Source organism: Primulina tabacum, chromosome 16, assembly GCF_025594145.1.
Source record: "Primulina tabacum isolate GXHZ01 chromosome 16, ASM2559414v2, whole genome shotgun sequence".
In the NCBI taxonomy this organism is placed as follows: domain Eukaryota; kingdom Viridiplantae; phylum Streptophyta; class Magnoliopsida; order Lamiales; family Gesneriaceae; genus Primulina; species Primulina tabacum.
Window position 1 is genome coordinate 2,132,308 of NC_134565.1, and position 144,179 is coordinate 2,276,486.

The window sequence follows — 144,179 nt, forward strand, 5'->3', positions numbered from 1 at the left end:
TCATAACAATTACATAACCAGTCTGTTCTTTAATCTGACTTCGATTATACGATGTCCACTGTATAAGAAACACCATATATGATTCCTATTCAATTCTGACAACATCATAATTTCAAACCGTATCTAAATGTAACAAAGCTTACGTCCAGTTGTAGCCTGCGTTGATAGGAACTCGGTACTGAAGTCGAATTCAAAATCGGATAGACGGATTTTGCTCGAACGAAACACTTTGCAGCTTTTCCCTTGAATCCTCGGTTTTCTCCTTCAATTCTTATCTGAAGAATTGTAGGATATGTATATATATATATATATATATATATATATATACACGTCGCACATACAAACCAAGTGGCAATCTTTCCTTCTGCATGACTGGCGCATATGCGCGCCCAAGCCCCGCGCATATGCGCCGGAAATCCGTGCTACTGGACTGCTCGCGCATATGCGCGCACCCAAGTGCGCGAGACCTACTGTCTCAGCATTGCAATACATGTGCGCCGAACTCTCTGGATGTTCCGCGCATGTGCGCGCATGTGCGCCGAACTCTCTGGACGTTCCGCGCATGTGCGCTCATTCATGTCGCGCATATGCGCCGAACTCTTCTTGCACAAAATGTCAAATCTTCTTTCGGCTCTCCCGGTCTGATCCGTTTCATTCATAATCATCTCAATTAATAATTAAATCATTTCAGATTAATCTCGGATTACGGTAATAAAATCTCGGGTCTTACATTTCTCCCCCTCTAAGATATGATTTCGTCCTCGAAATCACAGGCAATCATTTCAGATAAAGAAGAAATGTATACTAGAGGTTACTTCAAAAAATTTATTCTATAAAATCATTCTGAAATCTCAATCTCATATCAGATTCTGTCTCTTTTAATGCCCTGCTAACTTTTTACCGTATTTCCAACAATAGAATAATCTTCATTCTGAATTTTCATTCTTTCACGCATCCCTAATTTCAATTTGAAGAAGAATTCAAGAAGTATAATATCATCATACTACTTAAGATCATTCTGATAAAATTAATTGCAAATACTGGCTATACAACATCCGTATATACCAATCAATAGCTTCCTAACAACTCAATCTCGGTCTCAAATACCAACAGTCATCGTCCGACGTTGGCATATTTCATATCAACTTCCGAGCTATCTTCATTTGCTTCTAAATCAGTTTCATTTTCTTTATCAGACCTCTGCTTTTATCAAATTCAATCTCAGATATCACCGTAATATCATTCTCATTCAGAGGAAATCCGCAGTACTCACTGTACAATGCCTCGAATAAAACTATTTCGATATTCATCTAATAGCTATTATTGTACAATAATTCATAAAGTGACAAGACATCAGGTCACTAGTGCTAAAATCCAGCACTACAGTTCCTGGATATCCTCCAGTATCTAGATAGTTCGCTCCGACTATCCGTCAATCTATAAACCATAGATAAAAATCATGCTATACATTCTGCCAAAAGTACAAAATCAACCAAAATCACGGTATGATATAATTAACTCTGGCATTCAATACAATCTGACCCCTTTTCTGACATACCTCTCAGTCGTCTTGTTATATCTGTACGTCATCATATACAATATACCTATGCAGATTTGAACAATCGTTCAATCATAACCACATCCTGGTATATTCTTGGCACAATTTCGGTAAGTCTATCACCAGATCCATAGAATTATACTCCTATTTCTATTCAGGAATCGATAATCTGTATAACCAATCTCCTGGTTTCTATCTTCCTGTCTTTATCTGTCAGCGATTTAGACATTTCAATACAATTTTCGACAAAACTGATTTCATTTATTTACATCAAAACTGTCCGTTCGACTTATCACACATTTCCTGCTACCAGAATAATACTGAATCTACTACTTGTGTGCATCTGACAATACCTGTCATTTCAAATTCGAAATATCTGGCACAAACAAATCAGCTAATTATATAAAATAAAGCATTACCTACCTGGTATTCTGATTGACACACTGTTCTGACTATCGAAATCAAGTTCTGAACAATCTGATCAAACTTCGGAACTGCTGTAATTTTTAACATCAGCTCTGAGCCGGCTTGAACGTTCTGAAGTTCTGCCATTATTAATGTCGTTTTCAGCCACTGATCACTGTCTCAACTGTGCTACAATCAATCAGTATACTATCTTCAGATATCACAGACTCTGAATACAATCTGTTGCAATCTGGATTCATAGCCGAACCATTCTGTATACAACAATCTCAGTTCCCAAAATATTCAATACAGATTTCAACTGTTCGATTCAATCAATCATACGCTGCGATATATCAAAATATCATAGATAAAACGAGCATAAGGTCATCAGAACACTTCGGAACACAGGATTTATCAACCCATACACAGAACTGAAGTATTTCCCAGAGAAACACATAATCAGATGTAACTCTAACTCTCAGGCAGTAAATCTTCTAACTGACATTTCAATTCTTTCAATTCAATCAATATCATTCTGTACAGAAGTCTAAAATGAAATCCATACCTGCTATCAAATCAAGGCTAAAGTCGCTCTCCCTGATATAAGACAAACCCTGGAATTTCATCTGGAACGACTATAGCAACTCTCCTGCTACTGACAAATCATTCCTAGATAGGCTCAACTTCAGTAATCAACTGAATACCTAAGGAATTACTCCATTCTTTTCGATAATCATCGAATCATACATAATACGGATATCAAGGAATTCAAAATCGAGAATCCTTACCGTATATCATTCGTTCATCGGCCATTTCAGGTCCGAATCTTACCATCTCCTGGCAAGAATCTATGATAGTTCTGTACTTGTTAGCATATTGATATCAATAATGTAGTCTGAATCAGATAACACAAGTACAATACAATCTAATTCAATCTCATTCTCTTTTTACTGCAGTACACAATATATCACAGAATTCACTGATATCAATTCCTCTCCCCAAAAGGTACAAAGATCAATACTACAGTAATACGACCCAGCAGGTACAACATATATCAATACAACTCAGTCAAAGATAATCGTAGGGAATGCATTAGTATATATCAATACATATGCAACATAATCATAAAAGATTATTACTTGCCACTATATCATCACGTGTGTCCGGGGTCTGTTCCTCGATCACTACCACCAGATGATTCTGCTCCCTGAAATCTTCGGGAACCTCTCTGTGGACAGACTCTAGCAAAGTGTCCCTGCTGTTTACAGATATTGCACCTACCAGTCACTCCTTGGCACTGCTCCATGGGATGTCTCCCTCCGCAAGTCCTGCAATAAACTCCAGTATAACTCGGGCTAGAACCACTGGAGCTAGATGAACCGCTCCCTAACTTCTTGAACTGTTTCTTTCGAGCTTTCAGCAAATCTTTCTTCCCACTCGTACTGCCACTATCCAATCGGAGAGGGGATTGTTGTGTCTGGGGTTGCATTGCACACAACCTTTCTTGTTGTCTAATCAGACTCGCCTCAGCCCTTTTTGCTTTATTCAAAGTATCAGCAAAATGGTAAGGTCGCTGCATATTTATCAATGCAACTATCTCTGAATTCAATCCTTGGATGAACTGCTCAGTTACAGCTTCATCATTCCCAGCTATCTGAGGAACAAAACGCAGTAGAGTAGAGAATTTAGCAACATATTCTTCAGTATTCAGTTGGCCTTGTCTCAAATTATCAAACTCTGCTCTCTTGTCCTCTCGGTACGATCCTGAGAAGAATCTTCGATAAAATTCCGCTTTAAAGACTTCCCACGTAATCACCGTACCCCGCTGTTCTAATACTCTTTTGGTTGTAATCCACCAACTCCTAGCGACCTCGTGTAACTGATTGGGCACCAGTTTAATTCTCCGTTCATTTGGATAATCAAGTGAATCAAACAGTATCTCTATATCATCTAACCAATTCTCACACTCTTCGGACATCTCAGTACCCCTAAAAATCGACGGTTGAAACGACTGAAATTTCTTCAACTGTGTTTCCATCAGAGTTTCTGTCTCATCCATATGATCAATCGAAGTATTACCCAATACTCGAATTCTTCTTGGAGGTATATCTAATTACCACAAGGGTTAGAACCATATGAGATAAATCAATCTCAGTCCCTTCCTGATCAGCTTACCTTCTGATCAAGAATTGGTTCTGATTCATTTTCAAATTAAACACATTACCATATCAACTCAGGTATTCAGGTAACATGTATTTAAAAGCAGTAAACATAATATCATGCTAGCATACACAATGTAAGTCAACATTATAATAAGTCACATGCTAGCAATCACATGCAGGAAAGAAAACTCAATCTACCCCGTTCACTCTCTTCTATCTCAATCTCAAAGACCTACAGTTCTAGAACCTACTGTTCTGGAACCTATAGCTCTGATACCACCTGTTGTGGGGACCCGGAACGCTAATTTATTCCTTAATCGTCTTTAGGAATAATTCAAACAATTATAATAAACATGGTCTAATTTTTTTTTTTAAATACAAAGCGGAAATGTAATGTAATTCAATTCAGATTACATACTAAACATAAACATATGAATCTTGTATTATCTACAAGAATTCAACTAGGTTCAACTATATATCAGTGCTGAATCCTAAGTTGCTTCGAAGCCCGGATCTCCACGCTATCTAGTACAGCCTCGTTCTCTTCTTGACCCTGATCCTATCCCACCTGTTGCCATGCACACATACAAACAAGACAACAGTCGGATAACTCCGGTGAGAATTACATTCTCTGTATAAATCATGTATACATGCAATTATAAAACAATATAAAAGCATATAACAGATATGTCTAACATGTACTCAAATCAGAATATAAATCCATATCAAGAATAAATCCTATTCTAAACATGTACCATCATCAAGAACATAATTCATCGTGTACCATATTCAGGAACAAAATCAACGTAACTCAATATAAACTGTCAATTAGACTCATGACTCCACATTTAAGACTAGACTCAATCCTAGTCTAGGGATCCCGGTTTCCAGATGTGATATTCCTATATCGACCAACAGTAATAGAAAAGACTCTAGTTCTATCCACATCGATATAACCATAACACCAAGATATAAAGATGTCGGTATTCCTATATCGACCAACAGTAATAGAAAATACTCCAGTTCTATCCAAGTCGATATAGCCAAACATCTAGTGTTCTGACCTAACCGTCATGGACTGTGGTCCTATCGCCAATTCACTATCTTGTGCCATCGTGCAATGTGCCCGTGGCGATCCCACCACTATCAGGCACTTCTGTCACAAGATAGTGAATTGGCGATAGGACTGCCATCGTGCAATGTGCCCGTGGCGATCCCACCACTATCAGGCACTTCTGTCACAAGATTACTCGTCTAATACCTGCTGTTTATAAATCAAGAGAACAAGTACATCAATCAAATCAATACAATAAGGTAAAGTATGTGATTTAGGGAAACTCGAGTCAAACCTCACTCGAGTTGTGCAATCCCAACTCAACATTAGTTTATACCTTTATCTTCTCGGTCCGACGAAGACGAAGTATCGAAGTCAACTCTGTCCATACCCAATCTGATAATAACAATCGAATAGATACAATATCAGTATATAACTCAGTTCAAAACCCGTTCTGATTAATACTCAAATCAAAACATAATCTGATCAATGCTAATCGACATATGATACCACAATACCATCTCAACCAATACCGAGTCTGATCAATATCAATTTACGGATGTTTCGACGGCATAACAATACAGTCTCGATAACCCCGTCAATTCCAACACCACAGATATAATACCAGAACTCATAATCAATATCGGTGCAACTCATAATTTCAATAACAATACAAATATGATATCGAATCTCAATTAATCAATTCCAAAAATCATAACAATTACATAACCAGTCTGTTCTTTAATCTGACTTCGATTATACGATGTCCACTGTATCAGAAACACCATATATGATTCCTATTCAATTCTGACAACATCATAATTTCAAACCGTATCTAAATGTAACAAAGCTTACGTCCAGTTGTAGCCTGCGTTGATAGGAACTCGGTACTGAAGTCGGATTCAAAATCGGATAGACGGATTTTGCTCGAACGAAACACTTTGCAGCTTTTCCCTTGAATCCTCGGTTTTCTCCTTCAATTCTTATCTGAAGAATTGTAGGATATGTATATATATATATATATATATATATATATATATATATATATATATATATACACGTCGCACATACAAACCAAGTGGCAATCTTTCCTTCTGCATGACCGGCGCATATGCGCGCCCAAGCCCCGGACATATGCGCCGAAAATCCGTGCTACTGGACTGCTCGCGCATATGCGCGAGACCTACTGTCTCAGCATTGCAATACTCGCGCATATACGCGCCGGCATGTGCGCCGAACTCTCTGGACGTTCCGCGCATGTGCGCGCATTCACGTCGCGCATATGCGCCGAACTCTTCTTGCACAAAATGTCAAATCTTATTTCGGCTCTCCCGGTCTGATCCGTTTCATTCATAATCATCTCAATTAATAATTAAATCATTTCAGATTAATCTCGGATTACGGTAATAAAATCTCGGGCCTTACAGCAGCCACTTGGAATGATTCGCTCAAAGTCATCCCCTCACTGTGAATCTCGTGAAGAATCACTTGGAGCTCTTAAACTTGGCTGATAACCGGCTTTGAATCCACCATTTTAAAGTCCAGAAAGCGGCCAACAAGATACTTCTTGGCCCCGGCATCCTCGGTTTAGTACTTTCTGTCAAGGGATTCTCACAGCTCTTTAGCCGTTTTCTTTTCACAAAACACGTTGTAGAGCAAATCGGCCAATCCGTTTAGTACATAGTTTCGGCATAAGAAATCAGAATGATTCCATGCCTCCACAGCACTAACAGATTCAACATCTCCCTCACCCTGCTCGAGTTTAGGAGCATCCTCAGACAGGAATATGGTCAGGGTTCAGCATCGCCAAGTAGAACAGCATCTTCGCTGCCACTTTTTGAAGTCCACACCAGTGAACTTTTCAGGCTTTTCACCGTGACTGGCTGGGACAGCAATCGCAGCAGCACGTGAGGTAACATGAGGGATAACTTGAGCCACAGTAGGGACAACATAACCAGTTTCCCTTTGCACGCTGGTTTCAGTAGCCATATCTGAAACAAACCACGTAATGAGTAATCTGTTTTAAGTTTGTTAGAAAAATTGCTAAAAACAGTAGCACAGAAACCAACTTGTAGAGATAAAGCAATAACCGATACAAGCGAGCTGTTTACAGTATGACTAATGTATAAAACCATCAAATCAGTATCATGAAGAAAACATTAGTATAATGCTTAATTAAATCAAACCAATGCCTGTAGCTGGTACAGTTTCCTTAAAACATATTCGCCCTCTCCGGTATGTGCTTCGAGGTTTCAGCGGACGTTTGTTTTCCCAGGATACAACGAAACAACCAGCAGTGACTTAGCACGAGACACTACTACGGCGAACTGAAAACGTACCTTTACTTTATCACCGAGATTTAACGGAGGCCAAATGAAAAGCTAACAATATGAAATGCAAGAGAAAACTTGAAAGAGAAAAGATTTTCATGTACTTGAAATGAGGAAATGAACCCACTATTTATAAGCCCCAAAATGCACACCAAGAGTCATGGAAGATTAACTCAATTAATCTTCCCATTAACTCAAGAATATGAAGAGTCAAAACTCTTCAATTAACTCAAGAATGTGGAGAGCCAAAAGACACTCCCACATTCATGAGACACAATTTTTTATTCAACCTTTAAATTTTTATTAAAATTTCCAACTTATGTTGCCATCATATATGAGCCCATGATTCTCGAGGGAGGGCCCCTCAAACAAGGTATCTACGTTCGGGAGAAGGGGTACGTAAATCAGATCTATAGAGCTCGAACGAACCAAAGAGCATCATACACAATCCCGAACGGAGGCATGCTGGTTGAATTTCGGGGAGACCTTTACCATTTTTGGAAGTAAGGCCGCTTACAAACAAAATATATTGTTGGGTTCGCAAATGAGTGAAAGCAATACTGAAATGAATGACTTTCTAGAAAGTTATCGCGCGTCAAGCTACATTGTGCGGCTGGATATGGTTTGGTTTGGTGAGCCGTAAAATAGTGACACTAGATCTTAACGGCTATAATGTCCCTGTTGGGGATAAAACCTACGGTATGATAATGGTAGTACTGATCTCTAAGCGTTATGAGACAGAACCAACATATATACACGCACTTTACCAGACTCATGGGCTAACAACATGGATGAAAGGACAAAACCATCTCAACACGCACTTTACCAGACTTTTTCTATTTTCTTTCAATTTACTCTTGTAAATCCACTTAACACCTATTGTTTTTTGCCTTTTGGAAGCTCGGTCAGTTCCCAAGTTTTATTTTTCTCGATGGATGCGATTTCAACATCCATTGTCTTTCGCTATTTTGATTTATTGACGGCATCTTAAAAAACTACTAGGTCACAATATGAGAATAGAGCAAAATGGACAAATGGATCTTCAATTTGGTTAATACCAGTTACTTCGTAATCTTCCATTCATGTCGATCTTCTTGTAACTCGTTGAGATCTTCGTTCATTTTCTGTCTCATTGAGTGAAATGTCTTGATCGATTGTTGCTCGTTCTATAGATTGTGCAATCTCCAAAAGATATTGCATTTCTTCTCCATTTTCTCCATCAAAATCATCTTGAATTTGTTGTCTGACAATATTTTCATCATCGAAAAGCTACTGAACATCGTGAATATTTTTGGTATTGGGATAGCTGACTCTACAGATTCTCATGTTAGTATCTATTTGGTTCAAATTTGAACATGAGTTTTTTTCCACACATATATTTACCTTGCCGAATTGTATCTCAATCGAGTTGAGATAAAGTGAGTGTGCTTTGTTAGCTCAAACCAATCATGCTGAAAATTTTACTAGGTGTTCATTCACCCCCTCTAAACACTTAGCTGGTTATAACATAAGATGATATTGCATACATATTGATAGTCATAGACTGAAAGACGAAAGCTAAAAAATTCCATCCTTCGTTGTGATTGCAATTATTAAATAACAAAAAGACACATGCTTATTGTATCTTGTTTAATTAGTTCAATATAACTCGATATAATATATTGATAAAATAAAAATTTCCTTCAAGAGCATTGCTTTATAATTTAAATTCAATCATTATAGAAAATTAAAAAGTATGAGTATTAATTGAAATTCTAACCGTTTATTTATTATTTTAATTTAAATTATTTATATTGCGATTGTTTCATCCTTTATTTTAATTCTAATTTATTTATTAATTTAGTCAACTTTTTGTTATAGTTAACTAAAGAATTGTTATTGAGGTAGATTTGTAATATATCAACTTATGTTGGACGAAATCCGTACTTGTTATTAAAACTTGTCATGTACACTTGCAATAATATTTTGTTTAATGATATTCAAGATTAAGTTGTTATAAATTATTGTGCTGAAAAATTTCGATCAGCTAGAGTAGACATAAATTATTATTTTTTATTCACAATGTATTAGAAGTTCAAGAGATGAATAAAATATATCATCAACATTTCATTTACAGCAAAGAAAGTACAACATTGATACTAAATATAATGAGAAAATATTTGTATTTACTAAAACTTAAGAGAAGAAGACAAATAACAAAGAAAGTGATAAAACAAAAAGTAAATTATTTAAAATAAACACGAGAAAACATACAAACTTCATATGTTATTAATATGAATTTATAAAAAAATATAATTTTTATTTTTATTTATTATATTAACTACTTTTATTTCAAATAAAATCGCTTTCACGTGCAACACACTTAAACTTTTATAGTCAAATTTAAATACATCCACAATATCATTACTTTTGGGATAAAATAAACTCTTGCTAGCTATGTGTCTTGAAAGCTATTTCCGTTATGCACAATGCCTCCATAGGATGGGATGATCGAACACATAGCATGGGGAAGACTTCAACTTTAGAAGGTGCAAAAATCAAGAAAACAAAATAGTGGCATGCGTGTAAAATTTGTAAACCAAAACATAAACTAGAGGTATATACGCATTAAAAGTCTTGATTTCTAATGTTTCAAAATACTATTTTATCACTATTACTCAGCCAACAGAATCAACAGAAGACTTCAAAAATGCAGTACAATTTTGTAATCAAAGTCCATCATTAATATTCTATAGCACTAGCTTTTGTTTACCATTTTCTATAAGTGCACATGATCAATCAAAGTTTTTTGTCTGCATTCATGCACACTCATATATAATCATCCGAGCTATATATATATGTTTATTAGTGTTTTTAGTCGGGTTTCATCAGATTGATAATGTAGCACCAGACACGTTAATTGTGAGGCCCATTTAATCTAATGACAATTAATGATCAAACAATAATGGTTTGACTTAAAGTTGCAGCGGAAAAAGGTTTAAATTCCTTTAAAACGGACCTCAGGGCGTAGAAAAATTTCGGCATGACCTCCCGTAAGTAGGACATCCCGAAAACTCAAACAACAGTTTATATCAAAATATACTCCAACTAGAGTCATTAAAACAACAACCAAAGTCAACAACCTATAGCCGCACTGGCCAGGACTAAACAGAATTTAAAACTTACCAAATACTCACCAGATCAAGAATATCACAGAGTCGCCTCAGAACATAACCAGAACAACCAAATATCAATACAGATACACGGGGCATCTCCCCGGCAAATAAAGTACAATACAAGTCTGAAACAAACTCAAGACATACGTATAAACTAACTGGGAGACTCCACTGAACAGAACCAAGCAATCCAACCTCAATCCCGAGCTCCACTGGCGGAACCTCGGCCTGATGCTGCAAAACGACTCAGGAGATCTACCATGGTGTCCAATAACAACCACAGCAGCCCCCCCAGTAAACAACTGAGGTTAGGATTCTGGTATGAAACAGTTCAACAATAACAACAATAACATAAATCATGCATAATCATATAATAAAATGTAATATGCAATGCATGAAAGGCTCAACGAATAACTGGGATAACAGGAGCCAACAAACGGTACGATAACAACTGGAATAATGCTCGAGCAACAACACAGGGGAGCTACATCGTCATGCAGCTAAACCGCCCTGCCAAGTATGCGAGGTATGCCAAGCTGTGCGGTATAACACCCCTGACTCGGCCTCCATACAGCTGATACGATATTACAGGATGGCACAACAGAACGAACTAGATGACACAATCCCAGCGCTCACATCAAAAGGCTGCACTAACCACGGGATTGTTCAATCACATTTACGGTCTCATGTGTATAGGCCTATCAGCCACACAATGATCCCGAGATAAACAACAGTGCCAGATAACAACGGATATCAACAATGGGCTAACAAGAACGATAGGGCTCAACATGAATGTCATAACAATATGTCCGATGCTAAATGCCAATAATATGTCACAATAATAAACATAGATCACAACGAAGGCATTTAACAATTTCCAACAGCCAACAAGTCATACACCCGATCAATGTAAAACAGAATGACAATTAAACATAATTTATGTTTTACCGTCGTATGTTACCGAGCTGTAACATACCTATACCAACTTGACAATCCAATTACAACTTCACTTCAAGACCCTTGGCCTAAACAAAGCAACAATAAACCGATCATGAACTACATTCCATACCAATGTCCAATTTGGCACAAAAGAGCATAAAATTCGTATCTCGCTCAATATTAACTCAAATCAATATCCGCCAACTGGAAATGAAAGATAATCGAACATATAACTTTTTCTAGAAGAAACTATTTCCAGAATCCTAAAAGATAAATCCCAGAATTATCAAGAAGGCACTGTCACTCAACATATTTTCGGGCCGAATCTCGTACTGAGCAGTTTTGGAAAAATGAGCATAACTTGCTCAATTCTTAATGGAATTTAACGAATCTTATATCATTACGAAGATAACACATAGATCTACAACTTTCTTTTGAATCACAAGTCCAGAATTCGAGCGTATAGTTGACAAAAACTCGAATTACAGTAGGTGTCCTGCACAGCACCATTTCAGAATTCGATTTGACACATTTTGGTAGAAAAATCATATCAATTCCGTTTATTATTCAAATTTGATGATTCTAGTGGCTATAGAAAGCTAACAAACAGATCTACAAGTTCTTTTTAAGTTATTTCTACAAATTCAAAATACAAAAGTCGTAGCAACCCAAAACTCTCACCCAAAATCGGAAGAATTCTCGCAGAAACAGAACACCCAAACAGCAGCTTCGATCTACCCAAATCCTTGCTCAAACTTCGCGATTTCTGACTTGAATCGAAGCTTAGGATGTTAGGAAGACACCCCTTCAGACCGATCGAGATTTGGACGCCGGACGGAGGAGATATCGCGATTTTCTCGCAGCCGCTACACAAGTGACGGGAATGGGTTTCCTCTTTCTTTCCTTTTCCTTCTTCTCTCGTTTCTTTTCTCTTTTATTTGGTAAGCTATGTGTATATATATGTATATATATATCTTGTGTATTTGGTTACTAAAATAGTAACTCAAGCCCATTTATCCCGGTCTGTATTTATTTGCTCTCGTGTGTTATTTAAACTCTATATGTATTTTATATCGTTAAATTCTCAGATATTCTAAAATACATATTTTTAACACACTTCTAAAATTTATTTGGCATAAATAATTATTTTAATTTACAACTCAATAATTATTCTAATTATGCTAAATTACCGGATAATTAAATACAGGGCCTTACATTTCTCCACCCCTTAAAACAAATTTCGTCCTCGAAATTTTTGTTTATATACATACATCTTACACACGATACGAAACCAACAATACATTACTAAGAATCAAACAGATATGGATAAGATGCTCTCATCTTCTGTTCTGTTTCCCATGTTGATTCTTCTACTCCATGTCTCGACCATTGAACACGTACAAGTGGTATAACTTTATTGCGTAAAACTTTATCTTTATGATCCAAGATACAAACAGGATACTCAGTATACGATAAAGACGGATCAAGTTCAACCTCATCAGGCTGAATCACATGAGACGGATCGGGCTCATACTTACGCAACATAGAAACATGGAAAACATCGTGGATGCCAGACAATGACTGGGGCAAATCCAAACGATAAGCGCAAGTCCCAATACGCTCAACAATCTCGTAGGGACCAACGAAACGAGGTGACAACTTACCTCTCATACCAAAAGGAACAACACCTCTAAACGGAGAGATTCTCAGAAACACAAAATCTCCAACTTGAAATTCTAGAGGTTGACGACGTCTGTTAGCATAACTAGCTTGCCGATCTTGGGCAGCTTTCATTCTCTGACGAATCAACTGGACTTTATCATGCATTTCCTGAACAATCTCAGGTCCAGTCAACTGCTTCTCACCAAATTCATCCCAACAAAGAGGTGATCGACACCGTCTGCCGTACAAAGCTTCAAAAGGAGCCATACCAATAGTCACCTGGAAACTGTTGTTATATGAAAATTCTACTAGTGGTAAAACTTCCTGCCAACTGTCTTTAAAATCCATGACTACAGGTCGAAGCAGATCCTCGAGTGTCTGAATCGTACGCTCTGTCTGACCATCTGTCTGAGGATGATACGCAGTACTCATCGCAAGTCGTGTACCCATTTCTTTTTGGAAACTAGTCCAAAACTTTGATATGAATCTAGGGTCACGATCTGAGACTATTGCAACTGGAACTCCATGAAGTCTCACAATATTTTCAATATACAGACGAGCCATTTTCTTATACGAATATGTCCTCTCATACGGAATAAAGTGTGCCGACTTAGATAATCTGTCGACAATCACCCAAATGACATCGAAATGACGAGAAGTACGTGGCAAATGCGTGACAAAATCCATAGCCACGTGCTCCCAGTTCCACTGAGGAACCTCCAGGCTATGCAATAATCCTCCCGGTCTCATTCGTCCCGCTTTGACTTGCTGACATATCATACAACGAGACACAAACTCAGCTACATCTTTTTTCATATTCTTCCACCAAAACTGAGGCCGTAGAATATGATACATTTTCCTTCCTCCCGGGTGGATACTATATCGAGTACAATGAGTTTCTTTAAGGATGGCTGTACGCAATTCAGAAATATCTGGGACAACCAATCTACCATTCAACCGAAGAGAATCATCTGAGTGAATTGAAAAACCAGATTGGTGTCCTTGAGATACTAGCTCATAAGATTTCAGAACTCAATCATCAGTTTTCTGAGCTGACTTTAAAATCTGAATCAACTCTGGCTCAAAATAAATCTGAGATACACAAACAGTATTACCTTGGATTTGAAAATCCAACCCAGAAGTACAAATATCCTCTCGTAACTTAGAAACATGAATTGAGGATAAATTGACGTCAACAACCTTACGACTCAAAGCATCGGCAATGACATTCACTTTTCTCGGATGATACTGGATCTCACAATCATAATCTTTCAAAAGATCCATCCAACGTCTCTGTCTCATATTCAGATCTGACTGAGAGAACAGATACTTCAAGCTTTTGTGATCAGAATAGATTACAAATTGCTCCCCAAACAAATAATGTCTCCAAATCTTGAGAGCAAAAACGATAGCAGCCAATTCCAAGTCATGAACAAGGATACTTAGACTCATGCGGTTTCAACTGACGAGAACCATAGGCCACAACTCTGCCATGCTGCATCAGAACACAACCTAGACCTCGATTAGATGCATCGGTACAAACATCGAATCCTCCAGAACCACTTGGGATGATAAGAACGGGTGCAGAAGTCAATCTCTTCTTCAACTCGACAAAACTTGACTCACATTCATCAGACCAAATGAATCTCTGATTTTTCTGAGTCAGTTGAGTGATAGGTCTAGCAATCTTTGAGAAATTTTCGATAAATCTCCGGTAATAACCAGCTAGACCCATGAAACTGCAAATCTCTGGCACATTTGTCGGTCGTGCCCAGTTCAGAACTGCTTCCACTTTACTTGGATCGACAGAAATACCATGTTGAGATATGACATGGCCCAGAAATACCACTCTATCTAACCAAAACTCACACTTGGATAGCTTGGCGTACAACTGCTTCGTTTGAAGAATTCGAAGAACTAATCTCAAGTGTTTGGCATGCTTTTCCTCGGACTTGGAATAAACAAGAATATCATCGATGAATACAATCACAAAACGATCGAGATATTTACGAAATACTCGATTCATCAAGTCCATAAACACAGCAGGAGCATTGGTCAAACCAAAAGGCATAACCAAAAATTCAAAGTGTCCGTATCTCGTGCGAAAAGCTGTTTTCGGGACATCTTCTTGTCTGACTCGCACTTGGTGGTACCCAGAACGAAGATCAATCTTAGAATACACCGAAGTACCTTGCAACTGATCAAATAAGTCATCAATCATTGGGAGTGGATATTTATTCTTGACAGTAAACTTATTCAGTTGCCGATAATCAATACACATCCGCATCGTACCATCTTTCTTCTTGACAAATAGAATCGGTGCACCCCACGGTGAAGAACTCGGACGAATATAACATTTACTCAACAAATCCTGTAATTGTTCTTTCAGTTATTTCAGCTCATTAGGGGCTAAACGATATGGTGCTTGAGATATGGGTTCCGTTCCTGGCATTAATTCGATACTGGACTCAACTTCTCGTTCTGGTGGAAAACCAGGAATCTCTTCTGGAAACACATCAGGAAACTCACGGACTACAGGAATATCATAAATCCGTCGCTCATCTTGCGATAGATCCACAGCATAAACCTAGAAAACCTTCATGACCAGAATCTAACAATCGATTCATTTCAATGGCAGAAACTAGAGGAATCTTGGCTTGAGAACCACGACCATAGAAATTCCATTTAGGAGCAAAGCTAGGTCTGAAACGAACTATTCCTCGATAACAGTCAACAGTTGCACGATTTGCAGTCAAAACATCCATACCAACGATACAATCAAAGTCATGCATAGGTAGGACTATGAGATTCAGATATAGAACATTTTCATCGTGAAACAAAACCGCATTGAACACCACATTATCAGTGATAATCATTTTGCCCATCGGAGTAACAACAGATAGATTGGAATTCATACTAGTGGTGCGAAGATCATGCGAAACAACGAATGCATGAGAAACAAAGGAATGAGATGCTCCAGTATCAAATAACACTCGTGCTATAAAACCACATAGAGTACAATTACCGGTAATGACAGTACCTGGATCTGCCTGAGCCTCATCCTCAGTCAAGGCAAATACATGAACAGATGACTGATTTTGTTGACCACCTTGCCCTCTGCTCTGATGCGAAGGGCGACTAGGCTGATGGGAGGACTGGGACGCTGTTGGAATTCTATTACTTTGAGCTCCACTACCTGTCTGGGCTGATTTCCCCGTCTTACTAGGACAGACTCTAGCAAAATGGCCAGGCCGATCACAAACATTACAAACCCCTTGAACTCCAACACACTGATTACCGGAATGCTTGCCCCCACAGGTGATCACAATAAAGTCCACTGTAACGATATCCACCACAGTTCCCTGAACTCCCTGAACTCGAAGAACTAGAACTGGGCTTCTTAAATTGCTTCCCACGTGGACGAAGAGATGCAGAACCAGATGAATTGAATTGTTGCCTCCCCGACTGATGATGTTGGGTAGGAACTCGATTGCCACTCCTTTTAAGACTAGCTTCAGCCCTTTTTGCTATTTCCACTGGTTCAAGATAATTCAGTGGCTTACCGGTAGAAACAAAAGGGTGCGGATGATCGTTCAATCCTTCAATAAAACTCTCAACAACAGCAACCTGACTTGCAGCAACATGAGGAGCATATCTCAGCATAGCATAAAAAGAATCTGCATACTCCGCAACTGACATATCGCCTTGTTTCAGGTTATGAAACTCAGAAGCCTTAGAACTGTAGAATGATGGAGGACAATAACTCTCCTTAAACTTCAGCTTGAATATATCCCATGATGGAATGATCCTCTGAGCATCTAAAGTCATCAATGTAGTAGACCACCACATTTTGGCACGATCTTTCAACTGATGCACAGCTAATCTCAATCGACACTCTGGAGGATACTCAATCAAATCGAACAATTCCTCAATCTCAGAAATCCATAACTCAGCTTTCTCAGCTCCCTCCGAACCACTGAATCGAGGAGGATGCATAGAATGAAAACGCGAAACTAACTCATCCATCCTAAGATGCTCTAACTGATCAGCAGCTTGCTCCACAAAAGTATCATCAACAACCCGGACACGAGGTCTACCACGCCCACGACCTCGACCACGACCTCGAGCTAGAGGAATCTCATCAACAGGAATTTCTCCACCTCCCTCCATTCTATACGATAAAACACCAAAACAATTAGAATGGAAGTAAACAGATCATATAATCACATAAACATTCTGTCAAGTAGCATACACATGTGCAACAACCATTTTAGTGCCAAGACTCGAGTTTCCTAGACTCTAGTTCGAGCGTATCCTAGTTTACGCTCTGATACCAAGATGTGAGGCTCATTACTCTAATGACAATTAATGATCAAACAATAATGGTTTGACTTAAAGCTGCAGCGGAAAAAGGTTTAAATTCCTTTAAAACGGACCTCAGGGCTTAGAAAAATTTCGGCATTACCTCCTCGTAAGTAGGACATCCCGAAAACTCAAACAATAGTTTATATCAAAATATACTCCAACTAGAGTCATTAAAACAACAACCAAATTCAACAACCTATAGCCGCACTGGCCAGGACTAAACATAATTTAAAACTTACCAAATACTCACCAGATCAAGAATATCACAGAGTCGCCTCAGAACATAACCAGAACAACCAAATATCAATACAGATACACGTGGCATCTCCCCGGCAAATAAAGTACAATACAAGTCTGAAACAAACTCAAGACATACGTATAAACTAACTGGGAGACTCCACTGAACAGAACCAAGCAATCCAACCTCAATCCCGAGCTCCACTGGCGGAACCTCGGCCTGATGCTGCAAAACTGACTCAGGAGATCTACCATGGTGTCCAATAACAACCACAGCAGCCCCCCTAGTAAACAACTGAGGTTAGGATTCTGGTATGAAACAGTTCAACAATAACATAAATCATGCATAATCATATAATAAAATGTAATATGCAATGCATGAAAGGCTCAACGAATAACTGGGATAACAGGAGCCAACAAACGGTACGATAACAACTGGAATAATGCTCGAGCAACAACACAGGGGAGCTACATCGTCATGCAGCTAAACCGCCCTGCCAAGTATGCGAGGTATGCCAAGCTGTGCGGTATAACACCCCTGACTCGGCCTCCATACAGCTGATACGATATTACAGGATGGCACAACAGAACGAACTAGATGACACAATCCCAGCGCTCACCTCAAAAGGCTGCACTAACCACGAGATTGTTCAATCACATTTACGGTCTCATGTGTATAGGCCTATCAGCCACACAATGATCCCGAGATAAACAACAGTGCCAGATAACAACGGATATCAACAATGGGCTAACAAGAACGATAGGGCTCAACATGAATGTCATAACAATATGTCCGATGCTAAATGCCAATAATATGTCACAATAATAAGCATAGATCACAACGAAGGCATTTAACAATTTCCAACAGCCAACAAGTCATACACCCGATCAATGTAACACAGAATGACAATTAAACATAATTTATGTTTTACCGTCGTATATTACCGAGCTGTAACATACCTATACCAACTTGACAATCCAATAACAACTTCACTTCAAGACCCTTGGCCTAAACAAAGCAACAATAAACCGATCATGAACTACATTCCATACCAATGTCCAATTTGGCACAAAAGAGCATAAAATTCGTATCTCGCTCAATATTAACTTCAAATCAATATCCGCCAATTGGAAATGAAAGATAACTTGAATATCTAACTTTTTCTAGAAGAAACTATTTCCAGAATCCTAAAAGATAAATCCCAGAATTATCAAGAAGACACTGTCACTCAACATATTTTCGGGCGGAATCTCGTACTGAGCAGTTTCGGAAAAATGAGCATAACTTGCTCAATTCTTAATGGAATCTAACGAATATTATATCATTACGAAGATAACACATAGCTCTACAACTTTATTTTGAATCACAAGTCCAGAATCCGAGCGCATAATTGACAAAAACTCGAATTACAATAGGTGTCCTGCACATAACCATTTCATAATTCGATTTGACACATTTTGGTAGAAAAATCATATCAATTCCGTTTCTTATCCAAATTCGATGATTCTAGCGACTATAGAAAGCTAACAAACAGAGCTACAAGTTCTTTTTAAGTCATTTCTTCAAATTCAAACTACAGAAGTCGCAGCAACCCAAAACTCTCACCCAAAATCGGAAGAATTCTCGCAGAAACAGAGCACCCGAACAGCAGCTTCGATCTACCCGAATCCTTGCTCAAACTTCGCGATTTCTGACTTGAATCGAAGCTTAGGATGTTAGGAAGACACCCCTTTATATCGATCGAGATTTGGACGCCGGACGGGGGAGATATCGCGATTTTCCCGCAGCCGCTACACAAGTGACGGGAATGGGTTTCCTCTTTCTTTCCTTTTCCTTCTTCTCTCGTTTCTTTTCTCTTTATTTGGTAAGTTATGTGTATGTATATGTATATATATATCTTGTGTATTTGGTTACTAAAATAGTAACTCAAGCCCATTTATCCCGGTCTGTATTTATTTGCTCTCGTGTGTTATTTAAACTCTATATGTATTTTATTTCGTTAAATTCTCCGATATTCTAAAATACATATTTTTAACACACTTCTAAAATTTATTTGGCATAAATAATTATTTTAATTTACAACTCAATAATTATTCTAATTATGCCAAATTACCGGATAATTAAATACAGGGCCTTACATTAACAATATTTTATATCACATTACCAAATCCATGTGCAATATTCGGTGTCATGTTAGTACTCCTATAAAAAATTAATCCAATTTATTAGACTAAATTGAAACTTTGACTATTTACATAACCAAAACTTTCAAATTTACATGACGAATTGCATTTTTCCCCGAATTTTTTGTACAACCATCTAATAACAAAATAGAGAGATTATAATGTGTTGGAAGTAGGCCAATTTTTGGAATTTAATGTCTCTTGGGCGTAGTTTGGTACATGAGATAACGGAGAGATTGATAAATAATCCTCCTTATCCCATGTTTGATATCTTTTTAAAAAGCCCATGATAATAACATGAGCCCTTTATAAATAATTTTTTAGAAGGATAAAATATAGCTTCTATTAGATATGATAATTTTAATTTAATGATAAAATACACTATAAATGACTTAATTGCCCTCAATTTATAAATGATTTTTATAAATCTATGCTAGTAGGTAGAAAATAAAATCTAATAAATTTTTTTATTTATTTTTATATATTATATAATATGATAATTATATAAATGAATTCGAGATAATTATATAAATAATTTTTATAAATATCAATAAAATTATTAGTATCACTCGATTAATCTTAAAAATTGATATTTGACTTGACTCACAAAATCAAGGGCTCAATTATGATATTATATAATATATAAAATTAGGTAAAAATAAATCAATCATTCAAGCACTATCGGCGCATGAACAGATAAAAAATATGAACTCAAACAACAACTTTGAAATTATAAAATTTATTATGATAAAGTTAATTTTGTCATTACAATCTAATATATAAATTTAATGCCTCTTATTAAAATCATACCAAACATCTATATATATAAAAAAGCATAGTTGTCTGCTATTTTAAATAATTTCCCGCCTAAATAGACATTCTAAAAAAGGAAATAAGTGAGAAATGTTATTATAATAAATGATTAAATATATTTATTAATTATTAAAACTGTATATTAATATTTGTGTGTATAACACTTTGAAAATTGAATCTCTTCTAGAAATTACAAACAAATTAAATTACATTTCAAATTTCAAATCCAAAAATTAAATTACATTCTGGGAATTATAAACCAAATTCAAATTGTTATTCAAAATTTAAATATGAATTCTGGAAATTTGAAACATGTTTAAAAAATCGTCCCTCAATTTTTTAATTTCATTGATTAAAATATGAAATAATTATATTTTTTTCACCTCCTTCTAAATATTTGATTTTACTTCCCTGCAATTTTTAAAACATTTTTTTACCTCTCAATATTCATTTTCTAGCTCCGTCCTTAATGTGACCAAAGTTACTCATTTTCATAATTAATTATGAACTGCAGTAACCGTTCAAATGCCACAATCTTCCATCGTGTTGAATGAATTAATTAATATACTCATTAATTTAAATAATATTTTGTGCAACCAAATTAATGCATGCATGCGTATTAAATGGTCGTATATATATAAAAATTATTTAATTTCTAACACTTGAAAACTAATTTTAAGTTCACTCGAAGTTTATTGTATTATATATAAAGTAATATATGTAAACCTATAACCGACACTAGACTAACTAATTTCGTATTATTAACAAGAAAATTCGTAATCTATATTTATTTTATATAAGCTATACATGTATTATTGATTAAACAAAAAAGATATTTTTTCTAACAAGTTAAAGTTTTTTGGTTATTAAATGCATATTTTTAAATATTGAATTATTTGTATACATCTGTATATTTTGTTATGTCCAATACTCCAATATGCCTTGTCAAAATAGATATTTATATAATAATATGCTATATTTAGTAAGTTTCCCACCAAATTTTTTACTAAACTAAGAAATAAAAAAAATTATTTCCTAATATATTTAATAATATTACAATTTTCAATAACAATAAAATGAGTTGTCTTTTCAAAATTTCTTTTCGAAATTCTCATATCTATTGGATAACACAATTTGAAATATTTGATAATTGATAATTAATATGTAATTAATTAAAATATGAAAATTAATAAAATTGTCGTAAAATATATCAAATTTTTTTTCAAATTTCAGTTTTAAAAATGAATTTCTTGAAAGCATAAATTTCACTTTTAATTTCAAATATAAATCTAAATATCTTGAAAAACTAAATAGCATTCAAAGATTTGATATCGTTTCTATCACATGATTTAATATCTTCCATCACTCGGTTCATATCAACGAGGTTGTGTTGAATATAATTTGATTGAAACAATTAATTTTAAAATGATAATTCTAAAAAAAAAGATATATCATTAATCTTGAAATAGGTTAACAGCAATAAATTGTTGAAAACAATTAATTTTATGCGATTTTTATTGATATTTTTGTAATAAAGAATTATATATATATATATATATATTTTAAAAAAATTCAAATATGAATAGAAGAAATTTGAAAATAGAAAATTTAATTATTGTTTAAATTGATTATATAAGTTTGTTTATTAATTTAAATTTAAATTTAATTCATTTTTATATCAATTTAAATGTAATCTATGAATTATGTGTTTTTTATGTTCTTTATTTAAATTGAAACTGAACTCAATTGAAAACATAAACTACTTTTAAATCATTCAAAAATACATTTAGCGCTTAAACTCTGATTAATTCATTGACACGATCTATCAACATATGAAAACAACAGAAATTTAAGTTTAAAATATATTTTTCATTATCAAAATTTTATTATTATTTTTTCATACATTTTATTTTTTGATTTAAGAGTATTATTTATATTTTCATTATCTTATATGGTCTACATGCACACACACATATATAAACAAAGTTTTTTCATATCTGAAAAGTTTTTCGTCAAAAATAATATGTTATAAAAAATTATTGTTATTAATATATTCACATACCGCATTAATATTTGAAACAAATATGAAATAAATACATAATTAAATGTGAATTGTTTTCAATTATTTTTTAAAATTCAAATTTAAATTTGATGTTTTTTGAAATTATAAATTACATTTAAGTATCTGTATTGATTATATCATTCTATATAATTTCGATTATGATTTTAATTTGTGTGTTACTTTTATACAATTTATGTTTACTACTCTCTATCACACTAAACAAAAAATAAAAGCTTTTATATAATATTATGTTTTTCAATTTTTTTTAAAAGAGTGTCCGTGAATTGTTGTTATTATTGTTATGTATCTTAATAGAAATTTAAAATATGTATTTTAGTAGAAATTTAATATAAATATTTTTAACATGTCCAAAAAATATTAACTTTTTTATTCAAAATTTATTCATATAATAAAAGACAAAAAATTTGAATTTTAAAAAAAAATTTATTTATTCTTTAAAATTTTTATAAACAAATAATATAAGATTTATTATATATTTTTCTATTTTTTTATTTTTTATTTATAGTAGTTCCACTCAACCAAGATAATAAGTCAATTTAACGAAAAAATATTTATCATCTGTTAGACTTAACTTTATTGTGGGGTGATAAGTATTAAAACCATTAGGTATAATATCAACCAGAAGATTATGCAAAACAGTAGCTTTTAAGTTGCTCTAACAAAAGCAGTATTTCAGTTAATACTCAACGGCTTAGCAGAACTTAGTTCTACTGGATCAACACTTAACGGCTTTTTACTCGATCGTTTCAATCTTAATTGTTACCTGTTATCTTATCTAGTACCAAGCATTTATTGCACCATTAAATGCTATACTAGGTCATTTAATACGCTTTACCGATTTTAGTATAAAACAGGACTGATTATTCTGTAACTCTTATGCAGGAACCTATTTCGGTAATAAAGCTGATTGTATCAAAGGACAGGAGACAATCTCTGATTATAGACGCTGGACTCAAGTTACCTTTATATATGGATCAAAACCATTTAGGTAACAACGCTGATCATTCTTATCTATCCAACAATACATTGAGCAACCGCGAAATTTTCATTATCTTCAAAAGCTCAAAATTGCAAAAGCAGTACACGCATCATATTATGCATCTGATCTTTGAATATCATTTTGTACTGCTTCTCTTCATCTCTTCAAGCCAAACTTTATAATATTGTGTAGAAGAGTTTGTACTCTGAAAAAGAGTCTTTTCCAGAACATTGCTATATTGAACTATTGTATCGAGTTGCTAAGAGTTTCAGTAGGCAATAGATAAGCCATGCTGAAGTGGGTGTATACAAGTGTGTACTGCAAAACCAAAGTCTTTTAGTGATACCTTCTGGAAACAGAAGAAGGGGAGACGTAGAATATTTTATCTTCGAACTTCCAGAAACAACTACTGTGTTACTATCTACTGCTATTACTGTCTTTCACCTAACTCCATCAGATTGTTTCCACACTTTCAACTGTGATCTGCTGGACGTACTATTGAACAAGAACAACTACAATCTCCAACAGGATTTTAGCACCCTTTGCACAATTTATCATCAAAGGAGAAGAGTTTATTCACCCCCCCTCTAAACTCTACATCGATCCCCAACAAGTGGTATCAGAGCGGGTTTCTCTTGTTCTGAAAATTTGCAACAGTTATGGCACATTTTAGCAAAGTTCCCATGTTCTCAAAAGAAGATTTTGATGATTGGAAGATTCGTATGCAAGCTCACCTTGCAGCGCAGGATGATGACATGTGGTATGTCATCACAGATGGACCATTAAAGATCTTAAAGCCAAATACAGCTATTGCTGTTACTGATGGTGTGCCACAAATATTTGAAAAACCAAAAAAAGAATGGACCGGCGAAGATAAGAAGAAAGCTAATCTTTATAATGTCGCGAAAGACATTCTGTATAAAACTCTTGATAAGAACATATTCAGCAAAATCAAGATGTGCTCTACCGCAAAAGAAATCTGGGAAAAGCTCATTCAGATATGTGAAGGAAATGAGCAGACAAAAGAAAATAAACTGTCTGTAGCAATGCAGAAGTTTGAAAATCTAAAGATGAAGGCTGGTGAAACTCTAAATGAGTTCGATGAACGTTTCAGCAGCCTGGTTAATGAACTCACTGCCCTTGGAAAAGAGCACAACAACAGAGAAAAAGCACTCAAGGTGATGAGAGCTTTACCTAGGGAATGTGATGTCTAAACAATGGCCATGAGAGTTTCTAAAGACTTGAACAAGTTGGAGTTACACGACTTGTTTGCTGATTTGAAGGCCTATGAGTTCGAGCTAGAAGTGAGAAGTGGAGAAGAGCCCTCAACAAATCTACCAACCAAGGCCCTTGCTGCTACTACTGTTATTACCTCTACTGCTGCTACTACAAGCATCTCACAAGCAATACCTGCAACTATTACTGAGAGTAATTCTGAAAAGACTGCTGAAAAGATCAGCAATGAAGCTATGTCCTTATTTGTGAAAAAGTTCTCCAGGTTCATGAAGAAAAATCACCGAGCCTACCAAAACCCTAATCACAACTTCAAGAAGGATACACCATCTGGTGATATGACATGCTTCAACTGTGGAAAGATTGATCATTTTATTGCTGACTGTCCAAAGCCCAAGAAAGATGACCAGAAGAAGAAAGAATATAAAAGGAATGACAAAAAGTTCAGAAAAGACCGAAAAGCGATGATTGTTGAAGAAAGCAAATCTAAATGGGCGGATTCCAGTTCTGAGTCATCTGACTCAGAAAGTCATTCTAGTGAAAGTGATGCAGAAGAGATTAAATGTCTTATGGCAGATGTTGAATCAAACTCAACATCTAAAGAGGTATTCGACTTCGACTCTGACGAATTTACACGAACTGATTTAATTAAAGCATTGCATGACATGATAGGGGAGTACTCAAGACTTTCTAAATCATTCGAGAAAGTTAAGATTGAAAATCTAAACTTAAGAAATCAAGTCAGTAAATTCACTTGCTTGCAAGAGAATAGCTGCGATGATTTGAAAGTGGAGATGAGTAAGTTGAAAATCGAGAATGAAAGAGTAAAAGCAGATTACCAGACAATGAAATCTGAGAATCAGAAGCTGTCTGTTCTGGTAAGTGCTTGGAATAAGTCTTCTGTTTCATTAGAAAAGATGCAAGAATTGCAGAAGCAATCCGGTGACCGAAGTGGTCTCGGATTCAGCAATAATAAAAGCATTTCTGAAACCAGTACCAAACCAGAACTGGAGAAAGGCAAAGGGAAATTCATTCACTTTGTCAAATCTAGTGTGGCATATGAACCGGAAGTACCGACTGTTCAAGTTGAAAGAAATGTAAATCAGATGAACCGAAGAAAGAATTATGGTCTGGGTTATGTTGAACCTAAGAGAAGAGTTGACCAGAGTTCTGGATCCAATAGAAGATTCAACTCAGGAAAACAACCCCCTATGAAGGTTAAAAACTACCAGTACTTTAATTCTAGACCTGTTCAAAAGAGATACAGGCTAGACAACAGGTACAGAAGGGAAGAACAACATACTGAGATGCATACTGTTAAAAATAACAGACCCTCTGCTGCACACACCTCTATGGATACCTGAAGTACAAAATCACCAAAAATTGTACAAATGTGGGTTCCTAAGGGACTAATAAGGTCGGACCCAAGTGGATTGGGTACCAGATACTAAAATTTGTGTTTGCAGGAACAGGTAAAGAAAGCTAAAGTAAGCAGCTTCACATGGTATCTGGATAGTGGATGTTCCAGACATATGACTGGACATAAAAATCTACTATCAGAAGTGATGAGCTGTACTATACCAAAGATAACATTTGGAGACAACTCAAAAGGTAAAACCGTGGGTAAGGGTAAGATTATCCATGGTAACATAACTATCAATGACGTACTACTGGTTGAGAATCTCTGTTATAATTTAATCATTATTAGTCAACTGTGTGATAATGATTATTCTGTAGTTTTTCAGAAGCACACATGCACAGTTAAAGATTCTGCTGAGTCAACCGTATTAACCGGAAAGAGATAAGGCAAAACCTACGGAGTTTCTTGGAACTTAAATCATGTCAATGCTCCTACTTGTTTAGTTGCCTCTCTTACTGATAAGCATTGGCTCTGGCACAAGAGATTGAATCATCTGAATTTCAAATCAATCAATAATATTAAGTCAGCCAAAACATCTACTGATTTACCAGACTGAGTTTTTATTACTCAAACTATTTCATCACTCTTTCAATAAAAGCAGTAGATAAACAGAACATGCCAAAATGAGATTCTTTTTCATTCATAAAATCAGAAGCATTACATTGAGTTTATCTACTACTTTCGTTGAAAATCAGCAGCTTGAAGTACTTTTCTTATTGCAAAGTACTTCAACAGGAAAATAATGGTCTTCTTCGAAAAGTTCCAGCAAGCTTGGGTCTTGTAAGACTCCAGCAAGCTTGGGTCTTGTCAGCACTAATGTATTGGAAAAAGATGTCTTCAAACATCTGCTTACGAGAGGCTGGAAGTAGACTTTGGAATTCCTCTGCTGATTCTGACTCTGGAGAAGACTCCGAGAGATCCCTTGCACCTATCATATGTATTGGTTTAATAAAAAGATTGAATGATTTGGTTTGTGAACATGCAGGCACTTATATAGAGTCACGGGAAGCTGAAGAGACGACGATCTGGTTACTCGAATACCAAGATTCATCCCCCTATCCTCAGATATCATATCTTTGCATTTATTAGTCGCATTAATCGAGGTGGAACAATATCATCTTTTTCAGACTGACATTTTTACCCTGTCAGAAGCAGAAAGGATGGTTTGTCTTTTCGATAAAACAACGAGTCTACTGGTTTTATCAAAGTGCTCACATATTCCAGTATTTTGAAACTTCCTAGCAGACGTTATCATAAAACGACAAACCTCCTTCTGATTTTTTAGTAACCGCTTGGACAGCCCGCTCTTTTCAATAAATTTCAAAATTTTAAATCATTGATCAATCTGACACTTTCTAAAATTTTCAAATACGCAACCATAGACATACTGACACGTGTCCTTATGTTTACATTGATGGTTGTACATTCTCTTGAATTTTAACCGTTCTTATTCTTACTTGTCACTTTTTACGTTTCCAGAATCTTACTCTCTAACTACTGCCTTCTCTCGAAATCACACTCTCACAATCTACTTCGAAGCTACTTTCTTTACAGGAAACGAAATGGCTGGAGCTTACAAACTGAATGCTTACCAGGTTAACTTCACATCTGTCCTTACTATCAAGGATGAAAATCTCCTAAAGATGTTTCAAACCATTGAAAAATCGGGACTCCGAAAATTCTTAGAAGCACCTGCTGTAATATATAAAACTGCTCTTCTGGAATTTTATGCTAAGACAACTGTGGAAGAAGGGAAAATTATATATTCTCAGGGAGATGCATCTATCTCCATTGACGCCGCACTTTTGGGATCGACCTTTTCCTTCCTTACTCAGGTACTTCTGAACTTTCTAATATTTCTAAACAGGAGATGTCAGCTGCTCTCTGCACTTTCTCAGCTTCTGGAGAAGAAGTATCTCCATCTTGCTTCAAGAAACTTCTGAAAATAGAATATCAAGTGCTTGCTGACATTGTCGCAAAGGCACTATTGGTCAAGGCCGGTACGTTTGATAAGCTGACCAAAGAAAAAGTTCAAGTGATGGTTGCTATCACTTCAGGGATTAAGATGGATTGGAGTCGCTTTTTGTTTCGAATAATGAAAGAAATGATTACCATGAAGAGTTCTGGTTTTGCTGTTCAAATTAGCCAGATGTTGAAGGATGCTGGTTTTCCGTTCACCACTGAACAGGATGTTTCTTATGTCACTATGACAGACGCTGACAGCGTGCTTGCTCTTCGACCGAAGCCAACTGTGGCTGAATTTGTTTCGATGAAAAAGGAAGAAAGAGATGCTCAAGCTGAGGCTATGGCACCTCAAAAGAAAATTAAGAGAAAAAGAGTGGTCATCACCACTGGTTCTGATAAAACCATTTCTGAGGAGTCTGCTGCTCCTGTTTTTCAAAATCCATACCTTCTGGTATCAGCAAGACGAAGAAGTCTCGCACTGTTCTCCGCATCAAGAAAACTGTTGATATTGCTGACGTGGACACTGTTCCATAGCGACAAGTGTTTCCTAAAGCCACTTCATCTGTACCATAAGCTGTCGTTCGACCAGCTACAACTTCTACTGCTACGGCATCAACCACTGCATCAACATTTAGACCCTCCTCTGGGGTTGTTATTCGAGAACCTGCTTCAGGATCTTCTGCTTTCCGACCGGTACTGCCTATTTCATCTTCTGATAAGGGAAAAGGGAAGCTAATTGAAGACCCAAAATCTCATGGAGCCAAGTCATTTGTCCTAACTGGTATTGAACTTCACTTAACAGAGATCGAAGACTCTGCTAGAGAAGACATAAATTTCTTTGATGAATGGCATAAAGTTCGAGTTTTTCATCCGTATTCCTACTTCAAGACGAAAGAAGCCTATCAGAAAATAATGCAAGCCGAGAAGAGAGTGTTTGAACTGACAAAGACAAAGAATGTAATTGATGCCATGCGTCGACGAAGTTACGTCCCTTGAGCAACTGAAATGTCAAAAGTTGACATCAGTTTTGAAAACTCTCGCATCAAATTTTGATCCCATGATTTCCACTGCTGCTCAAGACAAACAAGATATCGACATTCTGACTGCGAAATTGAGACAGATGAATGAGTTAATTCTCGCTCAAGAACAGGCTTTTGGAAAGTCAACTCAGTATCTTGTAGGCTTTGTTCCTGAATTTTCTCAGAATCAGACAGTTGAGGATCGGACCCCAGCTTCACCAGAAGCTCAAGTTCCCAGTACTCCTGCAACGACGAAGCAGCCTACTCCATCTTCATCTTTGCTATCAGTTCATGAACTGGCTTCAGTGGAAGAAGTCATTCAATCAATTGTTCCTACATCTTCTACTATACCACCAGCAAATCAAACCATGGCCGAATCAGATGTTACTCCTTCCTCATTATTGCCTGATCTAGAGAACTTCTCTGCTGCATACAAAGCAGAAATGGAAGCTCTTCTGCTTCAGCAATCTGAACCTGTTTCCACCAAACAACCACTGGAAATCTCTGAAGAGATTCAACCTGATGTTAACACGGTTCTTGTATCTACTGCTGCTGAAGACACTGATCTTTCTACTGCTAAGGACACTACTGAAGCACCACTCCTCCCTACTGATCCAGAAGTAACCATTGCTGAACCTGGCCCCTCTGCTGCTCAAACAGATGTTATCACTTCCTCTGCTCAGCCAGAAGTTCAACATTCTACTGCATTAGCATTATCCACACTTGAACAAACTGCTCATGATGATCGCCTTGCTGAAATAAGGCAATGTATACTTGAAAGAACTCCGTCACCAGAACTAGAACCATTCAATATCGAGATGGAGATAGATATTCTACAGAAGAATCTCAATAATCTCTCCGATATAGTTCGGAGACTATCTCACGAACATGCCGCAGAAGTAAGTGGTTCTCAGTTCTTTCGAGATCGTATATCAAAGAAATCTTCAACACGGGAGAATCTGTGAGCAGAATGCATGCTGAGACCATTGTGTTCAGAAAGTCCATTTCCCATGGTTACAGTACTATCATGCTCGGACAGAATGATATTTCTCAACGCCTCACTGATCATGATGCACTTATTCGTTCGTTCTCCACCACCATGTAATCTATGGATGCCAAGATTGAGTCTCAATCTCAATCTCTCACTACTCTTCATGAACAAATTTTTACTCAGGCTCCATATCTTGAAATGTTGACGAATGGAATTCAGAACTTGTCTGGACGCATGGATGATTTAATTGCTCGGGTCATTGTTAATGATGCCAAAAAGGGGGAAAAAGAACAAAGAGAAAGAGTTCAAGCAGAACAAGAAGATCAGGGAGAACCATCTAACAGGAATCAAGATCCTCAGGATGAGGATACTCTGTTTCGAGATATTGGAACAGATGACTGAATTTATTTTTACTGTTTTTCAAACTCTGTCTGAGATGCTTATTTACTTACAAATCATCTGGTTTTAGTTACTATCTGTTGTATTATTGGCTACTAACCTCCAGGTTTTGTCATCACCACAAAGGGGGAAATTGTTAGACTTAACTTTATTGTGGTGATACGTATTAAAACCAGTATGTATAATATCAACCAGAAGATTATGCAAAACAGTAGCTTTTAAGTTGCTCTAACAAAAGCAGTATTTCAGTTAATACTCAACGGCTTAGCGGAACTTAGTTCTACTGGATCAGCACTTAACGGTTTTTTACTCGATTGTTTCAATCTTAATTGTTACCGTTATCTTATCTAGTACCAAGCATTTATTGCACCATTAAATTCTATACTAAGTCATTTAATACGCTTTACCGATTTTAGTAGAAAACATGACTGATTGTTCTGTAACTCTTATGCAGGAACCTATTTCGGTAATAAAGCTGATTGTATCAAAGGACAGGAGACAATCTCTGATTATAGACGTTGGACTCAAGTTACCTATATATATGGATCAAAACCATTTAGGTAACAACGCTGATCATTCTTATCTATCCAACAATACATTGAGCAACCGCGAAATTTTCATTATCTTCAAAAGCTCAAAATTGCAAAAGCAGTACACGCATCATATTATACATCTGATCTTTGAAGATCATTTTGTACTGCTGTCTCTTCATCTCTTCAAGCCAAACTTTATAATATTGTGTAGAAGAGTTTGTAAACTGGAAAAGAGTCTTTTCCAGAACATTGCTATATTGAACTATTGTATCGAGTTGCTAAGAGTTTCAGTAGACAATAGATAAGCCCTGCTGAAGTGGGTGTGTACAAGTGTGTACTGCAAAATCAAAGTCTTTTAGTGATACCTTATGGAAACAGAAGAAGAGGAGACGTAGAAGATTTTATCTTCGAACTTCCAGAAACAACTACTGTGTTACTATCTACTGCTATTACTGTCTTTCACCTTACACCATCAGATTGTTTCCGCATTTTCAACTGTGATCTGCTGGACGTACTATTGAACAAGAACAGCTACAATCTCTAACAGGATTTTAGCACCCTTTGCACAATTTATCATCAAAGGAGAAGAGTTTATTCACCCCCTCTAAACTCTACATCGATCCCCAACATCATCATTTGAGCGTTTTTTCAAATGACATTAATATTTTTGATATAATAATTTTTTATAATAATATTTAAAATTTAAATATATTTATTATATTAAATCAATAATTTTAAATAATTATTCAAACACTAATACTTACTAATTTTAATAATTAATTATATAAAATAACACTCCGTGCATCGCACGGGTGAAATACTAGTTAAATATAATATCATATATCTTATTTATCCTTAACTTATCCTTATATTATATTTAACATGTTTATCCTATCATGTGTACCAAACTATGTCTTAGATGTATAACAATCAGATTTTCTTGTGGTAAACCCTTTTCTTGGAATTAACAGTACATGGACATCGTTGAGTATTTGTATCTCGAGAAGTTAATTGAATTTGGAACAATTTGCGCAATTTGGAGTTCATATTGTTCAATGAACGACATTCATGCCACCGACTTGAAGGTTGTAAATACTTGAATTTAAGTTTTTTGGTCCAAGTCTTTTAGTTTGCTAGATTTGATTTTTTCAGGTCTTTGGAATTGGATAAGTTCTTTTCATTAAGTATATTTTTATAAATATAATCGTCCCTATTTTTCAAAAATCTTTATTTAATTGCATATTTTAAAAAAATAATCCAATTTTTTTTTAGGAATGGAACTACTTACCTAAAAGGCAAGTGGGTTAGGTCACACCGTCGCACCGTCCTATTGCCGAGTCTACCTTGATTTTTTTTTGTAAGTGTGAAACAAATTATTATTTCATTATTTTTGCTTGCTCAATTAATTATTAGGGATATGGAGGTGGTTTATTTTATGCAAAATATCACACACAATATATATATATATATATATATATATATATATGTGTGTGTGTGTGTGTTAAAGATTGAAAATTACATATAATCAAAATTTAAGTATCTTTTATTTGGGACAAAAATTTATGCGAGACGGTCTCACGAGACGTATTTTTTGAGATATATATATTATTTGAGTCATCAATTAAAGAGTATTACTTTTTATACTAAGAGTATTATTTTTTATTGTGAAAATCGGTAGGGTTGACCCGTCTCACAGATAAAGATTCGCGAAACCGTCTCACAGATAAAGACTCGTGAGACCGTTTCAAAATAGACTTACTCTTTATTTGGAAGGGGGGAAATTATGTTTTCAATAACTTTTTTTTTTTAGTCTTTATAGCTTGTTACATAAATACTTGTTGTAACAGAATACAATACATGCTTGAGAATTAAAAAATTAGGACTTTACAAATATAATAAATAAACAAATAAAAGGGAGACAAGAAAATGGTTGGTGGGGGGGACCCAATGTGGAATTCATGTCAAAGTCATTTTGTATGTTTTATGTTACACTCCGAAACTAGCAGCCCCTGTCTAGTTTTTCATTAACCAAACTCATTAAAATCACTAAGAAAAAAAAAATTTACTTCTCGTACTCTAGTTGCACTAGAAAATTATATATATATATATATATATATATTAACATTATTTTTTAAAAAATATATTTAATTTAAATTTTATTTTTGATTTAATTAGTGATAACTGACCATTAGCTTTAATTATATACAAATTCAAAAAACATAAAAAAATATATACAATAAAAAATGTGTATCAGCCAACTTTGACACGTTTTCGAATTAATTGCTTTGAAGAAAATTAATTTACAACGATAAAAACTAAATAATATTTCTAATATGCTTGACTTGTCTTTTTCAAATTTCCATTTTGAATAATAAATATTAAATACTCGATGTTGTAGACGAAGAGGAGAGAATTTTCAGAATTTATTTTGAATAAATTTTTTATTTAATTGTATTTAAAAATAACTAAAGACCCGATTAAGTTATAGAATAGGTCTCTTGTGAGACGGTCTCACGAATCTTTATCTGTGAGACGGGTCAACCATATCGTTATTCACAATAAATAATAATACTCTTAGCATAAAAAGTAATACTTTTTTCATGGATGATTCAAATAAAAGATCTGTATCACAAAATACGATCCATGAAATCCTCTTACCTAAATTTTTGCCAAACTTATAAGTAACATTGATTGAACAATGAAGGGTTGTGTGAAATATCAAATATATAAGCAACATTGATTGGACAAGACGAGTCGTATATTACGTTTTGTGACTAAGGGCACCCACAATGGGTGTTAAATGGGTGTTACCCACTCTCCAATGTGAGTGGGCGTTATAACGCCCACTCACATGAGACAGGGTGTGGGGCGTTCCCCTGTGTCGGTTTTTTTTTAAAAAAATTGGATAATTAGCGACGGTTTGTGAAAAACCGTCGCTATTTGCGACGGATTTTCACAAACCGTCACTGAACGCGGGTCCCACACACGTGATGAAGTTTTCTTATTTAATGTTATTTAATGTATTTGTTTAAATTTCAAATTTGTATTTTTTTAAAAAAAATCGGAAATTAAATAAATTAAAAAAATATTAAATTAAAAACTAACGGTTGTTTTTATTTATAAAATTAAAAAATTATTTATAAAACGCTCAACCTGGAGAAAGGTTGAAGACGAAGTCTTAGCGAGATCGTTTGTCACTATCAGCGATGACCTAATCATCGGCAATGATCAAAAGGCGGAAGCTTTCTGGGGATGTGTTGCAAGCTACTACAATGACAATCGTCCCGCAGGTATACCCAATAGAAGTGCAAGTGTCATACGATCGCACTGGCACAATACCATCCAAAAAAAAGGTATATCGCTTCAATGCAAATTACAATAGTATTTATAGTGCATATCGTAGCGGCCACAGTGATGAGGATATACTACGGCTTGCGTATGAAAAATATCGTGAGGAAAATAACGGCATCGCATTTAATCTTGAGCATGTGTGGAGGATCGTAAAAGACCGTCCAATGTTTACTCCACAGTCCGTTGATCACCTTGTTAGCACGAAGAAGGCAAGGACCTCGGAGTCGGAAGCAAGCAACACCTCATCCAACCAAGATGCGAGCCTACATGTAGACCTAAACGAAGAAGAAGATCATTCAATGTGTCAGAAGGCAGCAAAAAAAATAGGGAAAAGGTAAAACGAGATCGGACATGGAGTGTATGACAACAAACTTGGACAATATGTTTGCAAAGTTTACTGAATATACAAGCATGAAAAAATTTGAAGTTGAAATGAAACAAAAACAACTCGAAGTAGAAGAGATGAAAGCAAAAGCTGCTATGGCCAAAGTTCAACTGAAGGAATATGCAATCCTTTCGAAGGATACTTCGCAAATGACATATGAGCCACTTATCATCCACGAACGTCTATCTCAAGAGATTAGGGGGAGATGGAATATTTAATTTTAAGTTATTGTAATTTTCTATTATTGTAATTTTCATTTATAATAATTTTCAATCATTGTAATTTCATTTTCGTTAATGTAACTCTCCGATCAATTATTATTTTGCATCTTCTCTTAAGTTTAATTTATTTTCTTTTATTTTTATGCAAATGTTATTTATTATTATATGTTGTACCGTTTAATTTTAGGTTTATAATAAATGTTTAATTTTAAATAAATGACACTCATAAAATTAAATTATTTTACGTACTAAATATATAAAAATATATTATTATTAATATAAAATAATAATAATTCAAATTTCTTAAAAAATTTGAAATTGAATATATTTAATTTAAAGTAAGAATAAGATGAATGAGTGGATTGCGGGACCTACAAATAATGAGTATGAATGTTAAAATGAATGTGGGAGAATAGATGTGTTAATGTAATGTGTATGTGGCATGTGGACCCTACGATTTTTGATGAGGTGGTGGGTGTGATTTAAGAAAACTTCTTTAACCTCTTGGTGGTGGTCATGTCCTAGAAAATCATGTAAGGAATCTGTCTGAGTTATTTGAACTTAAATTCATTCGATTATTGGTAGCTCAGCTGATACAAAATATAAATTTTGTGACGAGATTTGAGATCCAATTATAAAAAATGTAACTAAAATATTCCTAATATATATAATTGGGGAATCATATAATAATATTATAAAAAGCTATATATATGTATGTATATATATATATATATATATATGCACATGTGGATTACATGTAAGGAACGCTTATGTAAATTAAATAATAAATTAAAAGGAAAGAAAAGTAAAACATCAATCTCTATCTCTCTATATATATCCTAATATATTATATTATAATCAAATAAATTAAATTTTATTTTCAAAGCAATTTTTTTAAAAAAAAAACATTATTTGAAATCAAATTCATTGTATTTTAATTAATGGTAATTAAGAAAATAATTGGGAACATACCGCGTGAATAAGTTATCAACCAAACGTGGAAAATGCGCGTAAATGTAGCAAGTGAAACAATAATAGTTTAATTATTATTTTATATAACTAATTTAGAAACATAGCGAGGGATTGGTCAAAATGCCAGGTTAGAGGACGCATTTTCTTCTTCTTTTTCTTCCTACCTAAGGTGGGCTTGACTTTCAATTGCCAAAAGAATACCATGTTTGGAATCTTCCCAAATCATATCTATGTTTAAAAAGTATCATATAATGCTCTTAATTTTAGTGATTATTGTCTCGGGCCGAAAAATTATTCTGCTAAAAGATCATTAGATCGTAGTGCTAGAATTATTATATTGTTTTAAAAAATTTCAGATTGTCACGTTATCATCGCGTATTATACAATTTGATAACATGACAAACACTTGATTCTATATATAATTAATTAGTAGCAAAGTCGGATTGGTTCTCATGACATGCCGGCAATTAGACAATTTTCAATCTCAGGTTTTTTTTACACCCGAGTGTTGATGGAATTCAAGTTTATCGACTTATTTAGATGACAAAAATCGAATGTCATGTAAAGTGAATCAATTCCAATAAAATTGTGAAATTTCAAATATACATAATATGGTTCTAATTCAAAAATTTTATTTTTTATTATTATAAATAAAAACATTATCGATCCGACTCATGAATAAAGATTTGCGAAACTGTCTCACAAAATACATACTAAAGATTGCATGTACAATGAGTAAGCCATGATAAAGTGTCATAAGTGGGACTTTCATCTTAATCCATTTAGATTAAAAATGGAGTATTTTTGTCGTCCACTATATTAACAGACACCCTCCACCTCAATAGGTGCACACATATTACTAAAGTAGAGGTTGATAAATGATATATATATATATATATATATATATATATATATATATATATATTTACAAAAATTATAATTTTTTTAATTTTTTCTTATGTTATGGAAACGTCACTTCTAGAATTATCAAAATAGGTTAGATCCGTCGGCTCTCGTTTTCAGGGTGCTGGTCCCTTGTAATTCAGTGGTTCTATCCTTCTTCTGAGGCTTCGGAAACACGAATTTATCTACAAAGTAACAAATTGCAAAATTTTGGAAAATGGTCAAAGCTATTGAATCTAAGTATCGCGTGGGGTTTTGACTTCTTGACGCCATTTTATTAAATAAATATAAATAATAATAAACAAACCACAAATAAAAGATATTCAAACTTGGAACTTGAAGAGCCATTTCCATCTTTCCCCCCACCTTCCCACAACTAGCGAGCCAAATCTTATTTACTCACTATAAAATCCTCTCATTTCCTTCTCCTCGTTGAGTACTGATGCCATTAAAACACAGAAACTCAAGAAAGCTCTGGGATTCTTTAAAGAGCAATCAAGTTTGCAAAACATAATTAATGGAGTTCACTAGTCTGTTGAATACTTCATTGGATCTTAATGCCAAACCCCTCCGAATTCTCGACGACCACCCGATACCGGTACGTGTGTTTCTTGACTTGTGACATCGTAGGTGACTGTGAAGTGCTCTGGCTCTGAGGCTTGTTTGGGTTGTTTGTGCAGAAACAAGAGGTGGGGAGGAATTTGTTCGAGTTGGGAAGAGACTTGACACTGAATGATGAGGTGAGTAAACTTGATACACATATATTTAGTGTTCTCCCACAAATCAAGAACAGTTTTTTGTTAAAGGGCTACGAGTGTTAAGAGTCTATAAATTAATGGGCTTGCCAAAAAATTTTAAATTTCAACTTAAAAAGATCAAGAATGAATCTTGGGGAATCATATAATTTTGTGAGAAATGATCACGGTCACAATGCTGTGTGTCATCATTATGACATGTCCCGAAACCTCGGTTTCGGAAGTCTGAATGGAAAGATTTTGATAATGGGACAGAAAGATTCGAGTATAAACGCAACGAGATTGTGTTGAAATAAATAAATTGTTCTTGCTCGCTTCCATTGAATGACACTCTGGCGTGACAATCTGTTTCTTGTTTCCACATTTCAGAGAGATGCTTTGATAGAGGAGTTGAACAGAGTGACTGCTGAAAACAAGAGGCTCACAGAATTATTAACAATAATGTGTGAGAATTGCACTGAACTGAGGAACCAACTAATGGAATTCACGACCAAGAATTCTCCGGCGGATAACAATAACGATAACAATAACAACAACAATACAGCAGCATCGAAGAAGAGGAGAGCTGAAAGCAGCATCAACAATGGTGGGAACAACAATATCGACGGAAAATACAACACCGGCGCTTCTGAGAGCAGCTCTAGTGACGAAGATTCTTCCAAGAAGCGCAGAGAAGAACACCTCAAACCGAAGATTTCGCGTACTTGCGTTAGAACAGAAGTATCTGATACAAGCCTTGTAAGTTCGATCTTCTTGACGACTGTGATCTGAATGCTCGCCTAACTTTTTACGGTTAATTGCATACACTATCCCACAAATCTTTAGCCCACGCACCTTTGTCCGTACATGTTTTCAAGCATATGTGTGAAAACACGGGGAATTAATAGTCAAGAGAGGTTTTCAACGATCGTGAAATTTCAATGCCTAACTTTTTAAGATATGCGGCATTTTTTTTGGTTGAATTCTTGGTGCTGAGAGACAATATTGTCTGTTGATTATAGATAGTGAAGGATGGGTATCAATGGAGGAAATATGGGCAGAAGGTGACCAGGGATAACCCTTCTCCAAGAGCTTACTTCAAGTGTTCTTTTGCTCCTACTTGCCCTGTCAAAAAGAAGGTAATTTCGAACACTCTGAATCTTGTTCACCACTTGGTAGAACAGTTTTTTTATACATTAATTCAATATTTGTCACGTATAGTAATGTATCAGATATGTAAACATCGAGTAAACTGAGTTTTAAGAGCCGGGTTCTTCTTTCTCAGGTTCAAAGGAGCATAGAAGATCAATCAATAGTAGTAGCAACGTACGAAGGAGAGCACAACCATCCTCAACCTTCGAAACCCGAGACGAACTTTGGGTCGAATAGAGGCGGCGTGGCGCTTGGCACGGCGCCTAGCTCGAGTTCATCTGGTCCGAGGATCACTCTTGACATGACGAAATCGAAGCCGAGTCATGAAGAAACAAGAAACAGCTGGCTTAATATAGATGGGTTGGAGATGACCTTAAGAAACAAGAAACAAGAAACAGATGGGTTGGAGATGGCCTTAAGAGGCAAGACTGATGCGCCAGAAGTACTCCAACACTATTTCGTGGAACATATGGCTTCAACTTTGACAAAAGACCCCAATTTCAAAGCAGCCTTGGCCGCTGCCATCTCAGGAAAGTTTCTTCGACATGATGATAAGATGTGAAGTGGTAAAATGAAAGTGTCTAAAGAAGATTTCGAAGTAGAATTGGCGAAAGTTAGATTATTGCTTTAGATTGAAACATATATGTAGCAAATGAGCATATTCTTCAAGGAAATTTGAAACCGATTTAAGGTTAATATATGTTGTTTAAATGTTTTCTCGATTCAGTCTCTCTTATTTTGTGTGACACGAAAATAACTATGATCAAACTTCATTTTTTTAAAAATAGTAACACCCAAGTGTATTTGATTGTTTTTACACACACACATACATACATACATATATATGCATACATACATACATATATATACATATATATGAGAGAGATAATTTAAAGAAATAATAATTTTTGACCAAGATTATTTTATTAACTACCCGAAATAGTCCCTGAACTTTTAATTTTTTTTTCATATTGGTCCAGTAGTTAATCAAACGCTATGAATAACGGAATATTCCATTTAGTAGACCAACTTCATATTTCTTCTTCCATTTATTATATTTTGTATAATATTAATTTCTTATTATTTGTTTATCTATATTGCTAAAAAAAGTATTTAAATCAACAAACAGTTGTATTACATTTATTTGTGGATATAATAATAAAAAGTATTTCGTTATAATAAGAGATATATTTATGTATGTATTTATAAAACAAAAAATGATAGAAACAAGAAAGTCAGTATGATAAAATGAAACTTCCACTGGTGAAGCTCGGAATTCTGGACGAGCATACAATTACAGAGGGAACACCCTTACGTCGTTGGTTAGCGACGAGTCCTCATCAAAATGACGGTTTCTCGCTGCTAGCATGTAGGAAATTGTTCATCGGTTCATCAAAACATTATTCTTTCACACTAGAGAAAAAGAAGAAACACAATCACTGAAACAGAGAAGATAGTAGATTAAGGAAGAGTAGTATAGGTGACGAGAGAAAGAACATTTTATAACGATTTGTACACAAGACTTTGTCCAACATCAAGTCAATCAGTAGTGTGGGAAACTACGATCTTCACATAATAAATTACAGGTGCAGAAGAGTTAAAAAACAACAACAAGAACATTCCTACATGGACAAGCCCAAATCATCGATATCTTTAGCTAATTCAAGTTCTGATGTATCAGCAGCTCGCTTATCTTCGTTTATAGACGTGGTTCCCTCATTCTTATCATTTGAATCACTTGTATTGATACAGTCCTGATGTCTGAAACAACTAATGAGATGGTCGTTTGTAATTCCGGCCACTTGCATGAATGAGTAGACGGATGTAGGTCCAACTCCTCGAAATCCTCTTCGAACTAGGTCTTTGCTCATGGTATCTGCTTTTGATGTCTTAATTGGAACTTGTCGAGGATAGCGGAAATTGCCAACAATGGGCTTATAGTTTACAAAACCCCAAATGTATCTGTCAAAAGATCCAAGCTCATCTATAATCTGCAAAATCAGTACACATACATGAACTTCAGACCAACAATAAATTATTTTAAAGTGGAGACTCAGACGAATCCAAAATTTGGAAATCTTATCCTATCACAAACAAGTTTCTCCCTCGAAAAGAATGGCATTGGGAACTGACCACAGATATGATTTGGAGAAAGCGGCTTCATTTGCTAGTTATATACGATCAGGTTATGTCTACTAGTGATTCTAAATCGGCACAGAATTTTCGCTTCGACATTTGCTTAGACAGTTCCATAAATGGTTTGAGCTTTTGTTAAATTTACAATGAATTAATTATCTTCTTCGAGTAAATAAGTCTTCAAGGTTATCAAGTCTGTAAGCTAATGAAATATTAAGTTACGAAAGAAATCACCGGTAACATTCCAGTAAGTTATTTTCAGAGAAATCAGTCTTGGAAATAATTGAACAATCGAAAATGCTTATACACAGTGACTGATATTGGATAGCGACAGACAATTGCATAGTGGTAAATTTTACCCTACACGGAATTTGGGTATGAATCACCTTTACCATTTCAACTCAAATTGACATTGGTCCAACATGCAAAACTAGAACTGAGTATTCAGTAAAAACATTAATTCCAGTTAACTTGAACTATTCGATTTTAAAATAAGAAATCAGTGCATACTTTACAAATTTGGCGTGCATTTTCGATAATTCCTCGCAGCTTCAGTTCGGACAAAAGAGTACTCGCAGGACTTCCAGGTAATGCTATTTTCTTGTCATTTAATTTTGACACAGCAACTGGATCAAAGTTCAGAAATACTTCTCTGAATAACGATAAATAAACAATGAATAAGGATCCTGAAAACTACTGAATAAGAGAAAAACTGTAAATTTCCTTTTTATGTCTATTGTCAGATTAACTGCTAAGATACCTGAATAAATGTCTTTTGCTAAGAATGACGGGCCAAGTTAATTCAGCCAATGCTGTGGAAAAGCTTAACAATTCAAAAAGTTTACTGCAAATTGTCAGAAGTAGATGAGTGAGTATTGGGCAAGCAATAAACGTAAGCAACAAATACAATAAAACTGGTTGCAGAAAATGCATACTTGTCATTATGAACAGGAAGTCCCCATTCTTCATCATGGAAAGCAGCATATAATGAATCTTTAATGAAGAGCAAGGAAATCAGCACAAGGAAATCAAATGCAGCTAAATAAGCATTCAGAGACATCATATAATCAAAGGGCAGTGCTTGTCAACAAAATATATAGAGGGAAGACAACATAATTCAACAAGACAACAATGAAACTAATGTTTTCATTCTAGACAATGTAGAACGCATATCACATCTCTGGGCAGCAGAGACAAATCAACAACCATGGGTTGACTCAAGGGGGCTGGGCTTGAAAGGCAAATGTTGCCTCCAGTGCAGCAGCTATACATAACCGCTCATTGGCCATGGTAGACATAACTTTATTTCCTTATCAGATCGTGAAAAACAATCATATAAAAGTGAAAAATAAACCTATGAACATATATCTTTTGACCGAGCTAGTGAAAAATAAACCTATGAACATATATCTTTTGACCGAGCTTCTGACCATTTGGTTCATCAGCTGTTACTTTTAAGTTTTAACCAGCCTTTTATCTATAAGTAAAAATTCTAACATCGGTATTTTTTTTAAAAAAAAAATCTAACATCGGTTAATTTGAGTATTCGACATAGCTCTCCAGTTAAGGAAGAATCTCATTCGAAGTTCAAGAGACAACTGAGCAATTAGGTAGGAGAGAGAACATATGAAGTAATGGAAATATTTTCTCAGAAGCAAAAACAACACACAGCAATAGCCAATGGCCTGCAAGCCAAGTTACATCGAATTGAACACATCAGACCACCTTGAGCTTCTAAACAGATTTTTGAAAAAAGACACATGAGATTTTGATTCACTCTTGAGAAGCCTATAGGCTCAAATTTCTTTTGATGTGAAAATGCCAGTTTCTGAGAGCTCTTATTCAATTTACAAGGAATAGGACAATATCGTGAATGTGCTCATTCTTTTTCTCTCTTTCTTTTTATCTCGCTTTCAGTGGCAGAGGCAAACAGAAGACAAATATGCAGCTACCAGAATGATAAATGCTTGCACAACAACAAATTCACAAATGTGGAAATGATGAAGGGCAAAAATTGTAAGATTGAAGGTTAAATTTTCCATAAAACATATTTAATGAATAACATGTTAAGAAATATGGCAATCAGAACAACAATCGATAAAAAATCCTCATCCACTCACTGATAAGAGATACTCCACACCATGAAAAGCCTAAAATACTGTATATCAAAGTGTGGCATCCCTAAACATAATGCTGTACGACTGGATGCTAATAAAGCCAAAGAGACACTAGGAATTTCTGAGAAAACAACATTTTCAGAAACTTCCAAGGGTTGTATCACAAGTCTTTCCAGTTCCCCTTTTCTCTCAGTAGTTAATAATGAAATTATCTGTAAATTAATGGCAACAAGGAGGCCGGAGGTCCAATATGCGACATTGCAGTATAGCTAATTGCTTATTTGATATCTGCGTAACTCCATTAAATAACAGATGACTATCCATTATAATGAACATATTTTCTAATCATGTTATAATATATAGACTGCCAACCTAAAACATACTTGACAAAGACTCTGCTGAACAAAAATGGTTCCGCATTTCAAGAACTGGAAACAAATAAAGAATGCAAATCCACAAGATTATGCAGAAGGTATAAAAGCACTCGCTATTGCTCTTAAAATATCCAACAAGAATCATAACTGAATAATGTTGGATCTCAAGAAAAGAGTGCCGAAAATGCCAAAGCAACCAGGCCACCAAACACGATATCCCTAGCTCTATAAATTCAATAAGCATGCAAAACACATACCAGTATTAGAAGTCACCCAAGCACACCTTTTCTGAACCACACCAACTCCGGTCACCTCGCCCTCATTCTCACCCCTTGCTTCTTTCCCATTTCTGTCAACCCTTTCAAATTTGTCCACTTTCGAGCTACATATCTGCTTACCTCGCAAAGGAGGGGTCCTCGGAGTAGCACTTCGTCGGCTAATTCTCCCGGTTGACGCTCTGCTTTGAGAAGATTCCGACGAGGCGTCTGAAGAACATGAAACATTAAGTGACAAATTCGGCTGCCGCTGCCTCAGAATCGACACGGTATTGCCTACATTCTTCCCTAAACCCACCGTTGAGCAAACTTTTTCCGTCCTCGTCTCCATATTCGGCAATGTCGCCGGAGACTTCTTCCCCTTGACCTCATCCATGCCCAAAGGTTTTTCTACCTTTCCACTTTTCAGCTTCAATATCGGCTTCCGTAATTCCACAGATCTGGCTTTGTTTCCCGCGGGTACAAGCACCGGTCGAGCCTCAAGTTCTTCAGCATTCATCGATTTAACCCTCGTCGCTCCAGACATTGTCAATTTACTCGCGTCAACAGAGGTTTTCGAAGTTTAGCAGACAAGTGAGATGTCAAGATCATAGCTTGAGGTAAAGTAGGGTTTTTCAAGTGAGATTTTCAAATTGCATTTGGTGAGGGAGATGTGAGCACGAGATCGGGACACTAGACGGATGTTAAAAAGGGCATTTTCAATTCCATATGACTACATAATCATGAGGAGAAGAAGCGACGGCAATTGGTGACGCAGCTGTCCTCGGCGGCAGTTGATCGACGGCGGCGGTTCGTGGATGTTTCTAGAGAGAGAAGTGAGTGATAAATACGGACGGATTGAAGTTTCGAACCATTTAATGCTTGCCACTTGACATGTTGGACTTATTCACTTTTTCTTTAAATTTTACTATTTTGTTTTATTCACTAAAAAACAAAATATTGTGTGATACAGTCTCATAGGTCGTATTTTGTGATACAGATATCTTATTTGATTCGTCCATGAAAAATATTATTTTTTATGCTAAAATTATTACTTTTTATTGTGAATATCGGTAGAGTTGATCCGTCTCACAGATAAAGATTCGTGAGACCGTCTCATAAAAGACATACTCAAAAAATATATTTATTCACATACTTTTACATACATAAATTTATTATTATTAAATAAAAAATTATTTTAAATAACATGGTGTTAATATTTATATAATAATACAAAACAATTCTCATGCAAGATTATTTAATCTATACATATATCCACAAAATTGTTGATTGATAAACTCGTAATATTTAGTATTTTTATTTTAATATTTTTCATTATTCCAACCTCAGATATGTTTAATTGATATATTTTTATGTAATTTTATTGTAGGAGGAACTTTTACGGTCTTGGAACAAATTTGAGCCGGATCCAATTCAACCTCATCAAAATGAATAATATGAGACGGATCGGGCGCATACTTGCGCAACATAGACACATGAAATACATCGTGGATGCCAGACAAAGATTGTTGCAACCCCAATCGATAAGCGCAAGTTCCAATGCATTCAATTATCTCATAGGAGCCAATACATCGAGTGAAAACTAACCTCTCATATGAAAACAAACAACACACCTGAACAACAATATTTTAAGGTACCTAGAATCTCCAATTGGATGGAAAATATTTCGACTACAAAGTGCTTCCCACAAAATAGTTTTCTTTCAAGTATATTAAATTTTGAACCACAAGTCTCCTATTAAAGCACAAACTTCCATACGAGGCAACACTGAATTTATTTGACTAATATGCATGTGCAAATTCTTTCAATCTATTAATATGTGGATCATTACTTTGTGCAACTTTGATGTTAAAAACTATCGGTGGTTCGACCTAGATATATGAAACTATGAAGTAGTATCCACTCAATTGATAAGTCCATCCTTAAGTTCCTAAGTACTCGTGGATTTTCGGATCGTCAAATATGTCAGCATAATATTCTGAACATTCCTGTTAAGAACATCTGTATCTAGATTCATTCTACCCAGATGGTCAATAAATCTAACCACAATTTATGTCCCATATTAAATTCTAACTGATTAATCCATATTAAACCATCATTTTGAAAATTAATGTTAAGTGCATTTTTATCTAGATTCATTCGACCCAGGTGGTCAATAAATCTAACCACCATTTATGTTCCATATTAAACTCTAAGTAATAATATATATATACGTACTCTTGAAGTCACAATACATCATGAACAATTCGTCATTAACGGGATTTTAATTGTCCCTATGTACCAATGACATCAATATATGTCTCAAATCTTTAGTTAAAGCATTGGTGTGGACTACAAGCTCAACCTGTTGGATCAATTTATTTATACGGGCTTATATATGAATAATTATGTATTGTGGGTTGTCTATTAAGTTAAGCCCAAAATAAAGTGATCAATTAATGTTTCGGGTTATTGGGCTTTAATGTATCTAATGGTTTGTGGGCCTTTAATGTGTAGAGACATAAGTGTAATTTCTGTTTTTATGATGGGCTAAAACAGAAATATCAGAAGATATTGATAAACATTATCTATAAATATGGGTCATGGTCCCCAGATCTCGCGTTATCACTTTCACTATTCTCTCCCCCATTAAGAAAATAGCTCTGAAGAGAAACTAAAGGATTCTCTCAAGAAAAGAGCGCGTAGATCTGGAAGATCAAGACACGTTCTAAAGAATTCAGGATTATGGCTTCAAGTACGCTTCCGCTTAAGTTTTCAGTCAAATTCTTGATGATTTATCATGATGGATTCTGCGGTTTATGGGTTTTCCCCAACAAGTGGTATCAGAGCCATTCATGTTTGAATCATTGAGATTTGTTTAAAGTTTTTGGATACTTTTTGGATCCAGATCTGAAAAAAATAAATTTTGTTTAAAAATTTTTTTGATATGGCTTCAGATCTGGAAAATATATTGATATGTTTTCAGATCTGAAAATATTTTGATACGGTTTCAGATCTGAAAATTATTTTGGTTTAGATCTGAAAATTTTTTTTTGATAAGGTTTCAGATCTGGAAAATATTTTGGTTGAAAACCAAATCTTTTAAAGTTTCAGTTTTGGTAAAAAGATTTGGTTGTAAAATTTTAAAAATTTGGTATAAGATTTCGATTTTCCTTCCGGTTTTTGTTCAACAAAATATTTTAGAGGAAAATCGAAAATTCGGATTAAATTAAAAAAAAAAGTACGGTTCGGGTCGGTTCGTACAGACCCGGGTCGACCCGAACCGTACGGATCCGGGTCGGGTCGTACGGAACCGGGTCGACCCGACCCGTACGGAATTTCCGAAAATTTTTTTTTAAAATTTTTTTTTCCGGTTCAGGTTTATTCGGTTGATGTTAAATATTCATTAATTCAAATAATGACAAGGTTATATGTATTTTTAAAATTGATTAATTGAAATAAAATGTCGCCAAAGTGACCTCTTTTATGGAAATTAATTTTATTTTGAAATACAAAAGGATTTTGGGTATATGTGATTTATATGAATATTGATCGGCCCAAAGGAAGGTTAATATTTAATATAATCACATATGCAATTGTGGTGGTAAACATGTGATAGTTTTTCGGTTTTTTTCATGTGAATAATAAATCGGCCCAAAGGAAGGTTGTTATTTGACATGATAGTTACTATCAGTGTTTGACTGCTGCGCCAGGATATCACTTACAAGTTAATCTTTTGTCCAAAGATGAAACATTAATGGAGTGCTCGATATTCTGTTTATGGGGGTTTACATTATTTGAATTTATTGATTATTTTATTTGGATATTTGGTTGAGCATGTATATTTGGTTTTTTGTTCTCTATTCAGATTTGACTCCTGCAAATATTCACTCCAACATAAATTCTATTCCTATGTTAAATGGCTCGAATTTTAAATCGTGGCAAGAGAATTTGTTGATAGTTCTCGGAGTCATGGATTTAGACATTGCGATAAGGATTGACTATCATCCCACCATTACGGATAAGAGTACCTCTGATGAAAAGAGGGAGTTTGAAAGGTGTGAGAGATCGAATCGCATGTGTATGATGATCATGAAGAGGGCCATTCCAGAAACATTCAGGGGCACAATGTCTAGCGACATTGCTACGGCTAAGGATTTCCTTCAAGACCTCGAAAAGAGGTTTGCTAAAAGTGAAAAGTCTGAAATTGGTACACTTTTGGCAAGCCTCGTTTCAATGAGTTACAGGGGTAAGGGCAACATCAGGGAGTACATTATGGAAATGTCTCATCTTGCTTCAAGGTTGAAAGCACTGAAGCTTGACCTCTCTGAGGACTTGCTGGTGCATCTGGTTTTGATATCTCTTCCTCCTCAGTTTAACCAGTTCAAGGTGAGCTATAACTGTCAGAAAGAGACTTGGTCTCTGAATGAGCTCATCTCGCACTGTGTCCAGGAAGAGGAAAGGTTGAAGCAAGACAAGACAGAAAGTACTCATTATGCCTCTACCTCGAAGGATAAAGGAAAGAAACGAAAGTATAAGGAAGCTGCGGATACACAGCCTCCGAAGAAACAACAGAAGAATCCTAGTGATTCTCAAAGTTCTGGTTGTTTTTTCTGTGGCAGTGATGGTCATATGAAGAAGCAGTGCAGTAATTATCACGCTTGGCGTGCTAAGAAAGGTATGCTTCTGAATATGGTTTGTTCTGAGGTTAATTTAACTTCAGTGCCTAGACACACGTGGTGGATAGATTCTGGTGCAACAACTCACATCAGTGTGTCTATGCAGGGTTGCCTGGATTGCCGAAAACCAAGTGATGCTGAAAGATTCATCTATGTTGGTGACGGCAACAAAGTTGAAGTTGAGGCAATAGGAAAATTTAGATTATTGTTAAAGACTGGAATATATTTGGATCTTTATGAAACATTTGTTGTGCCGTCTTTTAGACGGAATTTGATTTCCATTTCTGCATTGGACAAATTTGGTTATTCTTGTTCTTTTGGAAATGGAATATTCAGTTTGTTTCTCGATTCAAAATTGGTTGGTTCTGGTTCTTTATCAGGATACGATAATCTCTATTTTTTGGATGTTTTTGCTTCATTTAATGAATCCCTGCAAACAAGTAGAGGCACTAAAAGAAAATTAATCAGTGAGAATTCAGCTGCGTTATGACACAAAAGATTTGGTCATATCTCTGAAAAGAGAATAAGGAGACTCGTGTCAGACGAAATTCTCGAACCTTTAGATTACACAGATTTTAATAATTGTGTTAATTGTATAAAGGAAAAACAAACCAACAAAAGGAGATTTGAAGCCAACATGTGTTCAGGCGTCTTAGAACTTATACATACTGATATTTGTGGACCATTCCCTTAGGCTTCTTGGAATGGTCAACTGTATTTTATAACGTTTACAGACGATTTTTCAAGATATGACTTCATTTATCTCATTCATGAAAAGGCACAGTCATTGGATGTATTCAAAAACTATAAAGCTGAAGTTGAAAATCAACTTGGCTTAAAGATTAAAAGCGTTAGATCTGACCGTGATGGTGAATACTATGGTAGATATGACGGTTCAGGTGAACAACGTCCAGGACCTTTTGCTAGATTCCTGGAGGAATGCGGTATCGTCCCACAGTACACTATGCCAGGTTCGCCCACTATGAATGGTGTTGCTGAAAGACAAAACAGAACGCTTAAGGACATGGTGAGGAGTATGATCAGTCATTCTACCTTACCAGAATCACTCTGGGGAGAAGCACTAAAGACCGCAGCATATATCCTTAACAGGGTTCCAACTAAGGCAGCGACCAAAACCCCTTATGAACTTTGGACGGGTAAAAAGCCCAGTCTTAAGCATCTGCACGTTTGGGGATGTCCAGCTGAGGCAAGGCCTTACAAGCCTAATGAAAAGAAACTGAACTCAAGGACGGTTAGTTGTTATTTTATTGGATACTCTGAAAGATCCAGGGGGTACAAGTTTTATAATCCCACGAGTAATTCAATTTTTGAGTCAGGAAATGCCAGGTTCTTTGAGGATGTTGACTTTGCGGGGGGAGATAAAGTAAGGGATATTGTCTTTGAAGAGGAATATGTAAATATTCCCACAGGTGTCTTGGACATTGGTCAGGATCATATTCCTCACTTTGACCAAGACACAATACAGGAAGACAATATTAGAGATCCTCTCATTCGAGATGAACAAACTCAAGCACCTCCAGAACCTATGCCATTAAGGAGATCCACTAGAGAGCGGAAAAATGCAGTGCCAGATGATTACATTGTATTTCTTCAAGAACATGAGGCAGACATTGGATTGATGGAGGATGATCCTATTAACTTCCGTCAAGCCATGGAAAGTTCTAACTCTCAAAAGTGGAATGATGCCATGAATGAGGAGATAAAGTCCATGAAGGATAATGACGTATGAGATCTTGTCCCATTGCCTAAAGGTACGAAGCCCATTGGTTGCAAATGGATATTTAAAACCAAGAGGGATTCGAAAGGCAATGTGAAAAGATATAAGGCTCGTCTTGTCGCTAAAGGCTTTACACAGAAAGAAGACATTGATTATAAAGAGACTTTCTCTCCGGTTTCTTCGAAAGACTCTTTAAGGATTATGATGGCTTTGGTGGCGCATTTCGATCTTGAGCTTCATCAGATGGATATAAAGACTGCGTTTCTAAATGGTGACATTGATGAAACGATTTATATGGTGCAGCCAGAAAATTTTTTGTCCAAAGACACAAATAATATGGTTTGCAAATTAAAGAAATCCATCTATGGGCTCAAGCAAGCATCTCGACAATGGTATTTCAAATTTCATCAAGTGATCATCTCGTTTGGTTTTGAGATGAATTTGGTCGATGATTGTGTGTACCATAAGTTCAGTGGGAGTAAGCATATTTTTCTGGTTTTATATGTTGATGACATTCTACTCGCTAGCAACGATATAGAGTTGTTGCATGAAACCAAGAGATTTCTAGCTAAGAATTTTGAGATGAAGGATCTTGGTGATGCATCTTTTGTACTGAGTATTCAGATACATCGGGATCGTTCTCGGGGTATTCTTGGATTATCTCAGAAAGGCTATATCGAGAAAGTTCTCAAGCGATACGGGATGCAAGATTGTAAACCAACAGATACCCCTGTGGCTAAGGGAGACAAATTTAGTCTCAAACAATGCCCAAAGAATGATTTTGAGGAAAAAGAAATGCAGAAGGTTCCCTATGCATCTGCAGTGGGGAGTCTGATGTATGCTCAGGTTTGTACACGTCCAGATATTGCGTACGTGACAGGAATGTTGGGACGATATTTAAGTAATCCAGGAGTGGAACATTGGAAAGCAGTCAAAAGAGTTTTACGGTACCTACAGAGAACAAAAGATTACATGCTCATATATCGGAGGATGGATCAGCTAGAGATCATTGGGTACACTGACTCCGATTTTGCTGGATGCCAAGATAGTATGAAATCTACGTCGGGCTACATCTATCTCCTTGCTGGAGGTGCCATTTCCTGGAAGAGTGCTAAACAGTCACTTATAGCCTCTTCCACCATGGCAGCTGAGTTTGTAGCGTGTTATGAGGCATCCAATCATGGAATATGGCTGCAAAATTTTGTCACGGGACTGCGCATTATTGATGGCATTGAAAGGCCACTAAGATTACATTGTGACAATAAATCAGCAGTTATGTATTCCAATAACAACAGGAGCTCGACGAAGTCAAAACACATTGACATCAAGTTTCTGGTTGTTAAAGAAACAATTCAGAGTGGAAAGTTGTCTATTGAGCATATCGGTACAAACTCCATGGTTGCGGATCCGCTTACTAAGGGACTACCACCCAAACAGTTTCATGAGCACACTGCTAGTATGGGTGTTATGTCAATTGAGGAAATTCAGTTTTAGTGGGAGTTTGTTATTTTAAATGCTTTTCAGTTGTAGACATTGCAGTTACATTTATGTAAATTTATTTTTTGCAGAAATAAATTTCAAGTTAAGTCACACTCTGATTATGATTTAAAGTTTGATCTCAATAAGGTTAAAGGGAGGACCAGTTGAAAATAGGCATGTCACGGTCACATTGCATGAAATTTCCATGCTACACATCCACTTCATGATACATGTCATTCAGTTGTGTTGGCATATGTGACCATTGATGGGTCTAGTTACCTTGAGTGTAGCGAAGACTGCTTTGATCCTATGTTGATGTGATTGATGGACCGGATTGGTTATAGATACATTTCGGAATGACAACAATTTTGAGCTCATAAGGTTATTTTCACAAACATAATTATAAAGTTGCACATATAGCCCAAGTGTGAGATTGTTGGATCAATTTATTTATATGGGCTTATATGTGAATAATTATGTATTGTGGGTTGTCTATTAAGTTAAGCCCAAAATAAAGTTATCAATTAATGTTTCGGGTTATTGGGCTTTAATGTATCTAATGAGTTGTGGGCCTTTAATGTGTAGAGACATAAGTGTAATTTCTGTTTTTATGATGGGCTAAAACAGAAATATCAGAAGATATTGATAAACATTATCTATAAATATGGGTCATGGTCCCCAGATCTCGCGTTATCACTTTCACTATTATCTCCCTCATTAAGAAAATAGTTCTGAAGAGAAACTAAAGGATTCTCTCAAGAAAAGAGCGCGTAGATCTGGAAGATCAAGAAACGTTCTAAAGAATTCAGGATTATGGCTTCAGGTACGCTTCCGCTTAAGTTTTCAGTCAAATTCTTGATAATTTATCATGATGGATTCTGCGATTTATGGGTTTTCCCCAACACAATCGAGTCAATCAATTTATTATGGGTTATGTGTAGTAATTTAACTTCACTCGTAATATTTTATTAGTAATTTTAATCGTCATCTTCTCGTTAATCTATTTCCAAAAAAATGTGTTATGTGCTAATTAATGCAATTAAATAATTTCTAGTTTCTCATGTAAATTAAAAAATTAAAATAAAAAGTAATAATAAGATATTAAAAGCTAGTTTTTATTCGGAGTGTTTCTGTCAAAACTAATATTTATCAAAGGAACACTTATATATATATATATATATATATATATATATATATATATATATATATATATACTATTTTATTGGAATTGATATATCATATCCAAATTATATATCATGAATTTCAATGATATAAAAAAGATCACGAATAACATAACAAAACTCAATGTCATACGATATTATAATATAAAAACTATATATGGGGTAAGTATATAATAATAATTGACAAAATTTTGTGTGAGACGGTTTCACAGGTCGTATTTTGTGAGACGAATATCTTATTTGGGCCATCCATGAAAAATATTACTTTCTTATGATAAGAGTATTACTTTTTATTGTGAATATTGGTGGGATTGATCTATCTCACAGATAAAGATTTGTGAGATCGTCACACAAATTAATAATAATAATAGACATTGGACCCACCTAACCAAGCATCTTTCACATATTCAAATCCAACCTTTCATTTCTGGTCAGACAATCTCACAGCTTCTCAGTTATCAATCTCCACACCGACAATGGCGGCTACACCTTCTCTTAATCCCAAATCGATCTCACCTTTCTTCACAGGGAATATTTCACCCTCACAGTACCTCCGTCAATCTCATCAATTCAGATAACCCATCTCGCATTCTCAACGAATCCCGCATAACAATCCAAGAAGTTCGTTTCGGTTCTCCCAAATGCTAAGAAGAAGAACCCACCCATGGCTGGATCCTTTCAACCAAGGAGACGTTCCTGAAATGGAGTACGGCCAGATCTTCCCAGATGGTAAGCAGGAAGAGGATCTGAGACTGCCCGACAACCCGGTTAACCCCTACGGATTCCTCAAGTTCCCGGCTGGGTATGCTGTAGAAGTGGCTTCATTGCCGTTGAAGATTAGAGGTAATGTTAAAAGTAAAATCAGATATTTCTCATCTACTTAGAATATTTGCAGAAAATATTTTGATAGCGTTCACAAAAGCCTCGATGCTGAACTCTTCATCACATTTTGTGGTCTAACGAGAATATATCTCGTCTTTTTATCATAATTCGTGCAGTGTATTGCTGTAATGAGAATGACTGAATGAATTTATGCACTTTTTTACCCCAAATTTAATATTTATTTCTTTTTCAATAAATAAAAATCTTAACAGCTGTATATATGATACTTATTTAGAAGAGAATTAAGGGGAAATTTAGGGAGTATGGACAAAATTTTCAACAGAGAACCCTAAACCTTCCGTTCTCGGAAATTTCCTTCCTCTCGAGGCGACGCAAACTCAATCGAAAGAATGACTAAACAAAATGTAGTAATTTTCACGTTTATTTCGATTTGTTGCTTCTGCGTGCTTGTCGATTTATTGTTTCTGCGTTGTGTTGAAGAAGCTTCTGTCGACCTATTCGACACAAGCTTGATCGACCCACGTTAGGGTCGACCTAGTCGATACAAGCATGGTCGACCCAGGCTTTTTTGGTCGACCAAAAAAATTGGGTCGACCCACGCTTGGGTCGACTGTAATCGAGCTTCGAAATTCTCCATTGATTTTCCTAACATTCATAACGTATTTATTTGTATCACAAGTCTATTTGCCGAGAAAACTAGTCAGAGATGCAATTTTTCGATGCAAATTGACAATTCAATCCAGATATAAAGAGATTGCTGAGAAGATTCATCGTTATTTGAACAACGATGAGAGAACCTTTTTTTCGAGCAGTCGTCTTTTGGTAATTTGGTTAGGTATTATAGAGATTTTAACATTTCTAGTCAATTATATAGTATTTAATGAGTAATCAGATAGTTAATAGTAGTAGTGTTGATTTGTGGATGGTGGTGCGCAAGAGGCCGGTTAGATTTTTTTTGTTAGAATATTGTTTAATAACTAGTCTCGATTGCGCTATAGAGCCCGAAGATATACCAGATAGAGGTGTATTTCGCACCACACACTTTGCCGGTAAGTCTGAGATTGTTTTGAGTGATTTGGAGGGAAAGATTAGTGTCCAAGAGCAGAATGAGACTGATATAGACGTGGAGAAGATAAACATGGCTAGTCTATGCTTCTGTTTTGTGCCGTATTCGGTGAGGTGGCTAGGAAAAAGACGACGAAGATCGACCCTAAATACTTGAGGCTTGTAGATGTAGATGATTTGGATAGGTTTAACACTTATCCCTGTGGTAGATTAGCATATCGGGATGCGATCCGATGTTTGAAGAAGGACCTTTTAGGGCGATATAATTACCTCACCGAGGCACAGGGTCGAAAATAAGTTGATGGCAGCTTCCTTGTCGGTAGTTTTGTGCTGCCTTTGCAGGTATATTATTTTTTGGATGTTAAAGTGGATTTGTTATCTTTATTTCTACTAATAACATTGTTTGAAATTTATGTTACAAATCCTCGCTTATGAATATTATCCGAGCGTGACAAAAGTTTGCAAAGAGAAGAGATGTGGACGGTTTGATGTTTGCCCAGGATGTTTCAGTGGGTGACTAACACGTGGCCGTCAAACCGTGCCCCATCTGCTGTTGATATTACTGCAGCCTTTGGTGACTGTACTATAGATGTAAGTAATATGAATTGATCTGATAAAATAACTGTGGACATAATTTTTAATTAATCTGATATGTTATTAATTAAATGTAGGATTGTCTTAGATGTTTGACTCCTGCTCCTGAGGAGCTAGTTTCACCGTATTATACGACCGGACTTTTTGTTGATTCTGCGCCTGATGCGGTCATCACTCGGGTACTCGAGCTCTAGAGGCAAGGTCAAACAGTCATATGTAGCAAGCACCCTCAGGAATCTCCCTCAGTCCAGCACACGCCTTCTGCACATTCAACTCCGGATGTTTCCGGCACCCGTTATGGTGATGTCAGTAGATCAGTCCAGCACATGCCTCCTGCACATTCATCTCCAGATGTTTTCGGCGCCCGTTCTGGTTATGTCAGTAGTTCCAGCTCTAGCACCAGTTCTTCCATGCGTACGGGTCCTAGAGTTCACTTTGGACTCGATCCTTCCCGCCACTCTTCACCCTTGGAGCATCGTTTCGAGAGGCAGTTGACGACATTGGAGGATTCCGTTACGTCTATGCATGTTAAGATGACAACATGATTTATTAAGACCAGGGCGTGTATCAGGAATATAAATCTGGCTTTCGATGACTTGAAATCGAGTTTGAATCTTTGTTTCGATGAGTTGAGATCGAGTTTGACTGAACAGATTAGAGCTGGTTTTGCTGAGATGAGGTCTCACATGCCAGGTGGTCTCCGATGCCAGTGCATCAGGAGAAAGATTATAGCATAGCCTATAGCAGAGGGCGGAAGAGAAAATTATTCGAGGCAGATTTTGGTGAGTTAATTTTATTAATTATATTTATGATTATGTAATAGATTGATTTATTAGAATTGTCATTCTAATTTTAATTTGTTTAATATATGTTGTTAGGTGTGGATGATAATCTGGCAAGGAAAATTGGCAGTAGTAGCCAAACACAACGGATATTTGAGTCTAACCTTCCAGTCATAACAGAGGAATCCTCAGAAGGTGAGGTAATGCACTTTTTGATTTTATATTTATGTATAGTATGTTAAATAATAAATTTTTTGTTTTTATATATTCAAGTGACTCCGGATGCGGGTATGTCAGGTGGCGAGGCGACCACGTCGAGAGGTTATTACACCACACCTTATCTATTCATATTTGCATTAAAGTTGTTATAATTTATCAATTTACGCAACAAATCGTCAGTTTGGGGCAATTATAGATGACGGTGTGAGGCCACTTGCGGAGTCGAATTTGGTTTGGTTCGACCAAGGTCGACCAGATTCATTTGTGGTCGATCATGTTGTTCTGGGTCGATCATGTTGTTCTGAACTTTTTTGTTGGAGAAATTAGGTCCAAGGAAAATGGAGAAAACTTACTTGTGTTGGACTTTTTTTCTTCAAATACAGAGGCGATTTCAAAGGGAACCGGGCAAGATTTGGAGTAGATTTAGATCTAAATATAAGGAATGAGCAAGAAGAGTACACGGAGGGGAGGTTGTGAAGTTGAATTTAATGTAATGATCGACCCAGAACATCTAAGGAACCTGGTCGACCCAGAAATCACCAGGGTCGACCAAAAATGAACATGGTCGACCCAAAAGCAAGCATATCGACGACAATCATTTTCGAACCAAACCAAATTCGACTATAAACAATGTCCAATAATTACACTTGGCGAACGGTCGAGCATCGATGCCCTAACTCGTGCCAGCTAGTTGTTTACCTTCAAAGTCACGGTCTCCGCAAGTGGCCTCACACTGTCATCTATAATTGCCCCAAACTGACGGTTCGCTACGTAAATTGATAAATTATAACAACTTTAATGCAAATATGAATAGATAAAGTGTGGTGTAATAACTTCTCGACGTGGTCGCCTCGCCACCTGACATACCCGCATCCGGAGTCACTTGAATATATAAAAACAAAAAGTTTATTGTTTAATATATTATACATAAATATAAAATCAAAAAAGTGCATTACCTCACCTTCTGAGGATTCCTCTGTTATGACTGGAAGGTTATGCTCAAATATCCGTTGTGTTTGGCTACTATTGCCAATTTTCCTTGCCAGATTATCATCCACACCTAACAACATACATTAAACAAATTAGAATGACAATTCTATAAATCAATTTATTACGTAATCATAAATATAATTAATAAAATTAACTCACCAAAATCTGTCTCGGATGATTTCCTCTTCCGCCCTCTGCTATAGGCTATGCTATAATCTTTCTCCTGATGCACTGCATCGGAGACCACCTGGCATGTGAGACCTTATCTCAGCAAAACCAGCTCTAATCTGTTCAGTCAAACTCGATCTCAACTCATCGAAACCAAGATTCAAACTCGATTGCAAGTCATCGAAAGCCTGATTTATAATCCTGATACACGCCCTGGTCTTAATAAATCCTGTTGTCATCTTAACATGCATAGACGTAACAGAATCCTCCAATGCCGTCAACCGCCTCTCGAAACGATGCTCCAAGGGTGATGGGTGGCGGGAATGATTGAGTCCAAAGTGGACTCTAGGACCCGTACGCATGGGAGAACTGGTGCTAGAGCTGGATCTACTGACATAACCAGAACGGGTGCCGGAAACATTCGGAGATGAATGTGCAGAAGGCGTGTGCTGGACTGATCTACTGACATCACCATAACGGGTGCCGGAAACATCCGGAGTTGAATGTGCAGAAGGCATGTGCTGGACTGAGGGAGACTCGTGAGGGTGCTTGCTACATATGACTATTTGACCTTGCCTCCAGAGCTCGAGTACCCGAGTGATGACCACATCAGGCGCAGAATCAACAAAAAACCTGGTCGTATAATACGGTGAAACTAGCTCCTCAGGATATGGGTGATCACAGTGCGGTTTTTTTTAAAAAAATTAAACCGAATTGTTATATGCGGTCGGTTAGTATTTTGAAAAATCAATCGCGGTTTTATATGAAAAATTAGCCTTACGGTTTTGAGCGGTTGCGGTCGGTTTACGGTTTTGTAATGAAAAATATTAGAACATTTATTCTAATTTATTTGAAAACAACAACAGTATATTGTATTCAAATATAAAATATAGTTCAAAGCATATAAAGATCAAAATAGATAAAACAATAATTAAGAGTCAAAACAAGTGAATAATTTAACAACACAACACATTCACAACAAAAATGATATTTACACTATTTTATCATTTTTTATTTTCAAACTTCAAACAAAATATTGTAGCAAAAGAAATAAATACTTTAATAAAAGACTAATATGAAGAATAATTAAGAAAAATATAAGTTTTATTTGTAAGAATAATAATTTTGAAGAGAGTTGAGATATAATGAATGATGACTTCTTAATTTGAATATGTTGGTAACAAATTATTATAATTATAGGCTCAATATTATGGCAAGCGGTTTAGGCGGTGCGGTTCTTGGCCAAAAAAATAATCGAACCGCGTATGCGGTGCGGTTTATGATTAATATTTTTAATCGCGGTTTTTATAAAATATTATGAAAAACGGTGCGGTGCAATTCGGTTCGGGCAGTTAATAAAAAATTTTGATCACCCCTACCTCACGAGTAGGAGTCAAACATCCAAGACAATCCTACATTTAATTAATAACGTATCAGATTAATTAAAAATTATGTCCACAGTTATTATATCAGATCAATTCATATTACTTACATCTATAGCACAGTCACCAAAGGCTGCAGTGATATCAACAACTGATGGGGCACGGTTTAACGGCCAAGTGTTAGTCACCCACTGAAACATCCTGGGCAACATCAAACCGTCCACATCTCCTCTTTGCAAACTTTTGTGTCACGCTCGGATAATATTCATAAGCGAGGATCTGTAACATAAATTTTAAACAATGTTATTAGTAGAAATAAAGATAACAAATCCACTTTAAAATTCAAAAAATAATATACCTGCAGAGGCAGCACAAAACTACCGACAAGGAAGCTGCCATCAACTTATTTCCGACCCTGTGCCAAGATGAGGTAATTATATCGCCCTAAAAGGTCCTTCTTCAAACATCGGACCGCATCCCGATAGGCTACTCTACCCCAGGGATAAATGTTAAACCTATCCAAATCATCTACAAGCCTCAAGTATTTAAGATCGATCTTCGTCGTCTTTTTCCTAGTCGTCTCACCGAATACGACACAACAGAAGTATAGACTAGCCATGTTTATCTTCTCCACGTCTATACCAGTCTCATTCTGCTCTTGGATACTAATCTTTCCCTCCAAATCAATCAAAACAATCTCAGACTTAATACACCTCTATCTGGTACATCTTCGGGCTCTATAGCGCAATCGAGACCGGTTATTAAACAATACTCTAACAAAAAAAATCTAACCGACCTTTTGCGCACCACCATCCACAAATCATCACTACTACTATCAACTATCTGATTACTCATTAAATACCATATAGTTTGACTAGAAATGTTAAAACCTCTATAATACCTAACCAAATTACCAAAAGGCGACTGCTCGAAAAAAAGGTTCTCTCATCGTTGTTCAAATAACGATGAATCTTCTCAGCAATCTCTTTATATCTGGATTGAATTGTCAATTTGCATCGAAAAATTGCATCCCTGCCTAGTTTTCTCGGCAAATAGACTTGTGATACAAATAAATACGTTAGGAATGTTAGGAAAGTTAGGAAAATCAATGGAGAATTTCGAAGCTTGAGTTCAGTCGACCCAAGCGGGTCGACCCAACTTTTTTGGTCGACCCATCGACCCAAGCGTGTTGGTCGACCAAAGCGTGGGTCGACCATGCTTGTGTCTACTAGGTCGACCTTAACGTTAGGGTCGACAAGCTTGTGTCGAATAGGTCGACAAAAGCTTTTTCAACACGACACAGAAACAATAAATCGACAAGCACGCAGAAGGAACAAATCGAAATAAACGTGAAAATTACCACATTTTGATTAGCCATTCCTTCGATTGAGTTTGCATCGCCTCGAGGGGAAGGAAATTTCCGGGAACGGAGGGTTTAGGGTTCTCTGTTGAAAATTTTGCCTACGCGACGGAATGGAAGAAAAAAGAGGATTTAGGGTTCTCTTATGAAAATTTAATCGTGTGTTTAATGGATTTAAACTTAAAATATAGGGACATTTAGGTAAATTTATTTATGGATCTTTTTTTTAAATAAATCACAGTAGAGTCTCTATTCCCTAAATTTCTCCAGTTGAGGGGTAGATGGCTGTTTTAATGGTTTTTTTATTTTGGTAACCTAATTTTAAACATATGTGGGCAGACGGAGAAGAAAGAGAAGTCTCTCGTTCCTATTTTTTTATTTGGCTCGAGAATTAAGTACCAAAACCAATTTTATCGGAATATTTGGAAAAGAACATAAGCACTTTATTTCTGACCAAGCAATTACAATATTGCAAAAGTTTAGTATTTTCACCTTCAAGATAAAATGGCTTGACTATGTTATCTATCAAGAAAAAATGGTTGATAAAGTTTATTATGCAAATTTAATCAATATTTTCACTTCCAAAACTGCAAGACGAACAATATTCAAGTGACTATTTACTCATTTATAACATGAATTTTATATTTTTTTTGGAATATCGATTTGGTTTTATTAACATTTTTTTATGAGATATTGTTTTGGATGATATATTTTTTTTTATCTTTTATTTTTAGAATTAATGTTGGGAATATTATTATATATACGTCGAAGAAAAATATATGAAAATTAAGATTTGAGTGCACGATTTCTGGTACTCGCCTCAGGCCTCACAATCTCAGTTCCCGTGCTGATTGCAGAATAGGTACTATGTTACCGATCTTATCTACCAAATTAGCAGGAATTGGACATGCCGCACTCTTGTTCATGTCCACCGCCCGGGACTGAGTTAGCTATGTATATCCCAATGTAAATGCTGTAGGAACTGGCCTCCTGAGCAAGCTCTTCCCAAGTGTGCCCTCCGATTATATCTTCTATATCGTCCACACTAACGCCTAATGCTTTCTGAAACATTTACACCTGATAGAATGAATTTCTCCTAGGGTGGTTACAACATGTGAGCTTAAAAACATCCCAGAATTCTAATCCTCTAGTTTTTACTTAACTATTTTGGGTCGTATTTTGGGTATCATGAGATGATTGATTGGCAGCGAGACCAGTGCGTAACGAACCAAGGCAGCCCCTGCCTCCATGGGAAGTGTCGATTTCGATGAAGCCGAAGGAGGTTGTCGAGGCAAAGTACAAGAATGCCAGTGTGCAGAAGGGGAATTATATAGTGATTCATGGGATACAGTCAGATTCGAAAGCCTCAATGCAATGCAGGGGTGATACTGATAGCTTGCTACCTCTTGAGATATGGGACGAGATAACCAGTGTGATAAGGTGTACAAGCTCGAATACATAAAATTCTTGTTTTAAATCTTTTTGCAACATTTGGTGTTATATTAATCACACTGATTGATACTAGTGCAGAAAGAAACTTTCTGATTTGGGGTTTAGCTAACTTGTAAATTACTCGATCAAACGACGTTAACGGGGGTCTCACATTTGCAGAGGGAAAACGTTTAAGAAATCGTAGCATATCACCACCACCGGACAGGTTAGGCTTCTTCATATGGGCTAGTTATTCTTGTTTTCCGAGGCCCTACGATCAAAAAATCAATTCTTTATTCAATTCTTGCCGCAACAAATGAAGAAAGCCTAAAATGATAACACGGGGAGTAGAAATATAGAGCTATATTTATGCTAAAATTCCGGTCGAATCAGTATACCTTTTGTTCTTGTGCTAGCTTGCTGCTCTGATAAATGATTCAGTGGGAGTGATGGCTACAAATACAGCTGCCATACAACTTGCGAACGCACGTGGAAAACCGAGGTAAGTAACAAAAAGAACAAGTAAAACTGAAGCATGATACAATTTCAGATGTGCAATATGATAGAAATGGATGGATTTCATGTTAATATGATTGTATTTCTGGCGCAGTGTGGCCTTATTTCCGAAGATAATCCCGAATGCAGAGGAAAAGAAATTTGGCAATATATCGTCTAACTGTCTAAGACAGGGAAACTTGTAGACATAGATGTTGAAGCTGTAAAGACTGCATTCCAGATTTTCACTTTGCCTTCGGCTATTGCATAGGAAAATTCCATGCATTCTTGTTAGGCATGATTAACACGATCCTGTCAAATGTTTTATTTCAAATCAATCAAATTACTGAATTTAAAATTACAATAATATCGTTCATATCTTTTCTAAGAAATTTATACATTATTTAAAAAATAATAAAATGTAATTTTATAATTTTATTTCAAATTTAATTAATCAGACTAAACATATTATTAGCTATCAATTACTATTCTACGTCCAACTCAAACGTTTTAATAATCATACAATTTTTTTTATCATATCTTATCCATCAAAGTAAACCGCCTTAAATATACAGATTATTCATTTATTTATCCCATAAGAAGAGATCGACTGTCAATAATTAAGCCGGTTGCCACCAAGGTACATTCCCAGTTGAGTATTATTGAGGATCCAAAAAAATATTTAAAGTTCGAGGATGAATTTCGAGTAATTCGGACACGATTAGTGGATTGCATTTGAGTTTGATGACATCATATATACGAAAAATCCATTTAATTTTTTAAAATGGAATTGTAAATGTAGAACCGAGCGTACGTCACTTTACCAAAAGTTATAGCTGGTAGCAACAGTGTAAAGCACCATATTTCGATTGCTCTACCCAGTAGGGACAATTATTGCACACAACAATCTCCCTCTCAATAATTGCACTTATTGCAATAAATGAGAATCGAACCTATGACACATTGACTCTAATACCAATTGCAGAACCGAGTGCTCAGGAGACAATTATTGTACTCAACAATCTCTCTCTCAATAATTGCACTTATTGCACTCAATGGGGAACTGAACCTGTGACATTGAGACTCTGATACCAATTGTAGAACCGAGAACTTACCGCTTTGCCAAAAGCTATAGCTGATGGTAACGGTGCAACTCAAATATTTTAAATCGTATAGCAGCTCAAGCATCACGTTTTGATTGTTCTACCCAATATAGACAATTATTGTAATCAACAATAAATATCGATTTTTAGTACTATGCATCGTTAGAGACATAGTTAAATAGTTAATCCTTACATCTCTGAGGGGATAGTTAAGGAACATGACTCGGGCAGCATTGCTAATTGTCTCAATATATTTTACAATGTATCTAATAAACATCGTTATTGTCTTTCGGTTGCGTACTCGATTGATCAACATTATTATGTATTGCAAATTTAAACAATGTATCTTAAATTTTATTTCAACAAAATAAGATTTAAAATTTTAATCTCCTACAACTTTCAAGATACTCCGTTGATAAATCTGTCATAAAATCAAAAGGTTTGATCATAAGTATAAAATAGTTATTTTTAAAATATCAATTATTGTAAAATTTGATTAAAATACGTGATGATACTAACATATTGGATCTCATTATTTGTACCAAACGATGTATTGCTTAAATTTTTTTATTGACCCAATATTATAATATATACAGCATAAAATACCAAATTAAACTTTACAAAAAGAACCAATAATCATTAAAAAAAATGAATAGTGAGAGATCATATTCCAACCATACTATATTAAATTTAGAATCAAATGTAATTATATTCAAATATACCATCGACTTTAATCCAAGAATATGCCCATCTCATGAATCCCTCTAATTTTCTTTCCATTCCTCCATCTTTTTCTAGTCATTTCGAGGCCTTTTTTTTTAAATATAAAATAATTCCTTTTAAGACATTATTTTTGTGTAAATCAAATGTGGAACCAATTATATGTGGACAACGTTCTGTGAAGTGTATAATTATTAAAAGTCAATTTTATTCTAATCAATATGTACCACTTGCTAAGCAATTGAGTTGTTCTTTTTTTTTTTTTTGGCACTCCATTGTACTTTGACAAGTAAATTATTAAATCAATATTCAGAATAACTCTTTTTTTTTTTAAAGAAAAAGTTGTTTTCGTGCTTAAAGTTAAATGATTTATTTTATTTTATAAAACAGACAAATAAAAAAGTATATAACGTTAAAATTCAATACTCCTATTATTCTCTTAACCATGGTTTAATAGACGATGAATGATATATAATATATCAATGATATATATATATATATTAATGCGCACAGCTAGTTTAACAAAGGAAAAATTTCTTAAGTTTTGGAGGGACGTAAAAAATAGTAAAAGAGATTAGGTCAATATTCGCACACATCGATTATATTATCTTCTCTATTAATTAGTAAAATAAATAAATCTTGAATCTGATTCGAAGGAATTGATTTTGTTAATCTATTAATATTGATGAGAAGGAACATTTTAATTATATATCATAAAATTAAATAATAATAATAATAATAATAATAATAATATCGTAGTTATTATTAAATTCGTAATAAAATTAGACGACGTGTTAGCTTTGAATTTTAAAGTTGTTAAACTTCCAACACCTGTTGTGTGTTATGTCATTACCATTCTTTTTATAAAAGCAAAATAAAAGTCTTAATTATAATTAACTAGTGAAGAACATGTGATCATCACCATACATACATATATACATACATATGGCCTCATCAAATGTGCATTAGAGGTGGTCTTGACGTGGAGCTGGTGTGGTACCAATACGACTTCGACATGACGTTGATATGTATAATCTTACGTGCAGAGGCGGAGCAAAGATTCATAAGTACATGGGGTTGGCTCCATCCTGTGTTAGACATTAATAAGTTCAGTTAAAATCGAACTGAATTTTCTAAAATCAAATTAACCGAATTTTTTTCGACAAACCGAACTGACCGAACTTTGCTACGAAGACCTATCAAACCAAATTAAAAAAATCGATTATTTCGATCAATAACACAATTAACCGAAATTTTAGAATTTTTTTAAATAATCATGTTTTAAATAAAAAGTTACAATATAAAAATTGGATTAAATAAATTTAAAATTTATTTATTAAAAAATATTTTTAAATATAGTACTATTTCTAATAAATTTTATTAAAAAATTGTAATATTTATATCCTTATAAACAAATATTTAATAATATTAATGTTATCTATAAAAGTTAAGTTTGTTATGTTAACCGAAGTTTTATATTAAAAACTGAAATCGAACCGAACTAACCTATATTTTAAAAAATTTAAACCGAACTTCTGAATAAATCAAATGTAGGACCAAATATGTGCCGTTTTACAAAAGCTATAGCTGGTGGTAATTGTACAACTCAAATATTTTAAATCGCACAGTAGCCCAAGCGTCATGGTTCGATCGCTCTACCTAGTAGGGACAATTCTTGCACCTCAACACCGAACCGAATTTTCAAATTAATTCATTTCGGTCTATTATTTTTGTTGAAACCGATTTTGTTCACTCATAGACTGTAGTTGATGTTTTTCCGTTATTTGTTGATATATGCTTTTTGGTTTAAAAATAACTTAACATTTTTTGTTTTCTTCATTCTTTGAGCTAACCAGAAAAATTCAATATTCCCAAAATTTTACAACAAAGAATTAATTTCATAGTTATTCAATTTTTGGTTATTATAAATAGAAAAATCACAAAACAAGCCCAATAATAATTGTACATCAATAATCATCAAACATTTCAACCAATTGATTATTATTCCAAAATCTACAACAATAGATTTTTAGGGTAAAAATTAAAACTCCAAAATTCATATACATCATAAGACAATATTATTGCAACTTGAATAATCACAACTAAATATTCAATATAATTTTAGAGTCATTTAATTTTTATCTCAAAATTATATAATTTCAAAACATACGACAATAAACCAACCAATACACAGTAATGAAATATGATTTATGGGAGTAGTTTATTTGTAATTTTTAGACATGAGACTCAAAAAATAAAAATGATAAAAATTTTATTCTATTTTTAAATATAGGCTGAAAAAAGTAAAATTTTAAAATACTAGTTTTGAAAAAAAAATAGGTGGGGCTGGAGCCCACCCTAGCCCAAGGGTGGCTCCACCCCTGATCACACGTGAACACTTATTAAAATTTTCAACAATTGAAAGATACATAACTAAAATAAAAATTAAACAATAAATTAACAAAAAACATATAAGATTCTAACGCATGTCAAAATTTTAATAGCGGTATAACAATAAGAGTATGTTTCTTGTGAGACAGTCTCACGAATCTTTATCTGTGAGACGTGCCAACCTTACCGATATTTACAATAAAAAGTAATACTCTTAGCATAAAAATTAATAATTTTTCATGGATGACCCAAATAAGAGATTCGTCTAACAAAATACGACATGTGAGACTGTCTTACACAAGTTTTTGCCTAATAATAAAATTTGAACACACGAATTTTGTGACAAATATTGGGTCGCGAACGCGATGGCATGTGCAACTCACTACGTCCGGAGGGGTTGTAATATTCCCCGTGTATCTTATAAGAAACACGGAACAAATCCACAATAATATATACGTAATCTTGATTCATACCATATCTTAAAATTAATGTCATAATCTTTACTTTATGCTTTTCCCAATATAGTCTCACTGTCACTTAAAAGAAGCCAATAGAGGAAGTGGGAAAAGTATTGAATCTTTTGCAACATGAGAAAAAAGTTGTGGACCAAACGCATGATCATGTATATAATATGGTAAGAGGTTTTGAACGTAAATATATATATATATATATATATATATATATATATAATTTCCAAGATTGATAATATATGCAAAGTTCCATATTCGCCGCCACAGCCATAAACACACATGATAAAAAGATCTTTTGCAGCGGCTTCTCTAGCAATTATTGGTACACTATCTGGTCAATATTCATTCCAATTTTTTTGACAAAACAAAAAAATATTGAATTAAATAAAAGCTACACGTTGTGTGTGTGTGTGTGAGAACAATTATTGTTTATTTTATTGGGCATCTTCAAAAGCTTGGTGGGTTTTTGAATTTATGTGCAAGTGGATAGTGTTATTGGTGTATATTAAAAAAAAATTAAGAGGTGGTGGTTTAAGTTAGGACAAATTGTGATAACTCTCTAAACTTAAATTCCCTTTTATCTTTTACTTTCTTATCCTTTTGATAAACTTTGTGAGCTTCCTACTTATTTAAAATTTTCGAAAATATCATTGGACTTTTGGTACGTGACATTATTATATCTATCGAATATGTTGTTTAAAGTCATTTAGGCTAAAGACATATAGCTTCGCAAGGTTTTTAGCATTTATATACCAAATTATTGTTTTTATTATTATTAGTTCATCATGCTTCCGTAAATAAATTAAACATTTTTGTATGTTTCGACATAAAAACAAATTGTTTTCAATTAGATTTTGATTATGTTCCATTATATTCTTTCTGACTCAAGATTTCTTCTTCTTCATATATATTTTCGTATGATGGAATATCTTCAAATCGGTATACTTGAACTAGATCTTGGTAATAAATTGCTTCTTCAATATCCATAGTTGGTTTGAAGTATTTTATTCCCTTTCTGTCATTTTCTGGATAGTTGGTCGAATTATGACATCTTACCCCACATGTTCAAAAATTACAATTTTTAAAACTTTCACTAGCTCGGGTTTGAAGTCTTCTGAAATTTTTCTTTGTTGGTGTACATCCTGTACTTCGAGATGAGTTCGGTGCTTGAGATGTCATGCTGCTTCTTGATGGTCAACTTTTTTGCTCAGGTTTGTAAGATCTAGCATTTTGTCTAGACCATAATGTTCTTGGTTTCCAACAATTAATTCCACTTCTTCCCTTTCTGACATAAGGATGAGATCTAAAGCTCTTCATTTTCTGCCTTTGTGGCTTACTTTCAATGATTGTTAGAAGATCGTTTTCTTTACAACATAAGGGTGCACATTTATTAATAACCCTTAATCGGTTTAAATTTTTTTGTAATGTTTCATGTGACATAATGCTGCCAATTTTTCTTTAAGAAACGAGGTCCTTCGTGCCAAAATATATGGATTGCCAATGACTTATTCTCTAATTAGCATTTCTCACCAAGGACTTGACACTTTGGAGAAGAAAAGTTGCATTACTATTTTTTCTCCGACCTGAATTTAATCTATATTTAGTGAATAACATTATACATTCATACACCAAATATATATCATGTGATTTAAGACTATACAGAGCTTGAATGTATTGTTTTTTTCTCTATGTCTTGACTATTAAAATATTCTATTTCTATAAATTGTGGCTTAAATAGGGTAGTCATTCTCCCATCTATCTCGTTAAGAAATTCTCGCACTAGGACCGAATCTTTAATTTATGCCGAAGTCATGTCCTATAAAATTTTAATTGATCCCATCAGACTCATTTCTAGAAGTTTAATAAATTCCTCTTTGTTGAGATTAAGTATTCATGCTTGCGATTCTCATAGCCGATGCCCATTCATCTATGATATCTTCTATGTTTTTTAAATCTAGTACATCAAGATTAAGTATAACCCCGAAAGTATGTATTGGTTCTAAAACAAATTCCCCATAGGATGCTTGGTGCAATAAAAATTGATTTCTCATCGACCTTGTTCCCGCTGAGTGTGCTTCTCCACCTACTTGAAATCTGTTTGAGGTCCTCTCATATTTGTATTATGATATCTCATATTTTCCCTTGGGTGGTTCATGGGAATATGACCAAGTTATTGGGAGAGGTTCACCCTTTGTTGTATCCATATTCAGATATACAATCTTGATATTCGCAAAAGACTCAGCAAGATATTGAAGATCTTCTAAACCCATCATTTCTATAGTTGTCATCAACCTAATTTCTTTTCCGAGAAATTTTCAATCAGATTGATAAATTTTCTTCGTCGGTTAAATTTTTTTGCATTACATTGACATTCCCTCTTTGGTGTAATAAGGGTTCAATACCAGATGATGGTGATAACCTTCCTTCCGATACCTTTTTACTAAAACTTGGTTGTTGTTATAGAGTTTGGATTCTTGTTTGAATATCCTTTAATGTTCTAATAATTTTTTCTTGTTTTTCAAGAATTTTGTCAATTTTATGTGGTAGATAGTATAACTGATTGTCATAATTCTATACCGTCTTTTAGATCTTTCTTAGATCTCCAGAGAGTTTAGAGGAATCCAAGACTATTTTTAGGAACCTATTACTTTGAGTAATGAGTTTAGCTTATAATTCTGATGTGTTCCTCTTTTATCCTGATGTCTAAATTTGGTTAGTCATTCTTTTAAATATTCTGAAGTATTGGATAAATCCTATAAAGATTTATTCTCGAATACATGTTCAGATCCATAATTTTTGCGAAAATATCCCTCTCAAACATTTAATTACATAGTAATAATAACATTATATGTTTGAAATAGTTTGACTTCGACTCTGATATCATTTTTAGCCCAATAAAACAAATAATAATTGTAAGAGTATTTTTGACATGGTTAGAGAGTTTAAACAGAGTTTTTAAGGTTTAAGGAGTAAATAACAACTTATGTTTTGATTTGGAGATTTATCACCCATAAATCCTTTAAGTTAAATATTAATTTTAATTTTAATTTTAATAAATAATATGTTAATTATAGATTATTAAGAAGCATTTATTTTTATTTAATAAAATTCGGAGGTTTTTATTTGTAAGAATCAATGGCGGCTCTGCCTCGCCGGTGAAAATTGAAATGGCATAAGATGGAACCTAATTTTAGGTATAATTAAACTTGATTTATAATTTTCCTGGCATTGAATTTATAAAAATTTCTTAAAATTTTTATATACTTACTAATCGCTTAATTTATACACACAGCCCACAAAATATAAATATCAAGCTTATGTCCCCTTTACACGAAGACCGATGGGGCGAGACCATCTGGATGATCAGAGACGGAGTCGGTGGGGATTGATTGGTGCATATCCTCTATCATAAATAGAAATGACAATTTTTTTTTTTATTTTGTGTCGAGCTTCGTTTTTGGTTCCTAAAAATATTTTACTGGAGGAATTTTTTGGACAATAGAAATTCCATATTTTCACGATAATATGATATTGTTCATTTTGAATTTAAGTTTTTTATGAATTTGCTTTTAAACTTTATTAAAAAGCATCGTATCAATGGAAATATCATTCCATATTATTAACCCATGATTTTCTCCATGTATTTTAAAACGTGGAACTTTGGTTAAATTTTCACCAATCCTCACCCCTTAACAAATGACCAATATTCTTTCCATGGTCCAGACATCCTTTCTTGGGGGTTACTCATCTTCATTGCATCGGGAGCATGCATATTTATTAGGAGCTCTCACCTCTTTCGTTAATTATCCGAAGATTCCACCCACATGACTCGATCTAGACCATGACTCTGATACCAATTGTTGTGGCTTGGAAAAATCACATATCTCCATAATTATATGATATTGTCTATTTTTGTTCTCATGAATTTACTTTTGATTTTTATCAAATAGACTTCGTATCAATAGATATATCATTCCATTTTATTAACTTACGATTTTTTTATTATATTTTTTATATGTTATTTTGAATGCAACATCAACATAATTATATTTAATTAGAAATATATATATAATCCACTATACAATACATATATACTGGTATATCCCAGTTTATTTATCATGTAAAACGAGACCGACACATCCCATCGCATACATCGTACATGTTTGCAGCCACGTCATCGAATCCCACTGGCTATATATATTCATCTTTCGGATGTAAAAATTTCACATCACAGAACAAAATTCCCCGCAGAAATTTGATAGAACCGAGGATACATATATACTGATTGTCACCAATATTATACATGTCTTCCCTGAAAATAGCAGCAGCGATTCACCCGCCGGTGGCCGTGGCGGTGAGAGAGTACGACGAAAGGCGAGATAAGGAGGCGGTGGAGGAGCTGGAGCGGCGGTGCGAGGTGGGGCAGCCGGGAAAACCGGCCCTTGTCACTGACCTCATGGGCGACCCTGTAGCTAGAGTCAGGAACTTCTCGTCACACATTATGTTGGTAGGAATGAGAACTACAATATTTATACAACATATTTCATTTTTTACTCTTCAAAATTAGTATATATATTTCTTATCAGTAGGTTGGAGTTCGTTATAATTGAACTTGGACTCGAGAAATCGTTCTAAATTCATGACATTGATATCAGAAAAACTATACGTTATCAACCAATTACTAGTAACGATATTCTTGTAAAATGTATAGGTGGCGGAACATGGAAATGGAAGAGAAATCGTGGGTGTAATTAGGGGCTGCATTAAAACCGTAACAAGTGGAAAATTAAGGTCGAATGAATCTCCAATCTATGTTAAATTGGCCTATATTCTTGGACTCAGGGTGTCATCTTCCCACAGGTTCGTCCATCTATAATTTCAGCATATATATATGTGTATGTATATGTGTGTGTGTATATTTGAGGGAATATGAGATATATATTTTCGTCAACAGAAAATATCTTTGTACTTTTCAGTATTAATACAATAATATAATAGTCTTATTTTATGGTGAGTCGATGCAACCTGTCCCCTTGGTTATGTCTCCATCTGTTCTTTTATTATTTTGTGCAATAATTATTCCATTCGATGCACCAAAAACTAATCATTTTTGTCAAAGAACATATTCCGTACAGTTTTAGATTGCATGATATGTCCCATTTGACAAATTAATTAACAATATCCTCTACTTTTTTTTTAAAAAAAAAAAACTCGATTTGTAGACTCCACGTTGCGAATTCCATAACTTTATTATTATTATTATTATTTTAATCAATTTTTGATTTTGTCCTAATGGGGTTCTTGATTTTACTTCAGGCGATTTGGCATTGCAACAAAACTTGTTCAAGAATTGGAGGGGTGGTGTAAACAAAATGGTGCAGAATATGCATACATGGCTACAGAATGTAGCAACAAGCCCTCCTTAAGTTTGTTCACCCAAAAAAACAATTATGTGAAATTCCGAAATCCCACGGTTCTGGTGCAACCAGTTCACGGGCATTATAAATTATTACCATCAGATATAACTATTGTTCGTGTTCCTCCAAATTTAGCCGAGACAATGTATCATGCTCTATTCTCAAACTCGGAGTTCTTTCCTAAAGATATTGATGTGCTACTTCACAACAAGCTCAATCTAGGAACTTTCATCGCCTTCCCGAAGAGGGATATCTCGAATTGGAACCCTAAGAAGGGCGATTTGCCATCATCATTTTCCATTTGTAGCATATGGAACACCAAGGAAGTCTTTAGGTTGCAGCTTAAGGGAGTTTCAGCTCTAACACATGCAGTTTGCATGGGTACTAGGGTTGTCGACTCAATGTTCCCATGGTTGAAGATACCCTCGATACCAAACGTTTTCAAGAATTTCGGGTTCTACTTCTTGTACGGGCTTCACATGGAAGGCGAGGATGGTCCGCGACTCATGAAAACTTTGTGCAAATTCGTGCACAACATGGCAAGAAACGACCGTGGTTGTAGGGTGGTGGTGGCCGAGGTAGGGCAAATGGATCCAGTGAGAGAGGCCATTCCCCATTGGAGAAAATTCTCATGGGACGAGGATATTTGGTGTGTAAAGAAACTTCAAGAAGATTTTAACAACAAAAACTGTGACGATCATTGGTTGAAATCATCTTCTATATCACATTCCAAGATTATATTTGTTGATCCTCGTGATCTTTGATTCAATAGTTACAAGTTTTTCTACCCATGTAATTTCTTGCCTTCTTACGTTAAATACCATCATATCTTAAATATAAGATGACAAGTCTAGTCACCATCTCAAAGAACTTGGGGATTTATCAAAAATTAAAATCGTAGAATCGAAAACATCAATAAAAACTATGATAACGATGTAACTCAAATCTGTTAATATATATAACAATAGCATCACACGCTAGCTGGGTTATCCCAAGTCAGCGGGAAAGCTGGGCTAGGTGTTCTTCCCTGAGCTCAGAAAGGAGCTGTTCGCCTCGAGGCTGTACTATTCTCCTTTCCTGTGTCAAGTTTGAGGGGGTACGAGCGACCAGACTTAACATAAATACAAATATCATATTTTTATTTTAGGTGAAATTGCATCGTATTGAAAAATATGAAAGCGCTTTGTGATTATCATCTCTAGTCATAATCACAAATAAATTGCCCTTTGATGATTGTATAAGTTAAAAAGTTAGAATGATCCAATCTTGTAACTGAATGTCACATCTTGATCAAGTCAACCACATATATTCTTGATGATTGAAATAATTAACTTTACACTAGGATATTCTACGACCACTATAGTTTGCCCAGACAAAAAAAAGGGAGACAAAAGTAGACATCTTCCCATTAATTTTTTTTTTTTGTTTTTTTTTTGTCCCTCCACAATCCATAAAATATTGAATATTTCCTATCATGTCATTTATATTAGATTATCATTATCTCGCACCACTCAAAGTTTAAAATTTTCAAAGAAATTTTAGTTTTGACAATCAAGATATTCTTATGCATTGCGTGATTCAAATTCAAGCATAAGACGCTTAGAGTTGTTATTAGGTATGGGCAATCGGTCCAAACCAAAGTGAACAAATCGAAACGCCAAAACTGAATAAACTATTTTTTCTACCAACCAAACTGATCGATTTTAGCCATTAAAATTGACTAAACTAAACAGATAAAATATCGGTTATTTCGGTTATTTTTCGGTGGATAACCAAAATAACCTATATTTTTTAAGAAAATATTTTTTAAAAAAAATTTTCACTTCTCATTTAATTTTATTAAATTCAAACAATCAAGAAAATAAAATAATAAGCTGTGGAATAATTATTATGATTTACGACTTATAATAATAAAATCAGATTTTTTGTTTAAAGCACAATACTTTGTTTTAAAGATATATTTAAAGTACAATACAAAAAATAAAAATTGTAAAAGGCCAGTCCCAATAATAATTATATATATAATATCGGTTTAATTAGTTTAACCGATTTTTTACATTTTTAAACCGAGACAATTTTTTTTAAAAAAAACCGATTGACTGAACCAAAATTCCGATTTTTTACATGATAAATGATTTTTAAAATCATGCATGGTTGCATAAATTTTGTTATGCTAAAAGATTATATGCTTTAGAATTTTTACGAATGTTACGATATGAAATAAAGACTATATGATTCTATGCATGATGACTTTGTGGTGGAATTGGACATGTTTAAGAATTTGGTTAATGGACCTTAAGATAGGTTGAAAATGATTGGACTATATTAATTTTTGGTATTTAATATTAATGTTCTACTTCTTGGGTCAAAAGTTAATCGCTGAAGATTCTGAATGCTTTATGGGACATGTAGGTTTCTAAGAAAATACTGATTATTCGTGGTTATTAGTTGAATTAATTTTTGGAATTACACGTAAGGATTAATGATTCGAAGACTGCGATAATCATTAGAAGTAAGAAAATGTATAATTTGGGATGTTAGGTTTCGATGGAAAGGTATTATCGATTGTGTGAATTGATTTTGGGTTAATAAGCTTAAAATTATTGAAAATTATGTCATAGGAAACCTGTAGAGGGGAATTAAGAATGCCAAAAACTTATGAGTTAGTTGTAGGATTTTCAAAATTAAGGATCAATTATATAATTCTTGAGGAAATTAGGAATTTATTTTGCAACTGTCAAGAAATTTGGGGACTAGTTTAGCAATAAGGGAGAATTGAATGGTTTAAATAATAGAAATTTTCAATGATTTAGACTTGAAAGATTATTTATAACCTTGGAATATTTTGGTTATAACGTTATAGGGAATGTTAATCAAGGGTATTGTAGGTTGGATCGATATTAGGCTTGAAAATTTAAGCTTTAGTAGGTGTGTTTGGGATCATAATGTGGAAGTATGATAGGTTGTTGAACATTTGTGATATAATATAAGGAAATTAATATACGATAAGTGTGGTCATCCATTTTGAATATTAAGAATTGTAAGAAAAGTCGAAATTCAAGATTATAGAAAAATGGAACTAGGTCACCATGGGTCATTATAAGTTGAGATTCGCAAACAAGGATTTAAAAGGTAGATTTAATTGGGACTGAGGAGATATAAGGACACACTGAGACTTAATTTTTATCAAAGTAACACAGCGGAAGCGTGGATTATTGGGATACTAGAATTAAGAGTCTAAACTTTTGACTATCTGGGTAAGCAAATTTCGAAGACGAAATTTAATTTAAGGGGGGAGATTGTAGCATCCCGAAAATTCGAAGGTCCACATGAACCACATGCATGTAAGAATATCAACTTCTTATGTATTTTAATTGCTTAAATGGATTATGTGGGATATATTTATATGATTTTATAGTAGTTGTCCACTTGAATGCATTAAAACTGTATTTTAAAAGGTTATTCGAGTTGCAATCGAGGAACATAGACCGAGGGCTGAAAAATAGAAAATGTTTTTATTATTCAATTGTTTTTAATTATTTAAAATAAGAGTTATGCTTTTTCTTATTTTTGAAAATAAAGAATTTTGATGTGATTTTATACGCCGGGACGTAATTTTTATTGGTATACAATTTTCATAAAAAATACGAACGTTTCGACAACCCGGCTAATAATTTCACAAACTTTATTAAACAAAATAATTTTATTAAGCACTAATAGGCTTATTGGACCTAGATAACCTTGTTAATAGGCATAAGCTGCCATTAATATTTTATTTAGTATTTAAAGTGCAAACTCACTCCATAATTATTCATAACTCACGCTCCCTCACCCAACAAATTCAAGGACTCTTTTTTCTCTCAAACTCACGGCACGCACAAGAAAAACAAGGAGAAAGTTTCGAAAGTTGTCAAGGAAATTCAGCCAACGTCCCCTCGTCGTCGTTCTTTCATTTGTCCACGATAATTCGTGCGTTATACTCGCAAAAGCACGTCATATTCTTTCCTTTACTCATCATCACACCATATTATGTATTTATTCATGAATTGTATGAAAATCAAGTGACAATTTTTATGTATTTTCGTTTTTTCACAACACATGAATTTTTGAAGCTTGTTTTGATCCAAAAACTTGATGTATATGTTCATGAAGGGGCTGCCATGATTAGGGAACGTTTAAGGGGTGTTTTTACACGATTTATAGAGTCCTAGGAAGCACGAAAACGCTGCACACGATAATTGATTAAGCTGGAACCGAATTTGCATGATATTGGTGTCAAGCACATCAACATTAAGTATTTAGCCATACGAGAACGTGTTAAAGATAAGAAGTTACTTATTGAGCACATTAGCACTGAATTGATGATTGCAGATCCTTTTGACTAAAGGCATGCCACCATTGAAATTCAAGGATCATACAGATAGAATGTTATTTGGTTCCTTTATGTAATTTTGTTGTAAGAACAAATTTAATGAAACTATGATGTGATATTTTCTTATACTTGTTGTGTACACATTCATTGATTTGAGATATATCAATAAAGTTGGACCTCGAATAAACATAAGGTTTATTCATTAAGTTATACAGTTTGAGATACATAATGCATTGTGATACATGGAAGATAATACACGTTTCTAGAGGACCTATCACCATGATTCATGTGTTTTGTTTTCTCTTATGGTAAATGAGATATATGGGTCAAGTGTGAGAATGTAAGAAAAATGACCCATATCAATCAGAAGAAGGAAAGACGTGTAGGAAATGGTGACGGCCATTGCCTACAACTTTTGACAAAAATGATACATGCATCGTCTCAACTTTAGAAATTGAGATGTGTACACGTTTCTTCTTTTGAATCTCGACTCTCGATACACTCATCGAGAAACGCCTATAAATAAGGGTGATTGAGGTCCCTAAGTACACACATCAAAAAATATATATATATATATACACACACACACAATCTATCGAGAGCGTGAAGTGCTTAGAAGGCATCAATCGAAGAAAAAGTAGAGAAATAAAAATTTTCAATGGCCGGAGGTAACAATCGATTTGCTTCCGCTTATTATATATCATGTATATATACACGTAGAAACATCATTTTTGAGAAAAAATTCTAACATAGGGATCATCTGATGAGTACAGTGGTGCCAACATTCAACTTGCGTTAGCATTTGTTAGAAAGCTACAACAGAAACAGGAAACAAGAGCTTGCATCGTAAGAAAATCATCTTCAGTTTTGATTTTCATTTGATGGTATAATTTCAATTTCAGGACATGGAAGTCAAATAAGCTGTATGCCATGATGCTTTCAGGTATTCCCCGATAAACCAGAAAGGCGTAGGGCCACAGATCTTTTTAAAGCAGCTCTCGACTCGGTAACTTAATTACTTTTTTGTTTTTTTGTTTCCGAATTGCATAGGATCAAGAAACATTGCCCAGCGCATTTGTCATAACCATATTTTTATTCTGCCTGCTCGTTTGATGGACTCTACTTGGTTAAAATATATATTGTTCTTCTCAGGTGATGACAAGTTTATCTGCCAAAGAAACGTGGAGTTATTTTTGTAGAAATTTTCTCATTCATTATTGTAAAGAAAATTCAGATTGATGGAATAACGATTGGATCCTTGGATGACGTTCCTAGTGGTGCAGTCACGTCGTTCTTCAAGTCCATAAGAGACACATTGGATTTTGATTTTGCATATGAAAATGAAGGTTGTTTTCTTAAATGCCATCGGGAATCCGAATAATTGTCATTAACTTATCAAATCTTCCATGACGTAAAATATTCAAAAAGCTATAACCAAGTTTAGATGATAATCATAAGACTATTAAACTTTTATGTTGAAATGCTCATGTTTGACACGACTAACTTTGGAGTGATTTTGCTAACATGATTTTAATTTCACCATTCTGATTACTGACTTGCGATGCAGGTCGTTGGAAATCCAACAACCCACCCTCACTTTATATGTTCATCAATTGCAGCACACATGATCTTTCTAGTGTAGACAAGTATGTGGTATGTCATTTATTTCATCTTCCCAAGCCATTTCCATGTTAAATGCAAATAGTTGTTCAATAAATTGATCATTTTTAGACTAGTACAAACAATGTTGTAAATGGAGGGAGGCGGTGGTGGGCCGGCTAGTAACCGTCTACCGCCTCATCCGCCTAGGCGTTTGAATTTTTTTAATTGACTTTGACTGATTTTTAAAATTATTTGATTTTGATATTTGATTAGGATTTTAAAATCATTGACTATCTCGGTCGTCTGCTTGACCACCTCCACTGTATCGGCCACCTGCTCGGCCGCCTCACCTGCCGGATAGCTTCGGACCGTCTATAGAGACCACCTTAGACAAATGCGGGACGGTCGAGGGCTGCCTACCGCCTAGACGGCCTCGACCGCCATTTAGAACACTGAGTACAAAGGTGTTTAGTCGACAGTCATTTAGAACATTAGAACACTTGGTACAAATATTTTTCATCGATGATGTGTATGTGAACTAGTTGTTAATGTTTTCTGGATGATGTAGGAAACATTTGCTTCTTCCACCCCCACTCTTCTCTTCAACTTCAGACACTACGGTATGCTAAAGTTATATTCATTCTGATGGATTATCGATTGTATCCTTCACCATTCATTGTCTGTACTGAATATCATTTGTAAGCGCAGTGCTGATCTCGGTCTTTTAGGATTTCCTACCAGGGATTTGCGTTATCGTTTTCTTTCTCAATTCGCTTCCATTTTTTATATTCGAATAAGAGAGTTCTCAAAGGTACTGCCTTGAATTTCAAAATTCTATACAGAACCTTTTTGTTCTGTTTTTTTTATTTATTTTTTATTTTGGGTGGTACAATTATTTTTTCTTGGCTTTCGAAAGACAGTTGCTGTGGCACCTTATGTGGCGAACTATACTGGAGCATTATTTTGTCAATATCCCGGTGAGCAATACATATGCTTAGAGCTTTTAAGTCTGGATGCTTCTCTTCTGCCACGTTTTTCGGTCTCTGCCTGCTAAAACTTTACTGGTTTGTTTAATTGCATTCATTGTACCGCTAGGTAGACTTATGGTGGAAAAAAAGATATTAATAGATCACTTCATGCAATCCCAGATTGGAGTGATTCTTAGATCTTGTTCCAACAAAATTTAGAGAAGTTTAGGAACCTAGAGCGAAAATCAATGGCCATAAGCAAGTCATTTATCAACTTGTTCAGGGCCTTGGCAGGTGATGTTGAAGCAAGGAGATGGGTCATATGCATGTATAACAGAGAGTGCAACTCGATTCACTTTGGCAGAAGTAAATATACATTAATTCCTTACCGCTTCTTTTCATTATTCTAGTCACTTTATTATGGCTATGAGATACAAACCTGCTGACTTAGGAAAGTTTTTACTTTCAAGGCTAAGGAAGCATTACTTCGGGTATTGGGACTGCGGGAGAAGGAAGGAAGCTCGCTTGAGTTCCTTCGAAGAGGTTACAAGGTTATCCTCTCTCTCTCTCCTTACACTCACGTATTAGAAGTAACGAAGTATATCAAATTTGTATATTCACTAAGTAAGTGTCATCTCAACCGTGTGTACAAAGGAAATAATTACATATTTCCTAGTGAATTTTTGCCATGAGGCGTTGCACAAGTATTCGTACTTGTGCATAGTTTAAATTTGGTTTCCATTTATTCAAGTTATAATTATGTGTCAATAATTAATTTCCGCTGCATGTTCTCGTGTTGACAATATCAGATCACAACAATAACTTCTGATACAAACAAAATATTAATTTCATGTACATTCATGATCAACAACGACCTCTCGATATATATATATATATATATATATATATAGCTTATATTATCTTACGTCATAAGATATGGTGAAGAGTTGAATTTTTCAGGTTCATGATTTGTTAAACCATCTATACTATTTTTTATGGACAATAATTGTTATTTTTATTTTACAAAAATAAAGTCCACTGTATTTTTAATATTAATCATCTAGAAGTTTTGGTGACAAATGTTTTAAAATTTTTGAATCAAAAGTAAAAATAACTTCATCGAATCAATCCCATAGATAACCATGTTTGAGACGATCGAATACTCAGAGGTAAGAAATCTGACTGGATGAACTCTCAATTTGGTATGGAAACTTTGATATATTAAAATTGACTTTGACATGAAACAATTACAAATAACGAAAATTTTAAAAGACAGAAAGTGGAAAGTGAACCGACAAACCATTTAAGGCCTTAAAAATATTCGGTCCCATTTTCTTCCTAAATTCCTGCAAAATGCTCTCTTTAGTCAAAAGCTCCCCGATATCCATCTCCTCCTCACAAATTTCAACTCGATTCCATTAATTTAATCAAAATTAAACAACAATATCTGATAGTATTATCCTCCCCCATATAAATTAATAAACTCACAAATTTTGTACATAATAAGTTATATATATATTTTTTAAATTTAGGCAAAAACTTAGTGTGGGACGGTCTCACAGGTCGTATTTTGTGAGACATATCTCTTATTTGGGTCATCTATGAAAAAATTATTACTTTTTATGCTAGACAAAAACTTGTATGAGACGGTCTCACGGGTCGTATTTTGTGAGACAGATCTCTTATTCGGGTCATCCATGAAAAAATATTATTTTTTATACTAAGATGATTACTTTTTATTGTGAATATCGGTTGAGTTGACATGTCTCATAGATAAAGATTCGTGAGATCGTCTAACAAGAGACCTGCTCTTTATGCTAAAAGTATTACTTTTTATTGTGAATATCAATAGATTTGACTCGTTTCACAGATAAAGATTCGTGAGACCGTCTCACAAGAGACATATTCTTGAATTTATAATAGTAATGGTGATCTTGCTCTAAAAGCAACGAGGAACCTACACAAACTCCTCCCAAAACCCTTGCCACCACTAATATTCAAACAAAAAATAAATAAAATTTTGCAGTCTTTTTATGCCATTTTATTTCAGTCTTAAATTTTGTAAAGTTCCGTTAATGCAACACCTTTAATGGGAGGATGATTTGGGAAAGTATTTATTCCCAAAATAAAGTTTCGAAGAAGTTGCTTGAAAATTTCAATCCATTTTGTGAGCTTTTCATCTTAGGACTTGATTCATAATACACAACAAAAATATGTCAAAACTAAGTCAAGAGCTATCTTTTTTTCGTTGTAGGACCGAGTACTTACCGCTTTACCAAAAGCTATAACTTGTGGTAATAATGCAACTCAAATATTTTAAACCGCACTAGTAACTCAAGCACCACGATTCGATCGCTCTACCAAGTAGGAACAATTATTGCACCCAACAATCTCCCTCTCAATAATTACACTCTTTGCAATCAATGAGAATCAAACCCGTGACCTTGGCTCTGATACCAATTGTAGGACCGAGTGCTTAACGCTTTACCAAAAGCTATTGCTGGTGGTAATGGTGCAACTCAAATCTTTTAAACCTCACAGCAACTCAAGTACCACGATTCGATCGTTCTACCAAGCAGGGACAATTATTGCACCCAACATTCGTTGTCACGAGCATTCTAACAATAAAAAATTAATTAAAATTAAATGTTTGTTCAATAATATTTGCGAAATTTCCTGACAAGATCTTGAGTTGGTGACTGAATGTAACAAATTCATCCAAACTAAATAATATTTAACTCAAATTTTTGAATTATTATTTTATTTAAAGATATTGATTTATGTATGATTTACGTTGTCATACAAAAGTCAAGTGTCTTGCATAATAAGAAATACTTGCAAAATTCAAAAATAAAATAGCTATCGGTAAAGTTCCAATAATGTTAATCTCGATAAAGTCAGGACAAACTTCCTACCCCACCAACACGATAAATTAGGAAAAAAAAAGGGGGAGTGGAAAAAAGAAAAGAAAGACACGCACATATATCATCACCATTTTTTCTCGATCATTTCAATGAAAAATGGCTTCAAGACAGCCATCACCACTTGATTCGAGACCGAAAACAAGCATAATTTTCCTTGCAATCTTAATATCTGTATCTTCTGTGATTCTCTTAGTTATTCTGTATCTTCTTCACCGTTTCTGGTACTCTCTGGTGCACAGGTCCCGCACCAGCCCATATGATTCCACCGAGCCACTGAACAAGCTTCAAAGATTCACTTACAGAGAGCTCAAGAATGCAACCGGCAATTTCAGTGAGTCCAATACAATAGGCAGAGGAGGTTCCGGCACTGTTTTTAGAGGTATTCTAAAGGATGGTAAATTGGTGGCTGTGAAACTTCTTGACTCAACTTCATTACAGTGTGAGCAAGAATTCCAGAATGAGTTGAAGATTCTTGGTGGGCTAAAGTCTTCTTTTCTTGTTTGTTTATTGGGTTTTTGTGTAGAAAAAGAGAAGAGACTTGTGGTTTATGAGTACATGCCTAGCAAGAGTTTGCAAGAATCTTTATTTGTTGAGTCTGATAATTTGTGCTTGAATTGGACCAGGAGGTTTTCCATTATTCTTGATGTTGCAAAGGCATTAGCTTTCTTGCATCTTGAGTGTGAACCAGCTGTGATCCATGGTGATGTGAAGCCAAGCAATGTGTTGCTTGATGCTGAGTTCAGAGCCAAGCTTTCGGATTTCGGGTTGTCGAGAGTGAAGCTCGAGGGTGAATTTGGGGTAGATTTGTTTAGCCAGGACTTGGGGAAAAGTCAAGAGTTGTGGAAGAGTCAAGAGCTTTCGGAAAACTGGAATGCCGGTGGTTTAGTTGGAGAGAATGGGATTCATGAAAATGAGGAGGTAGATTTTGCTTTGGCTTTGCAAGTGTCTTCTTCTTTGAAAACTAGTTGCAAGATTAATCATATCGATAGTAGATGTTGTAATATGAAGGGAAAAGAGTTGTTGAGTGATGATAATGGTGGGGAGGATTGTGATAAGTTTATGCCTTATGATTATGATTTATGTGATATGGATCATTGCAAAGATAATAGTAATGATAACGTTTTTGTTGGTGCGAAACAGTGGGGAAAAGACTGGTGGTGGAGACAAGATGGGAGTGGTGAACTATGTAGCAAAGATTATGTGAATGAGTGGATTGGGACTCAAATCTGTTCTTCACCGAATCCCCTTTGGGATGAAGAAATGGGGGTATCCAGGGAGCAAGCCAACTTGGATAACTGCAAAACGAAAGGTAAATTCGACGAAGCAATTGGGAAACCTGTAAGAGAACACGGGATTGAGTATCCTAATACAGTAATTGAGAATGGTGTACGGAAGGGAATCGAAATATCTCAGCCTGTGTGTACTAAGAAGCATCGGGCTATGCACGAATGGTGGAAAGAAGAGAGTTTAGATGAACTCGATAACAAGAACCGTGACCCAAAAAAGAGCCAAGCATGGAGAAAAAAATGGTCCAGAGTACCACATTTTGGTTTAGGGAAAAGCTTTCACTTCAGGAGGAGGAAGAACAAAATGGGACACAAAGAGTGTAAACGTGTTAACAAGAATGTGGAGTTTAGTTTCAGTGAAGGATGGAGGAAAAAGAAAGTGCGTTCCACGGGGAGCGACATGTGGAGTGGAGATCTTTTCAGTCGAGAGTTAAGTAGCACAACGAGCATGAGAGGGACACTATGTTATGTAGCACCAGAATGCAGTGGCTCATGTGGATACTTAATGGAGAAAGCTGATATATACAGCCTAGGTGTACTGATTCTAGTCATTGTATCGGGTAGAAGACCGTTACACGTGCTTTCGTCCCCAATGAGACCTGAGAAAGCAAACTTAGTAAGCTGGTCTCGGCTCCTGGCTCGATCCGGAAGCCTGCTAGAACTCGTGGATGAACGGCTCAATAGCGAGTACAATAAAGAACAGGCAAGCTTGTGTGTTAACTTGGCACTTTCTTGCATACAGAAGACGCCGGAGCTGAGACCGGATATTGGTGACATTGTGAAGATATTGAACGGTGAAATGGAGCTTTTACCACTTCCATTGGAGTTCTCCCCTTCTCCTACTTCAAGAAGAAGGCTTAGGTGAAATGAAGATAACTAGTTATTGCAGCTGACTTGGGATGATAATTTGCTTTATTTTGGTTTGAATTGTGAATAAATCTAGTTTAATTTTTTTTGTAAGTTAATTGATGATTTTTTTTGTTTAGAGTTGGTATCATCTGAGACGGTTTCACGAATCTTTATCTGTGAGACGGCTCAACCCTGTCGATATTCACAATAAAAAGTAATACTCTTAGCATAAAAAGTAATACTCTTTCATGTATGATCCAAATAAGATATGTCTCACAAAATACGACTCGTGAGATCGTCTCACACAAGTTTTTGCTTTTTGTGTTTAATCTTCAAAATATTTAAGAATGTTCTACATTGAGTTGGACTAAACCAAGGTTCTAAAAAGCGTGAAGCGTCCCTGAAGCGCGGATAGTCGAGCTCCAAGCTTTTCAAACTTAAGCGAGATTAGCACATACTTAAGCGTGAAAAAATGTTTTTTTTTTATTTTTTATTTTTAGTGTAATTGTAATTATCTAAAACTAATAAATATATAAAATAATACATAAATATGATAAATTTAAGTCTGATGTATTAATTCTCATATTTATAAAAGCATAAAAATCTCAAAATTGCAATCTTTATTTGTTTTTGCGACTAGACCACAATAAAAAATGCTAAATATTTGTCAAATCATTATCAGACATACTTAATCATAATTACAATTAAAAATAAACATCTAAATCATAAACTTAATTTATTATTTTAAAATAAATAGACATACCTTCGAAATAAAAAATTTAAAAATAAATAGATACGATTAATTGTGTTTAAGCACACTTAATTAAATATTTTAATTACGCTTAATTCGGTCAAACTACTGTTAAACCGTTTTTCCCCTTTTTCTTCGAAGCGGGACGTTTTTGTCAAATTTCAAGTTTAAACGCGCTTAAGCGAAATTTAAACGGGCTTTTTAGAACACTGGACTAAACTAATGTGTCTTTTCGAGTTTTTCAAATATGATTAATGGGTCATAAGGTGTTAAAAACATAGTCAACTTGCATATGTAATAATGTAACATAATGAGGATTTAATGCTTTCATTATTTATTATTCTTAACAAGCAAATACTCTTTGTTTGACATTACTCAGATTTTATTTATTTAAATTAGTCGCTCTTTCATATCTTATTTAAAGATGAATTTTCAATCCAATTTTTTTTTACATATTAAAGGAATATATTTTGTTTCTTTAATTTGATGGGAAAAGGCTTTATAACATATGCAATGAATGAAATGATTAACTAATATCTCACTCCATGCGAGCATGAACGCTTAAATAATTATCTTAAAATTATTGATATAATCAATACATTTAATTATTATATAATTTTATTATATTGTTTGAGATTATATTCAAATTCGGACAGTTATTTTGTTGTCAAATTAAATTATTTATCATTGTATTCGAAATAATAATAATAATATTTGAATAATCCATGTACAAAAAATTCATAACGACATTATTCACTAAAAAATTGAAAAACCTAATATTATATATATATATATAAATTTATAGTTTATTTAATATTATAGAATATGAAGAACAAAATATATAAAATATCACAAAACCCAAAACTGAGCCATAATTAAATGAAATGATGCGATCAATGAAAATATTTAAAAGAGTGTTATTAACACTCAACTTTTTTTAAAAAATACAAGTTATATTTATTTATTTAATCTAAAATACATAATATGCCCTCAAATGATTTTTTTAAAATATTGATATAAACATACGCTATCTTTATATATTTTTATTTTATTAAATATGAACAAAATATTAAAACTAATTCATAAAAAAATTTATGAAAACATCTCATAAGTTAGTTTGTGATACAAATCTTCTATTCGATCCGATTTCTGAAAAAATATTGTTTTATATCAAAATTATTATTTTCACTCAAGATATGGATCGAGTCTACCCGTCCCATAGATATAGATTTATGAGATCGTTTCACGGGAGAATTACTCAAACTAATTTATATAAATTTATTTTTTTCTACCTCTAGTAAGTTTTCATAAGTATGACAAATAGTTTAATTAGACTACTGATTTCTAATATTTTTTTAAGTATCATAACACATTATTAAATGATAATGTTGTTAGATTTTTTTTTCTTAAAAAATATGTTGTAGCAAATTTTAAGATATTTTCCTTTTTTTCAAATAACTATTTTATTTTTATTTATAATATTTATTTAATTTAATAAATTACAAAAAGAATTGTAAATGTTTGTATAGTTTGTAAGTATGTTGTTTGTCGATTTAGATTTTAGGTTTCTCAAATAATTTATCTTTAGTAGAACAATAAATATTTGTACTATTATATTTTAATATAAATTATTATTTTAATTACATATATAAATATATAAATAATTTTTTAGTTTAATACTATTTCAAAATCAATATATTTAAATAAGTATATGAGAAATGATGTGGAATATTATTATTTTTTACAAATAATTATTTAATAATATTGAAAATCGAAATATTATTAAATATAATACTAATTAACGTTTATTTATTTTTTTAGTATGAAATTTTTGGCGAGAACATACCATATATATCAACAACTCTACTCTCTCTATGCATGAATGTAAGTGAGAGCTTCGGCACAACTTTTTTTTTAATAAACTAATCAGTTAATATTAAATATTAATTTCAATTTTTAATATTAAAATATACAAAATATTTAAATTTAATTTTAGCTCAAAATTTGAATTCAAAATTCTCAAACCAACCAAAAACATACTCTTCAAATCGTGTGTTTTAAAAGTAAACATATTGCAAACCATCTTTCATTTTGGCCCAAATTAAACTTCAGGCTCGTTAACTTTTATTATGGGCCTACTGGCCTGGACCAAACCTTTTGGCAGAATAATCCGACGTCGTAGCGGGTTTTGAGCTGAAATCGGAAGCTTGCAAGCGGAGAAAGACGGGTTTAACGACAATAGCAGCAAGAATGAGCAGTGATTCGAAGAAACCCGGCAGTGGAGCCGGTGCGGCGGCTGGAGGAGGAGGTGGATTTGGCGCTAGATTGAATCACTATCTATACAGCGGTGAGAAGAAGCATGTGGCGGCTGGCATCGCCATCATTGGAGTCCTCTTTGGTATCCCATGGTACCTCAAGAATCGAGGTTTTTTTCTTCTTCTATTCTTTTAGAATTTCCTATGTGATTCTTTATTATTTCACCCGATTATTGGAAATGGCGTTAATTTGGCAAGTTGATTTAAACAAATTCGTAGCTTCTGTCTGTAATGGTACTCTTATCTTCGATGATTGATGATTTGATTCAATATTTTTCACGGTAATCCATGGCGGATTCTATATTATCTTTGTGGAGTGGGGAGCGTAGACTGTTGAAAAACTTGATGTGAAAGGATCGTGTGGTTCAGTAGTCCATTGGAAATTACTGGAGTTCTATCGAATTTGTGTTTTAAACAATTTGAATTCGAGGAAGGATGTGATTGATGATTGAATTATGAGTCTTCAGGTTAAGGAATTTCAAATTCCATAATTTTTTTTTTTTGAGTGATTTAAATAATGGTTTTTCATTATACTGAAGAACTGATGACTGTAAATGTTTATACTTTGTTTTTAATTCATGGAGTAACCGATCATACCTCAAAGACTTAATAATAAAGGCCAAGCAGAATTAGAAAAACGATAGCCTCATGTGTTCTTCTAGGATTTCACATGTTTTGCAATGTATTTATGTAGACGTCCCAAAGAAAATGGTTGACTTAGCTGTTATAGAACAAGCATTACTCAAAATGCTGAAAGTTTGGAAGATCTAGATACAAGCTACAAGATATCGTTTCTTAGCTTCCATATATAAAGGAAATGAGGTGATATTAGCTTGGTTGAGCTCTTGAACTTACAGAAAATCAGAAATTCCTTCAAGTTAAACTTCTTGTTGATGAGAATCAGACTTGCTTGGTTGTACTGTGGTTTTTTTTTTTCACCTTCGGTTGGCTTTCTTGCCAATTCTCCTTGCATAGTCACATACGATGGGAAAAATGGAGATGTCTAGCCTTTTTTTCGTTGGGATCATTATCTTCATGGTTTTTTTTTTTTTTTTTTAATTTCTGCATGATCTAACTTCTACACTTGAGAATTTAACTGTCTTTGATCTCTAATATTTTTATTTCTGATTAAAAGGACTGCCAGTTAACAGAAATTAATAGCTAAACATGGCTTGGCATCATTACTTGGTATTAAATATCACATTAAAATCAGTTGAAACGATGATTCAAGCTTCTTGGTTAAAGGACATTATGAAACATCAACATAGAACATTATCAAATCTTGGTTATACCTCAATTTTAATTTCCAATCCTGGTATTGAGGATCCATCAATTTGTTTGGATATTGTCGTTGCTGTGATAAAGAAAATACAATAAGTCGCTTGTTACTTGTTAGCCCTTATGCACAAGCAAGAACTAAATAAAAGATATGGAAGTCAATCCTAAATGAATTGCTTTACTGTGTTTTACTACTTGGAACTTTTTGATCACATGGCTCGAATTTCTCATCTCTGTATATGCTATTTTTTTCCTTTTGAATTTGAAATGTGTTTGAAATGAGCATCAGCTAAATGTAAGATGCTTATTTGCTTATAGGCTCGAAGCATCAATCTCATCAAGATTACATGGAAAAGGCCGATAAAGCTAGGGGTGAAAGACTTTCTGCTGGTTCGTCCACAGCCAGGTGAAAACGAGTCGAATCTCTTCCTTAACTCCCTTTTTGCAGTCTCTTTCAAATGGCAACATTCTACGTCTCTTTTACTTATATTTTGACATTCTTCGATGATTTCTAAAAGGAACTCATGAAGTCCTATGGTCATGGTTGCAAGTGATGGATTGTGAATTATGTATTCTTAGACCCGGATTACAACTTTAGCTGAGAAATAGATGTTATCGGTAGATTGCTTTGTGATTTTAATTAATGTTTAATAGTATATAAACGAATCTACCACCTTTCTTAGTTTGAGTATTTGGTGAGAGGAAGTCTGGAACTCGAGACACTGGCAAATTTGAGGTAACATGCGATGAAGTCAAATGGCTGGTGGCGGTTTGTAGTAGTTTATGTCGGCATTTTCGGGCTTGCCATATCGATTTCAAGAACAATGTGCATTGCCTATGATGAATTATGTTGAGAACATCCATTGATATCAAAATTTTGACAGAAAACAAACGAATCAGTCCTGTAATTGATGAATCAATTGAGGTTCTATCAAATTGAGCATAAGTTTTAGCAAAAAATAAAATAAATTAGCCCCAATGTACTATTGAAAAAATTGGAAAAAATTGATCGGAAGTCAACAAATCGATTGGAATTTTTTGTAACGGAATTAATTGGATAATGTTTTGGGAAAAATAAATTCGCCTCGATCGCTTTACGAGCTCTATGTTATTTTTTTAATTCTTATTTTGTAAATACCTTAATTGAAATACGGTACACCTGGTAATTAACATCCTATTAAATTCAATACCTTTTTTTTAAAGATCAAATTTAATAGACTTTTTGGCTCTAAATAGATTCTCTCTCATCCGGAAGTTAATTCTAGGCTTTTAGCCACATGGTTCGCATGCGCCGTTGTATGATGTGTCCAAGATTATCCCATCAAATAAAATTAAAAACTAAACGACAATAATATATATATATATATATATATATATATAAATGTTTTTTTATTATAAAATCATTTGATACTTGCAAGTTTTGTTTTGTTTTGTTTTTAAATAAAAAAAAGAAAGAAAACATACCTACCAAAAAAATTTATATGCGACGGTCTCACGAATCGTATTTTGTGAGACATATATCTTATTTGGGTTATCCATGAAAAATTATTACTTTTTATACTAATATTATTATTTTTTATTGTGAATATCGGTAGGGTTGATCCGTCTCACACATTAAGATTTGTGAGACCTACTCAAACATGTGAGGCTAGTAAGTTCAAACTAAGTTTTCTGATACGATGATTGGATCCTAAGTTCCATTTTGTTTTTGTTTTTCGTTTGACATGAAAGCCCCCCCTTACGACCAAGTCGTGTGTTGCCTACTTGACTTTGTTTGCGATTCACGTCAATGCATATTTACTAGTTAGAACCACAAGTGTTTAACCAATTCAAATCATACATCTTTTTTCCAAAAAAAATGTTGTACTATTCTGACTCGTTAAATTGGATCCACGAACATTTATTGTAAGATATGATCTATTATAAAATGAAATCTTTCACCCCGTCTAAAAAAAAACTACACCGAAAGTTCTATTCTCGATGTATGATATATATATATATATATTCCATATAGGAAGTAGTTTTAAATGTATATATCTATCATTAGGATAAGTCTCTTGTGAGACGATCTCGCGAATCTTTATCTGTGAGACGGGTCAACCCTACCGATATTCACAATAAAAAATAATACTCTTAGTATAAAAAGTAATATTTTTTCATTGATGACTCAAATAAGAAATCCGTCTCACAAAATACGACCCATGAGACCGTCTCACACAAGTTTTTGTCCTATCATTAATTTGTACTGTTTGACTCGTGGAATAGGGTGGAATAGGAAACAATTTAGTTTAAAGATGCTATTTCCACCCGGGGTTGGTGCAATGAAAACCACATTAGAGTTGGTGAGAAAATGGACATGTGTTAATTTACATTGCCACACGTTAGAGTTGGTGAACTGTGAATATGTTTGGAATGTAGCACAAACCAATGCCACTCACCATCTCACCAACTTTGTCAACCAAAGTCAAATCTTCCCACTTTTATTTCTTGTACCATTATTATTATTAGTTTAATTATTATAATAATTTTTCTGGGTTCGATTTCTTTCGATGAATAAAATCTACTGTTCGTATTTGTTATTGAACGAGTAACCAATTAAAATGGGAAAAAAGGATTTCAACGAAGAAAAAAACTCTCTACAATCATGAAAAATAATATCCAAAAAAATATATGCAATTTTTTTATTGGAACAAATTGAAATTTATAATTATGTTTTCATTTTTTATAATTAAATTCATTTTATTGGTATATTAATATTGATATATGTTTGAGTGTCGATTTTGCTGAAAGCTTTATTTTTTAAATTATATCTTTAGATATGTTGTTTTCAATTAAACTTGAAATTATTTGTTATACCTTCCAATATATTTATTATGATCCCAATAAATATTGAAAAATTTATTGGTTGTGTATTCATTATGTCTAAAAAATATATTGTTTTTATATAATCTCGTGTAGGTTTCATGTTATACGAAAATGTGTTGATTATTTAGTTTTTTTTTACATATTAAATTTAGATATCACATAATAATAGAATGATTATTGTAAAAGTAAAACAGTAAACGATTGAATAGAGGAATTTACTAACTGTAAGTAAAATTTACATTTTTGAGAAAAAAACTATTATATATATATGGTTATGATACGTTGTTTACTTATTGTCAAAAACTTGTGTGAGATGATACATGTCTGTATTTTGTGAGATCCATGAAAATGTATTACTTTTTATTTTAAAAGTATTGTTTTTTATTGTGAATATCGGTAAGATTGACTCGTCTCTCAGATAAAGATATGTGAGACCGTCTCACAAGAGACCTATTCTTACTTGTACGTGGACACTTCAAGATTGTTACAAGATATTCATGGAAACATATCATGAAACGTCACATCGATCGTCTCTTCACCTACGTTTCCAAAATATCGAAAAATACTTCCACGATGACATATGGAGTGCACACCAAAAAATGACATCATATTATATATATGTAAATAAATGTGGTCATTAATAAATTATAAAAATAATCTTCTTCGTTAGGCGTGGTAGGTAAACCTTAAAAGATTATAAAATAAGCCTCTGTATTCATCATTTCTCCTAGTAATAAACTGCACCGTACCAAAGCCGTTATTCTCCTCCTCCGCCACGGCGCCACCCACTGCCACATTTTGGACAACAATTTCTTTGAACACTAATTTATTTTTCAGGCGAAAAAATTAATGATTCCCTGTTTTATAAGCATCCATACTTAACGTTCATCGTATACACCAGCTTGTCTGCCGTGATTCTGTCGATAAAGTGGGACTCGAAGCCAAGACAAATGAAAATCGACGTGAAGAACTCAACGTTGGTTTCTCCGGCGGCGGCGACGCCGAACGTCAGCCTATGGAACTCCAACGTTGACCTGGTGGTGCCAAACTTCCACACACCTAGCGTCTACTTTTACCGTCCCACGGGAGCGGCGGACTTCTTCGACGCCAGGGTTCTCAAGTTGGCACTGGGCCGCGCGCTGGTGCCGTTCTATCCAATGGCGGGGAGACTCAAGAGGGATGAAGATGGAAGGATTGAGATCGACTGTAATGCCGAGGGAGTGCTTCTGGTGGAAGCGGAGTGCCACGGAGCGGTGGATGATTTCGGCGACTTTGCTCCGACGTTGCAGTTGCGCCGCCTCATCCCGGCCGTGGATTATTCCCTCGGAATCTCAAGTTACCCACTTTTGGTGCTGCAGGTGATTTCTTGGTTTAGTGTTTGTCACGTTCTTCGGGATTTATTTCACGTAAAACAAATATATAGTCGATAAAATCGAATAAAAATTATAGTTTATTAAACAAATTAAACTTATTTCTACGTATAATTTTTAAAATATTTTATTGATTAAAAAATTAAAAATATTTAAAAATTAATTTTCACAAACACTGCCTAAAATCTATTTTTTTTTTAAATCGGATTATTCTCCCATCTAATTGATCCACTAAAAGAACACGCGCACTTATTACATGCACTGCCCACCTCCCATAAAAAGAGATTTTTTTTTTAATGATTTATTTTGGATTAGGTCAATTGCATTATCACTTGTTTTCCGATTTACAATACATGCTAATTAAAATTGTTTTTTTCTTTTTTGGTATTTAAAGTTTATTAATGAAAAAAGATTGTTTTTTTAATTTTTTTTTACGAATTTCCAATTTCAATTGCATTTATGGGAACTTGTTAATTTTAGTCACCAATCCTCGGATCCGTTCAATCAGTGAAAAAAACGAGTCAATCTTGAATATCTCACACTAATTTGGGATATGTTATCAATTACAATTGGCTCGTTTAATTAGATGCAAGTTGATAGGATTGTGGTTGGGGGTTGGTTAGATGGTGTGTCACTTATTTATATGAGTAAGTATCTTGTGAGATGATCTCACGGATCTTTATCTGTGAGACGCGTCAATTCTATCGATATTTACAATAAAAAGTAATACTCTTAGCATAAAAAGTAATATTTTTCATGGATGATCCAAATAATAGATCCGTCTCATTAAATACGACACGTGAGACTGTCTCACACAAGTTTTTGCCATTATATATATATATGATCACACATATTTACGTTGAAGTATTTGCTTATAATAAACACAACAAAATATAACATTTTTAGAATTTAATAGAGGTTGTAGAATTAAATGTGACAGTAAGTATAATATTATCTATTCCATATTACTAAATTAAAGGTTATTTTGAAATAGAGACATTAATTTTTTGAGTAGGTCTCTTGTGAGACGGTATCACAAATCTTTATCTGTGAGACGGGTCAACCCTATCAATATTCACAATAAAAAGTAATACTCTTAGAATAAAAAGTAATACATTTTCATGAATGACCCAAATAAGATATTTGTCTAACAAAATACGATCCGTGAGACCGTCTCACACAAGTTTTTGTCTAATTTTTTTTACTTTTTTTAACTTGAACGTTTTTTATTTTATCTTGTTATTCGACAATTCACGGTTTTAGTCCCTTAATTGGATTTTTTTAAATTTTAGTTATTTTTTATCACAATGTTGACTGTGGTATTTGATGTGAGCAATGTCTTTCGTCATATCAATAACTTTAATGGATACTTAATCGGAAAAATTATTAAAATCGAAATTAATAACTATTTAAATAAAAACCTGAAACCAAAAATTGAAAATACAATTGGGCTTCATTTTGTTGCGTAGAGTTGAATTGTAATGTGGGGAATGGAATCATGCAATGGTAGCTCTATCCCAATGAATTTCATTATGATTACAGGTAACGCATTTCAAATGTGGTGGAGTTTCCTTGGGCGTTGGAATGCAGCATCACGCAGCCGATGGATTCTCTGGTCTCCATTTCATAAACACCTGGTCGGACATGGCCCGAGGCCTCGACATCACCGTCCATCCCTTCATCGACCGGACCCTCCTCCGTGCCCGCGATCCGCCCCAACCACAATTCAAGCACATCGAGTATCAGCCCCCTCCATCCATGAAACTCACAAGCAAACCTGATACATCCCCTGATACAGCAGTTTCCATATTCAAGCTAACCCGTGATCAGCTCAACACTCTCAAGTCCAAGTCGAAAGAGGAAGGAAACACGGTCACTTACAGCTCGTATGAGATGCTGGCAGGCCATATTTGGCGATGTGTGTGTAAGGCTCGTGGGCTGCCTCAAGATCAGGACACGAAACTGTACATCGCAACGGATGGGCGATCCAGGCTCCGGCCCTCGCTCCCATCAGGCTATTTTGGCAATGTGATCTTCACAGCAACTCCGGTTGCTGTATCTGGGGATCTTGAATCCAAGCCCGTATGGTATTCGGCTAGTAAAATTCAAGATGCTTTGGCTCGGATGGACAATGACTACCTGAGGTCAGCTCTTGATTACCTGGAACTGCAGCCTGATCTGAAGGCACTTGCTCGTGGAGCGCACACTTTCAGGTGCCCGAATCTTGGGATCACAAGTTGGTCTCGGCTGCCTATCCACGACGCAGATTTCGGATGGGGCAGGCCGATCTTCATGGGACCGGGTGGGATTGCGTATGAAGGTCTAAGCTTCGTGTTGCCTAGTCCGACAAACGACGGCAGCTTATCGGTGGCCATCTCTTTGCAAACCGAGCATATGAAGGTTTTTGAGAAGCTCTTGTATGACATTTGAGTCCATTTTCATTGTTGCTTTATAACTTTGTCCTTTTGTATGAATTCACATTTCTGTCAATTAGAACAGAAGTTTGAATACATTTTTTATCAGATTTACTGTGACTATATATAATGTAAACGAACTAAAATGACGTTTCGATTGATAACCTCTATTAGAAAATCGTTTCGACAAATTTGCCAAGAAGCATTGAATTAGTGCTTATACACAAGCACAGATTCAAGACAACAAATAATTAGTAAGAACATAAGCCAAAATGATAATGAAGACACTAGAGATTTTACGTGGTTCGGCTAAAAATGATCTACGTTCACCACGCCCACACAATTATCTCCAATGTATACAGCTTACAAATTCCTGAGATACAAAAGCAATCTCCAGGATGAATTCAATATCCCACTGCTTTTCACTTACATCTCAATCTGCAAAATACTTGATCGACCTTATATATATTATTTGAACCTTTGTTCATGACTGTCCACAAACCGGTGATGGTGCAGAAAGGGTTGATTAAATTTTTGGGGACAATTTCAAAAGGAATTATATAGTTGGCTTGAATCTTGATCAAAGAAAAGAAAAGGTATAAACTTGGCTTCTGTTTGGAACTAATCATGGGCAAAACCAAGTAAAAATAGTTGTTGCAATTTGAAACTGGCCCAAAAGCACCATAATCCATTTTTTTTTCTCGAGAGCAAGCAGATTTCCTGTTGATGCAGCACTTGCATGCATTCTACGCCAAGCTGAATGTTTAAGCTCTATCCGTTTTATGGAAAATTTGATTCTGCTCTCTGTGTAATTTATGTTGTTGACCCAAAGAGTGCATCCAAAAGTAGACATTTATCTTCGTCTTAGCATACTCTACCCCTTGTTAATTTTTCCAGGAGACCCCGTTAACGAGCTAAAATGAGGTCTCCATCAATAAAATCAATCAGATTACCATTCGATACCGATAACAAAGACTGGTACAGGAAGTCCAAGTCCTCTTTAATTCTCCGAGTTCAAGTTAACGACCTTCTTGTCCAAACGCTACTAATTTTCTTACAGAAACTCTCAACTTCTATCGGCTTCTTAAGATTCGAAGTCGAAAATAAATGCTTACAAGAGCTAATTCGATGTTGACTATCGAGAAAGAATGGCAGTATCTCATTTGATTGGTGTGAATGGTTGGTGGCTGTCAACGAGCACATTTGTTTAATCAAAAAGTGTTCGTAAAATGTTTGTCAAATTTGATCGAATGACATGAAGAATTTTTTAAATTTAGACAGGAGGAATCACCTGTAAATAGGTGTTTCTTTTCATCTTACCTTGTATCCCGAGCATCTGGTTCTAAGCTCATTTCTTATCTCATATTCGAATTATTTTAGTGTGTTCTACAATATTTTTGAGATGTTTATTCTCCTGTATTGAGAGAGTGTGTGTTCTCTTTAAAAATATTATGAATGGTTGTACACCATAAAATATTATATTAAAATTTTTTTCATCTTTAATGTGGTTTTTATCATGATAATTTTTAGGGATTTTTCACCTAAATCTCGGTGTCAAATTTTATTCTTTATTTTCATAATTATATCTTAAGATGCAGCACCTAAGACCAACAAGTGATATAAGAGTTTTGGTTTAAAATTTATTAAAATTCTGTGTATGTTATTTAGTTGTAGCCTAGACTAATCTTCCATATCAGAATTTTTTTTTGAGATTTTTTAATAAGGAGGGATTATTTTGTTCACTCTACTAAATTGTTGTAGACATAATGACAGACATGTACGAGATAGAAAAGTTCAATGAGAACAATTTTATTCTGTGAAAAATAAAGATGCAATCATTTTTAAGAAAAGAGAATTGTTTGGCGGCTATTGGAGATAGAGCGAGGGAAATGACGGACGATGGAAAGTGGAATGAGATGAATGATAATATTGTCGTCAATTTACACTTGGCTATAGCAGACGAAGTACTGTCAAATATCTCTGAGATAAAGACGAAAAAATATTTGGAATACTTTGACAAAGATGTACGAAGTCAACTCACTGCACAATAATATTTTCCTAAAGAGAAAGCTTTATAATATTCGGATGACGGAATCCTCATCAATTATAGATCATATCAACACTCTAAATATCTTATTTGCTTAACTCACCTCTATGGAGCATAAAATAGAGGAAAATAACATGTGTAACTTCTACTTCAAAGTCTATTATATGCATATGATCAACTTATCATAACTTTAACCAACAATATCCTCACAGACTTTTTTAAACTTCGACGATGTATTAACTGCGGTTCTCGGATAAGAAATTCGACGCAAGAATAAGGAAGATAGGTTGTTAACTTCGAAGCAAACAGAGGCTTTATCGATGATAAGATGGAGATTTATGGACTGTGACTCCAATGGGAGCCAAAGACGAGGTAGATCAAAGTTAAGAAGTAAGAAGAAAAATATTTATTTCTTTAAATGTGACGGTAAAAGGCATTCTTTCATTTTCAAAAAAGAGTGTACGATTATCGAGAAGGGTTCTCAAGCAAATGTGGTAAGTACTTCACGCGGTGATGAAATATTATTTAGCGAAGCAAGAACAGTTTCAGAATGCAAAGACAAATTTTGTGACACATGAATTAGAGATTCCGGAGCGATATGACAAATGTCGTCTCAGAAAGAATAGTTCAATTAGTATGAACAAGTATCAGGAGTTGGGCTTTACAAGTTATGTGCTTTGAACATCCATTGTCCCAGTATCAAAGTGATGCCCTCAGTGATTCTTCTCCTATACTTTGTAATCACACAAGTAAAATTCAACCGGTACACATATCTACTTGGTCCCAAACGGGTATGGACCTTTAAGAACTCACACTTGGATCAATTTGACATATTTATCTCTTTGTTTGTTAAGAATTGTGCATAACTATGTGTGTGTGATGCTCTGTGAATTAAATACAATTTTTTTTTGCCTTTTCTACTTCATTGGTCAGCTTGTATCTCATCTGAATAGGCATGCAATTATGGTATCAGTAAGACTTACCATTCACAAAACTTTGCCTTACTGGACTAAATATGTTATCATACCAGTTGGGCTTGGCATTAGTACTCTCAGGTTTGTGAGCAATACCAAACCTTTTTCTTTTGTTCGTCTGTTCAACATGTTTTTCAATTTTATGGATAGGCTCTTGATGTTCATATAACTTACTGGATTTAATAAAGTGAATGTATTTTCCTTCACACGTTTCCAGTTTCGATTTGGTACTTGATTCTGGAGTGCTTTCGTTGTTATTGAAACCGAGCCCAGTCATGTCTCCTGATGATTTCTGTGAATTTTACATTTCCACTAGACTGACCGGTGACTTTTTCCAGAGCTTGACCAGTCCAGCTAGTTTCTTATTTTCAAAATTCAACTACTGATACTCAACTCGTACTCACTCATTCTCAGTTTTGAGCTTTGAAATTTTTTCTTTGAGACTCAACATTTCACCTGACTATTCCTAATTAGGCTCATTATTCTTGTTAGGCAGAACTAATTGCTTAGCCTTGAATTCCTCAAATGATTGAAAAGTTTTTTTGTACTCACTTATCATATCAATTAATTTTGTGATTAAATCATCTCGTGTAAAATCAGTTGACCTAAAATCTAATACATCTTCAATAGTAGATTCTTGCTCAACATCATCCATGAGGCACTGAACTTCTTCTTAATCACTCCTACTTATTGAACTCTCTGACTCAGATGAATTATAATTAGAATTTGCCAACTTGGTCTTACTGTTTTTGACCACCAGAGCTTTCTGATCATGTTTCTTCTTGAATGATCTCTTGTCATCTTAAATTGAATTTCGTCCTCGAAATTCGCTTATCCTAGATAATCCAAAGTTTAGTCTTAGTTCTAGTATCCCAAAAATCCACGCTTCCGCTGCGCTACTCTGTTCAAACTTAAGTCCTAGAATGTCCTTACGTCTCTTTGATCCCAATTAATTTTGTCTTCTAAATCCTTATTTGCAATTTGCAACTTAAGAAAACCCATAATAACTTAGTGCTATACTATTATAACCCCAAATTTCAACATTTCTTAAAATTCCCAATATTAAAAGATGGATGACCATACTTATCGTATATTATTTTCCTTATTTTATACCCAAAATATTCATCAACTTGTCAAATTTCAATCTTAAAATCCCAAACGCATCCGCTAACGCTTAGATTTTCAAGCCTAATATTGATTCATCCTTAAAACCCTTGATTAAAATTTCTTGTAATACTAAAACCAAGATATCCCAAGGTTCTACATATTCTTAAAAGTTTAAATCATCAAAATTCTTACCATATAACCCATTCAATTCAGCACTTATTGCTAAACTAGTCTCCAAATTCCGTAATAATTACAAAATCAATTCTTAATTTACTCAAAAATTATCCTAATTGATCCTTAATTTTTAAAATCCTACGATTTACCCATAAGTTCTTGGTATTCTTATTCCCTTCTATAGGTTTCCCATAACATAGATTTCGAAAATTTAAACTTATTTACCCAAAAGTCAATTCCTATAACCAATATTACATTTCATCAAAACTTAAAATCCCAATTTATACATTTTCTGTCGTTGTAAATCCTCGAATCATTATTACTTATGAGTAATTCCCAAAAATTAATTCAACTAGTAACCACGAATCATAAATATTTTCTTAGAAAATCTACGTGTCCCAAAGTATTCAAAATATTCACGATTAACTTATGACCCAAAAAATAGAATGTCAATACTAAAACCCAAAATCAACATAGTCCAATTCCACCACGAAGCTAACATGCGTTAAAATAAAATAATTTTTCATTTCATATCGTATCACATATAAAAAAATTCCAAAGTATATAAATCATATATCATCATGAAGCTATTAAACATGTGACGTGAACATATAATTCATGTAGTCATGTCGGTGACAACATATAAATCATATAAAGCATGTAAAAACTTACAACTTTGAGGCTTGACGACTAATCTTTCTGGCGCTGATGGTAGCACAACCCTTTACAGGACCTTTGCTCTGATACCAACTGAAACGTCTGCCCTTTTTATTGCTTTAAAAGTACTAGAAATTTTTTTTTTTAAAACCTCACATAGCATTCGGCCGAACCATAAAATTTCATAAAATATTTTTGACATCATTTTAAAATAAACAACCAACTAACATTTTTCTAAATCTAAAAATAACATTTGAAAAGTATAGCCCATACTATAACCTCTCAAAAACCACTCATACTCATGATAAAAGTCATAAAATCTTTTAACATAAATCATAACATATATGCGGAAACTAGCGTCGGTCCTCGGGTCATGTGCACCTTCAGTCCAGTCGGATCAACCATCAAGACCTCCATTAGCATTATCATGATAACCTGCATCCATCACACCTAGTGAGTCTGAAGACTCAACACACCATAATCTTTATAACAAGTACTACGTAATACAGTTAACATATAACAGTGAAAAATACTTGTACTTAAAATATCGTTTTCATTAAGATGCATAAACATAAACATTTTCGTAAACATTTTCATGATGCATAAAACTTTAAACATAAACATTTTCATAAAATACTTTTTCATGACATGCAATCATAAACCTTAACTTTTTCCTTTTTCCTTAACATGACATGACATAAAATCTTTAACATGATCATGAACATTTTCTTTTTCTTTTTCTCTTTTCTTTTGTTGAATTCAGATCGTTAATTGTGACTTTCCTGATCATGCTCATGAGGGTCGATGGATCCATCTACATAAAACCACAGTACTGGGCGGCGGAGGACACCAGCAACACTCTCACCGGTCAACTGGGCCTTGGCCTATCATGATTCGAATAGAAATACAATCGTCGGGGCTCCCTCTGGGGCCTTTTCCCATAAATGGGCTCTCTCTGGGGCCTTTTCCCCTCACGATATTCCCATTCTTCCGTTATCACAAAACAGTTACCACATATCCGTTACCACATATTCGCAATGATGGAAACACGATCGTCGGGCTCCCACTGGGACCATAACCCTCACGACGTCGCCAACATTAACGAATTAGTCACAATTATTTCACATCCTTCAACATTTTTCATTCACATCACTTTATAAAAATCATGAATATCATTACGTTTTTCATTTTTGAAACCAAGCATGCAACATGTATTTTAAATGTCTTCTTAAATCATAAAAATCCCTTAGACATTTAAAAATCATCATTTAATCATGAACAATTCATAAACATTTAAAAATAATCATATTTTCATAAAAATAGCATTTAGGGCAGTGCCATGACCTTTACTAATTTCCCGATGTAAAAAGACCGTTTTACCCCTGGACTCGACATTTTACGTTTTCGACTTTTTTCTTGATTTCATGACTCTAACATGTCCCAAATAATTATTTAAGCCTACAAGAATTTTTTCATAATTTTATTTGGCTTAAAACTTAGACTTTTTCAATTAATCTTTAAATGTGACGTATTAATGCGTTTTAATCTCGAATTAAACCAAACCTTAATATAAAATTCCCAAATTAAAAAATTAGACTTATAATAATTATTTAAGCTTAAACCTAATTTTTCATAATTTTATTAAGCTTAAAACTAGGCGTTTCAATTAACCCGTTAATTAGCGTTTCGTGCGGCGATTAAATTCCGAATAAATCCAAAACTCAATATTTTGATCCCAAATTTTAAAAATAACCTTTTTATGATTTATTCTACCCTTTCAAGTCATGAGCCACCCCTGTGGACCCTTGGATTCATTTTTAGTTCTTTAATTTCGAAATATGACACCTAAGTGAACCCACCGAGCCATCTCCCGATTTACTCGAGCCATGTCCGAGCCACCTTGAACCAAAACCTATCCAACTCACCTAGGGATCCTACTGACCAAGCCCAGCCCAAAGAACAAGCCCCGGCCCGCTCGAAAACTTACTGAACTTTGCCCCCAAAACCTGCGCACAAGCTGTTGTTTCTCTCGAGACTCCCAGCTAGCCTGGGCTTTTCCATCCGAGCCATCACCGAGCCCAGCACACCCTAACCATCCCTGGACCACGTCTAGACCCTACCCAGACCATCCCATGCCCTGGAACCCACGCATGAAGCAACTGAAACAGAAGACAGCATGCGCGATCACCCCTCCCCCTGCGTTCCCACGTTTTGCTCGGCCCTTGCTGGACCAAGCCACTCCCTTGAACCTAGCCCTTCCTAACTCTCCCTGGACCATCTTAAGCCATCATCCAGACGCCCTAGCCCAGCCCTCTCTCGAGCCACCCTCATAAATCTCTCGGCCTCCCTCAAGCATGCGTGGGAAGTGCCCTTTCTCGTGAGGACTCTCCCCAGCCCCCTTAGCGCGAGCCCTGGCCCTTCTAGGACCCTTCCTAGGACCTAACCACGTCCCAACCGAACCCTCCTCAAGACCTGGTCGAGCCCCTAAGTCCCATGCAACACAAACAACCCATGAACCTTGAACAAGCCAACCAAAACTCACGGTTTCCAGATTGGTTTTCTTTATTATTCTTACAGCGTGTGTGGTGTATTTATAGGGCCTTATCAGTTGTGTAAAACCATCCTTTATCAATTCCTAATCATGGCAGCCCCTTAACAACCCAATATACATGTTTTTGAATAAAAAATCATGCTTCAAAAATCACACACACTTGAAAAACGAAAATCTAACAAGGTGTTCCTTGTTTTTCATGCAAAATAATTTTAAATAATTACTATGGTGTGAAAGATGAGAAACGAAAGAAGTATGGCGTGCCTTTGCGTTTTAAACGCACGAATAAACGTTGACGACGAAGAACGTTGACGCGGAGGGCCTAGTCTTGACAACCTTTGAAACTTCCTTCGAAATTTTCTCCAAAATAATTTGTGTGTGATGTCGTGTATATGGAGTGCCAAGGAAGAGTTTTAATTGAGGAAAAGAGGTGGGCGTGAGTTAATGAATTAACGGGAGGGTTTTGAGTATTTTATAGTTTAATTAATCACTAATTAGGCTTAGGCCCATTAAGAGATTAATTAGGTCCATTAATGCTTAATTAAAAAAATTTAAAAGATTTAAAAATAATTTTGCTTAAATAAGTTTGTGAATTTATTAGTCGGGTTGCCCAAAAGTTCGTATTTTAGTTGAAAAACCAACACCGATAAAATTTACGTCCCGGCGTATAAAATCACTTCAAAACCCTTTATTTTCAAAAATACTAAAAAGCAACAACCATATTTTAAATAATTAAAAATAATTATTTAATAAAAACATTTTCTATTTTTCAGCCCTCGGTCCCCGTTCCTCGATCGTCACTTGAATATTCCTTAAAAATATCATTTTAATGCAACATGTAGAAAAATATATTTTAAACATGTAAATATGCATAACATAATTAATTCATGCAATTAAAACATTTAATTAAAATACAGGAGAATTTAATAATTCAAATGCATGTGGTTCGCGTGGACCTTTAAATTTTCGGGGCGTTACATTCTTTGACCACCAGAGCTTTCTGATCATGTTTCTTCTTGAATGATCTCTTGTCATCTTTGGATCTTTTTTCTTATCAAATGACCTCTTATCCGTAACAGTTGGTCTATGATAATCTCTCTTCGACTTTGGACAGTCAGCTAAAAAATGACCAACCTTTCCACAATTGAAACATGAGTTGTCTTCATTAGCATATTCTTTCTTGTGATGTGATCTTCTGTAAGACATTTGAAAGTTCCCTTGATTTTCATCAAGAATCTTCCAATTTTTTTTACAAATGGTGACATAACATCATTACTCGGTTGTTCATATGATTTTTCCTTAGAAACTGATGGCTCTATTGTTGTAGCAGCCAAGACTTTTGTCAGTTGGGTGATAGATTGTTCACCATATCTTGATTCTAATTCAAAATCATAAGCCTTGAGATCTGCTAACAGATCATGTAGTTCTACTTTGTTTAGATTTTTAGATCCTCACATTGCAAAGGTTTGGACATCTCATTCCCTTGAAAGTCCTATGATCATTTTCAATACAACTTCCCAATTGTTGTATTCTTTTTCAAGAGCACTTAGCTCAATCACAATGCTATTGACTATCAAAGTCTGACATAGAATCTCCAGGATTTATATTTATGTAATCAAACTTTTGCATTGCAACAAATAATTTATTCTCTTTAGTTTGATCTTTTCCCTCACATAGTTGAATTAGTTTCTCTCATATTTGTTTGGCATATCTGCACATCTTGATGAATGTATTTTTGTCCAAAGTTTTGTACAATATATTTTTAGCCACATTGTCTAAGTTTGTTTTCTTTTTATCCTCATTCGTTCATTCATCTCTTGACTTTTCAATCATCTGAGGTGCACCATCAGTTACTGTAACAATTGTATTAGCCTTCATTATAGTAATTCCATCAATAATGATGTACCACATATCATCGTCTTGTGCAGTCAGGTGAGCTTGCATTTTGATTTTCCAATTATCAAAGTCCTATTTGGAGACCATAGGGATCTTACCGAATGAGACCATTAAATAGATAGTGTTCAGAAACAAGAATTAGCCTCTCTCTGATGCCACTTTTTAGGATCAGATGATTGGTTAGAAGGAGGTGTTGAATAAACAATCACAATAGTTTGTCCGAAATTCAGTTGGGTTAACAACTTTGAATTTTGTAATTCTCGCCAAATGAATGTCAGTTGGCTAATCAGATAAATTTTGTGTTGAAGGAAGCTAGACTGATAGATTGAATACTAAAAAATAACTAATAAAGAAAAATAGTTGGGTTATGAAGAGTAGGCGGACTGAAATGTAAATAACACAAAAATGTTTTTTGATGTTATGATATTTGAATAACTCGTACATCACCCCTTCTTCAATATTGTGGAAAAGATGTTCACTAGAAGACATTGAAAATTATAACTTTTGTAACAACTCGATTCAGTCAGGCTTTTTCACTACCTAACTGTAGCTCCTAGTTTAACTTACTTAAACAATATTGAATAGTATATTAAATGTCAGTTTACAAGTATTCCAAAATGAAATAAATTAAGTATTAATTGATCCTTAGTGATCTGATATAATACTTAAGTGTGTGCTAAGAAGTCTTGAAAGTAGTCGGGCTATTGAAAGCTTCAATATTTAATCTTATGCGATAATTTCAAGGAGCCTAACTGATTTACAAGTTCTTATATTTATATATTTTGATCCAACAGTCAGTAAAATCAAATATTATATCTGTTCCAAATATGGTATCCGTCAATCTCATCTTTTTCACCTCAATGTCCCTTTTGACAAATCGTACACTGTAGATGGTGATAACAGATTTCTGACAATTCAGATATTGTTTTTTACAAAAGATTTTATCCAATAATTCAGCTTTGTAATTCTGAGTAGTCTAACTGATTCTTTAAATAATGTTTCTTCAGTTTAGCTCAACTATCTTTTATTGCAGTTGGTCTTCAGCTGCCAGTTCGGTAGACCTAGATATCTGTTAAGTTTCAAAAAGATTTATCTCGCAAAACTTTAGTTTAGCTCATGTTCAATTTATTTCTGATTGCTAAATCATCAAAACTTAATTGGTCCAACAAGTTGCGCTATTAGAGTGTATTTTTTGAAAATTAGAAAGAGCTTTTGCAACATATCAAAAGTAGGTTATTCTATAAGGTTTTAATATATAACATCAGTGAATTTACCAAAATAGAACACTGACGACATTGAAACAAAAAACTCTATTTTGGTAAATTCACTAACGTTGCACTTGTATGGAAATATCAGTGGGAGATATTGAATTTAGAAGGAATAATTTGATTTGTAGAGTTATTTTTTAGAATATATTTGAAATAAAGCATGTTGTGATTACTGTAAATCTCAGTTACGCATCTCCTCTGCTAAACTGTCCACTTGTTACAAAATATAGGGAAACATGCTGTGTACCCTCCCATATTCTCTAGCAGTCCTTCACATATCAATTTTCTGTCATCTACCGAAAATCACACTTGGTCAAATTAATTTAAATTTGCATACTTGTATATAAACTTAATTTTAATTTTAATTTTAATTGGAAATCAAATTAATTTTAATTTCTATATCCCACAAAAAAATAAGTTGGATGTGGAAATATAGTAACTATATAAAAATTCCAGTTATTATTTATTTGTTATAAGATTAAAATTATAATTCTTTTTAAAATTATTATTATGATTATTATAGTATTTAATATGCAAAATAATTTTTATTTTCCAAACCTACAATAAAAATTATTTTGCATATTAACACTTTGATTAGAACGTGCAAATAACAAGCCAGCATTTTCCTCTATTCATTTATTTCAATAAAAATGTAAGTTAATTATTATCAAATATTAGTTGTTAATTAAGGCTTAAGCTATACAAACTTCATTAGAATAAACTTATTTGTTCACGCAAAAGATTTTTAAAAAATAAAGACAAGGAACCTATTAATACCTTTATTGAAATTCTTAAATAGTCCGCTATTTTTTTTTATCCATTACCGGATAAAGATGCAACTTTACAAACTATCCTTTATGATTACGGGAATTAACACGAAAAATTTAATTAAATAGATTTGATAATGTATAATAATCGTTCACATATTAAATAACAAATACAGGGAAACAATTGTGTGTACCATTGTGCAGTGAAAGCCACGTCGAGATAAATCGGTCCAAGTTGATCCCAGACAAGGAATCTCCAATTGTCTCTGTGCGTGTTTATATATATATATATATATAATATCGTCTCATTGTCTTACTCTCATTTATATATTATCTCATTGTCTTACTCTCATTTAGGACGATGTCTACGTAACAAATGGAGATAATCTTTTTCAAAATTCATGTTTGACGAGAGTATGTAAGGGTGTTCAAACTTCGGAAAAAACCGGAAAAACTGAAAATTTAAACCAAAAAAACTGAACACCGAACCGAAACGAAACGAACCGAAAGTCGAATTTTGTAGTTCGGATGTAAATGTTAAAACCGAAGTTTATTTGATTCGATTTCGAATTATATATGTCAAAATCGAACAAACCGAAATTTCATTAAATTAATAATTTTTTTATATTTTTATTTATATTATATATTTTGATATGATATTTAGTGAATGAAAAATCATTTTGAACAATTTTTAGTTGATTGTTGTTTGTTTAATTAATTTAGACCTTATATTTAAATATTTTACTAAGAAAGCATGTAGAAAGTTAGCATATTATATGTGAGGCTCGGAACGGAAGAGGGCGGGGGTTGATCAAGGATCCCATGAGGATGCATGGACAATGAGCGGCTCCTGACAGGCTTCTAGGCGGAGGGAACATGAATGAACCGATCTTACACCGGAAGGAGAGAGATTCTGAAACTGTTCAGATATGGGACTGTGCAGTTGATGAGGGCTTAAAAGATTTGATTGGTACTACTCATATCAAGAAGGTGCATCTTATTTTCAGTAGCTTATCGCATAAGTACTCCAAAGTTAAGCATGCTTGACTTGGGGCAATTTTGGGATTGGTGACCCCCTGGAAAGTTTCCCAGGGTGCGTGTGAGTGAGGACATAAGCATGCTGGAAAGACCCGTCTTGATACAGTAGGGACAGTCGTCGAATCTGGGGCGTTACAGTTGGTATCAGAGCCGACCTCTCCTAGTACGGTGTGGTTTAGGGACGAACCAAGCGGAAGCTGGTGGGCATGTGAGGCCTGGGACCGAAGAGGACGGGGGGTGATCGCCGGTGCCATGAGGATGCACGGACAATGAGCGGCCTGGCAGGCTTCTAGGCGGAGGGAACATGAATGAACCGATCTTACACCGGAATGAGAGGGATTCTGAAACTGTTCAGGTATGAGACTCTGCAGTTGATGAGGGCTTAAAAGATTTGATTGGTACTACTCATATCAAGAAAGTGCATCTTCTTTTCGGTAGTTTATCGCATAAGTACTCCAAAGTTAAGCGTGCTTGACTTGGAGCAATTTTAGGATTGATGACCCTCTTGAAAAGTTTCTTAGGATACGTGTGAGTGAGGACATAAGCACGTTGGAAAGACTCGTCTTGGTACAGTGGGGACAATCGTCGAATCTGGGGCGTTACATTATATTTCACAATATATTTATATTATTAATTTAAATAATTATACCAAAACCGAATTAACCGATCGAAATAACCGAACCATTTTGGTAGAAAACCGAACCGAACCGAAGAAAATTGATTCGGATATCGGATTATAGATTTTTAAAACCGAAATAAAAAACTGAAAACCAAACCAAACCGAACCGACCGATGAACACACATGTTCAAGGATGAGATAAAATAGATCACGATGATCAGTCTTGGCAACTCTATTGGCGCATGATTTTGTAGTAGTGAGAAGATGTTGAATATGAACTTTCTATTCAATTCAATAATTTATTTTTAAAAAAAAAATGCAAAAAAATAAAAACTAATAAAATTTTAAATAATTTAATTCTAAAACTTATAGCTAATTTTAAAAAAATTATATGGAATTAAAATATCAATAAAATACAAATAATTTAAAATATCATAATAAAATTGGACATAATTATAACAAATTAAAATTACACATAATTGAAATTTAAAAACTTACACGCAATTTAAAAAATACAAGTAATTAAAATAGAGTAAGTCTTTTGTGGGACGATCTCGTCTTTATTTGTGAGACGGGTCAACCAGACCAATGTTCACAATAAAAAATAACACTCTTAGCATAAAAAATAATAATTTTTCATGGATGATCCAAATAAGATATCTGTTTCACAAAATATTACCCGTGAGACCGTCTCACATAAGTTTTTGCCATTAAAATATATAAATAATCAAATCTAACAAACTATGAATTAAATAAATTCCTGATGAATCGTTTACGAAGAATTTATTCTTGCATCTTCATATAATAATGCTTTTAAACATCACCCAGCTTTGGATCTTTCATATCTTTTTATATGATCAGATTTTTCCCCACAATCTCCTTTCTTTCTTGCTCCTTCAACCTCATTTCCTATTTCCTTTCCATATTTTTCTCACTTTTTTGCAACATGCTTTTCTGCTCGCATCTTGTTTTCATAGTATTATGTCTCTTCTTCTTTCATTTCTTTGAGCAAATCCACAACCTTTGTATCTTTCGCTCCTTCTCCTCTCGTAGCCTGTTTGAAGGCCTTGCTTCACATTAGTCTAATGGTTTTGCCCAATTCATGTATGTTATCTCTTTCATTGGCAATGTGTGTATCTTAGAGTATGGAGAAAGGAGATGAAGATGATTCACCACGATTATTCTTAAGCTTATAAGTAGTATTCGTCAAAACTCCTTTGATTTTTTTTTGAAGGACCATAAATTCTATTTTGGTTGCTTTCTTAATACTAACTATGCTTTCTCATCGGAATATTGATTTTTATAATCTTGTTCGAACATTGTTTAAGTTTGGACAAACTAAAAAAAAAATTCTAATTAAGAATTTGTTAAATTTCAATTAAAATAAAATATTTCAGAATGAATACATTCATCTCAAATGATGACCCATTTTGGTTGAGTGTTTCTAGTTCACTTATTTTATTTTGAAAAGCGAACAATTGTTTTGCACATCTATAAAATGTTGCGACATATTGTAAGGCCCTATAATATATTATCCGATAATTTGACATAATTAGAATAATTATTGAATTGATTAATTAAAATAATTATTTATGTCAGATAAATTCAGGAAGTGTGATAAAAATATATATTTTATAATATCGGAGTTAATACGACATAAAATACATCTGTCGTTTATATAACACACGAGAACTAAATAAATGCAAAAAAGGGGATAAAAAGGGCATGTGTTACTATTTTTAGAAACTAATTTACACTACATTATATGCATATGGATTTGGATCCTCTACTGTGTTGAAAACACAGCATTTGGTGCTGTGCAATTTCTACACTAGATGATCACGTGATCACCTTGTGGACATCTTGCCATATAAGATAAATTTAAAAAGTTATCAGATTAAACGAGATGATCATGTGATCATCTCGTGTAAAAAGTGCACAGCACTTGGTGCTGTGTTTTCAATACAGTAGAGGATCCAAATCCATATGCATATGCATACACCCAAAACTTACCATAAATTGAGAGAAGAAAACAGAAGGAAGAAAACCATTTCCAACCCATTCCCATCACCACTGTAGCAGCCGTCGAATAATCGTCATAAATTCTCCGTCCGATGTTGAAACTTAAAAATTCTTGAAGGATTGTGTTCCTAACATCCTAAGCTTTGATTCAAGCTATGAATCAGATATTTTAAGCAATGATTCAGTTGGATCAAAGATGTTGTTTTCACTATTTTCGCGAGCCAATTTTTCTTTTCTTTTTTTTTTTCCGATGAGTTTTGCTTTGTTTTCTTGGTGGTTTAGTATCTTGGAGGTGAGATTTATAGTTGTGATGATATCCTTATTTTTCAGCCATTTTCCAGCTAGTTTTGGGTGTTTCCGGTGAGTTTACCGGTGACTTTTCCGACGAGACACCACCTCGAGGCCGCTATTGTTCGATCTAGCTCCGATTATTGGTATAAAAGAACTCGAATTTCCAGATTTAGGATCGATTATAGGCTGCACAGAATTGGGTTTTAACCCATTTCGATTTGAATTGTTTTCGTTGATCGGATTGTACTATATTGGCGAATATATCAGTTATTTGTGTAGGTTGAACAGTTTGGACGTGTTAATTTATTTTTTTCGATCAAGAATTTAATAACGAACTAATTTATTCGTTCATTAGATATTTATCATTAATATGTTGAATATTGGAGTTTTTTATATTTAATGGAGCGAGAATTAGTTTAATACATCACATTATTTGAAAAGTTGGAGTTTTAGCAAAATAAATTCAACTTTAGTGGTTTTGAGAACATAGTTGGTTTAATTAAGATTTTGGTAAAATGTGGTATTTCTTGGCTTATTGTTATCTGTTTTCGGCCGATGAGCTTTAAATAGTGTATCGATCGTCATTCATTGATATATGTATGTTATAGTTCATTAACATACAATGGTAACACTTAAATTATGTTTTAAGCATATTTATGTGTTGTGATTGTTGTTTATGTGATTATGTGAACAATTTGAGTTGTTAAATGCTTTATTGAGTTATATGTTCAATTTATATGACATTTAATCTAGGGCATACTGTTATGACATACATCTTGAGCCCTATCTTTCTTGTTGACCAGTTACTGTTATTCATTGTTATTCGGCACTGGTTATTGTATAACTCGGGATTAGGGCTATATTGATATACATGAAACTATAGTTAAGATTGATCAATCCCGTTGTTAGTCTAGCCCTCAGGATGAGCACTAAGATTGTGATATCCGGTTCTGGTTGTTTCTGCCATTCCTGTTATATAACGTTACAATTGTATGGAGGTCGAGTTGGGGTGTTGATCAGCACAGCCTGGTATACCTCGCATACTTGATAGGGTGGTCTACTTGTACGACGATGTAACTACCCTCTATGTTGCTCGAGCATTATTCTTGTTGATCATATCTTTCGTTTGGCTCCGTTTACCCCGTTGACATTGAGCCATGTTCATGCATTTCACATTTCATCTTTACTTATGTTTATGCATGATTTATGTTATTGTTATGTTCGTTGGACTGTATCATACCAGAATCCTAACATTAGTTGTTTACTGGGGGGCTGTTGTGGTTGCTTTTGGGCACCATGTAGATCTCCAGAGTGGTTTTGCAGCACCAGATGGAGGTTCTGCTGGCCGAGCTCGTGGTTGAGGTTGGATTGTTTGGTTTTGGTTAGTCGGACACTCCTAGCTAGCTATAATTATATATTTTGAGTCGTGGTCAGTTTTATGTCATGTTTTATTATCCGGGAGATGTCCCGTGTATCAGTATAATCATTTGGATTAATCATTGATTGTTTGGATTTAATTATGTTGTTTGGAATCTTTTCTGGCTTAGTTGAATTGCTGCATGTGATATTTATGTTTTGTGCCTGGCCTGTGCTTGCATGTGTTTGTTAATGAATACCACATCGTCGTCCTTGAGTCGTTTTCTTTTACAGAGATTTTAAATTTTTTTGGTATGCCTATTTACGGCGAGGTCATGCCGAAATTTTTATAAGCCCTGAGGTCCATAGTATTTAAACCATTTTCCGTTGTAGATTTAAATAAATAATTATTGTTTGATAATAAACACAATTTAAGTTACCGGGTCTCTTATCAAGGTATCATAGCGTAATCTGGGATACACTAGAACTAGAGTTTAGAACACTCGAGTCATGGAACTAAAATGTTCGTTGCGCTTGTGTGTTACCACTGACAACATGTTTATATGTCTATGTGTTTTGTTTACTTTCATTATATTTATTGTTTGTTACATGTTATAAAATGGAAGGAGTAAGCGAGAACACTGCTGGTAGAGGTCGCGATCGCAGTCGTGGTAGACCTTGTATTGTTGTTAATGATGAGGATTGTTCATGATGATGATGATGTTACTCAAGCTGCTGGTCAGTTAGAGCAACTTATGATGGATGAGCTAGTTAGTCCGTTTCCATACTATGCATCAACCTCGATTTAGTGGCACTGAAAGATGAAAAAATTTGAATCATGGGTTGTTGAGATTGAGGATTTGTTTGAGTTGATTGAGTATCCACACGAGCGTCATTTGAAGTTAGCACTTCATCAGCTGAGAGATTGTTCTAAGATGCGGCCAACTATTTTGATGACTTTAGTCTCTCAGATGATTGTTCCGTCTTGAGATATTTTTCATGTTGAAATTCCGAGAGAGTTACTGTCCACCGTCATTCTATAGTTCCAAAGCTTTTGAATTTAACAATCTCGAAGAAGGTGATAAGTCTGTTGAGGAGTACGATGATACCTTCTATGCTATGTTGAGGTATGCTCCTCACATTGTTGCCAATCAAGGTGTGGTTGTTGAGAGTTTCGTCAAGGGATTTAATGACCGTCTTCATCCTTTTGTTTCTACTGGAAGGCCGATGAGTTATCCTGAGGCAGTGGAACTTGCTTAGAGAGCTGAGGCTAGTTTAAGGAGAAGTGTCAATTGAGCTTCTACTCACCATCATCACTCTGGGAGGCAACAATTCAGTCCATTTGGTTCTGCATCCCTTCGTCCTAGAGGGAAACAATTCAAGAAATCGGGTTCTAGTGCTTCAAGTTTTGGGAGTTCTGACAGACTGTGTGGACATTGTTATTCTGGCCCTTATTTTGATCACTGTGGAGGCAAGCATTATAGCAATCAGGTGTGTGAGAGTTCAGGGTGTGTGCAATGTATGTGGCAGATCGGGTCATTTTGCTAGATTCTGTCCAAATCAGATGGGAAATCAACACGGGCAGCTAGTGGGGCACATATTAACAGAGTTCCAGGACCATCTCATTCTTCTCACCAGTCTAGTCGAACTCAGAATCAGTTCAGAGGTCAGGGTGGTCAGCAACAGAATCAACCACCGGTGTTGGAACATTTCATGTTCACAATCTTGATTTTGATGCTAACAAAACTTGTTGTTTTGTTTCTAATGAATTTACCTAAGTTCGCAGAAAGTTGAAACTGATCAAACTTCGAACTGATTAGTTACCGAGCCAAAACTGAAGCTATCAAGACGCAAACTGAAAGTGCCACCTGATTACCCAAACCGAACCAGTCCAACTGAAATATCAAAGACCAGTTCAACTGATAGATGGTTCAGCAGAATACCTTCAGAAGCCCGGCTAGTTGATGAAGTGTTCAACTGATGAAGAGCCTAGCTGATCAGTTCAACTGAATCGGTGAAATCAGTTCAGCTGACGAGCCAACTGATTTCACCAGACCAGATCAAGACTAGATCAGATGACCAATTCAGAGCATCGGTTAGGAGCCGGTTAGTTTGCAGAACAAGACAAGTTTATCTAAGTGGAATCCAGGTTTGCACAAGGGTATAAAAGAAATTGTCCAATCAAAGGACAATAATGAACATTGCAGTAGAGCTTAAAGTCGAGACGTTGCAGAATGACTGTCAGAAAGGACAAGACACAAATTTCGAGGAACGGATTCAAATTGCAACGAAAAAATTTTATGAGTCTTAATGTACGATCACATTGCCTCTATAAATACAAGATCAAGATTATCAACAAGTGTGTGTGAAAAACTCAAAGGAGATGAAGATAGAGCATGCATAATGCATATCTGCTTACAAGAAGCAACCAACCCAGATTTGAGGGAACAGTTCAACGTGTTATCAGCTTAGATTATAAGCACAATTCCTTCAGTGTGTTGTGTGAGAACACTTTCGTGTTGTATTCATAAATCAGTTCACACACACACACACACACACACCATCACTCACATATACACAGAGAATCGAGCCTATTGAATAGCTGAGTGAGTCTTGCACAAAGACATTAAACTTGTGTATGTAGTCTTTAACACATAGACATTAAACAAGTGTTGGCTGGAAGTTGTTGCCTTCAGTCTAGGCTAGGAGTTCAGTTAGGCAGTAGCGTAAGCTCTAAGCTGCGTGGATTTATACAAGGTGGTGTATAATTAAAAGTCTTCTAGTGGAACCTACCCGAGGTGGTAGAAGGGGTGGCGTAGGAGCAGTTGAAGTCTCCGAATATCCATAAACATATCTTATGTTCCTAACTGTTCAACTATTGTTTTAAAACTGATTTGATCAGTTCAGCTGATATCAGTTCAGTTCTCACCAAAACTGAACTGATCTCGAACTGATCTCCCTTATTTCAGTTATCCAGTTTATACAAGCTAAAAGCTTTAAACTTATCAACTTTCTTAACGAATGATTACTTCGAATATTTTTCACTTGGTTTAAAACCAAATTCGAGTTAATTCATCGGTGTTTAAATTCTTAGAACACGAGATATTGCAGCTCATTGAGAATATTATGTTTGAAGCACACTCGCAGGTTCCTAGAACCGATCCCATCAACCTGTTTTTGTATTTTCCTTGACTGAGGATGAGGCACAAGCCGCTCCAGGAACTGTTATATAGTTTAAGAAAATTGTTTGACACTGGCGCACTGCTAGTATGAATTACTATATGTCTGTTGCTACTCCAATGTGTAAAATTATTCTATCTGATTATGTGGTGTTATATGCGGTTTCGTTTCATGTTGATAATGTGTTGTATATGAATCTCATAGTCTTACTGATGCACAATTTGAATGTGTTGTTGGTATGGACGTTTTGACAGCACCAAGCCACAATTGACTGTCATCAAGGAATAGTTTGTTTTAGGCTTATTTTTGCTCCTAATTCGAACTTTTATGTTCGTGGTTCTCGAGATAAGATTTCTTTAGTTTCTTCCATTGAGATGACTCGTCTGTTAAAGCCTGGTCATGAAGGTTTTCTAGTTTATGTTGTTGATTCGTCACAAGGCGAGCGAAATATATATGATATTCCTGTTTTCTGTGAATTTCCTGACGTATTTCCGGAAGAAATTCGTGGTTTTCCACCTGAGAGAGAAGTTGAGTTTAACATTGAATTGATGTCAAGAACTAAACCCATTTCTCGAGCGCCGTATTGTTTGGCTCTTGTCAAGTTGAAAGAGATATTGCAGGATTTTTAGAGTAGAGGTTACATCCGTCCGAGTTCATCACCTTGGGGTGCTTGTATTTTATTTGTTAAGAAGAAAGATGACAATATGAGGATGTATATTGATTATCGACAATTGAATTAGTCTACTGTTGGGGATCGGTGTGGAATTTAGAGGGGGGTGAATAACCTCTCTTCTTTGATAGTAGTTTTTGCAAAGGGCAGCTATGATCCTGTTATAGATTATAGCTATTCTTGTTCGAGTGTAAGTCCAGCAGATCACTAAAGTAAGTGCGGAAACGATCCGATGAAATAAGGTGAAAAACAGCAATAACAGTAGGCAATAAAACAGTAGTTTTTTCTGGAAGTTCGAAGATAAAATCTTCTATGTCTCCCCTTCTTCTGTTTCTAGAAGGTATCACTAAAAGACTTTGGATTTATAGTACAACTCTTGTACACACCCACTTCAGCAGGGATTATCTCTCGCCTACTGAAACTCTTAGTAACTAGCACAAAGTAGCTTAAAATAACGAAGTTCTGGAAAAGACTCTTTTCAAGTTTACAATCTCTTCTACAGAATATGATAAACGATTTCGCTTGAAGAGATGAAAAAATAGCAATACAAAATGATCTTCAAAGATCAGATGTATTAAATGAAGCGTGTACTGCTTTTCTGCACGTTTGAGCTTTTGAAGATAAAGATAAGTTCGCGGTTGCTCAATGTATTGTTGGATAGATAAGAATGATCAGCGTTGTTCTCTAAATGGTTTTGTTCCATATATATAAATAACTTGAATCCAACGTCTATAATAAAAAACGGCTCTCTTGACTTTTGATAGAAACAGCTTTATTTCCTAAAGAGGATCCTGCAAAAGGCTTTCAACGTAGTCAGTCTTGTTTTATACTAAAACTAGCAGGATGAATTAAATGTTTTCGTACAGCAATTAATGTCGCAATAAATGATTGGTACTAGATAACGTAACAGTAACAATTAAGATTAGAAACAATCAGTTAAGTACTGATCCAGTAGGACTAAGTTCTGCTTCTGTTATACTAAGCCGTTGAGTACTTACTAAAGTACTGATCTGATAGAGCAACTCAAAAGCTGCTGTTTTGCATAATCTTCTGGTTGGTATTATTACTACTGGTTTTGATACTCGTCACCACAATAAAATTAAGTCTAACAATTTCCCCCTTTGCGGTGATGCCAAAACCTAGAAGTTAGTAACCATGAATAATGAAGCAGATAGCAACTAAAACCAGATGATTAAAAAGTAAATAAATAGTTCAAACAGAGTTTTGAGAAACATCAAGAAAATTTAGTCATCTGTTCCAATATCTCGGAACAGAGTATCTTCATCATGAGGATCTTGATTTCTGTTGGATGGTTCTGCTTTATTTCCTTCTGTCTTTCTTGATTGAGCTTCCATCATGCCTTCTGTTTCCCTTTTTTTGGCATCAGCGGCCATGACTTGAGCAATTAGGTAGTCCATACGTCTAGATAGAGTCACGATCCCATCGTTGAGCATTTTCAGATGTGGTGGAGGATGAGATACTTGCTCACTTAGAGTGTTAAGAGATTGAGATTGAGACTCAATCTTGGCATCCAGTAACTCTATTGACGTAGAAACTGAGCGAATAATATCAGTCATGGTCGGTGAGTCGTTGAAGAATGTCAGTTTGACCGAGCATGATTGCACCTTGACTTCTTGAAACAGCCTGTCTGAAAACAATTGCCTCAGCATGCAATTTGCTAACAGATTCCATTGTGCGAGATATTTCTTTAAAGACACGATTTCGAAAAAACAATGCGCCACTCACTTCTGAGGCATGTTCACACGATAATTGCTTCACCAGTTCCGACAGATTGTTGAGATTTCTTTGCAGTGTTTCTATATCAAATTCCATGTTAAATATTTCTGGTTCCGGAGATGGGGTTCTGGTGAGTATACGCTGCTTGATTTCAGCAAGATGAGCAAATTGAGCAGCATTGTCAGAAGCAGAGACAACCAATGCTAGTAGAGATTGGAAACTGTTGAGAAGCAGCAGGATGAATCGTGTCCAGCAGAGTAGTAGAACGATCAGGTTCAACAGAAATATCTTCTGAAGCAGTAGAAGGAATTTGGGTTGCAATAGTTTCATCAGCAGCAGATGGAGCCAGTAGAGACACCTACATCAACAACAGATTGCTCAGCAGCAATGGTTTCAACGCCAGTTTGTTTAAAAACAGTAGACGGTTCAGTAGGTGTGCTTTCTATTTGTTGGCCGACTTCCATGGCTTCCAACTGGTCGGAAGGTTGGATCGGAGCATTCAAGATCGCGGTCATCTCCTCTTGATGTTTAGTGGAGAAAATCCCCAAATTTGGCAATGAAGGAGATTGGGCAGCATGCAATTCTTCCTGTGGTTGATCTGCTTGTTGAACTGTTGGGTGAACAGATTCATCAACTGGAGTTGTATCTGGTGCCACACAAGTGTTTCAAGTGAGAGATTGAATGACTTCATCTACTAAAGCCAATTCACGAGCAGATACAAGAGAAGAAGACTGAGTAGGCATCGTGTGAAATGCAGGAGTACTGGAAACCATAGCGTTTGTAGAAGCTATAGATTGTTCCTCAACTGGCTGAATCTGATCAAGATCTGGAATAAGGCCTACTGAATACAGTTCAGTCTTTCCAAAATTCTGTTCTTGAGCACTAAGTTGCTCATCCATTATTCTCAGAAGGTCTGTCAATACAAGAATCACTTCTTGATCGTGAGCTAGCATTGGGAATCAGTGCATCAAAATTAGACTTAAGAGTCTTTAATGTTGATTCCAGCTTTTGACGTTTAATCTGCTCGAAAATGAAGCTGCGACTGCGCATCGCTTCAATCACATTTTGTGTCTTTGCAAGTTCAAAGACCTTTTCTCATATTTTACCAGCCTTCCAAAAGAATCTTGTGTTCTGAAAAATGTGAGGGGGTAGAAAACCCGAACCTTGTGCCATTCATTAAAGAATTCCATTTCTTCATTTGCAAGGTTTTCAATTTCTTCTAGATGGAGATCAACACCAGTAGCGACAAATGATTTGGCAGCTTGAAAATTTGGTTCTTCAATAAATTTTCCCTTTCCTTTTCCTGATGAAGAGGCAATCATCACAGGTCGAATAGCAGAAGTCCCGACAGTTGATTCACGAATAACAATTCCAGACACGGGTCTGAAAATCGAAGCATTAGATGTTGTTGGAACAGAAATAGTAGTCGGTAGTGAGCAAGAGGCAATTAGTCGAGCAGAAGGAACGGTTTCTAGGAATACTTGCCTTATCGGAACAGTTTCCAGCTCAAAAAGGGCTGCTGTCTTCTTGATCCGAAGAACTGTGCGAGTTTCTTTTTATGGGGAGTGGGTGGCAGATATGGTTGAATAGGAGCAGCAGTCTCCTCGGACATTGTCTTGTCAGAATCAGTAGAGATTACCACTCTCTTTCTTTTAATTTTCTTCTGAGGTGCTAGGGCCTCAGCTTGAGCATCTCCCACTTCTTTTTTCAAAGCAATAAATTCAGCCACAATTGGCTTTTGTCTTAACGCAAGCACATTATCAGCATCCGCCATGGTGACGTACGATGCGTCCGAATCAGAAGTAAGAGCAAAACCAGCATCCTTAAGCATTTGGCTGATCTGCACAGCAAAACCAGAACTCCTTCTAACCACCATTTCCTTCATTATCTTGAACAGAAAACGACTCCAATCAACCTGGTATCCAGAAGTGATGGCGACTATCACTTGAACCTTTTCTTTTGTTAACCGATCAAATGTACCGGCTTTCACAAGAAGTGCCTTAGCCACAATATCAGCGACTACTTGGTACTCCATTTTCAAAAGCTTCTTGAAACAGGATGGAGACAATTCTTCTCCAGAAGCTGAGAAGTTCAGTAAAGCAGTAGACATTTCCTCCTTGGAAATTCCAGAAAGTTCATTGATTCCTGAACAAGGGAGAAAGTAGGTTGATCCAAGCACAGTAGCATCAATAGAGATAGATGCATCGCCCTGGGAGTACACGATTTTCCCTTCTTCTACAGTCGCTTTAGCATAAAATTCCAGAAGAGCAGTTTTATATATGACAGCAGGTGATTCCAAGAATTCTCTGAGTCCCGATTTCTCAATGGTTTGAAACATCTTGAGAAGATTCTCATCTTGATAGTAAGGACAGACGCGAAGTTAACTTGGTAAGCATTCAAGATGTAAGCTCTGGCCATTTCTGTAAGTAATGAGGATTCGAAGAAAAGATGATAGCAATAGAAAGCAGTAGGCAATAATCAAAATACTGGAAGCGTAAAAAGTGAAAAGAGATGAAAAAGACGGTTAAGAAAATTTACAGCCGTCAATGTAAACACAAGGACACGTGTCAACATGTTTACGGTTGAGTATTTGAAAAGCCATGCAGAGTATGTCAGAAACGCCAATTATTTCAAAAATTTGAAAAGTAAAAAAAAAAAGAGCGGGCTGTCCAGATGGTTACTGAAGGAGATCAGAAGAGGATTTGTCGTTTTATGATAATATCTACTGGAAGTCATAAGATGCTGAAATATTTTCAGCAGATTAATACAAAAACCAGTAGACACTTGTTTTATGAAAAAGACAAAGATCCTTTCTACTTCTGACAGGGTCTAAAAATGACAGACTAACAAACGATACTGTTCCCCCTAAATTTATGCAATTAATAAATGCAATGATACGATTTCTGGGAAATAGTAGATCAATCTTGGTATGCGTGTAGTCAGATCGTCGTCTCTTCAGCTTCTCAAAGACTCTATAAAATACCTGCAAATTCACAAATTAAATCATTCACTTTTTCATCAAACCAAAACAAATGATAGGTGCAAGTGATCTCTCGGAGTCTTCTCCAGAGTCAGAATCAGCAGAAGAATTCCAAAGACAACTTCCAGTCTCTCGTAAGCAGATGTTTGAAGACATCCTTTTTCAAGATATGAAGACTAGAAAGAAAATCCTTAGTTTATTAATACGAACAATCAGTTAGATTGTTCCTTTTTGTTAGGACTAAGTTGAGGGATAATCCCCTTCACCAACCATGATCACGCCAAGAGAGAGTGGGGGGTCCCAACAGTCCTTAGATAAGTTCCTGCTGAAGTACTTTGCAACATAGAAAAGTACTTCAAGCTGCTGATATCAACAAATGTAATAGATTGACTCAATGTAATGCTTCTGGTTTTATGAAAAAAAATTTATTTTCACATATTTTGTCTATCTACTGCTTTCATTGAATGAATGGATGATAAAAATAAATGAGTAAGAAAAACTCAGTCTGTGAAAATCAGTAGAACAGTTCGTATGACTTGAAACTCTTCAAATTCTTCACCATGAAATACAACCTGTCTATAAATAGTATGATAACAATTGTTAAGAACATAATAATTCAATATGTCGGACTCAAGCAACTTGGATGCCTGTAGCAGCACACATATCCTTGTGACACCTGAGACACTTCCACATCTGGAAGCTCTGAAGAAAACCATAGAAGAGTATGTCTGGATGAAGGTCATGTCAGTATGGTTCAAGGTGCAGGAGCTGCATAACGTGCATCAGAATGGCTTGGCTTCTACTACTGCTCAAAGAGCAAGAGCAAGAAAATACAAGCGAGAGTTTGAGGTGAATCAAGTTACTGATCTGGCCGCTGACATAGTTCTGCTTCATATTATGCTCTGGAAGGAGTGGCATCTACTCGAGAAGATTTTCAGCACAGAGTCTTTCAAACAGATTAGGAGTCATGATCTGAATAACTGGATAACTGAGTGGCAAGATTCTGTAGGATCTGAATTGTCTAAAATAACTTTGTATCGATTAATGGGATATCCATAATTTATTGAAAATTGTCTTTTTATTCTTCTGCAAGGAAAACAGAGTTAACACAAAATTGATAATATAAGACCAGATGATAACATAAATAAACTCAAGTTAAGTTGATTAAACCCAATATATTTCGAAAGTAAGAAAAATTATTCTCGAGCAGTGGTTTTGTAAAGATATCTGTTGCCTGTAAATCAGTAGAGATGTATTCCAGACGAATATCCTTCTTCTGCACATGATCCCTTATGAAATGATGTCTGATGTCTATGTGCTTTGTTCTGGAATGAAGTACTGGATTTTGCGTGATTGCAATGACACTGGTATTGTCACAGAAGATAGGTGATTCAGATGCCTGAATTCCATAGTCTTTAAGTTGTTTGTTGCATCCATAGTATTTGAGAACAGCAACTTCCAGCAGCAAGGTATTCTGCTTCTGCAGTAGACGTAGCTATGGAAGTCTGCTTTTTGCTAAACCAGGAGATCAGCCTATCACCGAGAAATTGACAAAAACCACTTGTGCTTTTTCTATCTAGTTTGCAATCTGCATAATCAGCATCTGAATATCCAATAAAATTGAACGATGAATCATTGAGATTCCATAAACCGACATTTTGTGTTCCCTTTAAGTATTTCAGAATACGTTTAGCAACAATATAATGAGATTGCTTAGGGTTAGATTGAAATCTTGCACAAATGCAAACAGCAAATAAGATATCAGGTCTACTGGCAGTAAGATACAACAGTGAGCCAATGAGACCACGATACTGAGTTACCTCTACTGGAATTCCACTTTCATCTTTATCGAGTTTGGTAGATGAGCTCATTGGAGTAGAAGCAGCAGAGCATGCTTCCATACCAAATTTTTTAGAAGCTCCTTAGTATACTTGACTTGATTTATGAAATTCCAGTATCAAGTTGTTTGATCTGTAATCCTAAGAAGAATGTTAATTCTCCCATCATACTCATTTCGAATTGATCCTGCATCAATTTAGCAAACTTTGCACATAATTTGAGGTTAGTTGACCCAAAGATGTTGTCATCAACATAGATCTGCACTAATAGAATATGTTTATTCTTGACTAAAGTAAACAAAATTTTGTCTACTGTCCCAATTGTAAAATCATGATTGATAAGAAATTGTGAAAGAGTGTCATACCACGCTCTAGGTGTCTGTTTTAAACCATACAAGGCTTTGTGTAATTTGAATACATGATGAGGTGAAAAATGATCAATAAAACCTGGAGGTTGTTCGACGTAGACTTCTTCTTGTAGTAGACCATTTAGAAAAGCACTCTTCACATCCATTTGATAGACTTTGAAATTCTTAAAAGAAGCAGGCCAAAAATATTCTGATGGAAAAAACTTCGAGCCTTGCTACTGGCGCGTAGGTTTCATCATAGTCGATTTCTTCCTCTTGTCTAAAACCTTGAGCCACCAGTCTTGCTTTGTCTCTAATCACTGTGCTTTCTTCATTTAGTTTGTTTCTGAATACCCACCGGGTTCCAATGACAGCTTGGTGAGATGGTCTAGGTACTAGAAACCAAACTTCGTTTCTTTTGAATTGATTCAGTTCTTCTTGCATAGATTCAATCCAACTAGGATCCAGAAGAGCTTCTTCAATTTTCTTTGGTTCATCCTGAGAAATTAAAGGCGCTGCTGGATTTCCAATAACCAAAGATGGAGGATGAGATTTTCTCCAAATAAAAGGGTTTAAAGGGATTTCTTCCTGACTGGAGTGTCAGCTGCTGGTACTGGTATGTCTGATATTTGTACTTCTGGTTCCACTAATGGAATGTCTGGTTCTGAATTTTGAACATCTTTGATACTTGCTTCTGCATCATCTTCACTATCCAGTTCCAAGTGAATCTCGTCTATCCTGTTACTCAAATTTGATATATTAGATATTTCAGGAGCACTGTTGTCCTCATCGAAGACAACATGAACCGATTCTTCAAAATTGAGAGTTCTATTGTTGAAGATTCTAAAAGCTTTGCTCACAGCAGAGTAACCAAGGAATAGTCCAGCATCTGATTTTGAATCAAATGCAGTTAAATAATTTTTTCCATTATTGAGCACAAAACATTTGCAACCAAATACATGAAAATAAGATACATTAGGCTTACTCCCTTTCCATATCTCATAAGGAGTCTGATTATGTCTTTTGTTGACCATTGTTCTGTTTTGTGTGTAACATGCGGTGTTGATTGCTTCTGCCCAGAAGCGCTGAGGGATGTCTGCATCTGCTAGCATTGTTCTAGCTGCTTCTTTAAGAGATCTGTTTCTCCTCTCAGCTACTCAGTTTTGTTGAGGCGTTCTGGCAGCTGAATACTCATGATGAATTCCCTGTTCATCTAAATAAATCTCAAGAATCTTGTTAGTGAACTCAGTACCCCGATCACTTCTGATTTTAATGATAGAAGAGGATTTTTCATTCTGAATCTTTTTCAGAAGCTTGATCAGGAGGCTACTGGTTTGATCTTTTCCAGCAAGGAATATTACCCAAGTGAATCTAGAAAAATCATCAATAACAACGAGGGTGTATTTCATTCCCCCTAAGCTTATGATAGGGATTAGACCAAATAAGTTCATATGCAGTAATTCCAAACATCTTGAGGTCGATTTACTACCTTTGTTCTTGAAGCTGGATCTGATATGTTTTTCAAGCTGACATGCAGAACAAACATGATTTTTAACAAAATTAATATCAGGCAAACCATCCACTATGTTCTGCTTCTTGAGATTATTTATAGACTTGAAATTCAAATGATTCAATCTCTTGTGCCAGAGCCAATGCTTATAAGTAAGAGAAGCAACTAAACATGTAGGAACAGTAGCATGATCTAAGTTCCATGAGACTTTGTAAGTGTTGCCTTCTCTCTTTCCAGTTAACACAGTAGACTCAGCAGAATCTTTAACTGTGTATGTGTGCTTCTGAAAAACTACAGAATAACCATTATCACACAGTTGACTAATGCTGATTAAATTATAACAGAGATTCTCAACCAGTAGTACGTCATGTTACCATGGATAATCTTACCTTTACCCACAGTTTTACCTTTTGAGTTTTCCCCAAACGTTATCTTTGGTCCAGTACAACTCATTACTTCTGATAGTAGATTTTCTTGTCCAGTCATGTGTCTGGAGCATCCACTGTCCATATATCATGTGGAGCTGCTTACTTTAGCTTTCTTCATTTGTTCCTGAAAACACAAATTTTAGTATCTGGTACCCATTCTACTTGGGTCCAAGCCTTATTAGTCCCTTAGGAACCCACATTTGTACAATTTTTTGTGATTTTGTACTTCGGGTATCCATAGAGGTGTGTGCAGTAGAGGGTTTGTTAATTTTAGCAGAATGCATATTAGAATGTTGTATTTCCCTTCTGTTTGTGTTGTCTGGCCTATATCTCTTCTGAACAGGTCTAGAATTATATTACTGATAGTTTTTAACCTTCATAGGGGGTTGTCCTCCTAAGTTGAATCATCTACTGGATCCAGCACTCTAGTGAACTCTTCCCTTAGGTTCAACATAACACAGACCATAATTATTTCTTCTGTTCATCTGATTTACATTCCTTTCAACTTGAACAGTTGGTACTTCCGGTTCATGTACCACACTAGATTTGACAAAGTGAATGAATTTCCCTTTGCCTTTCTCCAGTTCTGGTTTGGTACTGGTTTCAGAAATGCTTTCATTATTGCTGAATCCGGGACCACTTCTGTCACCGGATTGCTTCTGCAATTCTTGCATCTTTTCCAATGAAACAGAAGACTTATTCCAAGCATTTACCAGAACAGACAGCTTCTGATTCTCAGATTTCATTGTCTGGTAATCTGCTTTTACTATTTCATTCTCGGTTTTCAACTTACTCATCTCCACTTTCAAATCATTGCAGCTATTCTCTTGCAAGCAAGTGAATTTACTGACTTGATTTTTTAAGTTTAGATTTTCAATCTTAACTTCCTCGAATGATTGATAAAGTCTCGAGTACTCCCCTACCATGTCATGCAATGCTTTAATTAAATCAGTTCGTGTAAATTCGTCAGAGTCAAAGTCGAATACCTCTTCTGAACTTTTTGTCATTCTTTTGTACTCTTTCTTCTTCTGGTCATCTTTCTTGGGCTTTGGACAGTCAGCAATAAAGTGACCAATCTTTCCATAGTTGAAGCACGCCATATCACCAGATGGTGAATCCTTCTTGAAGTTCCGATTATGGTTTTGGTAAGCTCGGTGATTATTCTTCATGAACCTGGAGAACTTTATCACAAATAAAGACATAGCTTCATTGCTGATCTTTTTAGCAGTCTTTTCAGAAGTACTCTCAGTAAGGGTAGCAGGTACTGCTTGTGAGATGACTGCAGCAGCAGCAGTAGAAGTAATAGCTGTAGTAGCAGCAAGGGCCTTGGTTGGCAGATTTGTTCAGGGTTCTTCTCCACTTCTCACTTCTAGCTCGAACTCATAGGCTTTGAAGTCGGCGAACAAGTCATGTAGTTCCAACTTGTTTAGATCTTTAGAAACTTTCATAGCTATTGTTTTGACATCCCATTCCCTAGGTAAAGCTCTCATCACCTTGAGTTCTATTTCTCTGTTGCTATGCTCTTTACCAAGGGTAGCGAGTTCATTAACCAGGCTGCTGAAACGTTCATCAAACTCATTTAGAGTTTCACCAGCCTTCATCTTTAGATTCTCAAACTTCTGCATTGCTACAGGCAGTTTATTTTCTTTTGTCTGCTCATTTTCTTCACATATCTGAATGATCTTTTCCCAGATTTCTTTGGCAGTAGAACACATCTTGATTTTTCTGAAGGTGTTCTTATCAAGAGTTTAATACAGAATGTCCTTCACGACATTATCAAGATTAGCTTTCTTCTTATCTTCCCCAATCCATTCGTTTCTTGATTTTTCAACCATTTGTGGTGCACCCTCAGTAACAGCAATGGCTGTATTTGGCTTTAAGATCTTTAATGGTCCGTCTGTGAGGACATACCACATGTCATCATCTTGGGCTGCAAGGTGAGCTTGCATACGAATCTTCCAATCATCAAAATCTTCTTTTGAGAACATGGGAACTTTGCTAAAATGTGCCATAACTGTTGCAAATTTTCAGAACAAGAGAAATCTGCTCTGATACCACTTGTTGGGGATCGGTGTGGAGTTTAGAGGGGGGTGAATAAACTCTCTTCCTTTGATAGTAGTTTTTGCAAAGGGCGCTATGATCCTGTTAGAGATTATAGCTATTCTTGTTTGAGTGTAAGTCCAGCAGATCACTAAAGTAAGTGCGGAAACGATCCGATGAAATAAGGTGAAAAACAGCAATAACAGCAGGCAATAAAACAGTAGTTGTTTCTGGAAGTTCGAAGATAAAATCTTCTACGTCTCCCCTTCTTCTGTTTCCAGAAGGTATCACTAAAAGACTTTGGATTTACAGTACAACTTTTGTACACACCCACTTCAGCAGGGCTTATCTCTTGCCTACTGAAACTCTTAGTAACTAGCACAAAGTAGCTTAAAATAACGAAGTTCTGGAAAAGACTCTTTTCCAGTTTACAAACTCCTCTACAGAATATGATAAACGATTTCGCTTGAAGAGATGAAAAAATAGCAGTACAAAATGATCTTCAAAGATCAGATGTATTAAATGAAGTGTGTACTGCTTTTCTGCACGTTTGAGCTTTTGAAGATAAAGATAAGTTCGCGGTTGCTCAATGTATTGTTGGATAGATAAGAATTGTGAGGCCCGGGGCCAAAGAGGGCGGGGGGTGATCGCCGGTGCCATGAGGTTGCACGGACAATGAGCGGCTCCTAGCAGGCTTCTAGGTGGAGGGAACATGAATGAACCGATCCCACATCGGAATGAGAGAGATTCCGAGACTTTTCAATGTAATGGACTGTACAGTTGAAGAAGGCTTAAAAGATTTGATTTGTACTACTCATATCACGAAGGTGCATCTTCTTTTCGGTAGCTCATCACTTAAGAACTCTAAAGTTAAGCGTGCTTGACTTGAGGCAATTTTGGGATGGGTGACCTCCTTGGAAAGTTTTCTAGGGTGCGTGTGAGTGAGGACATAAGCACGCTGGAAAGACTCGTCTTGGTACAGTGAGGACTAGTCATCGAATCTGGGGCGTCACAAGAATGATCAGCGTTGTTCTCTAAATGGTTTTGTTCCATATATATAGATAATTTGAATCCAACGTCTATAATCAAAAACAGCTCTCTTGACTTCTGATAGAAACAACTTTATTTCCTAAAGAGGATCCTGCAAAAAGCTTTCAACGTAGTCAGTCTTACTTTTATACTAAAACTAGCATGATGAATTAAATGTTTTCGTACAGCAATTAATGTCGCAATAAATGCTTGGTATTAGATAACGTAACGGTAACAATTAAGATTAGAAACAATCCGTTAAGTGCTGATCCAGTAGGACTAAGTTCTGCTTCTGTTATACTAAGCCGTTGAGTACTTACTAAAGTACTGATCTGATAGAGCAACTCAAAAGCTACTGTTTTGCATAATCTTCTGGTTGGTATTATTACTACTGGTTTTGATACTCATCACCACAATAAAATTAAGTCTAACATCTACTATCAAGAAGAAATATCCACTTACAAGGATCGATGATTTTTTCGATCAATTTCAAGGCATTTAAGTGTATTCTAAGACTGATATTTGTTTTGGATATAACCAGGTGTGAGTCAGACTAGAAGATACCCCAAAAACAGCTTTTTGCACCAGATACAAACATTTTGAAGTTTTGGTTATGTCTTTTGGTTTGACCAATGCTCCTGCTGAATTTATGGACTTGATGAATCGAATATTTCGAAAATATCTCAATCGTTTTGTGATTGTTTTCATCGATGATATTCTTTTTTATTCTAAGTATGAGGAAGAGAATGTCAAACACTTGAGGCTAGTTCTTCAAATTCTTCAAGGGAAGCAGTTGCACATCAAGTTATCCAAGTGTGAGTTTTTGTTAGACAGAGTTGTGTTTTTGGGCCATGTGATATCTCAACATGGTATTTCTGTTGATCCAAGTAAACTTGAAGCAGTTTTGAACTGGGTAACACCAACCAATGTGCCAGAGATTCATATTTTCATGGGTTTAGCTGGTTATTACCATATATTTATTGAAAATTTCTCGGGGATTGCCAGACCTATCACTTATTTGACTCAGAAAAATCAAAGATTCATATGGTCTGATGAATGTGAGTCAAATTTTGTATAGTTGAAAAAGAGATTTACTTCTGCACCAGTTCTCACCATTTCAAATGGTTCTAGAGGATTTGTCGTTTGCAGTGATGCATGGAATCGATGTCTAGGGTGTGTTCTGATGCAACATGCTATGTAGTAGCCTATGGTTCTCGTTATTTGAAACCTCACGAATCTAGATTTCATATTCACGACTTGGAATTGGTTGCTATCGTTTTTGTTTTCAAGATTTGGAGGCATTATCTTTTCAGTGAGCAATTAGTGATTTATTCAGATGATAAAAGTTTGAAATATCTTTTCTCCCAGTGAGATCTGAATATAAGACAGAGGCGCTGGATGGATCTCTTGAAAGATTATGACTGTGGCATTCAATACCAGCCAGGAAAGGTAAACTTCATTACTGATGTTTTGAATTGTAAGGTTATTGATGCTAATTATCTTCTATTCACATTTCTAAATTGCATGAGGATATCTGCACGTGTGGCTTATATTTCCAGATTCAAGAAAATGGTATATATGTGTCTCAGATTTTTGTTGAACCAAAATTGATTCATCTTGTCAAGTCAGCTTAGAAATCAGACGATCAAGTTCAGAATTCTTATGAATTAATGTCTCAAGGACACCAATCTGGGTTCACAATTCATTCTAATGATTTTCTTCATTTAAATTGAAAAGCGAACAATCCTTTCACATATCTATAAAAAGTTTCTGCATATTGTCATGTGTACTACTTTTCATTCGTTTGGAAACTCATGATTATATTCCTTCCAAACCAATCCACAAAAAATAGAGCTGCTTTGATCATTTTCAAGTGCCGGATTGGTGGAAGCATTGAGCAATGCCTTTGTGAGACGTTCATCTTCATTCTTCATCCAATGGTTCCTTGTGATGCTTTCACCCTCATTGTCAATAACGATCTTCTTACTTTTTTTTGTTTAGGAGGAAGGACTTCATTGTGATTTTGGGAGGATTGAGTTTGGTTGAACATAAATCTCAACATTTGATCATCGAAGTATTGAAAATCGAATTGAGAATAATTTGGTGAATGATTATTGAGATTATAAGTTCTCCGTATATCCATTTTCGTATTTGGATTTTAAATGAAATGCAAGAAGAATAACATTTTATTTTTGGATGGAAATTCGAAGAAATTGTGAAATTTTGAAGGTGTGATGAGATCATTTTATAGGAGTACTGTTTAATTTTCAAAGTATGGTTATTGGTGAATTTTCAAATTGTTTTTAATCTTTATTTTTTTTATAAATTGAAGTATTTTTTAAAATTTTTAAAAGTTGATATTGATAATGGTCGTTGATCTTGAACGATCAGATCATATTAAGCATTTTTTTAATATATATTTTATAATCAATGGCCAGATTAATCTAGTCGTTGATTTAAAAATTAATATAAAAAATAAAAAGGATGGGCAACTTCACCGCGCCAGGCCTACCCGTATCCTCGCACGGGGAAACTTTTGCGTGCGAGAGGTCCTCGGCCATTAGAGGTCAAGGATTCTACGCAGGCGATGAAGCACGTGCTTCATCGTGCAGCTTCGTCGCCCACTATAGATGGTCTAAAATTTTTATTCAAATCAAACAAGATTGGTCGGATCGAATGAGAACCAATATTGAGAGTGGTTCGGACATCGTCTAAAAATCTTTTGGCCGGTAAAATCGGTCAGAACTGGTCAAAATCGTCAAGAATCAATAACCAGAAAACCGGTTCAATCGGTTTGGTTCCGTCTAGCTGACGAGCCCAACTGAATGATCAGTATAAAAGACGAGCCCAACTAGAGGACCTCAAAATCAGTTAGGTTCGGGAAAAGTGACAAGCAAGGTGGAAATAATTGTTTCAATATCAGAAACAATATATAAACTTTCTCAAATGTCATATTCTTGTTTCAAACGTTCATATCATTGTTGGAGGCTATAAACACAATATCTTGAAGATCAAATATAAGCTTTGGAAGAAGATTCAAAGCATGGGCAGTCGGTGATGCAAATGACCAGCCTCCAAGACGACCCAACAGAAAACTCAATTTGGGACAAGTCGTATTTCCACTAGTTGGGCTAAATCAGATGTTATCTAGGTAAAATGATGGCAACAAGGCTCATCAATTTGACTGATCAACAAGGATCGATTAGTCATGAGCAGTTGCAGTATTTTGGTCAGCCTGATCAGATCGGTTATCTAGATGGAACAATTCAGTATGTGTTACGAAGTTAAGACGTGATGTACTAATTATCTTCACAATTCAAAGTCTCAATCCAAGTTTAAGATGCTGATAAATGACAATAAAACTATTAGTTCTGCATAGACGATTTCAGCAGACATTATCAGTTTGTTTTAGTCTAGCTGACAAGCCCAACTGAATTATCAGTCTAAAAGACGAGCCCAACTGGCAGCACACCTCAAAATCAATTAGGCTCGGGAAAAATGGCCAGAAAAGCGGAAACTGACCTTTTCAATATCAGAAACAGTAAAAAAAACTTTCCAAACGGCCATATTCTTATGTCTAATATATATACGACTCTTTAAAGCTATATATAAAACATTTTGAAGATCAAATACAAGTTTTTGAATGAGATTCAAAGTATGAACATCCTACATGAAAAAATTAACTAAATTTGAAGGAGATTCAAAACCTGAACAACCTATAAGCTTTTGAGTGTCTTTTGTTTGATTTGAAAATCGAACTCGATTTAATTTATCAGTGTTCATATTTTAAAAGTCGAATTATTATTATTCATCGACGATTATCTTTTAATTGATCTTATCAACATCATTAGCATGAAACATAGTTGAGATGATCCACCTTTTAAATAACGGGAAATTGGCCTTCAGTCCCCAGCCGTCGATTTTTTTTGTGTTCAGTCCCTGGGTACTTTTTAGTACCACATTTCCACATGAAGTGTACCACATTTCCACATGAAGTGTACCACATTTTGTATGACATAGTACCACAATTTTGTGGGTAGGGAGTGAACCCAAAGAAATGTTTTGATTGGGGATTTTTCACCAACTTCTCCCTTTAAATAATAGAGATGACATGGAAAAGATAGAAATCATTAGCATGAAACATAGTTGAGATGATCCACCTTTTAAATAATAGAGATAGAGATGAAATGGAAAAGATAGAAATACGATAGAGAGAGAGTTGATTGGCAAGAAACGAAAATAATACAGAAAACATTGAAAAGATAGATGTACGATAGAGAGAGTTGATGGAAAGAAACGAGAAATGGACTGGAATTTTACCCAAGAAGAATAGATGGAGACATGGAGTGGAGGAGAATTATAAAATTTGGTATGTATGCAATATTTTATAATAATTTTATCTTTTATAATAAGTTCAAAAATGAAAGGAATTTTATTCCTTGATATATTTTCCTTTTAATATCTTTAATGTTTTGTCCTTTCTAGACATGAGAATAATGTCGAATTGATGATATGATCTCGTGTAGACTTAATATTTGATATGAAACTATATATGATATGACTCATAATATCTTTAAGATATGATATCTAATATATTTAAGATATGATATCCTTGTTTTAAAAGAGTTTGTTTCCTAATGAATTTTTTTTTCGATGTTTAAGAGGACTAAAAGGAGAAGAAAAAGGTGGAGACCGAGAGCATAAAAATCCTGTAGAGACGAATTCATACGGAGAGTTTTTGAGATCGAAGTAATCTCGTGCCATTGTTAAAGTGTGGCTGTGAAGTGCTGACAACATGTGAAGACAACGCCTTATCACTTGTTTGATTAGTGTGTTGATTTTTGAAGACTTTTTCACTTCTCAGTTGATGCATCCTCTGTATATTGATTATACGGTTTGTTAGAGGTTTAGGATGCAATTGGTTTTTACTCGCCTTAATTAGGGAGTTGGTTTATTCTTTCACTTGTATTGATTTTTGTAAACTTACAAGTTTTTCTAGTGAATTATTTTGCCCTGAGGCACCGCGCAAGTATTTTATACTTGTGCATAATCTATATCTCGTCTCTCGTATTATCATCATTCCAGTTGTGTGTTAATGTGTTAAATTATAATTTCCGCTGCATGTTGTCGTGAGTGTTACAACACCTACGTTCTGATATACACAACACTCACCCTCATCACATTTACCCTGTGGAAACGGAACTTTCAATTGGTATCAGACTATGCATTGTGGAAAGTAAAGATGAGGGTTTTTATTAAATCCATTGAAGAAAGAGCTTGGCAACGTGTACTTGATGGTTGGAGTCCACCAAAGATTGAGGATGCTGATGGAGACACTCGGCTCAAACTAGAAAGTACATGGACAATTGATGAAGTGCAAACTTCAAATTTTAATTCCAAGGCTCTCAATGCTATAATTTCGTCTGTTGACCCAAGGATGTTCAATCTAATCACCAATTGTGTCTGTGCCAAAGAAGCTTGGGATATACTTCAGAAACATTGTGAAGGATCCGAGAGTGTGCACAAAACTAGACTAAGGATGGTGGAATCAAAATTTGAAAGCTTGAGAATGGAGGACAAGGAGTCTATTCTTGAGTATGATAGCCGTTTGAGACAACTTTCTAATGAAGCCCACAGTCTTGGAGATCCCATGTCAAATGAAAGATTGGTGAACAAAGTTTTAAGATATCTTCCTGAGAGATTTAATGTCAAAGTTTGTGCAATTGAAGAATCTAAAGACACTTCAACAATCAACCTGTATGAATTAATAAGTTCTCTCAGAACTTTTGAGATGAATCTTGATTTACAAAAGAAGGATAAAGGGAAGACAATAGCTCTTGAAGTTTCAACCGACTCTTATGATGAAATCCTTCAAATATCTAAAGAGGTGAATGAGTCTGATTTAGGTGAAGATTCTATCTATCTAATTACTAAGAAATTTGGTGATTACTTGAAGAAAATGAGAGAGAAGAAGAAAATTGGACAAAAATCTGTGTTGCCCAATATCACCACTTCTGCAAAAGCTCAAAAGTTTACTCCCATGAAAGGACAATTTCGACCAAGGAATGAATTGCAAATCCAATCAAATGTTAGAAATCTGGATTCAGTGCAATGTAGAGAGTGTTCTGGATTTGGACACTATGCCAATGAGTGTGCCAATCGACTTCGGAGAAACAAAGGCATGGCTGTCACTTTGAGTGATGAAGAGTCTGATGATGATCAAGGATCAAATGAATCTGAAAATCACACATGGTTGTCTGCTGTGATCAAGGAGAAACGTTTAATGAAAATCAATCATTTGGGTGTTGCCACAGGTGTTGCAATACCTGGTCGCAACATCTCTTCAAATTCAGTGTGTCTTAATTCTACAACCCTTGGTGAATCAAGTCAGTCTGAAACCCAAGAAGTAGATGATGATGAAGTCACTCTGGAAAGTGTGCAGACAATGTATGAAGAATTGTATGAAGACTGGATCAAAAGAAATAAAGTGAATGCGATTCTCTCCAAAGAGAACACTGAGCTGAAGTCACAAGTATCACGACTTGAAGTAATCTTAAGCAAGAAAGATCTGGAATTATGCAAAGTCGAGGAGGAGCTTGGAGAAGCAACTCAAATTCTTGCTAAGCTTAATTCAAGTTCATCCAAACTTGATTCACTCTTGATGATTGGAAAGAATGACAAAGCTGGACTTGGTTATACGAATAACCTGTTTGAAACTGGAGAATCTTCCAATACTGAAAGAAAACCAACTGTCTTTGTCAAAGAAAGTGCTGAAATCTCTAATGCTACACACACTGAAAAAGGCGTCTCATCAAAAAGGCAAATATCTACCAAGAAGTCCAAGTCCAGGAAACGCCACTTTATCTGCCACTATTGTTTTAGACCTGGACATATCAAACCCTACTGTTTTAAACTGAGAGATGACTACAAAAAATGGGAATCTGAACAGGCGTTGCCTCAGGTATTGTACAACACCCGGCGCAACACTGCCAATAGGAAACCATCGGTAAAAAGGGTTTGGGTGCCAAAGGCTAATATTCAATGTTCTGTTATCTATACTTCGTTAAAGACTAACATTGCAGGAATATAGTACTTTGACAGTGGCTGTTCACGCCACATGACAGGTTCTAAAGACCATTTGATTGACTATGTTGAACTGAGGAATGGTCATGTGACGTATAGTGGTGGTGCTAAAGGAAGAATTGCTGGCAAAGGGACCTTGAATGTTGATGGATTGCCTAACCTACACAATGTGCTTCATGTCGAGGGACTTAACTCAAACTTAATAAGCATAAGTCAACTTTGTGATGATGGTTTACATGTTAAGTTTGATAAAGACAATTGTGAAGTTTTTGATAACACTAATACTTGTATTTTGACAGGTACAAGGTCTGCTGACAACTGTTATCAACTTAGGAGAGGACCTTGTGTGCAATCATTCAAAGGTGAGTGAATTAAATTTGTGGCATCAAAAATTGGGTCATGCAAACTTCAAGACATTAAAGAACCTTGGTAAGTACGATGTTGTGAGAGGTATGCCTAATTTATCCTCTGGAATTCCTTATGTTTGTGGTGCATGTCAAAAGGGTAAGCAAACATGTGTTCCCCATCAAGTGTTGCAACACTTTGGGACACCATGGTGTCTTGAACTTTTACACATGGATCTTATGGGTCCAATGGAAGTGGAAAGCCTTGGAGGTAAGAAGTATTCATGTGTTTGTGTGGAAGATTTCTCTCGTTTTACATGGGTAAATTTTCTTAGAGAAAAATCCGACACATTTGCTGCTTTTAAGAAATTACATGCTAAGATTACTAATCTACATGATTTGAGGGTTGGTAAAATAAGGACGACCATGGTAAGGAATTTGAAAATTCACACTTTATATCATTATGTGAAAAGAGGGGGAATAACTCATGAATTTTCTGCTCCTAAGACTCCTCAACAAAATGGGATAGCCGAAAGGAAGAATAGGACATTGCAAGAAATGGCTAGGGTCATGTTAAGTTCAAAGAATATTTCAAAACGATTTTGGGCCGAGGCCTTAAACACAGCATGTCATATTTCAAATCGTGTGTACCTAAGGAGTGGTTCTACTATGATATCCTATGAAATTATCATGGGAAAGAGGCCAAACCTAAAGTACTTTCATGTTTTTGGGTGTGTATGTTATGTTTTAAATGACCGAGACCATCTTTGCAAAGTTTGATTCAAAAAATGATAAGTGTTTATTCCTTGGTTATTAATCCAATAGTCGTGCATATCGCATGTATAATCTTAGAACAAGAACGACTATGGAATATATTAACGTTGTTTTTGATGATCTTGCAGATCTAACAGGAAAAACAATCGAGGATGAAGTTGATGGGCTACTGAACATAAGTGAGACTGCCAAACACAGATGTTGTACCCGGTGTTGTAACACCTGAGACAACACCTGCACTGGCAGAATCAAATGATGAATCAGGAGAGGATGCTGTAAATGATGATGATGTAACCAATGAAGGGATTGATATTCCTAGTAAGATTCAGAAAAATCATCCATCATCTCAGATCATTGGAGAAGCACTTGAAGGAATGCAAACTAAAAGAAAGGAGAAAGTAGATTATCGAAAAATGATTGGTCTAGTATGCATGACTTCCGTGTACTCTCAAGTAAGTCATTCTTGTTTTGTTTCACTCATTGAACCCAAAAATATAAATGAAGCCTTAAAAGATAAATTTTGGGTCAATGCGATGCATGAGGAACTTGAACAATTTGTTAGGAATGATGTGTGGGATTTGGTTCCTAGACCTAATAATGTGAATGTTATTGGAACCAAATGGATTTTTAAGAACAAAACTGATGAATCTGGAATTGTTGTGAGAAATAAAGCAAGGCTAGTTGCTCAAGGGTATACGCAAATTGAAGGGATTGATTTTGATGAGACATTTGCCCCTGTTGCCCGAATTGAATCAGCCTGACTTTTACTTGCCATTGCTTGTCACGTGGACATAAAACTATATCAAATGGATGTGAAAAGTGCATTTTTGAACGGCATTTTGAATGAGGAAGCTTATGTAAGCCAACCTAAAGGATTTGAAGATCCACACCACCCGGACCATGTCTACAAGTTGAAGAAGGCACTTTATGGACTGAAACAAGCTCCACGAGCATAGTATGGTAGGCTTACTGAATATCTGCTTGACTTAGGCTTCAAACAAGGTGAGGTTGATAAACCCTTTTTATTCAAAAGTCGAAGCATGATATTCTTGTGTGTCAAATTTATGTGGATGACATCATTTTTGGCGCTTCTTCTCAAAAGCACGTTGATAATTTTTTTAAATGCATGTCTACCACATTTGAAATGAGCATGGTAGGAGAATTAAGTTTCTTTCTTGGATTGCAAATTAAACAAATACATGATGGTATTTTTCTGTGTCAATCCAAGTATGCTAAGAATTTGGTAAAGAAATTTTCTGCCGAGAACACTAAACACATGAAAACTCCAATGGGGTCGACTGAAAAATTGTCTAAAGACGATGTTGCCGCAGGTGTTGACAACACCCAGTATCGCAGCATCGTAGGCAGTCTTCTTTACCTGAGTGCAAGTCGTCCCGACATCATGTTTAGTGTATGTTTGTGTGCCAGGTACCAGGCTGATCCTAAAGTCACTCATTTAATAGCTGTCAAAAGAATTTTGAGATATATAGCTGGGACAGTTGACTTAGGTTTGTGGTACACCAAATAAACAAACACAAATTTAGTGGGTTTTAGTGATGCTGACTGGGCTGAAAACCTAGATGATAGGAAGAGTACCACTGGTGGATGTTTTTATCTTGGTAACAATTTTGTGTCATGGTATAGTAGAAAGTAAAATTGTGTGTCTCTGTTCACTGCTGAATCTGAATATGTTGCAGCTGCTAGTTGCTGCTCACAAATTTTGTGGATGAATCAAATGAATAAAGATTATGGTTTCAACAGTGACACCTTAATTGTATACTGTGACAATTCAAGTGCAATTGATATTTCAAAAAATCCAGTACAACACTCTCGAACAAAACACATAGACATTAGACATCACTTTATTCGAGATTTGGTTGAGAAGGGTACAATTCGAATGGAATTTGTTGGAACTGAGAACCAAGTGGCTGATATTTTTACAAAACCATTGGATTTTGAGAGATTTTCCAATTTTAAGAAGTCTTTCAGCTTGTGTGCACAATGATCACTCACGGATGTTGTCCTGGGTGTTACAACACCTGTGGACAACACTCAGCATGCATGTGCATTTTATTTTTAGGATGCTAGACATATTGCATTAATCCTGTTTTGTGTGAAGATCTGTACAAGTTAAGGATACTGAATGGTGTGCTTTTAGTTGAGAATCAAACTTTCACACAAAACAGGATGAATGCAATATGTCTAGTGAATGGTGTGCTCTCAGTTAAGAATCAAACTTTCTCACAAAATTTTCTAAAGTGTGGATTATGCTCAATCTAAGTCATTAAGTAGTCGAGGATGTTCGTGTATCACATGATCTTGTCCAATGTGGAAAATGACTTGGAAAAATCTTGAGCAATAAGGTGAAAAATAGAAAAGAGGAGAAAAATAGAACAAAAAATGTTTAGAAGAAAATGGAAAAAGCCACCTAGAGTAGTCCAATGAAGATCGTTTTTCTAGAGTGGGAGCTACCACTTCTAATTCAAAATATAGATGGAAAAAGCTACCTAGAGGAGTCCAATGAAGACCGTTCTTCTAGAGGGGGAGCTACCATGTCTGAATTAAAAATGTTCAAAAAGTTTGAGTCCAAATTGTGAGTGTTGCCAGGAGGTGTTGCCATCACCCAAGTACAGACATATCACAGTCTGATCACATGCTTGTGTATTTCACTTTTGATCATATTTTAGGCATAAATTTAAGTCATTCATTCTGATGTTATGTGAATTCATCAAGTCCAGTGGGCTATCAGATTTTAATTCATGAAATACGAAGAAAACCCTAACCAACTTGATTTTGAAAAATCTTGATCTCTAACTGTTTGTGGGGTTAATTCGACGTGGTGTTTTATCCTGACTGATTTCTTGAAATAATGATTGCACTGTTTCAGAAAGTTACTGTTGGGTGAGAGTAAAAATTGGTTTGGAAAGGTGCTGAAGTTGCGGCTCAACAGAATGTTACCGTTGGAGGGTTGTGCTTAAATAATTAGGAATGAATGAGGAATAACTTTACCGTTTATTATTTTCCCTCACATTCTAAAATTTCTCCTGCCCTCACTATTCATTTTTTTCTGCGCAAATTATCTCTGTTCTTCGCGATTTTCTGTGTTTTTCGAACTACTCTACTTCTTTTGTTCTTGAATTTCGCAGATGGCTGGCTTCGATCCTCACGACATTAGGAGTGAAATGGCTGCGAGCATGCGTGGAGAGTCACCTGACACAACACCCACCGCCGAAGCCAATGTTGAGGGCCTGGAAATTGTAGGTGTGCCAGAAGAGCCAACTCCGCTGGAAATAATCGCCCCTGGTGAACCTGGGAACGAGATCAACGTTGAGAATCCACCGGACTTTGAAGCCCTGAATAAAGCTTTTCCCCCTGCTCCTATGCGCCGAAGGTCAAAGAGACAAGCAGGGTTCGATCCTGACTTTGTTCCAACCAAGAAGCCTCGGGCATCTACCTCCTCAAATCTTCTGGACCCTGATTTCTCATCTGGAGATGACCCCGATGATGATGATTTTGAGTTGGTGGCTCGCCCCAAACCAACTGTTGCTACAAAGAAACCCAGTTCTACTTCTGATGTTCAAGAGCAAAACCCCGTCACAGATCCACAAAATGTTGCAGAAGAAAGATTTCCTGCTGAGCCTGAAGAAGATGAACAATCTCTGGCCGAGTTTCTTGCTCAACTTAAAGAAGAAAAGGCTGCCAAGAAACAAATTTCTAAGGATGATGAACCTGATTCAGAAATGATGAGGGAATTTGAGGAAAATCGGCCTGGAGCTTTTGATGATTCCTCTTCATCTTCTGTCTGATTTTGAATCTGAGGAACAAGATGATGCTGAATCTAAAGATATTGGCCTGAAGAAAGTGAGTCTTCTGAAGATGTTGCTGCTACTGCTGCCGGTGTTAAGGTGGATGTTGACAACACCGAGCACAACATTGACTTTGCTGACTATGATTTAAGTAATTCTTTTTCCCCAAGTTTTATTCTGAGGAGGCCTTGGCATTGTGGCCCCTGTTTATTGAGAGAGAGCTGATTGAGGAGAAAAATATTGATGTTGATGCATATAGGAAACACAACTTGATTGAGTATTTAAAGAACCGAAGGTTGCTCTCCACTGTCACTATTGTTATGCCCTACTGCCGCCGTGTTGTGTTGGAATTCTACTGCAATCTCCTGGGCAGTGTTGGAGATGAGGAATCGGTGAAGTATGGGAGAGTGTTTGTTCGTGATCGTATCTACAAGTTCTCACCTTCTGTGATCAATGCATTCTACAACACTCCTGATGTGGAGGAAGTTGAAGAGAATCTGGACATAAATGCTTGTAACCTCTGTGCTCACTGGAGGCCTGATCAAAGTGTTCCCTGACCATCCCAAGAAGTTGAGTGCTACCAATCTCACTTCTTTTTTCTCTGTGCTGCACAAGACCTCAATTTGGAATTGGACACCGTCAACCAATTCTACTACTGTGACTAGATCTCAGGCCCTGGTGTTGTTTTCTATTGGTACTGGACGTGCCTTTAACTTTGGGAAGCTGGTGTTTAAGACAGCATTGCAATATGCTGAAGGAGACTTCAAGAAAACCAAGCTGCCTTACCCTTCAATGATTTATGGAATCTTGGAATCTCAAGGTTTCATTAGGGATATTGATGAAGATCACTGTCCTGTCGGAGATTCTCTGAAGATTTCTCCTGCTTATTTCAAAGGCAACAGAAAGATCGATCTGCCTTGGCTGAATTCCAGTGTTGCTCCGGATGTTGGCAACACTGATGATACAACATCTGAGCATGTGCCTGAGACTGCTAAACCGCCTACTACAGATGTCCCTCCTACTGGTTATGTAACATTGTCTATCTCCTACATTCAAGCTCAGATTACCTATGGTCGACAACAGATTGAAAATGCCAAGAAGACCATTGAACATTATGAAAATCAAGTGGCTGATTATGAACTTCTGCTGGATGTTGGTGTCCATTCTGGACAAAAAGGGGGAGTAGATACAGCTGGAACCAGTGTAGATACAGCTGGAACCAGTGGAGCAAAAATGGCTGATGATGATGATGCTGACAGTAATGAAGGATAATGAGATTTTGAGTTTTTTTATTGATGGTTTTTGTACTTTAGTTGTTTTTGTATTTTCTCTGATCTGAGTTTCTCCTGATTAATGAACTGTTTCGATGTTATGATCTGAATGTTGCAACATCTAACATACAACATTTGTTTTAACTGTGTTTGTTTTCAGGGGAGGCTTAACGGTAGAATTCAGGGGGAGTCAACTAAAGTTGGCTGAGTCACTGATTTGCTAACTCAGGGGGAGCTGAGTCATATAACCATTTTTGGGTTGTTTTGTCCAGAAAGGCAAAAAGGGGGAGATTGAAAGGAATTTTATTCCTTGATATATTTTCTTTTTAATATCTTTAATGTTTTGCCTTTCTAGACATGAGAATAATGTCGAATTGATGATATGATCTCGTGTAGACTTAATATTTGATATGAAACTATATATGATATGACTCATAATATCTTTAAGATATGATATCATAATATCTTTAAGATATGATATCCTTGTTTTAAAAGAGTTTGTTTCCTAATGAAATTGTTTTTTCGATGTTTAAGAGGACTAAAAGGAGAAGAAAAAGATGGAGACCGAGAGCATAAAAATCCTGTAGAGATGAATTCATACGGAGAGTTTTTGAGATCGAAGTAATCTCGTGCCATTGTTAAAGTGTGGTTGTGAAAGTGCTGACAACATCTGAAGACAATACCTAATCACTGGTTTGATTATTGTGTTGATTTTTGAAGACTTTTTCACTTCTCAGTTGATGCATCCTCTGTATATTGATTATACGGTTTGTTAGAGGTTTAGGAATGCGATTGGTTTTTACTCGCCTTAATTAGGGAGTTGGTTTATTCTTTCACTAGTATTGATTTTTGTAAACTTACAAGTTTTTCTTGTAAATTATTTTGTCCTGAGGCACCGCGCAAGTATTTTATACTTGTGCATAATCTATATCTCGTCTCTCGTATTATCATCATTCCAGTTGCGTGTTATTGTGTTAAACTATAATTTCCGCTGTATGTTGTCGTGGGTGTTACAACACATACGCACAACACCTACATTCTGATATATACAACGCTCATTTTCATCAGTATTTACCACGTGGAAATGGAACTATCAAAAATAATAAAAAAAACTTAAAAATCTTGAATAATAAAGTTGATTGATGAGTATCACCCATATCGGGTACGGGGTTTGGCCAGCATTTATAAATATAAGTTAATGCTCGTCATTTTTCCAAATAATAATACTACACCAGGTCCAGTAACACTGCTACATCTGTTTTTTATTTGCATAAATTCTGTCAAGACATTGGGGACCGAAAATCAATTATGACCATGAAAATCGACGTTAAGAATTCGACGGTTGTTGCCGACGCCGAACGTCAGCCTTTGGATGGTCAATGTTGATGTGGTGGCGGCCAGCTACCATTTATCCAGCGTCTACTTTTACCGTCCCACAGGTGCGGAAGACTTTTTCGACCCCGCAGTGCTTAAGGAGGCGCTGGGCCGCGCACTGGTGCCGTTCTATCCCCTTGCGGGGAGACTGAAGAGGGATGAAAACGGCCGGCTAGAGATCGACTGTAAAGCCCAAGGAGTGCTTTTCGTGGAAGCGGAGTGCGAAGGAGTGGTGGATGATTTCGGTGACTTTGCTCCGACAATGGAGCTCCAACGCCTCATCCCGGCGGTGGATTATACATCGGGGATCTGAAGTTACCCCCTTTCGGTGCTGCAGGTACTTTCTTGGTTTAATGTTTAGTTTACAACTGCCTGCGTAAACTGAAACTAATGACAAAAATTGAGTAGGTCACATATTTCAAATGTGGTGGAGTTTCCTTAGGAGTTGGGATGCAGCATAATGTGTTGGACGGAGTTTCTGGTCTCCATTTCATCAACACCTGGTCGGACATGGCTCGTGGCCTCGATATCACAGTCCCCCCTTTCATCGACAGGACCCTCCTCCGTGCCCGTGATCCGCCCCAACCCCAATTCGAGCACATCGAGTATCAGCCCCCTCCATCCATGGAACTTCCAAGCCAATCTGATAAGTCTCCCGAGATAGCTGTTTCTATATTAAAGCTAACTCGTGATCAGCTCAACGCCCTCAAGTCCAAGTCGAAAGACGAAGGGAACACGGTCACTTACAGCTCGTATGAAATGCTGGCAGGTCACATTTGGCGATCTGCATGTAAGGCTCGGGGGCTATGTCGGGATCAGGTAACGAGGCTGCACATTGCAACGGATGGGCGATCCAGGCTCCGGCCCTCGCTCCCACCAGGCTATTTTGGCAACGTTATCTTTTCAGCCACTCCGATGGCTGTATCTGGCGATCTTGAAACGAAGCCCGTCTCATATTCTGCAAGCAAAATTCATGATGCGATAGCTCGGATGGACGACGAATACCTGAGGTCCGCTATTGATTATCTAGAACTACAGCCTGATCTGAAGGCTCTCGCTCGCGGGCCAAGAACTTTCAACTGCCCGAATCTTGGGATCACGAGTTGGTCTCGACTGCCCATCCACGATGCAGATTTCGGATGGGGCAGGCCGGTCTTCATGGGACCGGGTGGGATCCAGTTTGAAGGTTTGAGCATCATCTTGCCTAGTCCAACAAACGACGGGAGCTTATCGGTGGCCATCTCATTACAAACTGAGCATATGAAAGTTTTTGAGAAGCTCCTCTATGACATCTGAGTCCGTTTCCATTGCTGCCTTGCTACTTTCCTTATTGTACTAATTTGCATTTCGTGTGAATAAGAACAGCAGTTGAAATCCATATCATATAACTTGTTCTGGCTTAATATTTTTAAAGA

General features: G+C 35.3%; 8 protein-coding genes, 2 long non-coding RNA genes and 1 pseudogene across 13 annotated transcripts; 8 read left to right on the forward strand and 3 right to left on the reverse strand.

Moving 5' to 3' along the window:
* Positions 1–10,689: 10,689 nt before the first annotated feature.
* On the reverse strand, positions 10,690–12,533 carry LOC142529540 (uncharacterized). Its single transcript, XR_012815922.1, has 2 exons — positions 12,285–12,533; positions 10,690–11,689 (listed from the first exon to the last, which is right to left on the reverse strand). It is a non-coding gene; the product is annotated as an uncharacterized LOC142529540 (long non-coding RNA).
* A 3,290-nt stretch (positions 12,534–15,823) lies between these two features.
* LOC142529458 (uncharacterized) lies at positions 15,824–19,719 on the reverse strand. The gene is made up of 5 exons (XM_075634992.1): positions 19,474–19,719; positions 18,828–18,876; positions 18,007–18,115; positions 16,564–17,436; positions 15,824–16,499 (listed from the first exon to the last, which is right to left on the reverse strand). Exons 4-5 carry the CDS (start codon positions 17,433–17,435, stop codon positions 15,824–15,826), a joined length of 1,548 nt encoding a protein of 515 aa, XP_075491107.1. The 5' UTR covers position 17,436; positions 18,007–18,115; positions 18,828–18,876; positions 19,474–19,719.
* Positions 19,720–37,661: 17,942 nt separating this feature from the next.
* Positions 37,662–39,930, forward strand: LOC142529965 (putative WRKY transcription factor 40). Of its 2 annotated transcripts, XM_075635698.1 has the most exons (6): positions 37,662–37,916; positions 37,999–38,058; positions 38,443–38,811; positions 39,075–39,191; positions 39,338–39,543; positions 39,619–39,930. In XM_075635698.1, exons 1-6 carry the CDS (start codon positions 37,836–37,838, stop codon positions 39,764–39,766), a joined length of 981 nt encoding a protein of 326 aa, XP_075491813.1. In that variant the 5' UTR covers positions 37,662–37,835; the 3' UTR covers positions 39,767–39,930. The 2 variants fall into 2 exon arrangements, with proteins under 2 accessions (XP_075491813.1, XP_075491812.1); XM_075635697.1 differs by having other exon boundaries at positions 39,338–39,930.
* Positions 39,931–40,689: 759 nt separating this feature from the next.
* On the reverse strand, positions 40,690–44,968 carry LOC142529711 (uncharacterized). Its single transcript, XM_075635324.1, has 5 exons — positions 44,089–44,968; positions 42,276–42,333; positions 42,101–42,184; positions 41,851–41,992; positions 40,690–41,195 (listed from the first exon to the last, which is right to left on the reverse strand). Exons 1-5 carry the CDS (start codon positions 44,630–44,632, stop codon positions 40,827–40,829), a joined length of 1,197 nt encoding a protein of 398 aa, XP_075491439.1. The 5' UTR covers positions 44,633–44,968; the 3' UTR covers positions 40,690–40,826.
* An 8,612-nt stretch (positions 44,969–53,580) lies between these two features.
* On the forward strand, positions 53,581–62,835 carry LOC142529731 (uncharacterized). Of its 3 annotated transcripts, XR_012815951.1 has the most exons (5): positions 53,581–54,005; positions 61,423–62,005; positions 62,096–62,222; positions 62,413–62,498; positions 62,607–62,835. It is a non-coding gene; the product is annotated as an uncharacterized LOC142529731 (long non-coding RNA). The 3 variants fall into 3 exon arrangements; XR_012815949.1 differs by lacking the exon at positions 53,581–54,005 and having other exon boundaries at positions 61,256–62,005; positions 62,177–62,222; XR_012815950.1 differs by lacking the exons at positions 53,581–54,005; positions 62,096–62,222 and having other exon boundaries at positions 61,274–62,005.
* An 8,586-nt stretch (positions 62,836–71,421) lies between these two features.
* On the forward strand, positions 71,422–73,361 carry LOC142529397 (putative N-acetyltransferase HLS1). Its single transcript, XM_075634932.1, has 3 exons — positions 71,422–71,682; positions 71,887–72,035; positions 72,492–73,361. The coding sequence occupies exons 1-3, from the start codon at positions 71,479–71,481 to the stop codon at positions 73,354–73,356; spliced, it is 1,218 nt and encodes a 405-aa protein (XP_075491047.1). The 5' UTR covers positions 71,422–71,478; the 3' UTR covers positions 73,357–73,361.
* Positions 73,362–77,285: 3,924 nt separating this feature from the next.
* LOC142529465 (protein LPA3-like) lies at positions 77,286–80,226 on the forward strand. Its single transcript, XM_075634999.1, has 10 exons — positions 77,286–77,294; positions 77,718–77,810; positions 77,908–77,970; positions 78,199–78,310; positions 78,532–78,617; positions 79,135–79,196; positions 79,275–79,377; positions 79,483–79,543; positions 79,818–79,900; positions 80,005–80,226. Exons 1-10 carry the CDS (start codon positions 77,286–77,288, stop codon positions 80,224–80,226), a joined length of 894 nt encoding a protein of 297 aa, XP_075491114.1.
* A 2,245-nt stretch (positions 80,227–82,471) lies between these two features.
* Positions 82,472–84,825, forward strand: LOC142529941 (putative receptor-like protein kinase At1g80870). Its single transcript, XM_075635664.1, has one exon. It carries the CDS (start codon positions 82,555–82,557, stop codon positions 84,607–84,609), a length of 2,055 nt encoding a protein of 684 aa, XP_075491779.1. The 5' UTR covers positions 82,472–82,554; the 3' UTR covers positions 84,610–84,825.
* A 2,690-nt stretch (positions 84,826–87,515) lies between these two features.
* Positions 87,516–89,619, forward strand: LOC142529052 (uncharacterized). The gene is made up of 2 exons (XM_075634428.1): positions 87,516–87,769; positions 89,256–89,619. Exons 1-2 carry the CDS (start codon positions 87,595–87,597, stop codon positions 89,345–89,347), a joined length of 267 nt encoding a protein of 88 aa, XP_075490543.1. The 5' UTR covers positions 87,516–87,594; the 3' UTR covers positions 89,348–89,619.
* A 2,900-nt stretch (positions 89,620–92,519) lies between these two features.
* LOC142528787 (shikimate O-hydroxycinnamoyltransferase-like) lies at positions 92,520–95,748 on the forward strand. Its single transcript, XM_075633957.1, has 2 exons — positions 92,520–93,160; positions 94,715–95,748. The coding sequence occupies exons 1-2, from the start codon at positions 92,753–92,755 to the stop codon at positions 95,600–95,602; spliced, it is 1,296 nt and encodes a 431-aa protein (XP_075490072.1). The 5' UTR covers positions 92,520–92,752; the 3' UTR covers positions 95,603–95,748.
* A 46,886-nt stretch (positions 95,749–142,634) lies between these two features.
* LOC142528788 (shikimate O-hydroxycinnamoyltransferase-like) overlaps positions 142,635–144,179 on the forward strand; it is a 1,569-nt pseudogene continuing 24 nt past the window's right edge.

Coding starts and splice junctions, on each gene's coding strand:
- LOC142529458 (XM_075634992.1), bottom strand. CDS start 17,435: ATGGAGGGAGGTGGAGAAATTCCTGTTGATGAGATTCCTCTAGCTCGA. Junction 16,500..16,563: donor CTGTGGGGGCAAGCATTCCG/GTAATCAGTGTG, acceptor CCATTTTGCTAG/AGTCTGTCCTAGTAAGACGG.
- LOC142529965 (XM_075635697.1), top strand. CDS start 37,836: ATGGAGTTCACTAGTCTGTTGAATACTTCATTGGATCTTAATGCCAAA. Junction 37,917..37,998: donor TCGACGACCACCCGATACCG/GTACGTGTGTTT, acceptor TTGTTTGTGCAG/AAACAAGAGGTGGGGAGGAA. Junction 39,192..39,337: donor CTTGCCCTGTCAAAAAGAAG/GTAATTTCGAAC, acceptor CTTCTTTCTCAG/GTTCAAAGGAGCATAGAAGA.
- LOC142529711 (XM_075635324.1), bottom strand. CDS start 44,632: ATGTCTGGAGCGACGAGGGTTAAATCGATGAATGCTGAAGAACTTGAG. Junction 41,993..42,100: donor AGCAAAAGACATTTATTCAG/GTATCTTAGCAG, acceptor ATCGTTATTCAG/AGAAGTATTTCTGAACTTTG. Junction 41,196..41,850: donor ATGCACGCCAAATTTGTAAA/GTATGCACTGAT, acceptor CTGATTTTGCAG/ATTATAGATGAGCTTGGATC.
- LOC142529397 (XM_075634932.1), top strand. CDS start 71,479: ATGTCTTCCCTGAAAATAGCAGCAGCGATTCACCCGCCGGTGGCCGTG. Junction 71,683..71,886: donor TCTCGTCACACATTATGTTG/GTAGGAATGAGA, acceptor TAAAATGTATAG/GTGGCGGAACATGGAAATGG. Junction 72,036..72,491: donor AGGGTGTCATCTTCCCACAG/GTTCGTCCATCT, acceptor ATTTTACTTCAG/GCGATTTGGCATTGCAACAA.
- LOC142529465 (XM_075634999.1), top strand. Junction 78,311..78,531: donor TTTTGCATATGAAAATGAAG/GTTGTTTTCTTA, acceptor CTTGCGATGCAG/GTCGTTGGAAATCCAACAAC. Junction 79,544..79,817: donor ATTATTTTGTCAATATCCCG/GTGAGCAATACA, acceptor CAACTTGTTCAG/GGCCTTGGCAGGTGATGTTG.
- LOC142529941 (XM_075635664.1), top strand. CDS start 82,555: ATGGCTTCAAGACAGCCATCACCACTTGATTCGAGACCGAAAACAAGC.
- LOC142529052 (XM_075634428.1), top strand. CDS start 87,595: ATGAGCAGTGATTCGAAGAAACCCGGCAGTGGAGCCGGTGCGGCGGCT. Junction 87,770..89,255: donor ATGGTACCTCAAGAATCGAG/GTTTTTTTCTTC, acceptor ATTTGCTTATAG/GCTCGAAGCATCAATCTCAT.
- LOC142528787 (XM_075633957.1), top strand. CDS start 92,753: ATGAAAATCGACGTGAAGAACTCAACGTTGGTTTCTCCGGCGGCGGCG. Junction 93,161..94,714: donor ACCCACTTTTGGTGCTGCAG/GTGATTTCTTGG, acceptor TTATGATTACAG/GTAACGCATTTCAAATGTGG.